The sequence below is a fragment of the Sebastes fasciatus genome, chromosome 7 (assembly GCF_043250625.1).
Source record: "Sebastes fasciatus isolate fSebFas1 chromosome 7, fSebFas1.pri, whole genome shotgun sequence".
In the NCBI taxonomy this organism is placed as follows: Eukaryota; Metazoa; Chordata; class Actinopteri; order Perciformes; family Sebastidae; genus Sebastes; species Sebastes fasciatus.
This window is the reverse complement of record NC_133801.1, coordinates 12,510,476-12,654,654: the sequence shown is the minus strand read 5'-3', so window position 1 is coordinate 12,654,654 and position 144,179 is coordinate 12,510,476. Positions and strand designations below refer to the sequence as shown.

General features: G+C 40.0%; 5 protein-coding genes across 8 annotated transcripts in view; 1 reads left to right on the top strand and 4 right to left on the bottom strand.

The window, feature by feature from the left end:
* Nucleotides 1–823: 823 nt before the first annotated feature.
* On the bottom strand, nt 824–24,937 carry golim4a (golgi integral membrane protein 4a). Of its 2 annotated transcripts, none has more exons than XM_074641683.1 (16): nt 24,323–24,937; nt 13,316–13,390; nt 12,722–12,771; nt 12,384–12,437; nt 12,037–12,187; nt 11,425–11,507; nt 11,077–11,160; nt 8,657–8,878; nt 8,280–8,561; nt 7,536–7,825; nt 5,982–6,058; nt 5,788–5,855; nt 5,097–5,303; nt 4,792–4,860; nt 4,547–4,636; nt 824–2,040 (listed from the first exon to the last, which is right to left on the bottom strand). In XM_074641683.1, the coding sequence occupies exons 1-16, from the start codon at nt 24,507–24,509 to the stop codon at nt 1,885–1,887; spliced, it is 2,145 nt and encodes a 714-aa protein (XP_074497784.1). In that variant the 5' UTR covers nt 24,510–24,937; the 3' UTR covers nt 824–1,884. The 2 variants fall into 2 exon arrangements, with proteins under 2 accessions (XP_074497784.1, XP_074497786.1); XM_074641685.1 differs by having other exon boundaries at nt 8,657–8,872; nt 24,323–24,933.
* Nucleotides 24,938–26,738: 1,801 nt separating this feature from the next.
* On the bottom strand, nt 26,739–34,118 carry LOC141771418 (lysosomal amino acid transporter 1 homolog). Of its 2 annotated transcripts, XM_074641682.1 has the most exons (9): nt 33,953–34,118; nt 33,442–33,801; nt 32,093–32,222; nt 31,519–31,606; nt 30,597–30,706; nt 30,291–30,392; nt 29,189–29,374; nt 28,862–29,025; nt 27,281–27,399 (listed from the first exon to the last, which is right to left on the bottom strand). In XM_074641682.1, the coding sequence occupies exons 2-8, from the start codon at nt 33,648–33,650 to the stop codon at nt 28,909–28,911; spliced, it is 942 nt and encodes a 313-aa protein (XP_074497783.1). In that variant the 5' UTR covers nt 33,651–33,801; nt 33,953–34,118; the 3' UTR covers nt 27,281–27,399; nt 28,862–28,908. The 2 variants fall into 2 exon arrangements, with proteins under 2 accessions (XP_074497782.1, XP_074497783.1); XM_074641681.1 differs by having other exon boundaries at nt 26,739–29,025.
* Nucleotides 34,119–37,089: 2,971 nt separating this feature from the next.
* Nucleotides 37,090–128,827, top strand: veph1 (ventricular zone expressed PH domain-containing 1). 2 transcript variants are annotated; one of them, XM_074641678.1, is made up of 15 exons: nt 37,118–37,406; nt 47,126–47,713; nt 47,876–48,094; nt 51,765–51,939; nt 76,652–76,815; nt 78,086–78,295; nt 86,003–86,223; nt 88,285–88,506; nt 89,777–90,147; nt 94,773–94,912; nt 95,748–95,882; nt 107,639–107,756; nt 123,969–124,105; nt 127,493–127,546; nt 127,832–128,827. In XM_074641678.1, the coding sequence occupies exons 2-15, from the start codon at nt 47,576–47,578 to the stop codon at nt 128,012–128,014; spliced, it is 2,487 nt and encodes an 828-aa protein (XP_074497779.1). In that variant the 5' UTR covers nt 37,118–37,406; nt 47,126–47,575; the 3' UTR covers nt 128,015–128,827. The 2 variants fall into 2 exon arrangements, with proteins under 2 accessions (XP_074497780.1, XP_074497779.1); XM_074641679.1 differs by lacking the exons at nt 76,652–76,815; nt 78,086–78,295; nt 86,003–86,223; ... (6 more) ...; nt 127,493–127,546; nt 127,832–128,827 and adding an exon at nt 56,626–56,958 and having other exon boundaries at nt 37,090–37,406.
* Nucleotides 58,048–66,740, bottom strand: ptx3a (pentraxin 3, long a). Its single transcript, XM_074641680.1, has 4 exons — nt 66,389–66,740; nt 63,645–63,801; nt 62,526–62,926; nt 58,048–60,163 (listed from the first exon to the last, which is right to left on the bottom strand). The coding sequence occupies exons 1-4, from the start codon at nt 66,525–66,527 to the stop codon at nt 59,514–59,516; spliced, it is 1,347 nt and encodes a 448-aa protein (XP_074497781.1). The 5' UTR covers nt 66,528–66,740; the 3' UTR covers nt 58,048–59,513.
* A 7,203-nt stretch (nt 128,828–136,030) lies between the features above and the next one.
* Nucleotides 136,031–144,179, bottom strand: part of ccnl1a (cyclin L1a) — a 10,883-nt gene continuing 2,734 nt past the window's right edge. The window contains exons 3-10 of the mRNA XM_074641677.1: nt 144,153–144,179; nt 142,042–142,162; nt 141,764–141,828; nt 139,157–139,256; nt 138,902–139,006; nt 138,165–138,418; nt 137,925–138,023; nt 136,031–137,644 (exon numbers count right to left, since the gene is read on the bottom strand). The exon at nt 144,153–144,179 is cut by the window's right edge and continues 83 nt beyond it. Of these exons, the coding sequence (XP_074497778.1) occupies nt 137,167–137,644; nt 137,925–138,023; nt 138,165–138,418; nt 138,902–139,006; nt 139,157–139,256; nt 141,764–141,828; nt 142,042–142,162; nt 144,153–144,179 (1,249 nt within the window). The 3' untranslated portion in view covers nt 136,031–137,166. The remainder of the gene's footprint in view (nt 137,645–137,924; nt 138,024–138,164; nt 138,419–138,901; nt 139,007–139,156; nt 139,257–141,763; nt 141,829–142,041; nt 142,163–144,152) is intronic.

Genomic DNA, 144,179 nt, shown 5'->3' with positions numbered 1-144,179 from the left:
ATCTCTTTTTTTTTTAGTTTGGGATCTTATTTTGCTTGTAAAAGGACTCAATACACAATCAATCAATTACCAAAATAGTTGGCTATTAATTTTCTGTTGATCCACAACATCAGATATAATACCCAGATAATACTTTTTACAAGGAGCAGCAGGGTTTTCTTAGTAATTATTCTGTCATAACGCACAAACACTAGGATGGATCTAAATTGTCAAAAAAATGATGTCCTTTTCTCTCTCTAAACTACTTTTCCTTGATTTTGATCAAATATGTTAAGAAAATAAGTTAGTTGGGAACTTTTACTATGCTTCATAAACTTTTCAACACTTGTCAGAAACACCCGATTTCTACATTTTAATTTTTCTGGAGCGAGGATTGACAGGATCGCAGTATCTCACATTCTTTCCTAAAGACTGAGGCTGTAAAGAAGCAGCTTTTCTTTAGCTTGTAGAGAACTGCAAAACCAAGCAAGTCACAAACACCACTGATCCAACTTGCTGTTATTCATTTAAGACCCCCTCTAAACAAAATATCTTTTCATATACAGTATATACTGCCTTATTCATCCTGCCTCCAGTGTTGTTCTGCAGCCCTGTGCTCTCAGCAAAGTGTCACATTATGTCATCCCTGGCGAGTTTTATTTTACCCCACAGGCAGGATGGACAGGCAAAAATAGACTACAGCCCAATTCTTAAGTCCGAGGAAAGCTCTACACGAACATTAAAAAGATTATATGGCAGCTAGCATCCTAAAATGAACCAACTACTACCTAATACGTAGCTCCAGGTAGTTTTGATTACTCACAACTATAAATATCAGACAACAATCCTTTGACCTCTTTATTTCCACACACTCACCATTCAAGTGGCAAACATTCAATACAATCAAAATCCCACTTTTTTGTATCAAATATAACTAGTGGAAAAATTGTACAAATTGTCAGCATTTGTTTTACTATACATGGTACAGCAGACTAAAGATTTTGCAGTAAATTGCATTACGGTTTGTGAATTGAATTCACACCAGCAGTCGACTTGAAATAGCTCTCCATTTAAGGCTATGCTGAAGCAATATGCAAGAGGCTCAGCACTAACTCTTATCTCTCCTGTCCTATTGAAATGATTTTCCAAATGTAAAATGAGTAAGACCTAGAAGAGGTTTCCAAGAACGGAAAGGCACATGTCAGAGTGACACCTCCAGCACAGAACGGCTTCACCAGAAATGTCTTTTTGACTGGCATTTTGCAGAAATATCCAGTCGAAATACTCCTGTGTCCGCTTCAAATAGTTGGTAAAAGCCACTAGTTCAGTCGAGGGAAATAATAAAAAATAAAGAAATGTTGCACCTTTTTTTTTACGATTGTCAGAGTAGTTACAATCAACAATAAATAACAGAAAACGACTTGATCGATTGGAATGCAAGATGTAAATAACAAAATTTGAGCTCTACAAAGAATACAACTGTTTGCATAAAACATACATAAAAAGGCCTGCACATCAGAATAACATAATTTATCTTTGCTTTCTTTACACATACTCAAAGACAGCATATTGGTAGAAATACATTCTCTGCCTGTCTGCTGTTGAAAAACAGAACCAGGCAGGCGATCAGGCAGACAGGAAAGCAAATGAATAAAAAAAAATATACAGTATACATCCCATTTCCGCCCGACAAATTCTGTCCATTTCCACAGTGTAAGCTGCTCAGTTCCACCCCACAGTGTTTGGAAAAGCATCCCATGTCTCAGGCATAATATCCCATATTCCTAATTGGAATTCTGAATGGATGGCTGGTTTTATTCCTTTGGGAAACGAGGGAAAGAAAGACCCGATAGGCTCTATGGGCAGCCGAAAAGGCACTGCAACTGGTCAAAGTCTGCGTCCGTCTCACATCTCTGCCCTCCGATTGGTTCCCTTGTTTTGACCAGCCGTATCCTCCTCTATATCCTCTTCTTCCTCTTCGTAGTTCTCTTCCTCGTTATTCTCTGCCTCTTTTCTGTGCTCCACCTCACGTCTTGGTACCTCCTGGTGTTTTACTTCTTCCTGGAGCAATTCACAAACACACAACAAAACTTTTTATTAGCCATCTTGTGAAAATTTGTTCCACTAAAGATGATAATTTCAGACATTTACAGCAGTGGGCAACCTCCGGGGTATGAAAAGTGAAGCCAAAGCGGAAGTGCCTTAAACTTGCATTCTTTCTAATAGCCAGCAGGGGGCGACTCCTCTGGTTGCAAAAAGAAGTCTGATTGTATAGAAGTCTATGAGAAAATGACCCTACTTCTCACTTGATTTATTACCTCAGTAAACATTGTAAACATGAGTTTATGGTCTTAATCGCTAGTTTCAAGTCTTCTTCAATACAGCATGATGTTCATTTAGTAACTTATGGTCCCATTTAGAGTCAAATAGACCATAAAGCAGGGGATGCTTTAGGGCGTGGCTACCTTGTGATTGACAGGTCGCTACCACGGTGTTGTCCGGTCTGGGAGTTGTCTGTGTTTCCGTCTTACAACTTTAACTCTTTCACAGTGTGTTTTCAGTTCATGAAAGATATTTATAACCTTTTTGGGTCGCCTTAAAATGTCTTATTCAGCGTTCAGTTGTACTTAGCTCCACGCTCTCGTGTCTCGTGTCAAACCAATGGGTGATGTCACGGTGACTACTTCCACTTCTTATATACAGTCAATGATTTACAGGTGTTCATGGCACAATTTAACTTGAATTCATGTTTACATCCAGGTCTCGTACTATTTTTGCACGGCCATTTTCATAGTAAGCTTATCTTACATTTCATGCCATTTCACAGTTAAGCTGTAAAAACAACCGAGTATGTGGGCATTACAAAGCTAACTTTTCCATACGGTTGACAAAAACGTGTTGAGTTGCATCCCCATAGAATCTATGCTTTGTGACTGTGACAAGGGGAAAGTGTGTTTCTCCTTGCTAATCCGTCTATAGGATTGTAACATACAGGATTTTAATTCTATTATAAATAAATGGAAGCAGTGACTCTTGTTCAAAGGTTCAACTGAAACACCTCTGCCAGACCGACCGTGCAACAGCGGATGAATGAAGCTGAATGAAGTGAAAAGCTCTACTGAGCTCAAATTACAGAGAAACGTTAATGCGTTCACTCATTGGGTGACTGGCAGAGTATGAAACACAAGTCAGTTGAAGAAGCAAGAGGACTACGGACCTTACTGACAGTACTGTGTTCCTGGCTAAAAAGTAGAGATTAAAAATAAATGAATGTCACTCTCCACGGAGGTCAGGGGTCAGGGTCAGTTACACAACAGAACGTAGTAGTAGGGACTCAAATGTCTTTCTCAAGGACGCTTCAGCAAGCTTAACTTTGTATATTACTCAACACGGGAGATCATATCACTTCTTAAAATGACCTCTTAGAAATATCAAGACCAACCCAGCGTACATCACCCATTTTACAACAACATGTAAACAAGTAAATATATTACATCAACTAATTATTTCAAAGTTGTTAAATGTGTGTGAGCTTCTGCATTCAGACAGATTTCCTCTTAGGACAAACTGAATAAACCGAGCCCAGGTGGTGACCCGACACCCCGACAGACTCTACATCTGATCCCCCTCATTTACCAGGACGTGCACAGGCAAGCTTCAAGTTACAGCGACAAAACACAGACATGCATGTTCATCCCCGTGTAGCCAATACAGCTCTTACGTCACTGTTGTAAATATTACTTTCCGGAAGTGATACCAAAACATGTTACCGTGTACAGCAGGTGCTTTCTGCTCTAAATGTGGCTCAGGAACCGATGAAATGCCCCAGGGAATAAAAATAGATTACCTAGTTATGCTGAGGAAATGGGTATTGAATATTATTGGCAACACCGTCTTCTGTCATTGCAATCATCATCGCTGAGTTTTGAAAATGTGAAAATGCATTACGATGCAGCCCTCTGATGGCCACTGGATGCCGGATTCTTGACTGTAGTTTATTGTTATTTTATTAATCACTTATTTTACTGTATTTAAGTTGTGTAATTTTATTGTCATTTAATTAATCTAGTTTTTACATCACATTATTTTACTACTATTACTGTTATTATAGCTTTTAATTCTATTTTATTACATTTTTATTATTTTATTGTTTCGCATGCATTGGTCTCAAATTACCAAATTGTTAAATCGCTTAATTGTTTTGTAATTTCTGTTGTTTTATGATCCACACATTTCTGCTTGTCAGTCATCTGTGAAGCACTTTGAACTGCATTAACCTGTATGAAAGGTGCTATACAAATAAAGTTTGATACCGTGATGTGACTTGTAAAGCCAACTCCTCTTTTGAGATATTAAGTAAATATGTTTTTAGCATTATGTCATGGTTTAAATAGGTACTTGACTACACCATGAATCTCCTATGATACCCATGCACCACCTGGACACCTTGCAGGGTAAATGTTCAATAAGCTTTGAACCAGTTTGGGTTGAGGGAATGAAATGCGGTGACTTGAGGAAACTAGAAGCTAAAAATCCTCGGACTCTGGTTCCCCGCAGAAGAACCGACCTGTTCTATGTTCTCCTCGTTATATGGATCCTCTCCTTCCTCCTCCACCTCCTCCTCTCTCTTCTGCCCACCAGCTATGTCCTCCTGGGCCTTCAGGAAACCAACGAGACAAAACATTACAAGATGATTATTGTGTCATTACGGTATGGCAAATCCGTTCCTGCATGTCCTTTTTGCTCCCTCGTATATTTTGTATTACTGTATTTTTACTCAATATGTACAGCATTCGTCTGAGTGTTACACACCTCGTCCTCTACTTCCTCCTGGTACTGGTCATCCAGCGTGTCTTCCTGTTGATCTGGGTTTCCCGCCATCTGAATGCACACAAATCACACAAGTTAAAACACGACTTAAAGATAATTTCTTTCCCTAGATCCTGTGGCTTCCTCACTTCCCCAGATGTCTCCAGCTCTCAAACCCTCACCGTCAGTTTCATCATGCCACCCTGAGCAGTGTTTGTGTGCATGCCGATGTTCATCTTCTCTCGTTCTGTCAGCACTACTGTGTATTCGACCGTTCGGCCTCGTTTCTCCTCTGGCCCCTTACTCACCACCAGTTCCTCCTCCACAGCAGGTTGTTTGGGGCCCGGGCGTACGTCTTTGTGCTGGGCTGGCGGTGCCGGCTCCTCTTCCTCCTCTACCACCTCCTCCTCGTCTCCTGCGACCCGGTTCTGCGGCCGCTCGTCCTCGGCCTCCTCAAACTCGTCCTCTCCCTGGTTGTTGGGGTCGTCCTCGGGGTCCAGGTCCCCAGCAGCGCCCTACATAAGAACAGATCGTAGTGAAAAGAGAGTAAGGAAGAGACACATTAATAATAGTAGCTTAATATTTGCATAAAATCTATGGAGCATTAATATTAGAATAAGAGCATGATAAAACGCATGCAATAAAAACTGCAGTGTGGAGGATTTATAACTGGATCTGTTTTGGCAGATAAAACTGATTGTGGCAGTTAGTGCTCTCTAATGTTGTATTAACTGCCTTGTTGGTATTCAGAAGCTTTAACAGATCGCTGGGCAGACTGACGCGTGGAAGACGGATAGAGGGGAGATGAACATGCCAGCAGAGGACGGCGGGCGGGGAGGATGAAAGAATCGATTTGTGGATGGATGGCTGAATGGATGTATGACACACGATACACTGGTGTGAATGTTAAGTGACTGAATGAGCTGAAAGGATAGACGGAGGATGAGGATGCGTGTGTTAACAGATGGGATGGGATGGGATAGATGGGTAGACAGTCACCTGCTGATGTGGCACTCTGTGATCCACTTCTTGGTTCTCCTCCTCATCCTCATGTAACATGTGAGCGTCTGTTAACACACAAACATATCCACTAAGTATGAACCAACTGCTACTGTGAACTTTTCTAATACCATCAGACAATGAGAAACACTATTTCAAAAAATATTTTTCTGCAATTAATCTTCCGGTCTCACCTTCTTCATCGTCAGTGTGACGGTCATCTTCTCCTTGAACAATATCATTGTCCATATTCTCATAATCGGTCCTCTTCCTAATGACAGCAATGACAGTACAGAAGAGCATAGGCACTATGAGCCACATCATAACAGTGTTATTATTGTTGAGAAATATTCATGCGTACTACAGTGTGTTTAAACATTAACTGCTTGTCATGAAGCAGTTTTTGTTCAGCAGCCTTCTTTTTTTGGCTATGGATACATATTTAGCTGTATAAGATACAGTGGGTCTCATGCAGGGAGCAATATATGAACAAATTTCCTCTTATTTTTGCCCATATCCACGATTTCTTCTTATTTTTTGCTCTTCTCTTGGGTAAGAGAGAGCACTCTGACCAAGACAAAAATAAATAAATCTAATTTTCACAGTCCAAAAATGGTGTGTCCAACACAAGGGAACATGGAAAATACATGAATATCACAATCAAATTTAGATTTTTATATGTTTTAGAATAAATACAATTAAACGTGGGCTAAATAAATACTACAGGCCCATTGATCCAATTAAGAGACTATAAAAACCCTTGGATGATATTGCGTGCTTTCAGCTTCTGAATGGCTTACATACTGCTCTTCGATGCTTTCTGACTCTGGAAAATCATGTTTACTTCCTTAAAGTTTATTTAACAGTTCGTCAAATTTCACTACAGCTGAAGTTCTTCTTCTTACAGTATGTTTTGGTGGCATCACTTCAATTCTCGGGCATGTGCCAGAGTATTTGCATCACCTGCCCTTATATAGTGTTTAGGGGGCGCTGCCTATGCTAATAATAAACAATTGGCCAATTTATGATCAAGTGGGATTCATCATTCAGCACACCTGGGTTGACTTCTCAGAGAAATTTAAGAGAATGTTGCTGCATGACGGCCAGTACAGTATATCGTTTGTGTGGAAGAACTGTTCCAGTTTGCACTTACATAGACACATCTGCTTATCAAGAGCCATAGAGTTTTTTCCCCTTTTGTCTTTGCACAAATTTGATCAAAGCGTTTCCTCCTGGATTATGGATGTGTGTGCTACTGCCAGAATAATTAGTTTGGCAAGCGGCAAAAGCGGCAAACAGCAAAGTACAACTTCCAGTTTGCAGGAAGCAGATTTTTATTATTGCTCAGGTTGATCAATGCAACGCCAGTCTCATTAAGTGTTCCTTTTGACATTTCTTTAGAAAAAGATAATTATGAAAATGGCCGTCACCCATGGCTGACTGAGCTGCTGATTCTCCGTCTCCGTGCGTTTTTTGAGCTGATGTAGCAACAAGGCTGAAGATGTGGATTGGGTCAGTTCATTTCACTTTGGGTCAGTTCATTTCACTTTCTTCTTTTCAAGTTAATACTTGAAAAGCGTTGAGAAATTACATCAAAACGTTTGAACGATTTGAACAGGGCACTGTGTTGGCATAGCAACAGAAATCTCAGAGGTGGATATCCTAAAACCTACACATAAAAGGGGAACTATCTGCATTGCTAGATACCTCTGATTTTAATTGATTCCAGCTCTGATTTGAACTCTGACCTTTGGTGCTCCTCTCTCATCATCTGCTCCCGTTTGTCGGCCTCCTTGTGCTGCAGCTGCTCTCTCTCCTTCTCCTGCTTCAGCCTCTGCTCCCTCTCCTTCAGCACCTTGTCTCTGTGGACCTGCAGGGCCTCCTGACGCAGGTGGATCTGCTGGCGCTCCTTGGCCCTCTGAGCCTCCAGGCGCTGCTGCTCCTGCTGCTGCTCGTATGCCGACTTCACCCGCTCCACCTGGGCGTGCGCCTCGTGCTGCTGCTGCTGGCCGTCCTGATGCGGCTCCGGATGGAGACCCTTTGTAGAAAACAAATAGATGCAAAAGGACCAACATGTAGAGCAAAGGAAAAAAAATCAAACACACAGGGTTGCTGCTAATTTGAGACATAAACGTGGAGGTAAGGTATAATTCCTCCTTTGGGAAAGTTTAATAGATGAAAACGACAGCGTAAAACAATGAACATAACACATAATGAGCAAGCTGTCATCAATCAAAGAGGTAAACACTGAGGACAGGTTGTAATTTATTCCATCTCCTCTGGGATTTAAGATAAATCATTATCACTACAATTTTAGCAGTAGCTGTGTCCCCGATATGGCAAGGACACATCTGACTAATTTATGATTACAAAATGTGTGTTATGTTGCTCAACTAAGCTATTTTGAAAAACAGATACAGAAAATTTAAGCCAGTTTAAGGTCCATTTTGAGCCTGTTTAGGTAAAACTCAGTAGTCCAAACCAGTTCTGACCGGTTGTGGCTGGCGTCTCTGTCGGTCCAGGGCGTTCTCGTCCGGCTGTTCCTGTTCTGGCTGCTCCTCCTCTTCCTCCTGCTGCTCGTCCTGTGGTTGGTCCGGGTCTTCCTCCAGCTTCTGAGGCTGTCCGGCTTGAGCCATCTCCTCCTCTGCCAGCTCCCTCCTCCTCTCAGCCTCTCCCTCTCCATCCTCCTCTTTGTCCGACACAGTGTGCTGGGATACGGTGGGGTGGGACTCGATCTCGGGCTGGGCATGCGTGTCCCTCTCTTGATGGTTCAACTGAGGACAAAGAAATAATTAGATTTGTACGTTTCTATACTTACAGTATGCATTTTATCTTGATAATAAAGTGATCCCAAAGAACCCCACATTACCGTGGAGTCTGTGTCCTGGTGTTCCTGGTGGTGGTCCTCATGGGCGGGCTCCTCTCTCTGTGGCTGTTCCAGTATTGTGGCCCGTTGGGCTTCATGGATATGGGACTCGGGTGCTACGGCAGCTGCTTGCTGCTGCTGGGGGACAGGGTTTTGATCAGGCTGTCTCAGATTTGCTGCCCTGTTCAGGGAATCCCTCATCTGCTTGTATTCATCCACCTGCACCTAAAGGGAACAACATACACAGGTGGAAGTGTAAGAGGGGAAATCCTGAGAAAATCATGTGATGCTGCGAGATTCTCAAAAATTCCTATAACATGTGAACCTCTGGGATTTATGACAGAATAGGCTGGATAGCGTTTGGAAGTTTTTGATAGTAGTGCCGATATGATACTCAAGTTAGACTTTAGCCTAAATTAAATACAGTCTCAAATTAGCTACATTATTTAAATATAAACAAACAAATATCTTACTGAAGCAGAACAAGACCGTAGGGCTGTCCTTGACCAAAGAAATTCTTAGTCGACTAATACTCATCTGTAAAGATTAGTTTCTCCACAAAGAATCAAACAAAAGCACCACTTTAAATTTAAAGTTTACCAGAGATGTGCTCATAAGTTTCTTAGAAATAAGTAATTTAACATGAAGAAAGCATAAAAAAATGACTAATCCTAAAGAAATCTTAGTCAACTAAGACCAAAAGGACGGAGGAGAGGTCAGCCCTGAAAGGCTATGAATCTGAACATGTATTCACTGCCAGCTTTTGGACTGTTTAAAATCATCTGTGCTATAAAGACAGATCTCAGTCAGTTAAAGGATAAAAGGTACGCGCATCCAAAAAACTCTCCAAGAAGTGCTGTACATTTCAATCTGTACCGAAACAGTATTGAGGCTTGATACCCAGCCCTAAAGACAGATAAACATACTGTATGCTATTAAATGTGAGAATGTGTCAAATCAAATGTCCTCTAATGCAGTGGTTGATTTTGAGAGATTATTGTGATTGTTCTGATTAATAAATGTAGGCTAAATAAATAATGCTTAGGTTGTGATAACAATTTTGTTTAGTTTCAACAGGTAGCACATCGGCGTTGTCCAATGTGCTGCAGGCACTGTGGATTTTTGATGCATTTCATGACTTTTTCTCTCCTTCTGACTTGCCGTAAATCTGAAACTCATGTGCTTGCACACTTTGACTCCCACAAACACACTCAATAAAATCTATTCTGAGGCCAATTATATCACTGGTGCAGGCGATGTAATGTAAACCCATTCCTCAGTCTGAAATATGTTATTTTATTTTTTCTCCACAACCATCTGGCGACCTCCGGTAATTATCTCGCGACCACGTTGGGGGTCCTGACCCGCAGATTGAGAACCACTGCTCTGATGTATGGTAAGCATAGAAAATTACCACACAAGTAGGTTACAGCCATTATTCAGAAACATTATCCAGCCACATATTCAACTGCATCTGGAGTAAAACATTTTTTTAACATTCTCTATTTCCTGTGGCGATACAGACATGTATTTTTTAAATTGAGCATCCAGTTTAGGACACCATCCTTTACAGGCTACACACACTTACACTTTCTCACCAGGCCGGAGGGTTAAATTCTAAAAATTCTTTCTAAATTCCTCCCCTCTCTCTTTATCTCGCTCCACTCCCTCCATTATATCTTTCTGGCTGATTGGCTGGAACATGCTTTAGATGTACTGCTCTGACAGCCCTGACTAAACCAAACCCCTGGAGTGAAGGAAAGAGTTGTGTGAATGTGTGTGTGTGTGCCCGTCCAACCAGAAGCGCTGATGGAAAACAGGACAGGCTTTAAAAAATAAATTAGCAAATGCAGACAGACAGAAAGAGAGAGAGAGGAAAAGAGAAGAGAGTGAGTGAGTATCTATTAATGCAGACAGAGAGGAGGGAAGTCTTTCAAACAAATGAGCAGAGCGCCGTATATTCAATAAACCATTCGGGCATTTCAAAGGTCAGTCTCAGGGAGAAACAGCTGATCTAATTACCCAAAAACCAAGCAACACCTCGGGCATCTTTCCTCTTCTCTACACAGTCGGATGCAATAAACATTCTGCTTTAGAGAAGGTTGAAGTAAAGGTTAAAGTACGGGTGAGAGGAATGCAGAGCAGTTTTCAAGTTTGACCTTGTCTTTCATCCGCTCATTCAGACTATTGACAAACCGTACACCATCACCTGGCTCTTTCACTCCATCAACAACGCCCTCGTCTCTGTAGCTTCGCTGCTAACACGCTAAACGCACATTAAAATGCAACTCGCCAGCCTTTCTATATGTCAAAATCATAATACGTGACCAAAATACTTGAAATGCAGCAATTCAGCATCAATCAGCTGCTGTATATTCAGAGTAAACAATGAGACTGCATCTCTACTGCTGTTGCCGTCTTACCTGAGCTGCAGCCAGCGCACTCTTGTGGTCTTCCAGTGTCAGTGCGAGCTGGCTGTGGGCCGACTTCAGGTTCTGATGCTGAACCTGGACACACAAGTCAAACCAAAAAAAAGCATTAATGAGACATTTATCTTTATGTAAGGCTCACACTATACTACCCAAAATCTGTCATTTAAAGTCAAATTTAAGATAAGACAACATGTGTTTTTTTCCCTCAATTTTACTGGCACATTTTCATGAGTGAATGACAACACAAGATAGCACACATTTTATGTTTCTTTATACTAAAAGAAAGTTGATAGATATATATAACATAGAGTGAATTGAATACAACAGGTTTAGTCTCACCTGTGCATCCTGTAGCTGTGTGTGAATGTCATGGTGAGCTTTCCTCAGCTGCTTATTTTCCTCTCTCAGGTTATATACGTTATCTGCCATCACAAACAGAAAACACATCAACAGAGAGCATAAAATGCATCTAAACAGGAAACAAGAACAATATTTCTACCACTTCAGACGTGCAGTATTTTAAGTCAAACTGGAGACAAAGTAAGAATGTTTAATGATGACACCACTACAGAAGGTAGGGCTTTCCTCGTCCAGAGAAATTCTTGTCTACTAACACTCATACGATTTTGTCGACTAATCTATTAGTTGATTTAATTGACAGATCTGTAAAACTGAGTTTCTCCGCAAAGAATCACACAAAAGCACCACTTTAAATCTTGTGTTTACCAGAGATGTGCTCATAAGTTTCTTAGAAATAAGTCATTCAGCATGAAAAACGCATTAAAAATGCCTAAACCACTAAAGAAATCTTAGTCGATTGAGACCAAAACGACTAAGAAGGGGCAACCCTAACAGAAAGCTACACTACATTGGTACTACTGTATGTATTTGTGTGTAGCCGAGTGGTATTAAAACACAGTAACATTTCTGCATGTGACCATCTGTCTGTACCTTTGAGGTGGGAGACCTCCGACTCTTTGACCTGCTGCAGTTTCTCGTAGTTGTCTTTGTGTTCGTCCAGCAGCCGGTTGTGGTCCTCGCCCTGGACCTGGTGCACCTCCTGCAGATCGTAAAACTGCTTCTTCAGGTCGTCATGCTGGTTCTGACAGAGAGGGAAGACCACATCAAAGCAGAAGTGAAACCATTCCCCCAAATTTAACCCAAAGAAGGAAGGATGTAGTTTGGTGAGGGAGAGAGTGTGTGTGTGTACAAGAGAAAACAGGAAGAAGGAAGGTTAAATATGAGGATGTATGTGTTAATGACAAGAGGAAGGAAACCTGTCTTATAATTATTTATACCTTTAGCATCTGATGCTGCACTTGTAGAGAGTTGAATCTGCTGTTGGAGTCTTGCTGTTTGAGCATAAAAACAAGAGTTGTGAAAAACTTTCAGCAGTTATTGAGAGAAATTAAACTAATGACTAGTTCATGCTTACTGGTACTAACAGGCATAACAGATAATGGTGAAGAGATGAATGATAGTGGCAGTTATTTAACAAAGCAATGCCGACAGAAAACAATGGAGGACGGGTGATAACAGACATTATATAATAGTTTATAAAAGTAAGTTCAAATATGTATTTTAAATGATGATACTCAGTCATAGAAGAGGTGGTAATTGTGTGGCGGAAACATACCTTCTCCTTGTTCAGTGACTGTTGTGTGTCAAGCTTATAAACCAGATAATCTAGAAAACAGAAACAGCACAGGTCAATCTTGTTTTCATAGATAATTTTAACCAATGTGATGGAAAATTGTGTGTCAACTTGAGACATAACTTGCTTTTGATGGAGAAAGAGTACAACACTACACACTGATTAAGACTTACATAAGCATGAACTTCATTCTGATGCCTTGTTAACTCAAATAAAAAACTCAAATCATTCACAAAAGTGACACACCCTGTCCCTGAATCACAAGTCTTCTTACACATCATTATCTTGTTGCAAAATAAAATACCCACATTGTTAAACTTCTACACAGATCAGCTTCTGCAGATGGCGTTGTGAAAATGTTTAAGGTGGGTAAAAACTAAAAAAAGAATGACCCTTAAAACTTGTTAAATACTTGTATTACATCACATCTCATTAAAATTCATTTGCACATTACATTTATTAAGCAGATGCCTTTTGTTCTACAGATGATATGCAGTCTCAGAATGAGATAGGGATTTCCCAAAGCTCTTTTTAATGAGCAAGAATTGAGCATACAGTAGATGTTATTTTTCTCACCTTCTTTGGCCTTTTTGTGCTCTAACCTCTCCTTCTGAAGAGACTTCTCTAACCTGGAGCGATGCTCGTACACCACTGGACATATAAAAAAACAGAGATGGAGAGAGAAAACACAGAGGTTTAGTGAGCGGTTTGAACTTTGTTTTGGCCGGATGGAAGGTAAACTAAACAAAAAGAGAGCTGTAATACAAATATTTGCACTCAGCACAAAACACATGCACTCACAAAATGCTTCAACATTCATTTTTATAGAGAAGGACAGAAACAGGATGTGCATTTTATGGTCGATATGAGAGCCAGGTGGGACATTTATTCCACCAGACTGTGATCTCAGATCAAAATGTAACTTAAAGCCAGATTTGTCAAGTATTTAATATTCTTATCATCATGGGAGTGGGCAAATAATAAGTGTATAAATGTATTATTGGAAATCAATTAACAGCACAAAACAATGACAAATATTGTCCAGAAACCCTCACAGGTACTGCATTTAGCATAAAAAATATGCTCAGATCAGAACATGGCAAACTGCAGCCCAACAGGCAACAACAGCTGTCAGTGTGTCAGTGTGCTGACTTAACCCAAAACTGCATGTGATTATCATAAAGTGGGCATGTTTGTAAAGGGAAGACTCGTGGGTACCCATAGAACCCATTTTCAATCACATATCTTGAAGATAGAATATCAAAAGCAGTAAATCTACTTCCTACAATTATCACACATGTAGAAAAGCTAGTTATTCTTTATACATTCAAAAGTCATCTTCACATCTAAACAGGAATTTGTTCGCCATTATGAACGGTATTCTCACACAGTACTATTTTCAACTCATTCACAAAGTAGAATGAGTTGAAGAGAGTAAGATTTTATGGCCACCTGGTGTCATTCAATATTCTCTTATTGTTTTATGTGAAGCATTATGTAACTTTATTTTGATAAGTGCCAAGTGACAATAATAGTAACTCCCATTAACACGTTGGTAATAAACTCTCTGTGCTCCTAACCTCAGTTCATTTGTTCAAGACATGTATTATCTCACTACTTCAATATGTAAATACCACCAACTCTAACTTCACAATTTAACAACGATCTATTCTGGCACTAATCCCTTGTCGTGGGCCAGCCTCTGACTCTTCCTCCACTTTCTTACATGTCCTTCTCTGTGACTCTCCTGCGGTGGTTTTGGGGGGCTGGGCAGTCTAACTGATGATGTGGCTGTTCTTCCTTCTGAATGCCAACTCAACAGATTCCAGGATAAACTGTCAGGGACACGATCTCGTAATAATGTCACGAGGATAACAAAACTGAGAAAGGTAAAAGAGTGTATAGAGAGAAGCAAATGTGGGCACAGAGAATTACCACAAAAAAACAGAAAAAAGAAATGGAGAGTGAAACAGGGGAAAGCTCTGGGTTAAGATAAACAGACAAACCAGGAGAGGCTGAAGGGAAAGAGAGAGTCAGAGAAACACTCACACTGTAAGAGAGACAGACTTGTTATTATGGTAACTAATGGTTACCAAAAATAATAAAGGATAAAGATTTCCACTCCTGTGTCCTTCATAGACATTTCCCTGCCCCAATCGTTTTGCAGCCATTTCACCCTCAGCTTCTGTTGACAAACTATTGCACTTCATTTGAAATCCTCCTTCAGCCCAGCTGATGCAATACCCTCGACATTTTTATTAGAAGTTTGGAATGTGGTCACCCCGTCTGCTCAATACAGTGAACACTTCCCTTCCTACCGGCTGTGTCCCAGACAGCCTCTTTTCAAAAAATCCTGGCCTTGATCCCTCCTTCTACAATATCCACAGACTGGTTACCAAACATCGGCCAAAATCTGAGAAAAGACAGTTTCATTACAGCCTCTGGGAGCCCCGTCACGCAGTGAAAGTTTTAGGAAAAAATCATAGCACAGAAACTTTCTCCCTTCTCAAGAGTCACACATGACCTTTTTAATGAATGCAGATGCTGGAGATGGCTCCGTTCTCATTTTGCTAGACTTAAAGTGCAGCCTTGAGACTTGATGCAGTGGATCGTGGCATCTTGACAAACAGATTTCAGCAACCAATTTTGAAATTGGTGACAGTTTCTCCTCTTTAGCCCCGACAACATGTGGAGCACCCCAGGGTTCGATTCTAGGACCTATCTTATTTTCCTTGTATACACTTCCACTTGAGTCGCATCACACGCAGACATGGTGATGCATTTCATCGTTATGAAGATGATATCTCCCCATAAAGCCCAATCCTGTTGATAGTTAAATGTCTAGCAGATGTGAAATTATGTTTGTCCACAAAGTTTCTTCAATTAAATTCAGAAAAAAATTAGATTCTTGTCATTGGATCAGAAAACTCAATGCAAAGATCGAGAAATATCTTGGTGCCATTGCTAACAACATCAAGTCTGTACTCAAAAAATTTAGGTGTATTAACTGATTTTTTGACTCAATTTTGATATATCTTATTGGCAGTTCATCCAATCCTGTTTTTATCATCAGATGTTCTGTTTCAATTTTATTTCTGTATCTTTGTTTTTGTTATTAGTAATTGTAACATTATTTTTGAAAAAAAATTTATCAAACCAACTTTTATTTTATTTTGATAATCAATTAAATTCATTTGAGTCATTTTTTAAAAGACATAAAAGTCACAATTCTCTGCTTCCAGCTTCTTAAATGTGAATATCTTTGAGTTGTGGACAAAACAAGACATTTGAGGACATCATCTCGGGCTTTGGTAAACACTGATCAATATTTTTTACCACTTTCTGACATTTTATAGACCAACAACTAATCAAATCGACTAAAACAATCATCAGTTGCAGCCCTAAATATGTCTAACTTGAAATGTGTGACTACATAGATACTGTAATCAGTGAGCCTTCAATGGAAGCTACCCTGACCAGTTTTCAGTGTTGACAATACAAAGATTTACGAGATGTATAATACTATTACGTCACATCATAAGACGACGTGTTTCTGAAGTAACATGTGAGTTTCCAGTTTAACAATTGTTAAAATGGCTAAATCCAACAAACTTCAAACAAGCAGCTTTCCAAACGATTTCTTTTGATACGAACTGACTGCATGAATGTCTTCAAACCTCTCTGAGCTTTATCAGATGGACGTCCGGATACAGGAGATTAGGGAGGTTTTATTCTCCCGGTTGGAGAGGCTGTGTCTGTACCCTCTCAGCACTGAGAAGTGCCAAAGATGAAGCCATGTTGCTCTGAGCTCAGGCCACTCCACACACACACACACACACACACACACACCCTGTCTCTAGGGGACGACATGGACAGGCAGGGCAACAGCTACAAAGAGGCTACAGTCTAAAAAAGGTCATTTGAATGTGCATTTGAATTATTAAAACCCACTAACAGCGCCACAGGGCAAAGTCATAATTTACATAGTACATTTCATGCATAATCTCAATGTGCCTCACATAAACAACTATTTATAAAACATAAGAGGAGAAGGTAAAGAGAGGAGAATAAATAAATAATAATATTATTTTTCTTTGTTTCTTGTTCAGGCTACTTTTCACAGACACTTCTTCAATATAATACAAATATTATATACTAGCTGCAAAGATCTGTATCACCACCTGCTGGTGTCTCAGAGACCTCCAGTCATGAATGAATGTTCCCACTGTAAAATTCACTCAGAGTACTATTCCTAAAAACGAGTAACTACACACCCTAGACCTTCCAAACACACTGATCTACTTTACACCGACCCTTATCTCGTTCAAAGCTCAATGCGCAAGGGAATGAACATTTATTGTTTGGGGGGGTTTCCCCTTAGACCAATGAAGCATTTCCCTCAAGGTGTGGTTAAAGTGTATCAGCAGAGCGGGAACAAGGGAGCTCTCTATGGTGGTGACCTTTACTGGCCTACTGGTTTAGATGTGGAGAAGACTGGATTGGTTAGATTTTGCCGAACCGGTGTGCGCCGTGAATACTATCACAAAAGGAAATGAGCTCCAAGTGTCGCGTTTGTGTGTGAACACCCACCCTTGTGTACACCCACATACAAACACAGGACACCAGTTCACTTAAGAAGGAAGTGAGATTCAATACAGATCTTTAAATTTGATTATTTTATAAACATAGAAGATTATAAAAACAGGATTATGGACTATTTGAACATCGAATGTACTTGTTCTGTTCCTGAACTACAATGCTAATACATTGATTGATGTAGTTTTGCGGTTTGTTTTAAGTCTGTTACTTCTCTCTCTTTTATGTGAAATTTCTTATGTTGTTTTTTTAACATTTTGTTGTTTTGTTTTTAAAGGTGATCTAAATGGTAAAAGGACTGCCCGTCAAGATCTAATCTAAATACTCAATACTCACACATGGCACAGCCTTTGGGAGCAATTTAGGGTTAATTATCTTGCTCAAAGACACTTCGACACGTGGATTGGAGGAGCTGGGGATCGTACCGCCGACCTTTTGATTGGTGAACGACCCGCTCTACTTTTGAGTAGCATTCATATAGCAGAAAACAACTACCGGCGATGGTATCGCGGAAGCATAGTACCCACCCTACGGTTCCCCCCCCAAGCCCAGGTTAACACTGTTAGCACCGCCAGCTGCGAGGCCAGGACTCCCTCGAAAAAGAGATTTTAAATCAAGATCAAGATTAACTTTATTGTCATTCATACTATTCACATGGCAAATGCACAGCAGAATGAAATTACGTTGCATCTGGTTCACAAGTCTAATTAAAAAAAAGTGCTAACAAGAGTAAACGTAATATGTTAATTATGTAAATATAGATAAGATTTTAAAAAATTCACATCTAAGATAAAATTGCACGTATTGGGAATATCAATGGGACTATCTTGGAAAAATAAAGGTTAAAAAATTAAAAGAAATTGCAGATCTTTACAGAGTCCTTCCACTAAGATATTTCTATTTACAGGTTCTCCCCACAGCTTTCATTGCACTACAGCTCAAACATGTACTGCAACATACATTACCGTATAGCCTATACACCGATCAGCCATAACATTAGGACAGCATGGGCACCCTGACCGGTCTGCGGCTACGCAGCCCCATACGCAACAAACTGCGATGCACTGTGTGTTCTGACACCTTTCTATCAGAACCAGCATTAACTTTTTCAGCAATCTGGTCTACAGTAGCTCTTCTATTGGATCGGACAACACGGGCCAGCCTTCGCTCGCCACGTGCATCAATGAGCCTTGGGTCTGACCCTGTCGCCGGTTCACCGCTTTTCCTTCCTTGGACCACTTTTGGTAGGTCCTGACCACTGCAGACTGGGAACATCCCACAAGAGCTGCAGTTTTGGAGAGGCTCTGACCCAGTGGTCTAGCCATCACAATTTGGCCCTTGTCAAAGTCGCTCACATTCTGACATTCAAAGTTCAAAATGTTCACTTGCTGTCTAATATATCCCACCCACTGCCAGGTGCCATTGTAACGAGATAATCAATGTTATTCACTTCACCTGTCAGTGGTCTTAATGTTATGGCTAATCGGTGTATATCACAGTCATAGGTCTTACGTTTCATATTGTAGTTTCATGAGTTTATTTCAATTTTCTTTTATGTTTAGCTTTCTCTCATAGGAGCAGGGAGGCCAAACTGGTGCACCAAAACAGTATTGTGGCTTTTTAAACTTCCTCCTCTCATAGTAATTCCTGTGGCTTTCTGTCTACCTCCTACTAGTAAATATAACCCCCACAGGTACCTTTATACCCAAACCATACTTATAAATAGATAGAAATTGTCGATTTATTTTTTTTAACACGAATGGTTACTCAGCAGACGAAGGCTGGGTGGTGCGAGTTTCCACAGTTCATACAGGTGGGAACCCGGCAAGAAACTCCCTTCCTCGTCAAACAAATAATGGACTTCAAGATAAAGCAGAGTTTTGGACATTTGAGACCCCTGACCCAACAATTTTACAAAAGTGAGTGATTTAGTTTTAATATTCATTATGAGCTTCTGGTTTATGTTCTGAATGTAGACAGCAAAACATGAACGTTTCATTATTGTTAAAAAGTACAAAAAAAAATCCAAATTCCTGGAGAGTACATCTCTAACTCAAAGAACAATAGTATTTATTTTGTCTCATGGATAAAAACAAACCAAACTGTTGAGACAAGAGCGCTCATTAAAATAAACAGTTGGGGTTGTAAAAAAATATTACAACACTCATTTACAGAAGGCTGTAATTATTCCATTTGATTAATGTTTTGCAAATGACAGCTAAACAATGATGCGTCTGTGTGTGTGTGGGTGTTAAATCACAGGGACACATTTGTCAGAGTGCATGTAAAACCACAAAGTGCCAGTTGATCCCTTTAAATGACAGACAACTGCCAGCCTGTGGTTTTCTAGTGGGCAACAGTGAATCAATACAGATGGCTCACGGCCCCCGAGGCTATGGTCACCTCTAAATATAGGGCACAAAAAACAGCAATCAACAGTCTGCTGTGGATATCAAGTGGCCCGGGCCTTGTGATTGACTGAATGATCCATCGCTTCACAATGCAAGTAACTTGGGTGTGGTGCTCAAGTTGAGGGATACAAATGGAGTTAAGCATTCAAAGTGTCACATTATACTGTCACGCTCTGTGTTTCTGGATACAGCAGCTTTGCTGCAGCTTTGTGAAAAAACGAAATAGGAGCCATTTGTATAACGTCGACCTGAAATTGGTACTAAAAGAAGCTGGTAAGCTCGAGGAAAACAGATATTCAATGGAGGTGGGATTTGTACAATGCCTTAGTTGAGGTTTGTTCTTTCATCTTGTTAAATGTGGGACAGCTGTCCGCCCCCCAACCAACTAGCTTTGTCTTAGAAATGAACACAAGAAAAAGTATGAGGTAAAAAAATTACACATTATCATATAGCTGCACAGCTATGACGTCAGATTTACTGTTTAACAATGCTTCACATGACAACAAAACAAACACAGGCCTATATGTGCATGCCTACTTTTACAAACATGATAAGTAGCTTCATGGTAGGTCTGCTGGACCGAGCCGTGGACGACATGAAGACATGACTGCTGGTTTAGGTGGATCAAAGGCTGCATTAAAGTAGTGGGCTTAAACCCTGACCCACTATTTGACTCCCTGATGTGGGCGCAAACCTTGTTCTGAATAGCTGAAGCAACGAAGGAGCGGGTTCTCCGCCCATCTGTTAATTTTAAACTCATGGCATGATGGCATGACACAAAACCTCACATCCTGTCAGAGCGCAGCAGAGTGCGTTTATATGGGGGGAGTAAATCTGTGAGGGTTACTGTAGGACAAGATGGTTTAATCGTTTTTGTAGAGTGGGGGCACGCAAGGAGCTAAAAGTTTGGTTTTTAATAGAAACATCCTGCTGGTAATACAAGGAGACAGTCTACTAATGTGTTACTAATTTACAAACACGGCAATAAAGCAAATATATTAGTCCATTAGCTAATGATTTTCAAATGTGAATGTAACAGTTTTTACTGGCAGTAGTCAAAATGTTTCATGACTGTGTAACTGAATAACTGGTGACTCAACAGATCTTTACAATGCAGGTATCTCATCACGTTTTGAAGTGCAGCCAGATCCTGTAAAATAACAATCTCTGATCCAAAAGCAAACAAACTGGTCACATCCTCTGTAGGAGCTATTTATTTGTTATTAGTATTTAGTTGTCATTTTACTAATAATAAGTATTGTTTGATTAATTATTCTAGATGTTTACTTTATTTAGACTTTTTTGCGTAATTTGTTTTGTTTATGAATTAGGTAAAAACTGTGGACACCCGCAGTTATATAGGTAGGAAGGCAGGTAGGACCAGCATGCACCTGGGTGAGCTTATGATATTTTTTTACACCAGAACAAGAGAGGCAGCGACATCCATGTTTTCATTGTGCTTTGTTTGATTTCCTTTTGGGAAAACAAAATCATCAGAAACGCATTCATTTTGCATGGACAATGGACTCTTTTGCCTGCGTAAACCACTTCCCCATGGTGCGTCAGTGGCCCTTTGATTTACGTTTGATTTTGATTTTTTCGACAAATGGCCACTACATCCTCCATCAGATTTAGAAAACACAGGACTGGAACTAGAGCTGAAACAAATATTTGATTAATTGATAAGTAGATCGAGAGAAAATTGATCCTCAACTAGTCTGATTATATATTATTATATTAATTTCAGTCATTTTTCCAGCAAAAACACTAAAGATTCCACAGTTGTAGCCTCTCACTTGTGAGGATTTGCAAATTTTCTTTTGCTCAGACAAAACAAGCTTCTTGAAGACATCAACTTGGGTTTCAGGAAATTGTAACAGCCATTTTCTGACATTTTACATAATACTATTAGTATTTTTTTATGGAAATAACAACAACAACAACAACTAGATATAATTTATCAATGTTTATGCTGCAATAATAGTTTGTTTACATCAGTAATGTATGTAAACATGGGACTAAAACATTTGCAAAACACACAAAATAGTTTTTCTTATATCTCAAATTCAAAATATTCAATGACAAATGGAGTTTATATGGTAAGGCCTACACTGTTGACAGACTAGAAAAGACAAAAACATGGCTACAGCCAAATCCAAAGTGTTACAATCAATACTCCAGTATGCAAACAAGTCATATTATCAGGATGGTGCAGCACCCAGCTGGCTAAACCCTAAAATGGTTTTAAAAGCAAGCCAATACTGCGTGTAACAAGTGTAACACCTTAGCTTGAAACCAAGGTGACTGTGCCCTCTTTTCCTCCTCTGTTCCTCCTGCCGTGGCTGACAGGAGCAGATGTTCTGGCTGACCTCATGACTTTATAATCTGTATACTGTTGAGGTGAGCCTGGGGACACAGTGACTACAACCAGGTGTGTGTGTGTAGGCCTATGTGTGTATAGCCTCCAGTCAGCAGTAAACCTGACTTCTGGGTATTGTGGGGTCTAATTTCAGTCTTACAGTCTAGGCCAGGGGTCTGCAACCTGCGCCTACCGAGCCACATGCGGTTCTTTAGCCCCTCTCCAGTGGCTCCCCATGGATATTTCAAAAGTTAGTGGAAATGAATTACTGTTTTTTTTGTTTAAATTTTAAATTTTATTTATCATTGTTGTAGGTCTATGGTACGAAAGTCATAATAGTACGAGAAAAAAAAGGCGTAATATTATGAGAATAAAGTCAGAATATTAATATATATATATATATGTATAGTAGTATAGTAGTAGTAATTTTACGTGTTATTTTTTCTTTTTTTCTCGTAAAGTTATGACTTTATTCTCGTAATATTATGACTTTTTTCTCATAAAGTTGTGACTTTATTCTCGTAATATTACGACTTTTTTTCTAGTAAAGTTGTGACTTTATTCTGGTAATATAACAACTTTTTTTCTCATAAAGTTATGACTTTATTCTCGTTATATTACGACTTTTTTCTCGTAAAGTTATGACTTTATTCTGGTAATATTATGACTTTATTCTTGTAAAGTTATGACTTTATTCTGGTAATATTATGACTTTTTTTCTCGTAAAGTTGTGACTTTATTCTCGAAATCTCAGATTTTTTCCCCCCTCAATGTGGCTGCAAATGTTTTGCGGCACCAGACAGATTTATTATTTATTTTTTGCCTAAAATGGCTCTTTTGATAGTAAAGGTTGCCAACCCCTGGTATAGGCATATGCAAAAAATCTGACCTGTCCAGCCAAATTAACTCTCTGTTGAACTTTACAGCTCCATCTGCTCAGACCTTAACCTGGTTTACCACAGGATTAGGCCACCTAAGGTGATAGGTCAAAGACAGGCTCTTGGTAAATCACAGCTTGGCTATACAGTGTAGTTACAGTCTGGTTAGGTCAGATGGCAGACAGACAGTTAGAGTTGAGTCATTCTTGCATTTCTACACAAACTTTCAGCTGTGTGGCATTGTTTACTACAACCACCCACTGTTCTCACGCTCAGCTCTGTCACCTTAAAGGTCCCATATTGTAAAAAGTGAGATTTTCATGTCTTTTATATTATAAAGTAGGTTTAAGTGATATATAAATACTGTGAAAGTATCAAAAACACTCAATCCACGGAGAAATACACACAGCCCCGTATTCAGAAATTATGCGTTTGAAACAAGCCGTTAGGATTTTCTGTCCATTTGTGATGTCACAAATATACAATATTTAGACCATTTCACAGTTTTAAACGTAAACATACTAAATGGGTCCCAGTTTATTTCCTGGTTGCAGTGTATGTGAATGACATCAGCTGACAGGATGTAAACATGGACTCAACCTGTTGCCTAGCAACGCAGTTCTGTGAGCAGCTGTGGCTCAGAGGGTAGAGCAGGTTGTCCACCAATCGAAAGGTCGGTGGTTCGATCCCCGGCTGCTCAGGGTCACATATCGATGTGTCTTGAGCAAGACACTTAACCCCAAAGATTGCTCCCGAAGGCATAGCGGTACGTCGGTGTGTGAATGAGTATTTAGATTAGATCCTGATGGGCAAAGTTGGCACCTTAGTAGCCTCTGCCATCAGTGTGTGAATGGGTGAATACTGACATGTAGTGTAGAGCGCTTTAAGTGGTCGGCAGACTAGAAAAGCGGAAGTCCAATTCTGTTGAAATGCGCAAAAAAACGGAGCGAAACAAGCCGTTAGAATTTCTGTCCATTTGTGATGTCACAAATATACAATATTTAGACCATTTCACAGTTTTAAACGTAAACATACTAAATGTGTCCCAGTTTATTTCCTGATTGCAGTGTATGTGAATGACATCAGCTGACAGGATGTAAACATGGACCCAAGCTGTTGCCTATAGCAACGCAATTCCGTTGCCATTCCGCTAAAACGGAGCGTTTCAGACAGAGGGTGAATACAAGTATATTCAGGCAGATGGTGTGAGAAAAATTATGTGTTTTTTGAACATTAAAGCATGTAAACATGTTCTTAGTAGAAACCCAAAATACAAACATGAACCTGAAAATGAGCATGACATGTCCCCTTTAACAACCTTCAGTCACTGTGTGTTTACCTTGGAGCTGAGCCGAGAGCGACTCTTGGTGCTGCTGGTACTTCAGTGCCATCGCCTCGGTCCTCCTGAGCTGTTTGTGCACCTCGTAGGAGATCATCCCCCCGTACATGATCCCGCAGACCACGGTGACCAGCAGGAGACACTGGAAGATCCTCCGCTGCCTCCGGGAGCACACCCCGCTTCCCATGTTGGACCCGCACCCCTCCCCGCTGTCTGCGACAGAAAACCCCGTCTCTGCTGCTGCAAACTTCAGATACAACTCCAACTTTTTTTACCTCCACGAAGAAGAAGCACCTCCTCTCCCCTCACTCCCCGAGCATTTCCACGGCAGAAAAACACGAGCTAAGTGCTGATAATAAACATTATTTTAGCACATCCACGACTCTCTCCACTGTGACTCTTCAAAGTAGCAGCTCAGATTTTTTTCCTCAAACTCGCTGCTCTGCTGCTGCACAAATGCAACACAATCCGAGGCTTTAAGATGTCAATTTTTCAATCCAAAAAGAAGCTTTTAAGGGGAAAAGTAAAAAACACTCAAGTCCCAGACGAGGCCTCCATAGCACCTTTAACTTTAGTTACGTGTCAACCCAGCAGCTGCCTGCCATCGTACTACAACTGTGGAGAGGAAGTCCCTCCTCCGAGAAACATCATAAATTTCCCTATTCCCGCCCTCAGAGGGATACATTGTATCAATTGGTCGCCAGAGAGTTCCATCATCAAACAGCAGCTAGAGGCGGGTTCCTCATTACAGAGACCTGTTGTTGTGATGCTGTTATTTTTACATACTGTACAAATACAAAATATAGCTATAGGAATATTATATAATATAATAAAATACAGTATGCCACCCTACAGATTCATAATAGTGATTTCATTCATTTTCATTTCAAAATTTATTTTGAACATGTAGAATACAAAATACGTATGACTAAATAAGTTATGACTTTATTCTTGTTATATTACGACTTTTTTTCATGTAAAGTTATGACTTTATTCTGGTAATATATTGACTTTTTTTCTCGTAAAGTTATGACTTTATTCTGGTAATATATTGACTTTTTTTCTCGTAAAGTTATGACTTTATTCTGGTAATATTATGACTTTTTTCTCGTAAAGTTATGACTTTATTCTGGTAATATTATGACTTTTATATTATATTTTTAAATTTTTTTTTTTTTTTATCCCTCCTCTGAAAAACATCATAAATTTCCCTATTCCCGCCCTCAGAGGAATACATGTAACAATTGGTCCCAGAGAGCTCCATCATCAAACAGCAGCTAGAGGCGGTTTCCTCATTACAGATACCTGTTGTTGTAATGCTGTTATACATACTGTGCAAATACAAAATAACTAATATAAAGACATGAAAACGTTTTCTAAAATACAGTATGCATCCCTACAGATTCAGGCTAGTGATTTCAAGACCCCTTCAAAAAAATGTAAAATACAATTAACTGTAAATTATGCCTATTGGTAGAATTATTACATTGCAATCTGTTTATTTGAATTTTCTAATACAAAATATAACATTGGAATGACGTGATATGCATCTCCCCAAAATATAGAATATAGGAATATATCAGCAAGTCATAGTAGAGTCATGAAGCTAAAAATACAAAAAAAGGACAAAAATATATTTTTTTAAAAATGACGAAAAAATAAGAATATATTAAAGAAATTAACTACTTGCAAAAGCCAAAATAGAATTAAGAAATCAAGGATTAATTAGGTAACGACATATGATACAATACCAAAAAATGGACAAAAATTAAAAAAAGAATGACAAAAAATTAGAACATATTTAAAAAATGATTAAATATGTACAAAAGCTAAAACAACATGAAGAAAATAAGGGTTAATAAAAAATACATTTAAAAAAATTAAAATAAAGAGAGATGAACAAAATCTAAACAATTTTCTGAGTGTGGAATGAAAATATATATATTTATATAATTGTAACGTTTTGGTCACCCAAAAATTTCCTATTCAGCGCCGGTAGTACTTTGATCCACCCTCTCGTGTCACTTCTGGTTGCAAAAAACCAAGATGGCGACGACCAAAATGCAGAACTCGAGGCTTCAAACCCATAGTCCACAAACCAAGGGGTGACGTCACGGTGACTACATCCACATTATACAGTCTATGCTAGCGCCATCACCTGGTCAAAAATTGTATTCGTTCAATTAAATTACTCAGAAGTTTTAATATTGACTTTGGATATATAAATGTGCAAAACAATCAACGATATACTCAAAGTGTAAAACGTTAGAAATTACTTTAATCATTCTATCTAGCTGTGATGATTGATTAATATCAATAGAAAATTATTTATTTTGCTCACAAATGTCTGATTTAAAGAAACGTGTGAATCTTTTTGTTTTTCTTCTCATAACAACAACATATCGTGACTGAGGATATACTGTATTTTGCAGTTTATTCAAGTTTTGTACAATATACATACACTTGTCATCATACATACAGTGGTTTTACATACAGTTAATATGATCAGTGAACACACCCTGGCACAAAGCTTAGAATTACAATTTAATTGGCCATGTACAGTTCATCTGAAAAATAGGATGTTATGCTTAAAGAAAATAAATACATCATAGCAATACAATGTAACCATTAAAGTAAAAACTACAGTCTTATAAATACTACAGGTTCTACAGTATAGAGTAATAAATATGTACTTTTGTTGTGCTAGATTAAAAAAGTATATAATTTAAAAGGAATTGAAAAGGTTTCAGAATCGTGCAATACAAAAATAATTAGCAAAAATGTAATCTATTGGTGAAAAAATTTGACTCTAACTGCATACATTTGCAAATAAATTAATTTTTTCAGTAAAAAAGGTCAGAAGAAATCCCCGAAATATCTACATAATCCACATTATTGCATCAGCTGACAGGCTAAGGATAGAAAGCCAGTCGCGTTGTTCATTAATAACTATTTAATAACCATGATTTTCTAAAAACATTGTTGTTTAGATGCTACCAAATGAATTGTATATTTCACATTTTTATATGCTACGCGTGCGAGCCAGCTCGTCATGGGAGAATTGAATCATGTCCACACTGTAATGAGGTAGAGGAAAGTACAGTCCTTTAGTTACGCAGCACCACGCACACACTGTTTAACAACATTTGGCACAACATTGATGAGCTGTTAGTTTTGCTAATGATCCAAATGAACGTCCAATAACTTGAAGTGCTCGTCATCAATAAGACTATTTGTTCCGTTTTATTTTTGCTCTGCTTTGTTGTATTTGTTTCGTGTTACTCTGTGAACAACCACAATGACGCTAATAAGAAAAAAAAAGGGTTTTAAAAATAAATTTGACTTGACAAGAGCATCTTCTCTGCTTTAAACGGACGTGACAGAATAGAAACAAAATTCAACTTCAACAAGTCTTCAATAACATCCCATTGATGTTCCTATTCTTAGATCCATCTGAAAATCTATTATCAAACAGTCATGTTTAAATGATTAATGAATGTTTTTGAATGTCATGAAGAGGACGCTCTAAGGAACACTTACAGAGGCATATTTTAGGAATAAGAGAAGGTAAAAAGAGAAAAAAGTTTCACCTCATTTTCTAAGAAAAACAGCGGCTTAAATAAATCAGTCAATTTTTAAAAAATCTAACTTAATTTAAAAATAATTTAGTTTTGAAATGGATATACAGGACATTTATATTAAGACTGTATTTCATTTTAAAAAGGCACAAACAACGTGTTTCTCCAGGATAGAAGAGAGCTAGGACCTCGAAAGCAGAGAAATGCAACGTCCTTTTGAAATAGAAATGAGGCCCTTTATACACCTGTAGTCAAATGAGCATTATTCAGGTGGAGGGATGGCCCCGTTACTACAGTACGTTCACATCACAATCACACAATCCGTCAGCTTCCTCTATTACTCTGCTCACACAAACTCTGTATTTTATGGCACTCAAAAATACCAAATCAGGTAAGAAAACGTCAACCATGCATCCTAGTATAATACTGCAGTCCTCAGCAGTATTTACCCTCAGAGATGTATAAATGTAACAGGCACTTCATTCTTCCATAAAGCTTGCATTTGTGAAGAGACGTCTGGCATTAAGGTTCCTCCTCTGGGTGTGTCTGTATGGTCCCCAGTGGCCAATAAAAATAGTTATTCCATCCAAAACTAAATCAAGTAATCCCAGTGGAGAAATTTATCAAAAATGAAAGCATTCATTACCAGGAACATATTTCATTGGTGCTAACTCGCCTGCCTAGAGAGAGAAATGTGACTAAAGTAGTACTTCATTTAACTAGTTGATCGCCGGTGTTGAGAAAAATGTATTCACCAGATCTTTTCTGTAGCGTTTCCTGTCGGTAAACCATACAAGTGTCGATCATGTTTGTCCTCTTAACAGCAGAAAATCAGACTACGGTATAACGGCGCACTGGAATTGCCTGCTGGTACCTTCTACAATGCTTCTGAAATCTTCCCGTAAGTTGTTATGAGTAAATCCGTGACCACAAAGGATCCACAGAATGATCAAAAACAAACCGTAGACTGAGCGGTCCATTATTGACTGTGCGGTCCATGTCGGTGTCCTATAACAAGGAGAGTTCCACTTCCTCACACAGCAGAGGCTGCACCTCTGGGATGCTGAGTAGCATGCTGCTTTTAGCCGAGTTGTTCTTCCTGTACATGATAAACTGGGCAGTCACCTGACTATAGGTTAAGGCTCAAAACACAAACAGAGTTAAACAATATTATCTTCTCTTAAATGTAATTAGTAAGCTCATATTCAGATTCAAGATTCAAGTTTTCACATGCAGGTATTATCAGAAGATAGTAACTTGTGGCTGAACTGGTGATTTAAAAGGATACAAAGAAGTCGAGTATGAGGACTCCCAGGCTGCCGATGAGCCAGGCCAGATGTTTGATGATGAAGGTCTGTTTGGAGCCCTTCAGTGCAGGCAGGACCACAATGACGCTCAACCCATACGTGCCGTTGCCCATCATGGCCAGGGCGAACAACAGGTACGAGGTGCCCTCCGTAGACTGTCGCTGGAACTGGAATGAATAGAGTTTTGTTAATGGACCAAACAGCAGGACCTGCACAGATGATAACCAACTATGAATTCATTCTACTAACACACACTGTATTGTATGTGGCATGACACTGACTGGACATAGAATACATGACACAGATCTTTAGTTATTCTAAATGCAGTAGCTAACAAAAGTGTTGTTCAACACAAACAGCAGGAAGGATGTGTGTCCTGTCAGTGTAGCTGAAATACAATCATCACTTCTGAGAGCATCCATCCAATATTGTGAAACCAAACATTTTAACCTTGACTGAATAATGGAGTTTTTATACTCTGTTGTGCCTACTGAGTTCAATCTGCCTGCGCATAGGCTGGATCCAAACAATACTAGGACACCAGCAAGTGTTTGCCAGATTAATACTGAAGATAAATAATAGTCAGATCTTGTTGTTCTTTGTTCCACCAAATGGAATGACTCACGGCTTTCTGCTGAAAAAAAACAAGCATGTTTGAACATGTACCAGTTTCTACAGGGCAAATCCGACTTATATGATTTACGATAGTCAGGGAAAAAGTGTGTGTGTGTGTGTGTGTGTGTGTGTGTGTGTGTGTGTGCCCAGAAGTTTCTCTGGCACTAGCAGCACACTGAGACGATACCCTCTAGTGATTTAATAGCTGCAGTCGAGCCAGGATGTTTCTCCAGCACAACAGCACCATTGTCTTTGACGTCTGGTTCTTATTTTGACACACATACTGATATACACAAACACACAAATCCCACCTCCCCCTTCAAAACACACTCACAGTTCCTGTTTATGTCTAACTGACATATAAATAAGTACAGTTTTACCTGAGGAAGCCGTCCAAGATCTCCCGTCAGGATGGCACTGCTCACATGCAAACCAAAAAGAAAATCACAACAACAAGTTGCCACTCACATTTTTATAGAGCTGGGGGAAGCGGGAGCTGAGGTAGAAGATAGATGCCAGGTATCCACATATATAGCCAGTGATTTCCACCGATTTAGAGGTAGTCGGACTCTGGTGAAGATGAGAACACAGAGAGAGGTGACTACAAGAAGCAACAATGAAAATCTCGAGTCAAAAGTGAATTAATGTGTGTTCAATAAACCTGAAAATATCAGGGGGAAAAAACAACCCGAATTTGATTTATGAACATTTAAATCTGCACACATACACACATTGATGCAAATATACACAGTACACGGCACACAATCTACCTACCTGGGTGTCTAAAGTTGCACTATTGTCTACGATGAGTTTGGGTAAAGCCAGGAGAACTAAGGTAGCAGCGCCACACCACATGAAGCACAGCCACTTCAACACAGGGCTTTCTAGAGCACGCACACAAACAGAACAAAGAACTGACAGTGAAGACTCCTTTACATATACAATACATACTGTCTTTACCTATTGTTTTACACTAGAAAAGTGACACACATGATTCAATGTTTGCTGTATCAGTGATATTACAAGTAGTCAGTAACAAAGACTGCAACTAATGATTATTTTCATGTCGATTAATCGATTAATTGTTTGGTCTATAAAATGTCAGAAAATGGGGAAAAATGTCAATCAGTGTTCTCCAAAGCCCAAGATGACGTCCTCAAATGTCTTGTTTTGTCCACAACTCAAAGATATTCAGTTTACTTTCAAAGAGGAGTAAAGAAACCAGAAAATATTCACATTTAAGAAACTGGAATCAGAGAATTGTCACATTTTTTTCTTAAAAAAAATTACTCAAACCGATTAATCTATTGTCAGTTGCCGATTAATTTAATAGTTGACAACTAAACGATTAGTTGTTGCAGCTCTAGACAGCATAAAATAAAACAACATATACTGTATATACTGTATATGCAAGCCTGTGTGCAGCCTTGGATAAGCTTCAGCATGAATCATTAGGCACTTGTGCACTTTTTGGCTTCGGTGGTAACCACTCATCATAAGTACATAACAACTGGAACGGTCTCTGTCGTCTCTGAAGTCAGCAGGTGGGCTGCAGTTCAAATTAAACATTTACTGAGTCAACAGCAGGAAATACTTGCTCACTCATACTGTAGTTATGCTTTCCATTAATCTGGAGGGTCATGATATGGTTGACTCACACCAGCCAGCTCCTTTTTAACTCAATGTCAGGGCTTACTTCTGCTGGAGCTGTTCTTGATCTTATAGTAGAGAAACTGGGAGATGAGGATGAGGTCTGTGAAGATGTAGAACACCACTGTGACCATCTGAGAGAGGGAAGGAATTAAATAAAAAAGATACATTTTACAACTGAATTCATTGGTTATGAGTAGATGACGTCATACTGTGTAGTGTAGACATGGCTATGATATGAAGGCTACAGGGTACAATGAGTTGACAAACAATTCAGGTCAAGAGTGTTCCAAATTCAAAACCCCAGATATCTTTGTGCCTTTCAAATGTTCTTCTATCTAAAGATGCTGACAAAATGGTAAAGGTTATAGCTATACTATATGTTTTTTTAGTTTTTGAAATAAGCAAACTGATCAATTACAATATAGCAAACAAACACATAGCCTGCAGCAAAAAGAAGGCCTGAGCACAGCTTGTCTGAAATATAATAACTCACCGACTACAGGGACAAGAAAGGAAATTAAATATGACTACAACTGAGATCTGCCAGGGAGTAACAGCACTAGGATGGCACAGTTCAGACACACACACTGAGGATGAGTGAGTATTTGAGTGTTTACCTGAATAGGCAGCTGGCTGGTGAGGTAGCAGCCTGCAAAGCTGGTCAAGTCTCCACTGAAGAGGAAGAAAAGGAAGCCAAAAGACATGGCCTCCTCCACTTTACCATTCCGATAGGCCTCATAGACCTGCCTGTAGTAATAAGAAGAAGAAGAAGAAGAAACTTTGTTTATATAGCACCTTTCATAACATCAAATGCAGCTTAAAATGCTCCACAAAAGAAACTAATCAATACAGGTATTAAAAACAGGGAACACATTGTCCTGTCGTTAAAGATTATTGGAGAGAGATTCATGATGCCTTACAAGATATTTTCAGATGTCATGTTCCCATGGAGTGCAAGACTTTATTTTCTGGACTTATGCCTCAAGAATGGTTGAAAAGAGACAAATAGTTATTATATATATTGCTGGTATCTGGTAAAAAGGCTCTTACGAGGAAGTGGTTATAACAGGAGAGCCCAACTCTGAATACATGGATGGACATTACAATGGACATTTACAAAATGGAGAGGATAACAGCATATGTTAACCATAAACTGGAATTATTTGTGTCACGCTGGGACAAATGGGTCAACTATGTAACATCCCACATGCCAGATTTTATTTTTACAAATCTATGATTGTATGAAAATGAAAAGATCACTCCCTATTTGTTCATACTGTTGTTTTCATTGTTTGTTTTTATGTGTATAACTAATCTTAAAATACGGCACTTTAGACACACATGGTTGGGTGGTGTATGTATACAAGATATGTAAATTATGTTGTGTGTGTTTGTTGCAAAGTGTCAATAAAAATATAATAAAAAAAAAAAAACGGGACACAAGGAGCGAAAATAATAGGTTAATACTATTAATTATGGATGGATGGATGGATAGATAGATAGATAGATAGATAGATAGATAGATAGATAGATAGATAGATAGATAGATAGATAGACACAGTAGATAGATAGATAGATAGATAGATAGATAGATAGATAGATAGATAGATAGATAGATAGACACAGTAGATAGATAGATAGATAGATAGATAGATAGATAGATAGATAGACACAGTAGATAGATAGATAGATATATGGATGGATGGGTGGATGGATGGATGGATGGATGGATAGATAGATAGACACAGTAGATAGATAGATAGATATATGGATGGATGGGTGGATGGATGGATGGATGGATAGATAGATAGACACAGTAGATAGATAGATAGATAGATAGATAGATAGATAGATATATGGATGGATGGATGGATGGATGGATAGATAGATAGATACAGTAGATAGATAGATTACTGGGTTTCACCTCAAAATGTAACACTTGACTAATATAAGATGCTATACTCACGGCAGAGTGGACAGCAGGAAACAAAACATGGATATGAGTCCTATGACAACGCTGCAGTACTCCCACACGTTGTCCACACACTCCTCCAGCAGGTAGAGGATCCACGGCGTCCCGTTGACACACATCGGCCGGCCCAGCGCCGGAGCTGCGGTCCAGTTAGCCTCCACCACGTCCACCACACTCTTACCGGGGAAGCGCGCTGTAGCCATGGCAACCCAGCTTCAGGACCAGTCCTCCTCCTGATGATGATGATGATGCTGCCAAACTGTGAGTAGATGTGTGTTTATCCTGGCAACAACAAAACCCCAAAGCTACCTCATAAAACAGATGTGGGAAGACTTGTTCTGTCATTGGACGATTCTGTAAGAGAAAAATCAATTTATGGTCACTTTAAAGCTTAATTTAACATCATCTTTAGACACACTGTCATTGAGGCTAATTTGCATAGACTTGAGGATGCTAACATACAAAGATGGCTAACTAACAAAAAGAGCTTCTAGTAACCACTAACCTGACCAAATGGACTCGGTAGATACTGCAGAGGGTTTATGGATCCGCGTAAACTTTCCCCACATCATGAAACGTTCCTGTAAGCGATGTGTACGGCCTTTAAAGAACATTATAGATCAGCTCCTAGCTTAATGTTATCCATCGCTGGTGGTACAGGCTTCCTGAATGACATCACAACATCCTGAGAGAATTTTCAAAATAAACTCCTTACAGACCGTTATTTCTATACTGATGAGCATAATGGATAATAAGGAACTCAGTTTTATATCTATGAAGGAACATATCTCATTACTTGTTTGTAGTTAATGATGTTTTATTGCAAACTGTAATGTCTCATTTACACATAAGCCTAGATACATGTGCACTGACTGTACAAATAGGATGTGATTCCATGCAGTACCACAAACACATAGGCTCTTTATATACAGTCTGAGCACAACAAACAGTTTAGCCACATCTATAATGTAAAATAGAGATTTAAAAGGTAGAATATGTCCCTTTAAGTTGTCTGTATAACATTTGGGTATTGTTGTGGCCTGTGCATGAGGAAAAGACAATACAGAACATAATTTTCATCAAGAAATGCATTGAACCCTATATATATATAATATATATATTATATATATTATATATATTATATATATTATTCTTGGAAAAGCACCACCTGAGTTAAAGCAGGAAACAGGAAACAGTATTTAATACTTAGAGCTGCAGCCATGAAGCAAATAACTAAGAACTGGTTAAAACCCTTGAGTCCATCAATTTAAAGATGAAAGGAAACAATACAGGAAATCCCAGAAATGGAGAGAATAATTCATACTGTCAGAAATGAAGAGACAGAATTTAAGAGGCTTTGGTCAAGGTGGATGAGATAAGACAATGATTTAATGTAGGAAATTACCCAGATTAAATTGTGTTAGAAATGAAGAGACAAAGTACAAAAGACGCTGTTTTAAGTGGATGAATTATGAGGCCGGAAATTAAGTTATGAAATTACTTACACTCAGATTAACAGAATCATTTATAAATGGGCAGAGGCTGATCTTGGGCAAACAAATAAACAAAACCGATAGACATACACAATATACACATCTTGGAAGAGGAGAAGACACACCTTTTGTTCTCTCAAAATGTTTTGCATGTATGTATTTGTACGTATGTGTGTGTGAATGTTGATGTATGGGGAAAAAAATGCAAAAATATATAGGAAATTTTTTGGATGTATAATTCATGAGTAGTTTGCAATAAAAGTATTTAAAAAAAGGGAAATTCTTGGAGACACTATAGGATTATGCCTATGGTAACAATTTTACAAATTTATTTTAGTTCAGTCTAATAATTCCACATTTCAAAATAGGTTTTCATTTAGTAATGTAGGCCTATACTAGCCTCAAACAAGTAGCCCCTTAAACGTGACAAATCCTGCTCTTTTATTTTGAAGGCAAAAGTGCATATATACCGGAAACGGCACACATTTTTTCTAGTTTCACTTCCGGTGGATGATACCTATGATGCCCTGATGATGTCTGGGGAAATACCACCACCTACTGATCACATGGACCTATTGTCAGTGCAATCTTAAGAGATTAAAATAAATATATAGCTAATATAATAGAAATAAATAAATGAAATAATAATAATAATAATAATAATAATTATTATTATTATTATTATTATTATTATTATTATTTGTATTATTATTTGTATTATTATTATTATTATTATTATTAATTATTATTATTTATTCAAACAATCCCACTACTGCTGCTACTTCTGCTCCTACTACTACTATCACTACTACTACTAATAATAATAATAATAATAGTTACAATAATAATATTAATATGTTTTATACATACAGTGAATTGAGAGACTCTTAGCTTATACTGTAAATGTAATATAGTCTTAATCTTTTCCTTTGCACCCCATCCATATAAGTAGTTCCTGCCAGACTCATTATGGCACTCAAGCAAACATCAAAACAGCATGTCTGAGTTGGAAAAAGGGATTAAAGATAACTTTGGTCTAGAATGCAGCCATGAGGCCATTAGGCCTCATCTACCTCTCTCTCTCTCTCTCTCTCTCTCTCTCTCTCTCAGTCCCCTCTGTGGTGGTACCATTTTGCCTTTAAAGGCTCCTTGTAAACTCCCTGAATAATAATCATAATAAAGAATTAGTTTGTGAATACATGAGCAATCCTGTAACAAAAGGTTTGATTTATTTGAATAGAACTGCTGCCACTGAAAACTTACAGAAACTAAAAGCATGTGAAGTAGAATCTGGTTTATTGCCAAGTAGATTTACACAATCAAGGAATTTGCTTTGGTGTATTGGTGCATAGACAAGACACATAAATATAGAATAGAAAATAAATTACAATAAAAATATTTAAAGATAGCCTATTGCAGTGAGGGCCAAAGTGCAAATGTACGACGGAGTATTAAGGCCACATTGAGGGAAAAAAATCGGAGATTTTCCAGAATTAAGTCATATTACAAGAAAAAAGTAGTAACATTACGAGACTAAAGTCAGAACTTTACAAGAAAAAGAAAAATAACACGTAAAATTACTACTTTATAATATTATGAATTTATTCTCATAATACTACGACTTTTTTTTCTCTTAAACTTATGACTTTATTATCATAATATTATGACTTTATTCTCGAAATCTCAGATTATTTTTTTTCCCCTCAATGTGGCCCTAATACTCCGTAGTACCGTCGTACATTAGACCTACAACAATGATAAATACAAATAAAAATGTAAACAAAAAACAGTTATTCATTTCCATTTTTAAAAATCCACAGGGAGCCACTGGAGAGGAGCTAAAGAGCCGCCTGTGGCTCCGGATGTGCAAAGTTTCACAAATAGAATAAAAATAAATACATTTCAAGAATAAAAAATAATGTGCAATGTACATAGATAATAGGTATTTTGTGGCGTGAGGTTTTTGTCTTTAGTGAAGTCTTTAGTGAATTGATGCTGTCTTTGAATGTAGTCCTAATTACAGATTTATTTAATAAAAGCCTTACAACTAAAAGCATGTGACTTAATTTGCAGTAGCGCCTGATAAATGTGTGTAACCAGCTGAAGAAAATCCAGTAGAGCTACTTAGAAAGGTCACAAAGAAAGGTCACGGTAGGCTTACTTACTATATTTCCAGAGAGCACTTGAAGGCAGCACCCCAACCAACCTGTCACCTCCCTCCATCCACCTGTTGCTCCACAGGTGCGCTCTCATTGGCCGCACGATGGCGCGCTTTCCACTGGTTGTCTGAGGATGAATGTGATGATGTGTTCTCTGCTCTGCTCTGCTCTGCTCTGTGGGGGAACTTGAAGCTGTGCAGGGGTAATAATTTGTGTTGCTATGTGCCCGCTTCGGACCGAGGTTTGGAGGTATACTGAACGAAGCGCTGCATTCACCGACCGTGCGTCCTCGTCCTGCACGGAGCAGGTAAGCATGTCCGACGCTGTTATATAGCTGTTAGGTATTGAATCAGGCTTTTGTGTCTTTTTTTTGTTTTCTTGTTGCATGGCATTCAGTCATTATAGAGACAGAGAGACGCGTCGCCTGGCTGAAGGCATGAATGCCACCATACATACACTGATGTCTGGAAAGTTGACTGGATGAGGTGAAATGGTTTAGTCAAAGAAGCACCGATGTGTGCCACAGTTTCTCCGGATCGTGCATCAAATTCATTTTTACTTGTGAAATGAAATGTTAATATGAATACACAGGGAGGGGAGCAGGCAGGTGGATTGGAGAGGTGTTTTTGGTGGGTTGTTGTCACAGGCAAGTGAATGCAATATAGACATTTCTTAGCTTTTGCTAGAACATTTTGGTATCCAAGAGTAGTTATTTTACACCTGCTTTACTTCCATGTAGTCTTTCCTCCCTCTCCCTCTCTCTCTCTCTCTCTCTCTCTGTGTGTGTGTGTGTGTGTGTGTGTGTGTCTCTCTCTCTCTCTCTCTCTCTCTCTCTCTCTCTCTCTCTCTCTCTCTCTCTTTCTCTCTTTCTCTCTCTCACTGTGTGTGTGTGTGTGTGTGTGTGTGTGTCTCTCACTCTCAGTCTCTGAGTGTTTCAGTGTAAATACAGAGGAATGTGCTCTCAGAAAGCTTGAAAGGCAAGTTCAGTCGCATTACTCACATTTAGTCTGTGCATTTCTTCTGTCCAAGTCAAAATCTACTGTTGCTCCAAGCGTGTGTGTGTGTGTGTGTGTGTGTGTGTGTGTGTGTGTGTGTGTGTGTGTGTGTGTGTGTGTGTGTGTGTGTGTGTGTGTGTGTGTGTGTGTGTGTGTGTGTGTGTGTGTGTGTGTGTGTGTGTCTGTGTGTGTGTGTGTGTCTGTGTGTGTTTGAATACAGAGGGAGGGAGGGAGGGAGGGGGGGATTCCTCAAGGTCAGAGACTTTTCTCAGACAGACATATGTTGATGTCCCAGGAAGGAATGTCCTGTTTATTTTCATGCATTATTTCTATAAAAAAGGGATTTTAAATCCCTTTTCACCGACATTGTGAAAGGAATTCACTGTATATACAAAACTGATGTCTACTCCATTCAAATAGCAGCCGGCGATCCATTCATTCATTCATGTTTTCATTCATTTTCCTTTCTTCCAAATCCGTCATGTTGTTGTAGGTGGAGGCTGCCAGGGAAAGACAAATACATGGACGCCCACTCAAGCTCATATTTGTTCACTTGCTTCTCTCCAGACTGCATTGATCAAATCAAATATTATTATAATTTATTTTGTCATTTAGAGCATATATATTCTAGGGCTGACCCGAATGATTTGAAGCTTCGACCGCTGCCATGGTATTCGACCTCCGAATCAGTATTCAAATGCTTTGTTTAAAAAAAAAAAAAAGAAAAGAAAATCTATTTTAAAGGGATTGTTTGTAACTTCTTACACGTATAAATGAATCCGGGTCGGTGTCCCATTCGCGCTCGTGTGTGGCTACGCTGTTCAGACTTAGACTCCAACACAAACTACACGGAAGCACCAAAACCGCAAAGTTATATCTAGTGAAGCCCGTCTTGCAAAACAGTGTTGGCCGCGTTCAGAGGACGCGTGGGAGACCGTAGCTTTAGTCTCCAGGACCGGAGTCTCTGCTGTACTCTGCTCCTCTGCCTGCCTGCCTTCACTCAGCTCGCTCCACCTCACATGCATGCGCGCACACCACCCACTGCAGGAGAGGTAGTTTAGCTCTGAGAATATCTAGTGAATGTACAGTGGACGTTTGTGCAGAAATAACTGCTGCAGCTCCTCCAGACCAACAGATTTCCCGTGTCTTTTGAAGTGATGGGGCTCCGCAGCGGGAAACGTTATCGTCCCCGACCAAAACTCCAGTGTCTCCCCTGTTCCGGATGCGGTCAGGAGACTGAGGCAGGAAAAGCCAACACGAGGATCAGCATTGATTCATGGAGAGACCTTCGTCTGGTCAGCTAACATTACGGCCAAGCATTTGAAATATAGAATGATATTTTTAGCTGACGTGTGTCGCCTCACTGTTTTGAGCGATGCTCGTTCATGTCTATGTAGAGCGAGCACAAGCGCGAGCCCGACGCTGACTTTTGTTGACTTAACGGCCACAGGTGTCGCTGTTAACAAGCATTTCTGATTCTTACAAACAGTCCCCTTAATAATAATGTATAATTCCTAAAATACCTAATAAAATAAGGAATAATCCCACAACATTATTCATTATTCAACATTAATTATTATTAGTTATTCTCAGACGGATATCACTGTTTGTTGTGTGTTGAGGTGCGTGTGTTTACAGTAGTGCGTCAGCAGTTCTGTCCCGGGCACTGAAACGGGGAAGATGGAGCCAGACAGACAGACAGAAGAACATGTCAGCCTGCCGCGCCGCTCCACTCTGCGAAGCTCCAAATAGCTTCGAATATTTCTCACCAAAGCTTCAAAGGGCAAAAATGGTATTCGGGACAGCCCTATTATAGTCATACACTTTGCAAGTCTTTAATTTGGTTCATCCTGTGACTTGGTTTCACAAAACTTACATATGTTATGTAGGAATGAGGACACACTCAGGTTTCTAATTAGAGGATGACTGAACTGGGTTTATGTGGAGTCATCTTGACATTTCCTTGTGCTGATGATGGCATTTAGGTGATTTCCAGCTACAGAGAAAATGAGGCACCGTGTATATTTTTAGGAAACAACTTGATGTATTAGGACAATGTTCCCCAGGATATGCAGCACGTAGCAAGTGAAGGCTGTAATGCATCATAGGCTGAATCACCCGTTCAATCTACTCACTCAGGAAGCAGGAAATCTAAATAATGTGCAGCAGGATGCAAGCTATGAGAAGAGTTCTAAACTTAGAAACATATTAAACATGCATTGAGGATATGTGAACGCGGCTCACTATTAAGAACGAGGCCCTAATATTTGATGCAGTGAATTTCTTCCTTTAAACCAGAATCTGCTTCCGTTCAGCTCTCGGGGCGAGCCTCTGAGTTTGGGCTGCTGCTGAAGGCAGCCGGGAGTGATGAATAATGAATGGTTTAGAAAATGTGCGTGTATGTTAGTTGGCTGAGTGTGGCGGTAATGCACTGCTCCAGCCAGCACTTCTCCTCTCTGCTGTGGAAATCCTCTCAGCGGTCTCGCAGCGCAGCAGAGCCAAAACTTGAGAGCGACTCCACACTTTGGGTTGGATTCAACGCCATTTGACACAGTTCTGCCTGCAGAGACTCACACACACAAACACAGTGAAGCCAATTCAAATCAGTCTGTAGGGATCTTCTATTAGAAGGGGATGTTCTTTTTGATATTTTCTTTCCCTGTCTGGGTCTCAACTTAATTTCACCTTGGAATCCAGCACGGTGGGTCTCGTGTGACCAATCTGGGTTAAAGCTGAGAGTTTATAAAGAAATCCTCTATAGTTTATGTCTGATTCTCATACTGTAGCATTTCAGTAATAGCACTACTCAGTAATAGAATACATTGATTAGTCCTTCAAGATGTGCCCATTGAACTTACCTCTTTGGTATTCATAACGTATCTGCTCTTTCTGCAGTAGGCAGCAGTGTGACATCCATAAGTGTCACATTAAGTGTTCCTATGGTCTGGTTCTGCTTTCTCTTATCAGGTCCACAGTGACCGCTCTCAAGAGAGAAAGTGAGACATTTCCCATCATGCTCAGCCTCTGTTTTCACTCCCCGTCTCTCCATATTTCCCATTCTGTCTTTCTTTATCTCTCAGTGGCCTCAGTGTGTTTTTACAGTAGCTATTTTCTCCAGCTCCTGTCATCATAGTGTAATTCCCAATCGTTGTTCCTCAGCTGCATAACCGCAGGGCATAAATAATGGAGAACCTTCCCTTTGTCCCACACACACATATGCACATATAATACAGCACACTCATACATTATGTTCCTATGCTAAACCTCGAGGGGGTATACGTTTTAAGAAGTCTTAACTGAGTTCTCTGCGGCAGCGTGGACCTATTTCCAGAGAAGTCCTGAGGGAATCGCTTCTTTGTGACTTATTCATGAGATTCATGGCATCACTTACATAACTGATTGGCCCAGTTATAGGGGATAACTACCATCATAAACAGCCTTTTATCATACCATTAGTATGGACAATGGGTTTCTGCTGCAGGATGTGACCGAAAAGATATGTCAGGAGATACAGTACGGCATATTTTGACTGTTTGATGTATGGAGGCCTTTTGGCATTAAAGATGATGATACATTTTAGTTGTTGTCAGAACACAGCTACTAATTTTGCGACATGATAGTGGACTGGGATGCTAAACGGGTTTTTCAAGGCTGCACTCAAACCACGAGATAAATGATCAGATTAGAGACGATCAATGATTGGTCGAGCAGTTGATTGACAGAAATATGACCTGCGACTATTTCGATCATAAGTAAGTAATTGTTAGTTAATGTTAATTAAGTTATTTTTCAAGCAAAAACAACAAATATTCTCTGGTTCAATCTCTTCCAATATGAAGATTTGCTGGTTTTCTATGTTTTTTATATCAAAGTACACTGAATATATTTGGGGTTTGGACTTTTGTTTGAACAAAACCAAACATTACTTTCAGCTTGAAGAATTTGTGGCAGGTCATTTTCACTATTTTCTGACATTTTATAGCCCAAACAAGCAATCAATTGACTGAGAAAATAATAGGCAGATTAATTGACAATAGAAATATTCATCAGATCAAATGGGCTTGTCCACGTTTATGTGTCACTGTGGCTATTTCCCTGTGCACTTTTTATTCATGTGTACTTTTAATGGAGAAGTCATAAGAAAGTTTCACTGCACACACTGGCTCATGCTTTTAGATGAACTAAGTAGGCCTCATTTCTCAGGATACCCAGCAACTTTCCCGACACCCAGCAACAAGTGCCACAAATGTTTGACTTGTGAAGGGGATTCTGCACGTAATTCTGTATCCACTTATGAAGAAGTGCAATTGTAAAACACATGCTTCTTGTTTGGGTATTATCAGAAAGGAACAAAACAAACATTGATTTGCAAAGTTAATATGCCATCTTTAGAGTAAATACATTATCAAACCCTGTAGCTCCAATAAGAGCAAACATAATCAGTGAAAGTCCAGAGGATGTCTGGTCAAACGGTTCCTGGCTGCAAAATGTTCAGATCTGTATTGGCACAAAAGGTATAGTACAACAGTACAATTACAAAAGGGACTGGTATTTTACGTAGTTTTGCAACAATATTATCCTAGATCCAAATTGAGAGTAAAATCTATCGCAGGAACTTCTCAGTGTAAATTCAATTTTCTCCAATTTTAGGAGAGACAGTCTATCGAATAGCCAAGATTTGAATGACTGCAAAATGATGGCCAGATGGGTATCCTTATCTTTGTATTAATGGTGTGTGAGATGACGAACTTCAAATGTCTTTTTGAAAAGCAGCTTTCCGACAGCGTTCAGACTGCCTCTACTCCAAACCCACTCCTCCTTCTTATTCCCCCTTACTGATAAATAATTATGTGCATAAATAAAGACTGGAAGAAACATATGAAGCAGTAATGTAGAGAAAACTGTGGAATGCAGGGCTTTTTTCTCCGGTCTCTCTCTTTCACTCAGCTCCTTTCTGAAGTATTTGTATACTGAGTGTGTGTGTGTGTGTGTGTGTGTGTGTGTGTGTGTGTGTGTGTGTGTGTGTGTGTGTGTGTGTGTGTGTGTGTGTGTGTGTGTGTGTGTGTGTGTGTGTGTGTGTGTGTGTGTGTGTGTGTGTGTGTGTGTGTGTGTGTGTGTGTGTGTGTGTGTGTGTGTGTGTGTGTGTGTGTGATGTCTTGCAGGCCGAGCAGGTGCACATTACACAGAAGGACAGGGCCGACTGAGCAGAGAGAGAGAGAGAGAGAGAGAGAGAGAGACGGGGGAGACGGGGGGGGAGGGAGGTCTGTCTTATAGGTCATACAAAAGAGCCAGTGTTTTCTCTCTCACTCTCTCGGAGCGCTGAGTGAAGACAGTAGTGGCAGTGGTGGAGGAAAGAGAGAGAGAGAGTAGAGAGGCCCTTCGGTCACATTGTCCTCACATAGCCCCTAACCCTCTCATCGCCCCCCCAGCAGCACGCACCCCCCTGACACCCCTCACCCAGTGGCCCACTCTCTGCTCTCCTGCAACCTGCTAGCGCTTTACATTCAGGAAGAATTTGCATATCTGCAGACAACATACGAAGAAGAAAAATAAAAACTTAAATGTGCTGCTCAGTTAATTGCAAAGCATTTACATTTAAGTATGTATCAGGAAATACAGGTGGAAACAGGCAACTGTCTTTTACTGTGTATGTGTGTGTGTGTTTAAAGGCTGCATTCCTGAGCTTGCTGAGCCGTAGCTGGGTGATTAATAGTAACTAGCTGATTGTTTAAGAACTGAAATTCCTCAGGCCCATTTTTTCCTCTGCTTTTACACACATGCATGGACACATATACGTACACCCACACTGGCGCTCAGTCACTCAGGCGGGCTGTGTGACATAGTGAGAGCCGGAAAGGATACGGTAAATAAACACTAGTGAGGAGAGAGAGAGAGAGAGAGAGAGGATGGCATGTGCTGTTTTTGTGTGTGTATGAGAGTTTTTGTGAGGCTATCAGGTAGAATAATGGGAGCTCAGTATGCGAGTTGTGTGCAGGTTACACAGGGAATTCAGGACAGCGAAACATTATCCACCTCTGGTTCTCTGTCAGCTCCTCTGTGCCTTTCTCTTTCACTCTGAGTGTGTGTGTCCAACTCTCATTCCTCCTTTTCCCCTGCTGTCTTGTTTTTTTTCTCTGTTGTCTCTCTCTGATCCTCTCCATCTGTCTCCCCCTGCCTCTATATCTTCTGTCTTTCTGTATGCAGTATATGTATAAAACATGTTGCAGGTAATTGATGCCCCTCCAACTCACACACACACACATACATACACACACACACACACACACACACACGCTGTACCTCCAACCATGCACAGAAATAGCTCTGATTGTTGCTCTGCACAACAAGGATAATAGGTGTGTGTGTGTGTGTGTGTGTGTGTGTGTGTCTGTGTGTGTGTGTGTGTGACTCTGTCTGTGTGTGACAGATAAATCGCTCCGCTCTGTGTTTATGGTCGTTTTGTTGTTTTGGTCCCCAGCAGCCTGGCTCGGACCAATAAGAATTCCTGATGTGGTATCCTGGCAATGGGCGGGTTTCCATGGCCGTCACCGGCTTGGCAGGAGAGACGACGGTCTCCGCTTTGTGCCTTCCTTTTGGTCTAGCTTGCTTGGGCTCGCTCCAATGTGACTTTCAGAGAAATAGATGGTGTGAGGACGAGATGACGTCTGATCGTAGAGAAAAGCGGGCGTAGCAAGTAGACAATGACACAGATACATATGCTTAGCTGCTCATCCTGTGAACGGAGGCAGCAGACAGACTGGGTGGCTTGCTTTGAAGAATGTGTGTGTTTCCTACTTGCTAAATATTTCTATAAAGAACATGCAGTGTGTGTGTTTTTATGTGGGAGGACATATTTTTCATTGTGTGAAACCAGAGATATGACACACTTTTAGAAACAAGCATACATAGATTGTGCATGTATGTGTTTGTATGTGTGTGTGCGTGTGTGTGTAAAACTCCCCTCCGCCCTTCTGGTGCCGTGTTTAATGTTTAATTGAGGTTCACAGAAACAGCGATAATGGTTAACATAGTGCCTTTGAATTCCCACAACTCTGACTCCATTCATAATACTTTAAGGCAGAGCACTGTTTATTCTCACTGAACCATTCTGTCATTATGAACTATTATATTGTATCATAATGAATACAGAAAAAGCATATCAAGAATATAACGAATAATACATTGGTTGAATACATTCAAAACCTTTAACATGTTGAAGATTAAATACTGTTTTGGCCTTTTTAGGCGACACGGCTCATATGCTTAATTTTGAACCCACCACAGTGTAGAATGTGCATTGGACTAAACAACATAACTTCACCCACAGACGGTCGCCCAAAATGTCACTGAGGCTGCACAGTTTAAGCAAACACCTCTGTAAAATCGAAGCTGTAGTCACACATTCCCAGAGTGCATGCATGCATGTGTGTGTTTGTGCATTTCCGTAGGTATGTATGATTTTGCAGCAGATATGTCACACATTACCAAGGAGTCATCTAGTTCACATCATTCACACATTAACTTACACTTGCTACACCTGTAAAAAGAGGAAAACAGAAAGTTGTAGAAGGGACGGACGAGGGAGAAGGACAGTAATAGGTGTGCTTGAGCAGCTATTTTTAATATACTTTTTACATTGTTGTTGAACAGTTCACAAGTGTCGCTGTTAACAAGCATTTCTGATTCCTACAAACAGTCCCTTTAACTATTGCGATTCTAAGTAACTGGAGACCAAACTTTATTTTTCTGCTCCACGTAGGTCATAAACCCTTGAATATAATAATGAGTCATTGAAATCAGTTGAGAAATGTAGACGTTATGGTGCTTTTTATCCAGAAAAACGGCAGCACCCCATTCACCCGAATAGGGTTACAGGCCAGTCTTGCCCTGTCCAATATGGCGCCCACGTTAACGGCATGCACCAGGGTCGCTAACAACCGCGGCAGGATAATTTATTTGGCTGCAAATGGGGGCGTGCAGTCAGGACGCAATTATCACAGGTAGCTCAATAAAACGGTAGGACGACAGCAGGAATGTTTTCAGATACATTGGAGGTGAACGAGGGATGATTTGAAGTATGATTTGAACAACATGGATATGTGGCAAGACTGAGGTGTGATGAGCTCTTGGCCGTCCGTGGTGATTAATTTAGCAACCAGGACGGTGAGGGACGATTGCATAGTTTAACAATATACGAACATAACAAGGCTGCTTAATGAGAGAGGCAACCGCTGCACACAGAAACAGAAACACATTGTGTAAGCTGACCTCCTCACTGTACAGCCAGCTGTGAGCACATCTGTTTTTAAGCATGTTTGCACATTTTCTATTTGTAACGTTACCCTTCTTTTTTTTTTTTTTTTTACTTTTTTAATTTTCCAAATAAACTGGAAAAAGATGTTCCATCTGTTATAAAGTACCAAACCCAGTCCTAGTTCATTACATTATCAATATAATTTGCAAACTTCATGAAATATAAACTCATTTTATTTCATTTTACTACCCTCTCTGTAATCCTCTAGACATGTAAACCCCATTTCCAGCACCTGAGCTAATTTGGTATGCATTGCTCCCGGGTTGTGACCCAGTTCGTATCTGAATTGTCATGACCAGGGATTAACTGGTTTGAATTGACAAAAGGAGGGTTGAACATGGGTCAGGTAACCCTGGCCCGACCCTGGCCATTGGTGTGAAAGAGGTATAACTCTTGGGAAGAAGGTATATAAACATATTTCCTAATTTGTTAACGACTACTTCTTAAATATTGACTTGCTTCCACTTTTATCAGTCTGTTTCTTGGTTGTCCAAGTTGTCATAGTCTGTTTCTTGAGACCAGAAATCACTGAAAAATCCCTAATTAATCCTCTACAGCTTCTCTTACTGGCTTGAAATAGATTTTCTCATTCTCAGCTGCTCAATCTATTTCTTGCCAGAATATTAATATTTGTATACACAATGATTATCCCAGCATTTAGTTCTCTTTAATTAATTGAATCTTCCTCTCCCTCTCTTTCCCTCCTCTCTCCTTCAGGACTCCGCTGTAGAAAGACTGCCTTCTCCAGAATATGCCTTGTCTCCATGGTAACAGGCCTCAGGCAGGCCCAGAAAAACGTCAGGCCAAACTCTTGTCCAACCTACCTGATCCTGGACTGTACTGAAGAGGATTCCCCCCCAAAACAAATCATGCAATTTCTGAAATATTAGTAATGTTCTCTTTTACTCCTTGTAGTTATTTTACCAATTAGAGTGCATTAACAGTTCCCCCGAGAATGCCTAAAATAGTGCTTGAAAATTTGTCATTTATGCAGAGGACATTGTACATTCTCTAAACGGTCCCCTAAAACCAAGAGGAAAACTTTATTCAAAAGTTTGCTTTCCTTGATCATTATGTCAGGGATATATTCACACTCAATTAAGGGTTCTTAAACTGGGCATTACCAGTCCCAAACTGGTCTGAAAGGAGTCCTAAACCAAGACCAGGATGCACCAGCTGTTCAGCCAGGTGCTGGGGCAGAGGGATCTGTCCAGAGCGGGCGATCTGTTTTCTCTGGAGGACACAGAGATCGAAGCCTGTCTGTCTCAGGCTCTGGACCAGATCAAGGCCATCTCCTGCTCACAGGTCAGTAGGCAGAACCAACATAGATGATATTTATTCAAAATATTACAGGGCTAATGTTAGATTGAATAATTATTCATGTTCTGATCCATAATTCATCTTTTTGTCCTTCATTTATCACTGTATGCTTAATTTTGTGTCCTTTTACCGTCTGCTGGCTGACAGGACTATTTGACCAATGACAATGACCAGGCAGTGGTGGAGATTTGCATAACGCGCATCACCACGGCCATAAGGGAGACGGGCTCCATCGAGCAACACAGCACGGCGCTGGTGGGGCTTTGGGAGTCGTGTCTTGAGCATAACCTCACCCCGCAAGGTGAAAACACAGAGGACACGCCGCATACCAAGATAGCCTCCGACATCACCAGCTGTATCCTGCAGGTACACACACACACGCACACACACACACACCAGACGTTGCTTTGTAGTGTTGAGAAATACTTCTCTATTTGTTTTCTTGAGAAGCACAAACGGCACATACAGTACATACCTTTACACATTCCTGTAAAAAAATCCACACTGCCTCAAGTGTGGCACAAGTGTGATTAATACAACAGCCAATGCATTTTAAAATGTGATATCCACAATTGCACTCCGTTTAATGTAATACTTCATTACTAAATTTGTCATGCAGAATTTTGGTCTGTATGGGAAAAAAAGGATTTGGCGGTAAAAGTGACAACAGATATGCATCAGCGAACATCTTGCTGAGCAAGGTTGGAGTTAGTTAGTTAATCTGGCACACACAACTACAAATATGAAACGCACATACCAAGGCACATTGTTTAACTTTGTCAGCAATGTCTGTCTGTCTGACAATTGTGATCCTGAAAACAAACTAGAGGTAGAGACAGCTCCATAAGGAGACGATGAGACATGGGTGTGTGTTGAAGGAGGAAGTATTCAGATCTTTTACTTAAGTAAAAATATAAATATTGCAGTATATATACTCCATTTCAAGTAAAAGTTCTGCATTGAAATTGTTTTAATAGCAAAACTTACTTAAAATAAGCCTATAATAATAATAATAATAATAGCGTTCATAATGCATCAACATGGAATCTCGGTGAGTTATACTAGTCAGTTATTTATGATATTGTTGGATTATTATTACTGATGCATTAACGTGTACTTAGCATTTTGCTGTTGTAGTTGGCCGAGGTGGATCTAATGTGAACTATTTTATATACTGGTGGGTAGTATAATCTATAACAGTGTATACAAATGTATAAGCTTATCATATGTTCTGATAGAAGTCAGAGTATACCTGCCTACCAAGACACCACTATTGATCCACCCCTTGTCACAGGTTGAAGATGTCTATGAGCTCTAAAACCTCTCACTTAGTTTAATCTGTAAAACTGTTAGTTAAAGGCCTGATGAGGTAAAGCTATCCAATAACTCAGAGGAAAAACACAATGATTAAGGAAATGTTATAAAAATAATCAAAATTTAAGCAGCGAAACATTATTTTTCTTCTTTTCTGTCCTGGCCTCCGCGCTGTAGCCAGAGGCATTATTTTTTTCAAATTGGCACCAATTAGACTCAAGGATGAACTGATTCGATTTTGGTGGTCAAAGGTCAATGTCACTGTGACCTCATGTCCGTCCGGTCCATTCTTGTGAACTCGATATCTCCGGAACGCCTGGAGGGAATTTCTTAAGATTTGGCAAAAAAAAAATCCACTTGGACTCAAGGATGAATTGAGTAGATTTTGGTTGTCAAAGGTGAAGGTCACTGTGACCTCACAAAACACGTGTTTTTTATTAATTATGACAAATTCACACAAATGTTTAATAGGATGAAATAACAAAGTGATGACATTTTAGACAGACATGGATGTAAACTGCAACTTGACTGATTGGCGGAGGCGCATAACCGCTAGGCGATAGTTCTAGTTCTACTTTATGCTGCAGCTAACAGGCGATTCATAAGCTACAACTATCTCCTGTAAAACAGCAGACATCAGGCTGAAAGGTATTCCGTGTTTTCTGAAGTAAAAGTAGATGAAGACGGTTGAGGGAAAGTGGGCACACTAGTATTAGTATAAATTATAACATCCATCATGCAACGTATCCAAACGTTTTTTGCTTTAAGAGCAAATTGATATAATCACTGCAGAGGGTCTTCTAAAATGTAAATCTTAATCTTGCCTACTTTCACCATCAGGCCTCTGCAGCTAAGGGCTTAAGAGCAGAGGGACCCTCTCTCTCTCTCCCTCTCTCCCTCTCTCCCTCTCTCTCTCACCTTCACTCTCTCCCCCTCCGTTTCCTTTGGGAATGTGCTTAATACCATCGTAATGAGACTGGTTCTTGAGGAATGGCATGCGCACACACACACACATGTAGAGGTGACACTAAAAGTTCTGACAGCTCTGACAGCAGCTCCAGGCTCTGATGTCTTAACTCTACTTATTTTCCGTGTCTCACTTATTATTATACCCTCTGACTATCTTTAACTCTTCTCTGATCTCCTCTACTCTCTTTGTCTTCCTGTCATTTTGAATCTACAGATGCGCAAACACTCTTCTTACCCTTCCACTAAAACTCCCACAGAGAGGAGCAAAAAGTAAGCAACAGACTGCAGGAAGAAAGGTTTTCATTAGCTCACTGCTTGTGCGCAACACATGCACACATAATATAATAATAATCTGGATTATGATGGCCTCTACAGTGTTTTTATTTATATATATGGGCTGCTTGATTTGTGCTGTGCTTGACTTTCCCTAATAAGATGAAAGAGAGAGAGACGAGACGGATAAATAAATCTGTACATCCATACATAAGGAGAAATAAAAAAAAAAAAATGTACTGTATGTTTAGATTAAAATTAGGACCGTCAAATGAATGTAATGTAATGTAGTTTGATAGATTGATTTGATGGATTCTCCTGACTGAATGACATTTTTGTGGATCCATTGTCTGCGCTGCCATCTAGTGGTGGAATAGAGGTGTGACAGACACAGAGAGATAAAGACTCTAAAATATCAACAGCAGTGAACATCAGCTTGAAAGGTATTCTATTCTGAAGTAGATGAGGAAATTTGAAAGTGGGTACATGAGGATAAATTATAACATCCAAGGGGTGCAGTGACTATCGCAGATTAATGATGCATCATGAAACATATCCAAAGGAGCAAATCTAATTTATGTAATCACTGCTGAGGGTCTTAAAAATGTAAATCTAAATCTTGCCTACTTTCCCCATCAGACATCCATAGCTAGAAGGCTTAAAAGCAGAGGGACTCTCTCTCTCCATCACACACACAATCACAAACATGTGCATGTTCAAACAGACTTGGTATCAGTCTGTCCTGTTGAGGGTGCTAGTGCATTTCAAATCTCTTTCCTCATTCTTCCTTCTCAACATGTTCACAGGGACAAACTTATGCACGTGTCTGCATCCTCAAATACAACACACCTCCCATCCCTCCTGAATCACATGGTAAATGTGAGCGAGTTAATTATGTCTTAAAGCCTGCTTTAATATTTCTGCCACTCACTGAGGAGAGTGCTACTCGTAGCTGCTGCTTTTTGTCTGAGATGACTAAAAAATCTATTTGATGCATAGATCACAGCAGTGAGGATATGTTGGTTATACTGTCTGGTGTATTGAGTGTTAACTCAACCAAAGAAATTCTTAGTCGACTAACACTCAATTGGTTGATTTGATCGACAAATCTGTAAAACTGAGTTTCTCCACAAAAAGCACCACTTTAAATCTTTTGTTTACCAGAGATGTGCTCATACGTTTCATAGAAAGAAGTCATTCAGCATGAACAAAAAGCATAAAAACGACTAATCCACTAAGGAAATCTTAGTCGACTAAGACCAAAATAACTGATTAGTCGACTAACAGCGGGTTCACATCAGGAACGAAAGCGCCGCAGAAGCGCAAACCCTGAAGAGAGAGAGCTGGATCTTTATCAAGTAGAAAAAATGATGTTAATTGTTTGGTAATACCCTAAATAAGACCCCTGTGTTTCCTTCCATTCCCTGAATATATGATGGTTGCTGTTTTCTCAACCTCCTCCCTTCTTTTGTCCCCTCAGAACTACAGCTGTCCTTCGGTCATGGTGCTGGCCGTCCCAGTAGCGGTGCGTTTCCTGCAGAGAGGGAACAAGGAGCTGAGCAGGAACATGTCCAGTTATCTCTCCCTGGCTGCTATCGCCAAGGCTGATCTGCTGGCTGAACACACGGAGGCCATAACACTCAGTGTGCTGGGAGGTAGGACATGCATGCACATGTTCATATGCAGAAAAAGATGCTGTATGCACATATAAACAAATCATGCTGCCATACCCTACTAGAAGTGAATGAATTTTACCCTTTAAAATCAAATGCTATGCTATGCAATGCAATTCCTCTCCTCTCCTTAGTTTCTGCTGTCCCAGATAGATACAGATCTTCTTACACACTTAAGGAAATGTGTGTTTCTGTGTGTGGGCATGTGCCTTTTTGTAGAGACTATAAAGGGAGGACGAGTCACAGAAAGAGCTTTGCAGGGAAGCTCGGCTTAAGAATGAACATTAGAAGGATTTTATTATAGGCGTTGTTGTTGTTTTTTTAGTTGCTGACGGCTTTAGTAGTTGTATGCTCTTACTGTGAGGGCTGTTAGCAGACCGCAACAATGGGCTTACTGGAGTGGAAAAATGAATTACTACTGTAAACTGCAGTCGTCATAGTAGTAAACCACTGTTTTACCCTATCATGAGCTGTAGTGAGTGTTTTTATGATTGTCTGCTCATTGAGGATAATAATGATGATAAATAACAGTTACTGGAAATCATCTTTTCCCTGAATTCATACGTAAAAGTAGTTATTATGGGGAGAAAAGAACAGATGCTTAGTGGTGTGCAGTTTACCTTGTTTTTGTCTGTGTGATACATTTACATTTTTTTATAACATTGTTCCATTTTCTTTATTTTACTTTTTGATCAAAACATACAACGCAGGTTCAGTGCTTTCATTGCTTTGCCCCACGAGGAATTCAATTCCAAACAATTGAAGAAAAACAAACGTGTTTTCCCAATGACCAAATAATATGAATCTCGTTACAGCATGTGGGGCACTGTCCTCTTAAGGTGGACTTGTCTTCAGGCATTGATCTGATCAGTATTGTCTGGCCAGAGAAGGGAGCTATTCCCTGAAACTGTTTTTTCTGCCCTTTTAACCTGCTTTTTTTTCAACACAGATGCTTTTCAAGCTCATTAGTGTGGTGTAGGTTTCTAAAGAGCGGTAGTTAGCACTGCCTGATGGAGATCTGTTTACCCCTCAGGCCTGTACACACACACACACACACACACACACACACACACACACACACACACACATGCTCCATCATTACGACGCCACACAGCAGTTCAGTTAATAGAGAACAGTTTACTTCCTCTAGAAATAATTTAGTTCACATTATGTGAACATGATTTTCTCTGTGGCTCTGTGTACATGTTGCATGTACAGGTGTGTTTTTCAAACCATTCAACACTTTTGGCAACATGCTGAACTAACATCTCACAAACACAGGCACCCACACACACCCACACACACACACGCACACACACACACACACACACACACACACACACACACACACACACACACACACGCACACACTATCGCGTGGTGCTAATCACCTCAAGCAGCACCAGAGTGAGGCGCCCACTACAGTGATGCTCCCACCGAGCCCATTTCTGCCAGCAGCTCGGCACATGAAACGGCTTAGCTCTCTGCTGTCTGGTTTATTTTACAAGTGGAGTTTAGCCAGGGTTTGGGCTTAGAGCGTTAAATAGTTGGAAGACACTTTACACCTTTGGTTCATAAAACTGTGGCTGAAAATAGAGATACCAAGTGGTCCCTGCCAGTGGGAAAACAGAAATCAGGTGTGTTTTTCTGATTAGAGGAGCTATATGAGCCTAATCAGATTAGTTTTTCATTCGGGTACTGTGTTGAAAACAAGCGCCTGTCAACACGGCTTAATGTTGAAGTCGGAGGTGCATTAAGATGCAGATGTTGACTCTAAAGAAAGAAACACCACAACTTCTTTCCAGAAAAACAAAGTCATTACATCAAATCAGCTAATGTTGTTTCTTTTATGGTGCATCTTGGGAGCTTTTTTTGAGAATATTGCCCTGTGAAGAATTTGACCACTAATGACTCTATGGAGCAATGTTTATACGATTGTCACACGCAACATTATGCTGATCAACTGTTGGTGATGGTAATGGCAAAGAAGTGTAGCTAAGTGCCAACAAAGGCATGGAAGAATAAGACTGTAGGCTTGCAAAAATGAATGTAAATAAATTATGCATGATTTGAAAATATTGAAAGAAATTCTGCTTTGCAAAGTTTTACAAGGAAATAAATAGAAATATATTTGCCTGTTTGCTAGATCTCAGGGATACACACAGTTCGTTTTGGAGAGAAACATTGAATGTAAATTGTTTCTTTTGTTTCCAAGAAAACTCCACAGGGCACCTTTAAGAAATTATTAAAACTTAAAAAGGATTATTTTTGGTTGCTAAACTTGGTGTCAAGTTGACTTCATTGACAAGCTATTACACTCAATTGTGGTAGTTTCTGATTTGTTTCACCTTTCCATCTGTCCCATCTGAGTAATGTAATGGGTTATGCATTCGGTGTTACGCCAAAGTCAAACTCAGTTTAATAGAGAAGCAAATACAGCCCCTCACTTGTTGTATCAGCGTGTCATTTTAATATGTTTCATTTTAACGTTTACACTTCGTAGTCCACATGCACGTATCAAATTCCTGTTCGTCAGCCGCTCGGGGGAGATACAGTCATAATGTTTGTTTCAGAACTTTGACCCGGAAATTTCTTTATGCACTCCCCAAAGTCATCACATAATATCACCAACGCACAGTGAAACCTGGCCTTGTTCGTGAGAGAAGAAAGAGAAATAAATGGTGAAAGAGGAGGCAAAAGATGGGAGAGATATAAAGTTATATGCAAATACACACTAAAAAGCTTCCAACAGCGGCTGTGATCCAGCTTGACAGCGGGAGACGAACTTATGGTGGGCCGTATTAGCGCTAGAATATACAACTTGTTCTCATCCCAACTGGACACATACTGGCGTCACTTACTAAGGTCGCAGTAAAGTAAAATTACTACGGTTGTAAAGTGAAATTGAAACTTAACGTTGTGAACACTGGACACGAACAGCTGTTTGTTAAGTGAAAGGCATGGGACAGGAACAGCTGTCTCCTGGATGAAAGGCTTGTGTCTGTTGGACCCATCCACCTCCCCTCTTGTCCCACCCTTAAAAACCACGTCGCCAAAAGTCCCGGAGCACTTTTAATATTGACGTGGATGGGTTTACACTTGAAACACCGGTGCGTCTCAAACAGACACTAAAGGGGTGGCTTGTGCGTTGGTATCACACGCCGAGGGGCGTGACAAAGCGTCGGTATGTGATGCTCTGGGAATGAGAACGGGCTGGTATATAACACACACAAACATGCTGAAATGATGAAAGTGAACAAGGCTTGCTTGAGGGCATTATTAAAGCGAGTTCAGATTTATGTTTCCTTGGGCACTTTTTAATGCAGCCTAGGCAGTTTCAAATTATTACCCCCCCCCCCGACCCTCCACTGCAACCCACCGCTGAGACCCATCTACTGCGCTCTGAACATGTTGCCTCTTTAACAAGCCTCTACTTCTCTCCTCCTCTCTGAAACCACAACATAAACACAACACAACATAAACACATGCCAAACTGTGCACACACACACACACACACACACACACACATGTAGCTCGTAGAAGCAATAACAGATTGCCTCTCTTTTTCCCAGCAGCCCCTCTGTTCAGGAAGTGAGCCTGATGTAATGGGGTTCGGGTGATGTTGACGATGGGGGTGTGATGAGTTGGTCACACGAGCTCGCAGGATAGATGGACCGTGCATGTGTTTGAGTTTACACTGTAAGTTTGTTACTGAAGCCTGAGGTCGCCACATGCGGGTTTTCACTAATTTGATCCATTACTCTGTGTTCTGCTGAAGGCAATGTGTCGGCTATATGTTGTACTTCGCTGTATTTCTGTCCCTATATGTGTCAGTTCAGTGTATAGCAGGCTTTATGAGGATGCGTGTGCGTGTTTACTAGTCACGGGAAGCCAGGAGCAGGATATAGCGTGAAAGTTTTATAGCCTGCTACAGTAAGGACTCAGCCATTATCAGATGTCACACACACACACACACGCTCACACTCAGTACCTGCACACGGGCACATATGGCATTGCTTTGGCCCCATAAGGATTTTAGAGCCAAGAGTTCCTTCCCTCTCAAAGTAAAACCTGATCTTAAGGTAACACTGCAGTTTGGAATGTGTCATCTGTCAAAGTTATATGTCTTTTCTGGCTCCCCTGCTGCGAAACATGTGTACTTACTGTACTCCGGCTTGTAAGGTTAAGAGAAGACAGAGTGAGGGCCGTTTTGCGAGGTAGGGTGGGTTGGATGGTAGTCGGTGTGAAAGGTGACGTTTCCATTTCATTACAGGTCACAGATACAGACACAGTTGGAGACTAAACAGAGGTTGTAGCTGCAGGAGAAACCTGTTATATTTCACTAATGGGCACGTAGCAGAATGGGCCTCAGTAAACTGTAAGCATGTGTGTGAGCTGCAAAACAACGTGTGTGCTATTTGTCTGCAGTTGTAGATGTATTTACTGTAGATGTAGGAGATATGGCATATGTCTTGAATTTATATTGCATGTACCGTATTTCATAATCTTTGTGATTCAACAACTGCTCTTTTGAGAATTTGGACTTTGTCCTGTTACATTATTTATGGAGACAAATGTACTGTTCCAGTGATTTAACCCCCAAAATGTTTTTATTATAAATGTAAATCCAAGGGTTATGTAACAAAAACAATTCTTTCTCAATACTAGATTGTAACATCATGATAAGGAAAAGGTCATGGAGAAATGCAGTTTCTTGGCCTCCGGTGTTACTGCTTGCGGCTTTCTGGAGAACCGCTTGGAAGCTTTGGATCAACAGACGATGCTAAGTCAGCAATAAAACTCAGCTTGATATTGCTGTGAGCTTTATGAGTAGAATTTAAATGTTAGCGCTCATATAATTCAGATACAGTTGCAGATGTGTTGTCAGTGTCAAACATGCATTTTGATTAATATTTCAGCAGCGTAGGTGCAATGTAATTTTTGCAGTATGTACTGTACATATTAAAGTGCCTTTAAACAAGCAAACACCGAACTCTTCCAAAAACTGTCAGCAAAGCACTCAGCAAAAGTCTCCCCTGAGAAGCAAAATAAAAAAATTACAGTGAGTTAACAGACTGTCACAGGGTGAAAAGTTGTGAGCAGGAAAAATCCCACCTGTGGATACGGGATGGGGGGAGTATTGGGGCTCGGATGGTAGAGCGGATTGTCCATTAACTGTACGTTTGGTGTCCTTGAGCATGTCACTGAACCCCAAATTGTTCCCAATGAGCAGGCCAGAGCCCCGCATGGAGTGTGTGCAACGAATGCAAGTCGAAAAATGTCTATTTATTGAGTGTACCTATAAGCCATAAACTGACTTATAATGGTCAAATATGGTCTTGATAAGATTTTGAAATGACAGAAAAACACTGACACTGCTTATCCAGCATGGGAATATATTATAATTTGAAATGTTTATTCATACCTCACTCTCCACTCATCCAGTCATGTTATGCAAAAATATATTTATGTACAAAATACATTCGATTTCACTTTTTCACAAGAACAACAAAAGCAATTTACAGTATAATACAAGACAACTTAGTTCATCAAAGATTAGAGCGTGTCAAAGTTGTCCTCCGTTTCTTTTATCAATTAAAAAAACAACAGCAATGTCAATCCCACATTAAAATCTAACAGTTTTAATCCTATGATTTTTAATCCTATGATTTTTATGTGTCATCCAAAAGAACACACACAAATATTACACCTAAAATTAAATGACGACTGACAAAAAAAAAGCAGAGCAGAGCTGGAATTATATAACTCATATGAATGTAAACACTTTGATGAGTACATTTTTTGGAAATGCTTTAAAGTCTTTCACAAATTAAATTAAATTAAGAGAATGATATAATATGTCGCTAAAATTATTTCATTTGAAGCTGTTTCTAGAGTTGCTGGTTGTCCATGTTTGAGATGAAAGCAAGTACAACAGGTGTTTCGTATATATATATATATATATATATATATATAGTAGGGATGTCACGGTACCAGAAATCTAGTAGTCGATACCAATACCAGTGAATTTCCACGATTCTCGATACCAAATTCAATACCGCGGTAAAAAAACCAAACAACAACAATAAATCCCATGTAATTCAACACATACTCTTTTATTTAAAAACATTTGAACATTACAAGAAACAGAGGCATGTAGCCTTTAAGTAATAAATAAAAAGAATTGACCCATATTTTATTTTGGCGTATCAGCGGCATGTTATCAATCGATAGTCAGATGACGGACGCTACATACTGACCATGAATGCATCAGGTCCGTCATCTCGTAGGAGCAGGAGGCAGAGGATTTATTGTCGAAGCGAAAAGGCACTTATTTGGCAATATTTCACGTTTAATCCCAATGCTATAAGGGAACCATAACATTAATGAGGTAATCGCCGCGAGGTGGATGAAGCCGTCACAGCCGGTGCGCACGGAGCAGCGGCGCCAGGTAGACCCCAGCAACGGAGCCCCGCAGCAAAAGCGCTACCGAAGAGGCCAGACACACCGCCACTCGACAGTAAAGATCAGTCAGCGCTCTGCACATATTGACCGTCATCTTTTTTTGTAAAATGTGCGGTGTAATCGGTAAAACCGGTGTTGTCCCAAGTTTATTAACCGGGGGTAAATGTTCCTCACTGTCACATCCCTACCAACGACCATTACAGGCATCGTACGGTACCTTAGGTACTGTAGAAAAAGAGTACCGTCACTTTTTTAAAATGTTGGCATCGACTTGGTACCGAAGTATCGGTTCTACTGACATCCCTAATATACATACATATACATTTGTTGTACTGCACATGACGACACATTATTAACACATCTGCTTTCAGTTGTAATGGGGATAGATGACAGTCAATCTCCAACTTCTAATAATTGTACCTACAAGACTGCAAATGTAGAAAACAAAATATTTTATTATATTAACAGGTTTTGCATTGATAACTGATTAACTGCACTAGTTATTTATGTACAAATATAGATAGAAAGAGAGAAGTTAGTTTCAAAACTGCATCATTCAACAGTCACAAGATAATCTCTTGTGATTTTCTGTGACCTCTTGTTTTCCTCTCTTGCATGTCTGTCTGCTGATTGCTCTGTTTTACTGGCTCAGAACCCGTTCGCTTTAACAATAGACTCTTTGTCTCTCCTGCAGTCTAATCGAGTCTTTGGTAAATGCCGCACTTCTCCTGCTACAATACAAGTTTTCTAAGATGAATATACATCAGTGTGAGTGTAGGTGTGTGTGTGTGTGTGTGTGTGTGTGTGTGTGTGTGTGTGTGTGTGTGTTATGGCCTCAGCTCAAAAGGTTACAGAAATACACTTCAGTCTCTCACAGCATTGGCTTTCTCTCATTTAAACATATCCAGTAAAGGTCATTGCAGCGTTAATGTTCATAATAATAATAATAATAGCGATGGAGATGATGAATAAAATAACTAAATATTTAACTTTAGGAACAAATATGATAAAAGCAGTTGAAAAAAAAAGTTGCGATGTTGATGATATTCACGATGACGGTGCTGATAAAAATTTCCACCTCAAGGAATCTGTTAGTTGATGAACTGAGCGCCTCCATGTGGCACCATCTCCGTCACTCCCCACGCCACCAGGTTCCCCCTCTGCTCGCAGCCCTTGCCCTCCCGCAAAGCCAGCTGGGAAATCTCGTCCTCTGACAGCACTCTGTCCCACATGTTCACTCCTGTCATCTTTCCAGCGAACGCCAGCTTGGAATCGTACCCTTCCACAATGTTGCCAGATGGAGCGGTCGAAGTGCAGCAGCCGTTCCTCTCCTGCCCCAGCAGGATGAAACCTCCGTTGGGTAAGACGTGCCCCTCGGCCACTCCGGGTGTGGAGGCCACTTTTTTCCCACCTGCCCACAGGGACGCCAGGCCCTGATCGGACGCCCAAGCCCCGCACAAGTGGATCCACTCTGATTTGCCTCCGTTCACCACACCTCGTGCCTCCACCAGGTGAGCCTCTCCTCCGATGGTGAAGAGCGCAGAGGTCTGACCGAGCAGCAGCTGGATTTCATATGGGTTGCGGCGGGTTCCGTAGGAAAACAGCACGGTTTTGTTGCTAACAGCGGTCGGCTTCACCCACATGCACACGGTGAAGGAGGAGACGGAGAGAGGTCTCTCAGGTCTGACGGAGGTGTAGATTTGAGTAGAACGCATGGGGTTGAGGAGCGCCATCTCACAACCTAAACAAGAAGAAGACATGTTTAGTGTTCATTGCGACAGTTTTTTCAGTATTGATGATTTTACTTGAATCATTTGTGGAATATAGCTACAGGTTACGGACAGCTCAATAGAAATTCTTCTCAGTATAATTCTCAATATTTGTGAATTTTAAACAGTTGCTGAGTTTCCTAAAAATATTTGAAACAAAGCCAGCCATGTTTCCTAGTGGTTACAGAAGTTGTAAAAAGTCATATTTCATATGAGCAAACTGGGTTCGGAGACCAACAACAGCAACATTGTGAAAAAACAGAACTAGTAAGTTAAACCTTATATTCAGAGATATGGCTCACATTCAGGGCTAATAGTTTAAAGGTATCAATACATTGCTCTGTAATTCTTGCAAATGTCAAATCAACTTTTACGTATATGGCACCTTAAACACAACACAGTTGATCCAAACAGATGTAAACAAATCTTTATAGAGAAAATGACAATAAAAAATAAAATGCACTAAGTAAAATGAAAGAAAAAGGTATGCACTACACCACTAACAACAAATCTTTGATGAAAGATTTGAGCCGGCCAACATTTGATTGGAATATGTTGCTGCGTAATCTACGTAAAATGGATTTGAAATGCTTGTAAAGCCATTTATTGCTCTCTCTCTCCACCACACTGTATGCTGTTTTGAACAGGTACATTCAGTTGGCAGTATTAGTTATGGAAGTCAGTCAAAGTTCAGGTCACGTTCAGGTGATAAGATCATAAATCATAGGAGTTTTTTTGTCCTGCCCCACCAGAGCACACACACCTCCCTCCCTGGGTCATCTGGTTCATTTCATCCTGTTCCCTATTCATCTCTCTTTTTAATCATTCAAACATATTTAGTCTACAACACTCCCTTTCAAACTCACTTTGTAATGTACTGCACTGCACTTCTGTTGGTTAGTATTTTGGTATGTTAAACACAGAGAGAAACTGTGTGTGGTATTTGTACGTATCCATTTGAGCGAGGCCTTTCTGGGCAATTGATCCTCCATTATTGTACATTAAGCAATGTAAATGCATTTTGTGCTTATGAGCTCTGTTAGAGGTATAGCAGGACTGAGTGAGTATGTGTGTGTGTGTGTGTGTGTGTGTGTGTGTACAGTATGAAAACATTACACACATTTAATTCACGATGTAGAAAGCTCTTGCTTTTCATCCATAACTCTCTCTTATATTGTTTTATCGTCATCATTTTTCATCTCCATTAGTCTCTCTCTTGGTCTCTCTTGGATACCAAATAGTGTTTCATTTGTCTCAGGTTTCTGCCACTCAAAAAATCACGGTGAACAAAGACATTTTGAACATGCTGAGTGTGTGTGTGTGTGTATTCATGATGGTTTCCATCTGGTTCTGCTTTCCCAGGGTGCTTTGGTGTGGTTTTTGTGGCGACTGGCTAACGATTACACCTCCCTATGGTCTGTATGTAGGCCAGATTTACATTTCTGGACTGTAAAGGTGTGTGTGCATGCATTAGATGAGTAATATAACGTCCTTTTTTTGCTGTTTTTATTTGATTAATTCTAGGAAATGAAGTTGTATACTGACATGAGTGGTGCCTTTATGGGACTAAACTTTACTTATTCAAACTTAGTCACTTAATCTTTAAAGTTACATTGGTATTAGTCAGTGTTTTTCAAGCACGGACAGTAAACCAGAGTAGTAGCCTAGCTCTGCTAATGGAAACCATATGCTGTGGTGTCTTGAAACTGAAAAGAATTTGTGTTCACAGTCAGTCCAGCAAGAGTTCTGTATCATCCTTATCTTTTCATGAATTTATTGTCTTCCGTTATTATCTTTCAACATCTAAAAGTCTCTTTAAATCATGAGGGAAATAGCTGAAGGCAATGGTTTAGATTGATGGATGAAGTCCCACTCTTCCTGAGCTTAGAGTTTGACCCAGAGTTTTTTTTTTCTTGTGTGATGACTCACTAAAATGTGTTTAAAATAAATGCTAAAGAAACAGAAATAAGAGGTAATAAGTGACCATGTTTGACTTGACCGTGTCGACTCAGACTAATGTTAGTGAGGGAATAGGATAGGTTGCTACTTGAGGAGGACAACATGCCTGGAGTCATACAGAATAAGTGGAAAAGGTATTTGGGACAAACACAAGCTGCGTGATTAGTTGTTGGACGTTAAGAAGCAAGGCCCGGCGGGGGAGGGCTCTCATTCTTTTACTTGAAGCATGACCTGAATGTGTCAACGCAGTAAAAAATAATTGAAGGTGGAAGGTTATTTGGGTGGCACTGTTGAGAAAGGTGAAGCCAAATGCAAAGAAACAGAGAGCAGCAGGTAATGACAGACAGATTGCTGATGGGAAGATGGATATCTCACCTGCGGGTAGGTATCTTTGCCCCAATGACCTCAGCACCTCCCCCAGCTCCACCTTCGTCTGTTCCAGTGCAGTCAGCACCCCAACTAAAGCCACCTTTTGTGCTGTGACCTTTTCTTCAGCTTCTGTAGTCATCGCTATCCCAGCTCCTGGGCTGCGTAAGCAGCTGGTCTCCAGCTTGGTCAGTCGGGTAGCTTGTGTCCGTGCTGCGGAGAGGAGCTGCTGCATCATCGACTCCAGGCGGTTAGAATTCCCAACAGAATTCCCAGAAGCAACAGAAGTGGGATCTATGGCTCTGATGCGATCCAGGGCATCTTTGAGGCGGCTCTCCAGCTGCATGGCCATCCTTCTTCCTGTTGTCTCCACTGCAACCCCACAGGAGCCGCCATACTGGGCTACAAACCTGACAAAAAAGGACCGATATAAGAAATTTGAACATTTTCCACTGAGTCAACAATCCTCAGCAACCAAGGCTCATTTAACACCAGAATTTGGCGTGAAACCAATCTTGGTTCCCAGTTCACTCATAAAACCATTGAAATTTAAAGGAACAGGATGAATTCAGGATATTGGTCTTAATTTGAGCCGAAGTGATTTGTCGAGTAATCAATTAGGCGATCGGCGGAAAAATAATTGGCAACAATTTTGATAATAGATTAATCGTTCAACTCACTAATTTTTAAGGGAAAAGCACAAAGAAATCACTGGCTCCAGCCTCTCACATATGAATATTTGCTAGTTTTCTTTGTCATATTTGATGGTAAAATGAATACATTTGGATAATGATTAATCAACTGATAGAGAAAATAATGATTTGATGGTGAAAATAATCATTAGTTGCAGCCCTAGTCCTAAGTACCTCCATTGATCAAGGATAGCAACACTAGAATTTGCACTTAAAGGTTATAGACTTTGATCACCTGTGTCGTAAACCTCTGAACTAAGGGTTATGGTAATTGATTTTTAAATTTCATTTGAGTTTCAATCCGGACCTCTTAAGATCGTGACTGAGTTGCTCAATTCACCTTCTTAGCTAAACGTGTGCAACTATCATGAAAACTAACTTCATCTCATTCGAGACCGCAATTACTCGGACCTTCTGATCGCTTTGTCCAACCAACCTGAGCATTTCTGCACGCAGTGACCCCATCTCCACCTTGATGATGTCATCTGCATACTGAAGCAACATGTTCTCCCTCATCTGACTGTTCTCCAGCATCGAAAACATTTTGTCCCATTTGGTCACGTCTCGATTGCAGGGGGCTGGACTCGCCGTGGCTGGATAGAGGAAGAAACAATATATAACAGAAGATGAAGTCATTGGGGTTTCTACAGCGAGTACATAGAGAAGGATTTCCTTGTCTACTATCATACAAGAATATTGATATTTTGATTTCTACGCAAACTTATGGATGCTTATTCGCGATGGACATCGGAGATAATGATATGCTCAGAAAGTCACACAAGTATCATATCTGTGCGTTGACTGACTTATGACTGCATCAATCGGGCACCGAGGTTTTTTAAGTACCTAATTTATCTCGGCCTCACGTTTCTCCCTCCACGCCCCCCTTCCCTTTAGGGATAGAATGAGTTCTTCCACAAATGTCAAAGGATTTTAAAACCTTAGCTACTTCTGTGTCATCATATTTATATTCTGCCCTTCAAAAACGAGAGCAATGGAAAGATGAATTCGTTCCACGGAGTTTCAAAAGGTTTATAACTAGCTCAGTGTAGTTATTTACCATATGCAAGGGCAAGTGTGGTTTCAGAGAGAGCAAGCAGGAAATGTCTTTTATTAGATGTGCTGAGTTGAACATACTGTGATCTCTCCAGCTTTGAACTTCAGGGCCATAATTGTAAGGAGAAAGACAGAAATGTAGATAGTTGAAAAGCAGGTCAAATGAAGAGTAAAGGTGGGGACAAAAGAGGAAGTGAGGTCGTTAGGGGGGGCGATAAGAACGTGAGAAAGAAACAGGACAATTGACTCGTAAACCACTTTGCTTTTCCGGCAACATCATCTGGCTTCCTGCGCGATTGAGGAGAAAGAAGGAAGGAAAAGGAAAGGTTATTTTACATTGAAAAGGAAAGGAAAGGGCTGCTGGGAGTAGAGGAGAGATAACGCAAAGCCAGGGCAGTGAGAATATGTGTCAGACACACTGTTCTGATTAACATTTGAGCCTCTCAAACTGTTTATACCTGCAGACGTATTCTAGGGGGGCATTATCATTGGACTGCAGGATTTGTTTTGGCTGCCTGTCCCCTAGGTTCAAAGTAAATTAGCCAGAAGGTTCATGCACTCTGCTCCTTCTGACTTACCAAACTAAAAGTGCAGGTTTGTCAGAGGTTTGTAAAGGATTTTAATGGATCTGGGAGTAAGTAGAGTGTAAAATGACCTTCGACATTAGTTTGTATCCTTTAGCCTTTTGGTGCTTTTGACCTACTGAGTTCAAAGGCTTCTAAAGTTAATTCTGCATTTACCTCTTACTTTGAATTGAATACTTTTTTTTAGAAAGACTACTGCATGTTTAGTTTTATTTCACAGTACTGTGTACATGTACACTGAACATTCAGTAGAAAACAAACTAAACAAACTACTCAATGGAGTAGAAGCACTGCAACCTGCACCCTCCTTTTGCCGACAGTCATGGGTTTATTTATCTGCTATGTCTTAGCCTGTCATTCATTTTAAATTAAGTGTGTCATGACCTTCCTCACGTTGCCCTCATTGATTTAAATTCCACTCAGAACTTCAGAGATAAGAGCCAGTCAAGAGCAGTGATCTGTGTCTTCCTACATGCCTCCGTCTCTCTCCCTCCCCCCTTTCCTCACACACCTGCATACAAACTATATTTAACCCATGTGATTTATCTTGAAATTTTGCATGTTTGTTTTCTTGCTTTGCACTCTCATTTTTCCCTTCAATCAGGTTTAATCACATCGCGGGCTGTGCCCAGAGCAAAGTTTCCTGCATGTTAACTGTTGGTGCTGCAATTATACCTCCTGCCAGGTTTAAAACAACAAACAAATGCCAAAATGCGAGCTTTGAGGTGCTCAATGCACGCACAGAAACAGCATGCACTCACACTTTCTCTGTCATGTACACACATGAACACATTCTTTTCTCTCACAGAGAGTGATGCTTTCCAAAACAGCTGAGAGAAGAGGTTGATAGTGATATAAACTGTAGTGTTTCTGCGATTGGTGACCAGTCATTCATCCTGTAATAGTGTGTGTTTTTTAGTGCTTTTCTGGCTCAGCATATTCTTTGATGCTGCTCATCTCTGTCGCTGCCAACATTTTGTGTACTCTACTGTAGTACTTGTTTTCTCTCTGTCTATCTCTGTATTTGAAGCTGCCTTTTAGCACATAGGATATAAAGTACGCAACAAACCAAAACCACTAACCCTTCAACTTTCTTTTTCTCTCTTTTTCTGCAACCTGTGAAGTGGCTACTGTATAACTGGACCCCAACTGTTCCTTTATTTCCCCTCCATCTCTCAGTTTGTCTCCTCTCTGTCATCTTATGGTAATATCATTGTTGTAGTACTTCTTAAATCATAGCGATAACAACTGTTTGGCACTTTTTGTCAGTTTTAAGGTTCTGCTTGCACAGTATATTTGATGCCCAGTGCATCTTTTTCAGTCTAACGAGCATGTCAAATGTTGATTTCCACTGTAGTCAGTAATGACAGAGACTGAACATAAAGAACGGATAAATCTTAATGTCCTGAGTTCACTTTTCACACAACAACCCCAATGCACGAATGCTACAAGAAATCAATTTCACGCTCCCAGAATTCAATTGCAACCACGTCTGAGAATCTTAATCAGATAAATCATGAACACAAAGTTTAACACTTACGTTCTGGCGTCTCTGCATCTGAGATTTCATTGTAGTAGGTGTCGCTGTAGTTGACATCGATGTCATCCTCATATGCGAAAATCATACACATGCACGCCAACAGCACAGAGACTGCCTGGGGGATCCTACACCGGAACATGTTGCTGCTGCTGATGGTGCTGCTGCTGCTGCTGCGGACTGAGTGTGTGAGAGAGAGTGTCTGAAGTTGAATGAGTGTGTCTGGTAAGTTTCAGGTCCGCTCCTCTGCCTATACCTGCTTGTCTATGTGTTCAGATTGGCTGTGTGTGTTATGTTTGTCTCTGCTGCTTCTCCCTGTCTGTCTCACTTTCTGCAGGTCCACAACTCTCTTTTCAACCCCTCACTCTCTCTCATATATTTGTCCCTCCTCCCTAATGACTCCCCACCTCTCTCTCTCTCTCTTCCTCCCTCCCTCTCTCTCTCTCTCTCTCTCTCTCATTCACTCGTTAAATGCTGAGCAATCCTTTGGCAGGAAGCCCAGCAGTGTAGAGCACTTCAACCGGAGAAAATGCTGCGTACACACATTTATATTATTATACAGTACTTGCTGTTGATTTACCATATTCATCTATAAACTTAACCTGCAGACCTTAACTCTCAGCCGTGCATACTTATTAGGAGTGTAACGGTAAACAATAATCATGGTTCGGTGAATTTTGGGGTCACAGTTCGGTACGTTTTCGGTACAATGGGTAAAACAAAGAAAATACAGAAAATAACTTATTTTCATGTATTTTGAAATACATAATTCTTACTTTAACAGCTAATGCTCTCAAATACTGGTATATTGTCAATAAAAGATAAATAACATAAATAACAAAAACAGATAACAGAAATGTTTGTAATGTAAATGTAACCCAGTTTCCCGGATCAATCAGGGATCAATAAAGTAGTTCTGATTCTGTCATGCTCCATCATAAGACTCTGACCTGTGGATCATTCCTGAATTGAATTGTAACTTGTGCTCGTTACAGGGCAGGTACAACGGACTGACACATATGCTTGCTTAATGCAATGTATATATTTATTATTGGAAAACAATTAATAACACAAAACAATGACAAATATTGTCCAGAAACCCTCACAGGTACTGCATTTAGCATCAAAAATATAATATCAATATAAATCAGATCATAACATGGTAAACTGCAGCCCAACAGGCAACAACAGCTGTCAGTGTGTCAGTGTGCTGACTTGACTATGACTTGCCCCAAACTGCATGTGATTATCATAAAGTGGGCATGTCTGTAAAGGGGAGACTCGTGGGTGCCCATAGAACACATTTTCATTCACTTATCTTGAGGTCAGAGGTCAAAGGAACCCTTTGAAAATGGCCATGCCAGTTTTTCCTCACCCAAATGTATCGCAATTTTGAGCCTGCTATAACCTAAAAATCGCAACTTCCGTTAATGCTTTAAAGAAATGAGTTACGTTAAAACAAATTTGCGCGTTATTATCACATTAACTTTTACAGCCCTACTCACTACACAAGAAAACATTGTGTACAAGCATAACTGTGGCAAATGCGGTCATTGAAAATATTTTACTTCAGTCTCTTCCAAATCATTTTAGCAAATATGGGTGTTCTGATCAGTCTGATCATGAGACTGCTTGTGATTCTTACCCCATCGCACTTCTTGGAAGCGATGTTCCCCGTTTTACCAAATCTTCAAAATGCAAGTTGTGATTTTCTACATGAGATCATTTCCTCTTTTGTTGTTTTGGACATGTTTCACTAATCAAAGTTAACACTATATAACTGTGACATATTCATGAGAATGTGAGAGGCCTGAAAGACTAGTGATCTTTTTTTGACATGTGACGCTACCACCACCTGCAATCTGTGTACAAGCAGTGCCCGCTTTTTGAAATGGGCCCCAGATCTCAACATTTACTTTGAAGAGTACAATATTATTACCAAAAAAAGACAATAGCATCCCCTACAAAAATATGATCCAACACAAAAACTAATCCTTATACAAACCAAGCTCTTACTCCAAATAGTCTTTGATCCATACTCTGACTTGAACGTAATCCTTATTGCAAGTTTAACCTTAAACCCTGTTATTACAGAAAATGATACCGTCAAACACGTCGGGAATACCCTTTGAGGAAATTAGCAAATGTTCGAAAATCTCTCTAAATTTCCATCCTTGTGAAAACATTTGGCTGTCCCTCAAGTATAGAAAATGTAAAAGCAGCGCTCCAGCCTACCAGCGAGGCGGTGAGTAATGCGTCGTTGGAGGTAGCCTGTATGTCGTAATCAGATATAACTGCAGCCCTGCGACTCACAGAGAGAAAGAGAGAGGGGAAAGAGGTAATGGAAGGGGGAGGAAGCAGAGAACACAAACTTTCCTGATTTTTGCCCCATGCAGAGACGGTGTGTGTGTGTGTGTGTCTGTGCACGTGTGTGTGTGTGTGTGCGCTGAGGGAATTTTGAATGGAACCCAGACATCGGGGGTTTCTAAATGGGTTTATTGTTCTCCTGCTTCGCTCTGTTTATTTATTTATTTATTTGTCAGCCTCACCATGTGTGTATGCGCTTTTTTTGTGCATATGTACTCTATGTACATTTGTATGGTGCGAGTGTGTGCCAGTATGTATTCTGGAGTGCATGCGTGTGTTTTCAAGGGGATGGAAATAATGACTTCCTCATGAGATTTTAGGATTTGCCCCCTCTCCCCCTCCCTCCATCTTTCTGTCTGCCTGTGTCTCTCTCTTTCATTGTGTCCGTTTTCTCTCTCTCAAATACCTACTGAAACACTTGTTCACTTGTTGTTATCTGCGTGGAACAGCCTTTTCATTCAGACAGCTGCACAGAGAGAGGGGATGTTGTGTGAAGTAGCAAAAGCTGCTTCATTTAGCTCTATATTACCATTTGATGGGACACGATATTGGTTGAACCTGTTGCCAGTTTGTTAAAGCTTTTACATTTTTTTTTTTAAAGAAAGTGTGGAAGTTAACACTTTCTTTTGCATGATTTCATTTTCCTATGCATTTGTCGACAAGGGGTGTAAATCACAAGTTTCATCACAATACGATATTATACAGATTTTTTTTTTTAACGATACGATATTTTGCTGATATCACAAAGTCTGCCACGATACAAGTTCGATTCAATTCAGGAGCCTGCAATCGATATGAGACGATATCATAAGTCCACTTAATACTCTGTTACATTTTCAATTCATCAACTTACAAAAAGCAACTAAAATATGATTTGACAATTTTTACTGAGCTCTTCTGGACATTTTAAATGAAAAACAATCTATTCTTTTTAATAAAAAGAATAAATATAAAGTGGAAATTTCAACATAAAGGTATATCTTAAAGATGATTATGTATCGATATTTTCACTTTGCATCAAAGATATTGGATTGTTAATCATTGAATCAATATAAATCTATCCAGATAGATGTACACCGCTATTGTCTACTAGGTGTGCATTTGACAATATTCTTGTCTAGACTGCTGCTGTCTGGTCCTTCTCAGTAAAAAAATCTTTTCATTTTCCCTTCGATTTATTTAGGAACATATAAAGTGAGCAGTAGTCATCATGAATATCTACTGCCAAGAGTCTTTGACCAGGCCAAAAAACAAGCATCACCACCGGGAACTGAACAATGTATCTCCTCAATGTATGTTGTTGGAACAACATTTTGGTTGTGAAGACTTTGTGATGTAGAAGTGCACTCCAGGGTGTGTCAGTACACTGTGACATCACTGCTGGGTGTGGTTATAGGTACAACAGACTTGAAACTTCAGCCTGTGTTTCATCCATGTAAAGTTACTCTTCTTCCAATATGATTTTTTTTACCCTCTTGTCCCCGCTGTCAACAATAAGATTCATTTCCTGGACGGACTGTGAACCACGCTATTCAGCCATTCGTCATCTTATAGGGTGCGATTTTAAAAGTTGTGAAAACATTGAATAGAAAGCAAGACGTGTGGACAGATGTGGCTCATAACTCAAAACACAGAAACAAGCATTAAAAACCCGATGAAAGCACAGACTCTAAACATTAAATTGATACCACATTGAAGACTGTAGATCATATAGGGACAATGCTGTTATTTTGGCAAAAAGGTTTGTGAAAACCTTGTGTCACCCAAGGGAAAACAACCTTTTATAATCGCTGCCATAGTTTGACGCTGCATGACTTTTAAAAAATCAGACAATAAACTAACTTCAGACATTATGTGTTTGGAGGGAAATGACAAACTAGACTTAAAGCTGCATTTATGCTGAACAAATGGTTAAGTGAATTGGGAATAAAAACATTTTTGGATGGAATATTTTAATGTAGTTATTAAATAAAAGTTAAACATAGTGTAAGTGTCTGTTGTTAGTTGTCCCTGCCAGTATGTGCATGGTCTGTGTGGATAGGGGCCCATACCTGGATTGAATATATTAAGCTAAGAAGGGTTTTATGCCTTGTCATATAAAGAGATAGACAGATATTATATGCTTAAAGATAAAAATTGAAAAAGACACAACGAACCCATGTGGGTATATGCATGCACAGTATGTGTGTGGTGTAAATGTTTCCACGTTTTGCTTTGTGACTACCACCTGAGGTGGGAATTAAGCCAACTGGAAATACATCATACATGTTTCTCTGATACACAAGTAATCACTTCAATGTGTGTGAGTGTACATTATGCATATTTGTGTCTTGTGCATTGTGTATGCGTTCTCGGATAGATAGTGTATTTTATAAGATCAGATGTGTAGTTACCTTGCAAGACTCGAAACCTTCATCGATAATTCATCAGAGAAATTAGTTGTCTCCACTGCCTATTTCATCACCATAAAACATACATCAGGTGTTTTTACCTTGTGAATATTTTGAATTGTTTCAGCGAATGCCTTGGCAGAGTTGTTGTTAAAGAAAAGGAGAATGGGATTTTGCCTCTCGTCTCCTTGTGTGTAATCATGAAGGCAACCTTTCCAAAACTTACCTCAGTAGTTTTAGATGTTAAAACATACCATAACTATATCTGCATCAGTTCAGAAAATGCTTATGCAATGACAAATGTCCTGTTTTTTTCTGTTTAAGTATGATGTATTGAAATTACTTTATCATATCATATGAAATCAAGCATGCAGATATGTCAACTTCACCTCCAGCCGCACTTAAGTAATTTGTCTGTTTGTGGCCTCAAAGTCTGGGTTTCACTGAGGAGTCTTGAATCCTTTTGATATAGGACGAAGAGAAAGTACAAGTCAGAATGGATTGGACAGTGTGACTTTTGCACACAGACAGCGCGTCTGCACGGGTGAGGTTATCTAGGTGAAAGGGGAGGATGGACACTGAGGTTAAACTTTGCATGACAGACTATGTGTCTATGGAGTGCCATACATCTGGGCCTGATGTTATGGTTTTCACTTTATGATTTAGATATAAAACATTTTTATTCAGGAAACATTTTTGAGCCATGCACACGTGATGAAAATCCTTCCATGTCTTCTGCTAACTGGATCCCTTCCAGAGAGCTGGGCAGTCATGTTGCATTTGGTGCTGAATATTTTAAATTATTTTTACTGTGTTATAGCGGGGGTGGGGGATTCGCTCATGCAACAAAAATGCACAGAATCCCAAAGATAATGGGTTTTCCGGGAGACGTTTGATTCCTGTCTCTTTTTTGACTTGACAGTTTAGCCCGCCCTCTCCCACCTGAGGTTATTCGAGCTGAGTGATATATGACTTTCGGGACATACGTACACACACAAAATGAGTGTTGGAAGCTACAGGAAACACGTTTAAGCTGTAAAGCTACCCAAATACATCCCTCTGGATATCACTTGTGCTGATCTCTGCATTTTTGTCCTGTACAATAGCCTCCCTTGCATAAGAGTTCAGTGTCTTTTGCCAAGTTATGTGCATTGAGGGCTATTAATGGAATGTTCCTGTCTGTCCGAAATAGAGCTGCAACAATAGTTGATTAATTTAGTTAATGACTTTCTTACTCTTTCATGATAGTAAACATGAAAGAGTAGTGGGATTTTAGTCACGCTAGCGCCATGGCTTTAATTGTAATGCTGGTCCAGCCTGGAATATCTCAACTACTACGTGGATTGCCAAAAATGTATGGTTCCCATATGATGAATCTGCTTAACATCATTAACACTCAGTCATTGTGAGCATGTTTGCATGCTGATGTTAGACATTTAGTTCAAAGCACACCCTTACAGTGCCGCTATCATGGCTGTAGACTTTTAGTTTTGTTTACAGGTGGTCAGACAAAACAAGACATCCCAATTTGCTGACTTGAAAATAATTGATAGATTACAACTAATTGCTCCATAGCTGCCCCCACAGACATATTTTAGTGCTTGTACCTTGCCAGAAAAGACAACTAACTAAATATGTTTGTTTGTTTGCATTATTAAAGCATCAGTAGGCAGAAGGTTTTTGGCAGCATTGGGCAAAAATTCCATAATAACCTTTCAGCATATCGTAATTCAAGTGTTCTGAGAGATAACTAGACTTCTGCACTTCCTCATGGCTCTGTTTTCAGTAACGTGACGGGAGATTTTGGCCAATCACAGGTCATTTGAGAGAGAGAATTGTTCCTATTGGCTGTTCATTCAACGGAGGCAGCTGTAAATCACTCGCAAACTCCAATCAAACGGTCAAACTAGGCAGCGCTGATCAAGTATGAATCGATATTCTTTTACCGTAATGCCTATTTCTCACGTAAAATGTTTTCAGAAAGAGAAGAGGCAGGAGAGGACATGATGGCTTTCTATTACTGCGCTTCATTCATCCTCAAATATTTTCAGAAACATCTTGTAATGTACTGTTTAGCGGTAAAATGGTGGGCGCTGGTTGGTATTTCCTCAACTGATCTCAACATGGCGGCTGGGTCACAAACTTTCTCATTTTACAGCTTAACAGTACACTATAAGATGTTTCTGTCTCTTCACATAAAAATTGACAATAGTTTGTCAGATCAGTTTTCAGTTTTCTGGGAAAATGTCTGAGGGGCCTTTCAAAACTGTCGCCTTTGTGTGCTAAAGAACCAAAGGTCATCACAGGATATTTTATGGTGATTTGTAATTCATGATGTTTGGTTGGGTGTATGCTGGAATGAAGGTATGAAGGTCAGATACTGTACTCACACACACATACAGAGGACGCTGTAGGCAGATATAGTGTGAGTCAAATAAGGTGGTTTCTTAAAGGGACTGTTTGTAACTTTGTAAGCGTATAAATGTAGCGGGTCGGCACACATGCGCGTTCGCATATGCGCGCTCGCGTGTGGCCGGAGCCTCGTCTCTGCTGCCTGCTCTCCTTCACTCAGACAGCGCGCGCGTCCTCGCTGTCTCGCTCCACCTCTAGACTTGAACGCGCGCTCACTACACACTGCAGAAGAGTTAGTTTAGCTCTGAGAATATCTAGTGAATGTACAGGGGACGTTTGACGTTTGACGTTTGTGACTCTCCGGCTGCGGGCGGAGAGAGCAGAGGAGACTCGCTGCAGAGCCCCGCTGCCTCAGCCTGCACTTAGGCAGGAAAAGCCAACACTAGGATCAGATCTAAATCATGTTCATGGAGAGACCTTCGTCTGGTCAGCTAACATTGCTGCCAAGCAGCTGAAATATAGAGTGATATTGTGCTTTTAGCTGACTTGTGTCGCCTCATTGTTTTGAGTGATGCTCGTTCAGGTATATTTAGAGCGAGCAAGCGCGAGCCCGACGCTGACTTTCGTTGATTTCACGGCCACAGTTGTCGCTGTTAACAAGCATTTCTGAAAGTTACAAATAGTCCCTTTAAAATAAAATAAAATATTGGTCAATAAGTATATTTAAACGTGTGTTAAGATGTCACTGAGTGTGCTCTAACAGGTACGCTCTATAAATCCTCCTCAGCGAGTTTCTGTGCAGACTTTCGTCTCCTCCTGCCTTTTAACATTCCTCTGAACAGATCTGTAAGTGCTACAACCTCAGTTTTATGGTTATTTCCAGCTCTTTCTTTCTCTGTACATGTACTGCATCTGTCTCTTTTTATGATGATTTGTGTCGTAAGTCTAACGATTGGCTGTACAGTATGTTATGTTACGGTGTAATCTATGATTACATGGAAGACACAAAGAGCCAACGACCATTTTTGAAATACTTATGTGCACTTTTCTTCCCTCTGCTTCCTCACAGAACAGAACAGCCAGTCCTCTCTTTTAGAGCAGGATAAAGCCTGTTTTAAAGTGATTTATCGCTGACTCACCTGTTTTGTAAAACCATATATTTAGGTTCCTGCTACAAGTTTTTTTTTATCAAATATGACAAAAGTTTAGCCGTTTGAAATATTATGGTCCAGATGTTCACGATAAATAAATATGATAAATACTGTAATTTCACCTCAAGATGTCAATCCAGAGGCACTTCTGCTGTTACTGCTTGATAGTATTTAAAGCGGTACTGCTCTTGGGATGGCAATGTCAGTCGGTTCACCACTTTAGTCCAGACTGAAATATTTCAACAAGTATTGGATAGATTGCCGTGAAATTTTGTTCAAACATTCCTGGTTCCCGGACGATGAATCCTAATGATTTTGGTGATGCTCTAACTTTTCTTCTAGCGCCACCATGAGGTTCACGTTTGTAGTTTTTAGTTAAATGTCTTAACAACTAATGGATGGATTGTCAAGACATTCATGTTCCCGTCAGTGTGAATTGTAATAACTCCCTCATCCCTTAGCTTTTCATGTCAGGTCAAACTTTTAATTTGTCCATTATTTTGTTTTATAATACCTGTAAAACTATTGACATTCCCATCAGCCTCAGAATGAAAAGAAAACAATAAATTGTAATAAAAGATTATAATAATATGAATAGCGTTGCCGCACCAGGACATGTAGCTTGATTTTCAGCAGGTGTGCTTTTTTGGGTAATAAAATAATGCAATTTTGCATTTTGGGTAAAATTTGATTAATAACAGCAATAAACCCACTTATTCTACCATAATCTGCTTCTGATTCCTCTTGAATATGATCTTATATAATGTTAGTTGTTCATTATGTTACATGTGTTGCAGGACTTTTGACCACTCAACACTTTTTTCTCTTCTCTATGCTACTTGGAAGCAGGTGCAGTTGTGCTTTTTTGGGTTCAGGACAGCCTTCTTTTTGCTTTGTTCATGTTTTAGCTTTGATGAAATCTGATTAACCACCCTCCGTTCATTACTTCTCATTAAACATCAGTCCTTGTTCTTGTCATTTTGCACATGTCAGACCATCTTTCTTCACTCAGTTTTCCCATCTGGCCTGTAAATTTGATAGATTATTACACCACATATAAATTATCCATGGTTTAGACCCTGCAACATCTGTGACATAAACCTTTATTCTATACAACTTTTATATTAAGCTCCAAAATGTTACTGTGACGAAACATTAAATTTACAACATCTCTCCCTGTCTGGCGTTTGCTTCACTGTAGGACACAAAAGCCATTGTTTTAAATCTTGAAATTGAAATGTCAACCTACCATTTGAAAACAAGAGTCTTTGTTCAGCGATGTGAATCATTTAAAGATGTTTCATACGTGAGTCAAAGGCTGTTGGGTAATGCCGTGGGTTTTCTTGGGCTCCGTGCAGATTTATGAATGCCTTTATGTCCAGTCGTGCGTCAGTACTGAATTTTTTTTTTTTTTACTGCATCGACATCATTGAAGGAACATTGACAACAAATGGAGAAAGTTTTATTTACTGAATACAGATGTGGTACCTTGACGGGGGATTGTGCGTGTTTGCTGAGGAAAATAATTGTGGCAAATATGCACGATGTTACAGTACAGCTACACCGCAAACAGATTAAAGGAAAATTCAGGTTTCATGCGACATGGGTGTGATTTTCATAGTTTTGGCCTTCAGTTCTCTTGGTATTAATTCAATCATAGTCACCAAGTTAATTGTTGAGATCTGGGAATGCAGCGACATCGATAATAAGAAGTCTGATGGAGTAAGTCGCCAGTTTATTAGGTACACCCTGCTAAAACTAATGCAGTCTAATACAACAGGCCCATTAATCCTATCCTTCAATAATCTGTAATTTCTCGTATTTTAGGCATTTTATAAGACAACAAATTTATGTCTCCACTTCTACTGTTCACACTGGGCACCCAATCTTTTTTCTCTGTCTAACTACTGTTTTATATTTTCAGTGTCTAAATGGTGGTCACCAAGTTTGTATTTGCCTCTGAGGCTTACTGAAAGCAACTCTGTCTCTCTCTCTCTGTCTGGCAGGTAACCACATGCTGTTACGAGTGTTACCCTCAGTCTACCCCAGACAACCAGATACCATCCACTGTCACCTAGGCAACCTCACTGCGATGATGTCACAGCTGGAGTCCCCAGAGCAACAACACCTGATCAGACTCATTCAAATTGTTGCCGAGCAACACCCACTTGTGAGTGTTTGATTTGTGTTTTTGTATTTTTGCTAGCACAGTGTACTGTGGGTTGTTTTTTTATAACCGCATGGGCCGAAGTGAATTATCACACTTATACCACTGTCACTTTACCAGCGATCGAAATACAAATTAGTTTACGTCATATTTTTTTAAACTTTTTGTTGGCGCTATCTTCGTCAGTCTTGGACTAACTGTTTCAAGAAGTAACACCAAAAACAAGCAGCCTTCCAGCTGTATTGTATACCAAATGATAATGAGCTAGTTACAATACATCAGACTGTAGAGTTATCTGAAAATAAAGGACTGTCCCAACTAAATCAGAGTCTCTGTGGCCATGGCATACGTTTACATTTAGCTTGGCTTTGGCTTACAGTGAAGTATGTGTGTGGCCTTTTTTGTAACATTTCTGCCCATGAGTCAAGCTTAATCAGAATATTTACCGTTTAACTGCGCAATATCCTGTTATGAGCTCATGTCGAAATATAGAAAAAGCCACTGGAACGTAGTTAGAAGTGAGGAAATTGAGCAGTGCATGTGGAGTGCAGATTTCTCAGTAGGAATTCCCTTAATCCTGCATATTTCGGGGCAGAGCTGCTGATGTTCGACATGAGGGGAAAGTACCACATACCAGCAAACAGAGCATATGGTGGTAAAACATGGATAGTCTCACTCGTCACAAACCAAACCAGCTGTTTGGAGTTATTCTATTCTCCACCCCCCACACAGACACATCAAATATTTCTTTTGTGATTGTAGTTGCATCCATCAGAAACATTTGTGCATCCTAATATTCTCTTACTGGAAGTGATGGAGTACTGAAAGGATTACAAAATTACAAAAATATGGACTTTTGAATTTACATAACATCAATTTTATGGAGTCAAGCCCCGGAGAACAGATAATGTATGATAATAATGTGATTATTCAGAACATGTGACTCATAAAGTAGCAGCAGGAGGGCCGGAAATGGTGGGGATTGTGAGTCTGATCCAGTCCAGTCTCGTGCAGTCCAGTGTGACCTGTCCTGATAATGAGGAACAGTTTGTCCAGACAGTCCTTCAGGCAAGCCTTTGTTCATTTTTAGTTACCAATCGGTCAGTTCACACCAAGGTCACTCCTCTCACCTCCAGGCTTTGTCAAAGACACATCGAGCCTCTGTTTGATATTGAGTGGTGGTGCCAGAACAGTGACAGGATTACAGCTATAATCAAAAGTAATTACTAATGCTTTCTTCCCTCTTTATCTTTGTTTCATCTCACCCGAACAGATGTTGAGCCCTCAGGTGCCCACACTAGTCAGTTACCTAGGAGACCAATCCCTAACAGAGGCTCTACTGGGCGCGCTGGTGGACGTGTCACAGGCCAGCCCTTCTTCACTGGTCAGCTTTCTCCCAACGCTGAGGATTGTGGGACAACAATGCCCTGCTTTCCTGGGTCACGTAGCCAAAATCCATGGTGCCGTGGGTATCATCAGTGAGGTACAAACACACACATTCAAAATGCACACAAATTAACAAGCTTGCATTTGTTTGCAGCAGTGATTTGCAGTTGATACATAAAGTAGAAGCATGTGTTTCAGTAGACTCTGGGAGATTCCTGGAATTAACTGATCCCAGCCAAGAAATAACAATAATAATGTCCTTTTTACACTTGGATTTTTGTACGGATTAAACAAACAAGATTCAAATACCCATACTTACATACTATTTAGTATTCCAGAAAATGATTTAGTCTGTCCCAGTGCTTAGTAGGTCAAATGCAGTATGCCAAAAATACCAGGACCATCCGGTCGCATTTTGCAGTATGCAAGCCAGCATGCTTTTCTGGCTCTTCTGACTCACAATCCTCTGCGCAGCGGATATACTGTATGAGCAAGAGGGTCAAAGTCCAAGGAGCAATGTTATGACGAAGTAGTATTTCCCAATTGTGTGCATACTGCATGCAACAGCACATACTTTGTAAGGTCAGCTGCAGTATGTAATAGAAGGAAAAAGGAAAAGTATGCGATTTGGAACATAGCCATTACGTGTTAATTAGTGAGCTTTAGAGGTGCTGGTAGGAGGATTTTGTAACCTTCGGACAGAGCCAGGCTAGTAGCTTCCCCCTGTTTCCCCCTGTTGGCTTCAGCTATATATTTACTGTACACACGTGAGAGTGGTATCAATCTTCTTATCTAATTATCTGCAAGAAAGTGAATATTTGTATTTCCCAAAATGTCCAACTATTTCTTTAAAGAAAGATTTGCAATTATTCCCAAGCTCCAGTTAACATGAACATGAAGAGACAAGAGTAGTCTGAAGGAAACAAGAAGCAAATGGAGGTCCTTGAAATGAGTTATACTCTGAGCTTCTCAGCTGTCACACAAAAGCAGTGTTCTGCAGCAAATGTCTGTATTGTCAGTGCAGCGGTTGTTTGAAGTAAATAAAGACAGGCTGCAAAAATACTGGCTAGCAGTGGGTATTCACACACACTGAAACAGGCAGGAGTGATTATTTCAATGAGTTGGGAGGAACCGGCTGGACTCTCACATGACTTGCTCTCTGTTGTCCTGCCAAGTGTAAAACACACACTCGCCCACCCGACAGGCCGGCCACATCCGGAGGTTTCAGTCTAACACCTACATCAGTGTTCAGGAGCGTCCTAAACAAACACGTGCCAACTCCTCAGAGAGCTCTGTCTCTCTGCAGCCGAATAGAGAGGAAGAAAACACAACAAATTGTTGTGCTGGTGGGGAGAGAAAAAAAATCTAATTGAAAGGCACAGTTAAAGAGCAGCTCTGTCAGCTTAACGGTGCAAGCATGACACAATTAAAGGGAACATTAACCGCAAGAAAGGTAGCCTACTTTTTTCATACGTGTTGTGAGAAAAAGAAAATCAGTTGTATTACAGAGGAGAAAGTGTTTTCTATTTGATGCAGCAGGTATTCATTTTTCAAAATACCACTACTAAAACTATAACAACTGCTATTACTCTTCATTTTTGGAAGACTTACAATATCAAAATTAGTTTCAGAGTTGGCTTAATTTGTCCCATGAGCCTCATTTTAAGCCAACTCATGAGTTAAACCCTTGGCTGCCCTGCAGACTTGGCTGATCTTTTGCCTCTTATGGCACTTTTTTTGACGTACAAAGTGGTGTTTCAGCCATTAACTGACTGGGATTGGCCTCTGCAAAAACACTTGAACTGCTGATTACAGGTTAATTAGCCTAGCAACTGGAGCAAACTCCAGGGTGGCATCCCTGCTGACTGACACTGGAGGGAGTGGAAGGTCAGTGTTGTCTCATCAGCTGACTGACTCTCTTTGAGGAGAAAAAAAACACAGAATTGAGCCCCCCTTAATTTAAAGATAGCGGCGTGGTTTCTAAGGATGGTACAGTAATGTCGGTCAAACCACCACTTTGGTCCAGACTGAAATATCTCAACAACTATTGGATGGATTGCCATGAAATTGGGTTCAGAGTTCCTGGATGATGTATCCTACTAATTTTGGTGATCCCCTGGCTTTGTGTCACCATAAGGTCGACAATTATGGCTTTAAGTGAAACGCCTCAACAACTGTTGGATAGATTGCCATGACATTCAGTTCAGACATTCATGTTCTCCTCAGGATGAATTGTGTTAACTTTGGTGATCCTCTGACTTCTCATCTAGCGCCATCATCAGGTCAAAATTCTCATTAGTTTAATACTTTTGGTTTATGACTAAATATCTGCAAAACGAATTACATTCTCATCAGCCTCAGCTGTACTTTTATGTTTATCGCTAACTAGCAGATGTTAGCATGCTAACACGCTAAACTAAGATGGTGAACATGGTAAACATTACATCTGCTAAACATTAGCATGTCAAAACTGTCATTGTGAGGATGTTAGCATGGTACAGCCTCACAGCCGCTAGCGTAGCTGTAGACTCTTAGTCTCGTTCATGCGATGGTTTGAATCAACACTGCTAATTCTTCTCTTAACATTATCTTTCCTTCCCATCTGAAAGTGGTTCAGAGAGTCAACCCTTCTGTTGGCCAGGCTTTAAGAAACCTACTGTCTGTGGTACATAGCAACACATGTGTAGGTTTGTAAGCATTTACTGTAAAGTAAATGCTTACAAACCTATAAGGACACAAGACTTAAGGCAATACAAAGGATGATACATACAGCAGATAGTGTGTAGTGTATATTCTATACATTTTCCATACACCACATCAACAGACACATCGGGTCAGCTTGCTTGACATTAGCCCCATATGTGGCAAACCCCAAGAGGAAATACAAACGTTATTTTTTGTTATCTGCAAGCAGTTTGCATCCTCCAAGGTATTTTTGTGAGTGCACGGGTGTTCGCTGCCTGACCAGGGTGAGAACATCTTTGCTCGGGACAAAAAACAATCCAATCCGAGCCTATTGGAAGCGCCACCATCTCTGGTTGGCGAATGCACTTTCCTTCACTGATATCAAAAGGCTAGCTAACGTGCAGCATACATACATTAAGAAATAGTTTTTTCTCCCCCAAAGTCTGTGTTTGTTAAAAGTTGTGCCTTTAAGAGACTACATGAACAGAAAATGTTTGTTGTTCTGTTTCTGAAAACTGACCACAGTTTGTGGAAATACTGGATTTAAACGTTGGTTTCACCCCCGGGCAAAGATGTCCTCATCCCGGGCAGACAGTAAACACCCGTCACGAAGATGCAAACCGTTGCCGGATAACAGGTTTGTATGAGTGTAGGGAGTGCCGAGGTCACATATGGGATGAGCCTGACATATACAGTACAGTAAGTATAGTGCATGAGATAGTTGTATCAACTTGTGTCATGCACACATAGTGAGTAATACATGACCCGTCCACGCAACACTGTGTAATGATAGGTAGGATGAAGTCACACATTAGTCAATCTGTAGCGTGTGTGTGTGTGTGTGTGTGTGCGTGTGTGCGTGCAGGGTGATGAAGGTGACAGCAGGACAGGCTGAGGGCTCCCACTCCCTCTTCTCCTCTGGGTCCATTTAAGGCAGTTTAACGACAATTTGGGGAAATTAACAAAAGGGGGAAATATGGCATTACTGTCATACGCGCACACACACACACCCACACGCACAGATCATGGAGCTGGAAACCATAATACAGTTTTCTATTACTCCAGGGCAACCTTTCCTCCTCAATCTTCTTGTCGAAAAACCTGCCAACCCAGCTTCAGCAGAGACACACATACGCACACGCACACATGCACACGCAGTTGGTCGGACCTCAGTGTCCTGTCTTTCTTCACATTGGAACCATTTGGAAAATAACCCATGCTTTTCTGGGAAATGCCTCTGCGGAGGCCTCCTGGTGATGGCAGTGGAGAGAGTACCTCCTGTGGGTTCGCGTTTGTGCCACACACACACATACGCACTCACACACGCACAAACGCACACACACACACCCACGCACACACGCTTTCTCACTGGGGTACATTTGTACTTGATTGTAACAGGATTGCACAACACTCTTTCTGGCATCCTTTGCCTCCTGAAGAGAGTTAGTCTATATTGGGTTATATATGCATCAAAGTACACTGAGAGAAAGAAAGCCTGTAGACTGTAACACAACCAACAGTTCAGAACTAAATCCTAGTTTTGAGAAACTGAAATCATTTGTATTTGGTGTTAATTATTGTTCCCCTTTTTCTATGTTAAATGGATAGTTTGGGTGTTTTGAAGTGGGGTTGTATGAGCTACTTATCCATAGTCAGTGTATTACCTACAGTAGATGACGGTCAGCACGCCCCCAGTTTGGAGAAGCACACGGAAGTTACCGCATGGAACCAAAGCAATGTACTGCTGTGGACGGGGCCAGCAGAAAAACCTAAAAGAAAGGCCCACCTAAAACAATCAATATCAGTTTAAGTGTACGCTATATTTAGAATAGTTTCACCGCTTGATATTAATGCTCTGGACATCATATAGAGCACCTCTAAAGTATAACTTACTAACTTAAAACCTTTAGTAAAACATCATATTACAGTGGAGACACTAGTTGTACAAACCAGTAACAAGTATACAATAGGACATGCAGTATGTAGATGTTTTTGTACTCGGGGGGGGGGGGGGAATATCACTTTTGATGCTGAAATTCTCCACAGTTACTCCGTTCAGACAGAAAATTTGAGATTTTTGTGATTAATGTGCTCTGGGAAAGAAAAGCACACATTTGTGCACACAGCAGTGTCTCCATGGGGCTTGTTAGTGTTCCAGACTGCAGCTCCAGAGGAAGCAGAGAGATCAGTGTGCTGATGGACAATCAGGGGAAACTAAGTGACCGAGCAAACAATGAAAGAAAGAAAAAAAAAAAAAAGTTAGTTGGCTGAGAAAGAATTTGGCTTGTCGCTGGACCAATGGAGTGTTTTCATTTCTTTCCTTTTTTTTGTAAACGCTGAATCATTCGATATTGAAATTAAGTTTTTAAACAGATAACTCCTGCACACAAGCACATGTGCTACCGCCAGAGAAGTTGGGCTCCCAGTGTTGTTGGAAATATGATAATCTTTCTCAAACGATGTGTTTATGTGTGTGTACCTGTTTATGTATTTAGTGCACACATGATGAAGAAAGAACTGATTTAATTCTCCAGATCTAATTTATATCAGATTGGCACTCTACGATGAGGAATACCTGTTACTCTGCCATCATTTTTTGGAGAACATTAAAAGTTATAATTAAAAGCAACAGTTATTTTTTTTAAACTTCCTGTTATTGTGCTCTTTTGCAGCATTTTACATAAGAATGCAGTCATGAGTTAAACGAGTGATGTGTTTAGGACATCAAATCAAGGCCAAGTGCTTCTTCCAGACAGTTAAACACGATCTCTGACATTTGATGATTAAGGAGGGCTTCATATGACCTGGCAACTTTTAATAGTATTACTGTAAAAATGTCTCACTTGCAAACTGTAAACGATGCAAGTTCTTCTTATGCTGTAATGTTTGGAAGTATTCTCGTGAGTCCTTAAATAGTAAAATCGTCACAGCAATAAAAGGCTGAACTGTGTGCACATCCTTGTGAAGTCTGTGTACCTGCAGCCGGCACACCAGGCGCCCAAACTCCTAAATACCTACTTGGCATGTTGTTACAGTATAAAGTCAAGTTGTACCTTTTCTGGCACTTTTGGCATCCACATATAAAAATAGTGTTTGAGAGTGCTTGTGAAACATGCCCGAACTGTGCAGTCACCGCATTCTTCTCTCCTCGTTACGAGGTGTGCTTGAGCTCGGTAAGCGCAGGTTGGCTCGGTCTGTCTCTCTGTCCCTCCATCAATCAATCAATCAGTTGATGTCTCTCAGTCAGACAAGGAGAGGAAGGTCTTTTTTTTCAGTCCAAGCAGTGTGAGTTTTTACAAGCATGGAGAATCCTGTTTTTATTTTTGTCCACAAATGGTGGTTTTGTTGGCTTTTCTGCCCTAAAACAAAGCAAGAGTGCTGTTAAAGAATCACGTCACCTTTGTTCATCTGTTATCACAATTATTCCTGCGTTGACAAGTTTATACCACTTTAAAACACGTCTTGTTTTTGTTAAATAACGGGTTAGGATCCAAAATGGGTTAGGATAAAACCTCACAGTGTAAAGTTATAATATGCAAGAGTTTTGTAATAAACAATGTATACTGATACAAAAATAAACTCTCAATCACTTATAACCCACTAGAAGTGTGTGGCAGTGTCTGTATCTGCAGAGACCCTGCCCTCTACCTGTATTTTCTCTTTTTTACTAATTTTGCTGTGTTTGTGACCTTAATGTGTGTCTAGAAGGAGCTTTTGTGCCCCACATGGGCGTATAACCCCCAGCCAATAACCGTGCGCTGTGTGTGCAGCCCGTTCAGGTCGTCAAATACCGCTGTTTGCACACCCCTTGGTGTCTAATACCGAGGCACAAGTATTATACAGTAAACCGGAAGTCTGCCCTTCGGCTGCATTCATTTAAAATTCGGCAACTCTGTATTTTCCCGCAGGGTTGTGCACTGTTTTGGTCGTGTTTGTTTGTGCTTTAGAACGTTACCGCCGTGAAACAATCAGAAAATAGCGTTTTATTTCTGTGATTCATTGCTTTCTTTTCACTAACGGCGCTCCCTCTCTTCATTCACTCTATAGCTCTCTCGACCATCGCTGCTCTCTCTCTCTCTCTCCCTCCATCGCTTGTTGAGCCGAGGAGGATTGGCCAACTTTGAATGCTGTGTGTTTACAAACAGCAACCGACAACGGTTACATATTATGTCTTTAAAGGTACCACCTGAACGGGCTGCACACCCTACGCGCTGTTATTGGCTGGGGATTATACCCCCACGTGGGGTCCGAAGGCTGTTTGTTGACTTGCAGAAGTGTCCCGAGTAAATCAAAATAATAAGAAAAGAGAAAATACAGGCAGAGGGCTGCAGGGTCTCTGCAGAAACAGACACTGCCACACATCTCTAGTGGGGCATAAGTGATGATTGAGAGGGATTATTTTTGTATCAGTCTATACATTGTTTTTTGGTTAATTCTTGCATATTATACCTTTTAAGTAGTGATTAAATGAAAGTACATGTTGCGTTTACAGGGCTATATTGAGTATGATATTGCATATTACAGGAAATGGTAAATATAAAATAGATGTATGAAGCTTCCTTTGAGAATACAATAAATATGTGTAGCAGAGGGTTAAACCTTGTGAAATATTATTGTCAGGGGGTGAACAGATTGTATATGCTCATATACATTTTACACAAAAACAGGCTGAGAATGATGAACTGTCTGTGTTTTATTACACAGAAATGCCAAGTTTTCTGACAGCATGTGTTTGTGTTTAGTATTGTTTGTCCTGATTTAGAAGCAAGAAAGTTGCACCAAACCCCCCCCAAACTGCTTGGAAGTGTAAAACGAATGTGTGTCAAATTAAATTTTTTCACCAAAACACATGTATTGACACAATATTTTCAAGCCGTCCTATAACACAACACTGGTTCCATTATTAGTAATTTTCAGTGCACTCAGAAACAACCAACAACATTAGAAATAACCATTAAACTGGATGGGGTTTTGTAGAATAAGTCAACTTGTTGGTAATCTCATTCTTTCTTTTCATATTTCTTTGTTTTGTTTTATGCTGGGACCACCATGAATCATAACACCAGATATTATGATTTTAACATCTCGTCTCTCTCTCTGTATTGTCTCCTTTCTCCAGACTCATGCTCACAGTGTGTTGGTCTACCTGGTGTCCTGTCTGGGCAGCATGGAGCACAGCTTTCACCACACACTGCTGCTGGAGATCAGAGCTCTGACCGACCGCTACCCTTCTTTACTGGGAGGCTGCGGTAAAGACATCTACCGGATGAGCAACTCGTTCACTGCTATAGCCCGACTGCTGGGGAGAAGACTGGAGGAGAGCACTGCCATGCACTGCAGGTTAGGAGACACACATTTACAGGCTATGTTTTCATCCTCTTGTGTCTTTTTTCCCTCTTGTTTATGATAGATGGATGGATGGATGGATATAAAGTGTAAAGTACTGAAATTTAGAGGTGCTGGTACGCATTCTTTTTTTTTTTATCTTTGAACATTATCTAAGCCCTTGCAGCCCTAGCCCTATCTTTTAGTAAAAACACCTAAAATAATATACCCAAAATGAATCAGGAATAGCTCCTCAACCATAAGGCTGATACGCGTATATCTGGTCTCCTTTGAAAGGTAAGACGCTAATGAATATGAATCCATTGTAAGTAAACTTAACTATATTACCATTCCAGAGTAAATGGAGATGCAATGAAGGAAAAACTAAGATTTTCATTCTCACCTAGTATAAAATCTAAATTTCTAGTTTAATTTCTTGTTTCCAGCAATACCAAGCATGATATTGTACTTATGAGAAAATTATCACAGATCTTTTGATCACACCTCGTTCTTACATTCACAAAGTTTATATCTGTACGACTTTATTGTTAAAATACTTCGTAATAACACAGTGTGGATAACATGCAATAGGTTTACAGATTCTGAAAGATAAAAACCTCTGGTTTTCAAAACAGTGTAACATTAATTTCTTCTATAAATAGATGATTATTGGGACACCAACAAGTAGTTCTAGACCACTAGAGATTCATTGTTAATGCTGACAAATGTTTTTGTTCATATTTTTATTGGTGCTTGTAACATAAACTGTCCGCTATTTCCTCACATTATTTAAAGGAACTGACAGCCTATTTTCTTAACCAGCTTCTTACAAAGACTGATGGGTTTGTCTGTTTTTTATTTTGCCTGTGTTTTCATCACTGGTTTGAAGTTGGAAAAATGTGACGTCACGTACTTTACTTCACCAGTCAGCAGTTAGGGTCGTTTGCTTGTGTTGAAAGGCCACTGTTGATCAAATCTGATTCAATCTGCACACAGCTCTGATGAAGCAAATTTTGAAAAACTAAACTTTGATTGTTGCTTATTTACTCATTACCTTTTTAGGGGCTTTAAATGTTGTTGATAAATGACATAGGATAAATCATGCCAGTTGTAAACAACTGGATTGAGGAGCAAAATTGATAATGAAATCCGTATTAATTAAATAATTTAAATACTGTCTCCTGTTTGAAACACGGGGTGTTTGTATAAAAACGTACCTGATTTATCTGCATGTAACAGAGAGTAGAGTTTTGAAACTTGCACAAAGCCAAGATAATACATATACTGAGCCCACACATTCAATCAATTTGTGGTACTAAAACCTAAAACATCTGGGTTTGTACGAACATAATATTATTTTACGTATGTCTAAGTCTGTCCTCCAATGACTTCTTTTATATCATTTCTATATTTACAGTCATGAAAAGTGCTTCAAAATGCAGTATGCACGCCCAACATGTGCATTTGTTTGTTTCTGTGTGTTAATGTGCGTAAGTCGACTGGGATTGATCTGGCTGCAGCGTGGGAATGACACGCACAGCTCTCTCCGAAACAAGAACATGATGTGCAGGATTGGAGGATTACAAAGTCTTTGCTTGGGGTCTTCTGGAAGAAAGATAGAGGGAACGAGGGATTGAGAGAGGCAGGAGGGTTTATTAGTGAAAGAGCCGGGGGTGAAGACAGAAGAAAAACAACAAAGGGGGCAGTTGGACGTCCTCTTTCAGCAAATAACTGGACTGTTTAATGAAGTTATAAAGGCCACTTGTGGGGAAAAAAATAGGGACAGAAAGAAAGAGAGAGAGGGGGGATAATTCAAGAGCAAAAGAGAGGAGACAGGCACCATAGTGAGGGACAAAGAAAGACAAAACCAAGTGAGGGAGAGAGACACGTGGGGTGAGAGACACAGAAATAGAGCCAGTCATCGTGAGAAAGCGAGAATCACAGGCTAGCCAGAAGGGGAGGGAGGGAGGCTACTGAAATCCATCCAAATTTGTCTGTCCAGCTTCATCTCACGTGCCCAACACCACATGCAATCTAACCCTTTGCCCTGTGTGTGTTTATGTGTGTGATCTACAGGGTGGATGAGGCGTGCCCGCCGTCTCCCTGTGCATCTCTTCCAGGGGCAGGAAGGGGGTCAGAGCAGCGGCTGCAGGTGAAGATCCAGGCCTTTGAGGAGAAAATGGGCGAGGAGGGGGGACAGGGAGAGGGGGAGGAGGCAGAGGACTCTCCTGCACCCCAGCGACGCTACAGCCTGAGCCAAGCCGTCAGGGAGGAGAGACGAGAAATGAGATTCAACAGGTCGGTTAGTATGTAACATGCACTGTCACTGTGTAGCCTGGTGGATTTTATTGATTTCCAGTCAAATTAACAAGAAATCCTTTGAGCCAAGAAGTCACTACTCGGTTTCTGTTTATAAAAGAAAACAAAAGACACACTATCCAAAGATACAGAGATACTGTTTATTAAAATAAATTAAAAATGTTCATACTGTATGCTGAGAGAACACAACATGGAAGCTCAATCTTGTTATTTACGTTGCAGATTAGTGAGTTTGACGAGTGAGATAATGTTACAGTTTTTGTTGTGTTTGCTTTGTACTCCCAACACATTTGAAATTTGAAATGAAACAATGACCGAATGTTAAAGTGCACACACTAGATGACAAATCCTTAGCAAGGAATGACTGGCTCTGTGAATCTTGGACATCAGCAGAGGTATCTTCTGGGGTCTTTTTGCCTTCAGTCTTGTCTTGAGGAAGTGGATCAACTCCTTAAGGGTCACAATAACTACTTTTGTAGGACGATACAGTATATTGTCCCTGAAATAATTGCAATAAACAATATTATTATTAAAGACTAATTTATGCCACTGATATAATGATAACATAATAGCATAATAATGCAAGTACAGACGAGGGGACAGAAGCAGCGCGACCAGAAATGACAGCAAAACTTGTCTCAGCATAGTTTTTTCTGCCGACTTAGGCACTGTGAAAAAAACTCGCCCAAGTCTTATAATGGTAGGGAAATCCCTGCTGTTTATTCTGGCATCATGCGCATGTAAACACAACGGGCAACATCAAGGTCAGCAAAAATGATCAAGGTCATGTCCATATATCGTACAATAAGTCGATAACTTAATGTACTGTTTCTGCTGCAGTATACAACAATGTTTTGTCGGAAAATGACATTAGGTTGTCCGAAAATTAGTGCTGTCAATCGATTAAAATATTTAATCGCAAGATTGTCCATAATTAATCGCAAATTAATCGCACATTTTTTTATCCATTCAAATAGTCCCCTTAAGGGGAGATTTGTTAAGTAGTTAATAGACAAAAAAAAGATGCTCAAGCAAAGGCAGACACTGATTACAAAACATCAATATCTTTAGCAAAATCATGCTTATGCCCACAATACTCCTGCCATGCGTTGAAATTCAGACATTTTGCTGTTGTATGTTTTTCTCTTAGTTGTTACAAAAGCATTGAGTGGTTTACCCACCAAACCATGGAACAAAACCAAACCCTGGAAACCACTTTGTCAGTTTTCATTTTCTGGTCTCTCTTTAGGTCAAAGAGCCTGGCCCTCCACGCTGTACGCTCGCGCTCCATCAACTCAGACACTGGGGAGGACGGTGAATGCTTGGAGCCAAGCCCAGACAACATCTTCTCCAACACACTGGTGAATTCACACTCAGAAAACCAGGAAGCCCTGCCCTCTGAGAGGACACCGACGGGTGACGACTCGCTGCTCATCACCGCCGCCCTGGACAGAGGGGTCAAAGAGGCTGAGAAAGGTCAAAGCAGAGTAAAGGAGGAGGAGGAGCAGGAGGATGATGACAGACTCTTCGTCCATTTAAGAGACAATATGGAGACCATCAGAGAGTTCTGTAGAGACATGGTGCAGCAGATCCCCATACCAGAGCAGTGCACGATAGAAGGTAATGTGAACATGATAAACAGCATGCGTTTCTTTGAGATAAGTACGAGAGATAATTTTATGACAGTTTTATTGGTTTATGCAGTAGGTGGAGAAGAAAAGTGGCGTAAAGAGAGCCGGCAGAGGGAGGGTTTGTGTGACCTGCTGAACCTGAAGGAGATTACACTCCGACGTGGTGTCTGGGTTGATTAATGATGCGGTATAAATTAACCTCCTCTTCCCCTCTCCACTTTCAGTCTTTATCTCATATACACAAACACTGAGCCCCAATCAGACAGGGATTTATTTCTCTAGGGGGAATAGTTCTCTTTTAATATTGCATGTGTTGATCAGTGAATATAATCCCGTCCAAAGGGCACATGATTTTTCTCCTTTTACCCAAGTAATCATTACAGCACCTCCTATAATTTATATCCTGTCTGGACAGACACCATATATTCTATATGGTATCTTTGACTTTTTGCGTGCGGCATCAGCCCAGCTGGTGAAGAGGATCACATGATTTTCCTGTGCAATATCTCTGTTATGAGTGGCAGTTTTAGTTACTGACGAGGAGCACAGCAAGTATTTTTTATTTATTGTTTATCTCCCCCTAGAGACTATTAGCCCCAGATCAGGCCTTTGATTTGACATTGAATAATTATATTTACATTCTCGTCTTTGTCCCCCCATCGACCTCATCCATGGGTTTACATTATACGCAAGCCACCATGCAAAAAACTAAGGCTGACCTGAATGCTTTGAAACTTCGACCGTTGCCATGGTATTCAACCTCCAAATCACTATTCGAAAGCTTCATTTTTAAATTTTCTATATATAAGTATGTAATAATAATGTATAGATCCCAAAATAGCCCATGAAATAAGAAATAATCCCACAACATTATTCATATTCAACATTAATTATTATTAGTTATTCTATTCTATTAGAGGTGTGTGTACAGTAGTGCGGCAGCGGCACTGTTCCAGGCACTGAAACAGAGGAGATGGAGACAAACAGACAGAAAAACATGCACAACAAAGCTTTCAATAACTTTGAATATTTCTCACTGAAGCTTCGAAGTCCAAAAAATGGTATTCGGGACAACCCTACAAAAAACAAACACAATGCATGAAAAGATTTTGGTTGATATCTAATCTTTGCAACTCAGATTCAAGACGGTATCACCTTAAAGGGGTCAGTGTGATCAATTTATTGTTGGTTTCGGTCTTTCCATGGGAGTATTGCCAGGCCTATCCTTTTATTCAGCTGCAGTGAACTTGTACTTGTTCTTAATCTGGAGGGAACAAATGTACTCTTGCATAAAAAACTATGAGCCAAACTGTGTAGGGCAAATGTCATGGAGCTAATTTGTTAATAGAAGAACTAATCAAGGTATAGAGGCAGAGAATTGTTTTGAAGTGGGCAGGGTTATTCAATTTAGATACATCTATATAACATAGTCCGGTTTAAGTAGAAACAGATGAATGTTATGTATACATCAAGTACAAGTATATGTCGGTGCAGATTTCTGTGTGTGCACGCATGCTTTCATACCTTAGTTGTAGCAGTGTGCGCTGACAAGAAAAAAGGGGGTCAAGCAGTTCATGTGAAAAAACAATGAAATGAGAAACCTCTTGCGTCTCCAAACTAATCTAATCCACTTTCTCAAACTTTTTAATCCATTTTCACATTTCCCCTCTGAATCTTCTCATATTCAGGGATTTGATATTTTATTTTCGTTCATGTGATTTCTGCTTATTTTCCATTTTTCAATTCGATTTGCTCCACTTGATTTAAGACTTCATTGTCATCTTGTACTGTGGCAGCGGCTGTTCACCTTTCCCATATTGAATTAGATTTTTTTAAACTTGATCCAGTCCCTCCTGAAATGATGACTTAAAGGGATAGTTCGGGTGTTTTGAAGTGGGGTTGTATGAGGTACTTATCCATAGTCAGTGTATTACCTACAGTAGATGACGGTCGGCACGCCTCCAGTTTGGAGAAGCAGAGAGGAGTTACCGCACGGAAGCACAGCGATTTACTGCTGTGGACGGGGCCCAGCAAAACATATTTTAGCCACCTAAAAGAAAGGCCCACCTAAAAAAATCAATATCAGTTTAAGTGTTCTGGTCTGGTGCACTTCAAAACACCCAAACTATCCCTTTAATGGGATGTAAATCATACAGCTGACGGCAACCGACGGCAATATGGAATATGCATTTGATACATTGAATACACGTATTGTACAAGATAGACACATTTAGACATAAAATACATTAAGCTGGGCAATAAGACCTCTGGTACTTTACACACCTGTTAGGGTGTATGCACAAATTCAACAATACACACCACTTCACACTTAACAGCACACACAGTACTTAAATAAATATGCAATTGGACAGTATACAAACCTTTGTGTATTCCTTCGTCTGAGCCATCTGCAGCAGTGAGCCCCACCTATGGGGACACGGCCTCAGTCTTTTGAACATATTAAGAACAGACAAAGCTCTCTCACACGCACGCGCACATACACACACACACGACATGAGAGGTGATGATATTGTGATTGACAGGAGAGGATGTTATTGCTCCGTCTTTGGCCTTAATGTCATTTTAACTAAGAGGCAGCCACACACACACACGCATGCACACGTGTATAACAGGAAACGAGAAAAAATAACAAACTCCTCCTTTGGCCTCTGGTTAATTGATAAAATCTGAAAATGAATGTAAATATACAGTTGTTAAACACATACACATGGACACACCTTCATCCCTCCATCCATAATTGGTGCTTTGCATTTGCTCTCTTAGTATTAAGCACTGAGGATATGATGTCACAGGTGGTCTCAGCTGGATGATGTCATCATGCTGCTGGCTGACCTACGCATGAGCTGCTGACCCTCCAATCTCAGGGGATGGGGATTACACAGAAGAGTGCGTGTGTATCCGCCATCCAAACATCTACACACACACATGTTGACACAAAAAATAAACAGCGTCACCGACTGTCGGATACAAACAAACTGTCTAAGAAACACACGCATGCTAACGAGTGAAGTAGGATAAACAGACACACTTTGTAGTTCACACACACACACACACATTAACACAGTTTCAAGCATTTCTCTTTCACAATGTCTCCTATGGGTTGAGATAACCTTGGTTTTGTGCATTTTTGGTTTTGTGCCCATGTCAAGAATAACAAATTAAGGTTGTTTTTAAATCACTTTGAGCCACTTCAGTCTAGTAGTTTCACTTTGTTATTAAAACTTGTAGGAGATATCCAACATCGCTTTAGAGTTTTTACAATTTTATGACTCAAACTAGAAGATGTCTGATTCATTTAACCATTTAGGGAATGGCACTTACTCACTTTCTTTGAGAGTTAAATGAAAGGTAAACCAGCACCTCTACAGTCTGTAAAAAAAAAAAAAAATGTGCTGTTTCACGGGGGATTCTGTGCCGCACTTTTTCTCAGCTGGAAGCAGTTGCCAGACAATTAGTGGCGACTCCATCGTAGGTGGAACTGTAATTTTTTGCCTGTGTATATAGCCTGCTTTTTGTTCATATGGATGTTTGCCTGTCAAAGACTTTATAGATAAAAAACGTTGCATCAATTTAAATTTTGGGAGCTTGCAAATGTCATTGGGTTTCATTCACAAACAGTGCATCCACCCAAATTTGTTACATTTTACACATAAATCCAGGATTCATCAATATTTCTTACCTGAATTTGTTTTTTCTGCGAACAAATTTAAGCACACACCTTTTGACTAAATGCGAAGCAGATTAAAACCACATTAATTAAAAAGGCTTTAATGTTTTATTGATACTTTATTAATTTTTTGCCTATAATGATCGGCTACTCCCACCAATTTCTACTGCCATGAAATTGTGCATATGTAGCTAATGTTCAGGCGTGCAATTCTTTTGATGATTTGTTAAGGGGCCATGCTTCTCTCTGACAATAACTTCACCGCAAAAGTTGGCCGGTGTGCTTTTATTATGAATCTGATGGTAATTTTGCACTCACACTTATTACAGCTGGGGTTGAATGTGCATACTATCCACATTCTCAATCCTCTCATCTAAACTTCCACAATTAAGTGAATAAACTTATTATCAAAAATATGTAATCATTGCTTTAAAAACAGAAGAAATCCTGATCTTCTTTTACCAGTGAAATCAGCAGTGCTGCATAAAATCCATTTTTAAAAGCTTATCATACAGCTAAAAGAACATCCATATCATTTTACTTTGTCGTTATGGCATACAATAAAAATTAAATACTAAAATGAACTCCAAAAGAAACCATTATATAATTTTGATCTCCACTCTGATGATTTTCTTGTGAAGCACAGAAACATGAAACAGTCACTGGTTTCTCCTCCCAGGCTGAGAGGTGGGAGTTCGTGGGAGGTGATGGTGAGAAGAAAGGACACTCTGATGATTACGAGACGCAGTGTCCTTGCATGCGATGAATCACTCTGTAAATATGTTCCCAAGGTTACACAAGTCCACATGTGCAAGTGGCAGAGAGAAGCACACAGAGAAAGAGAGCTAACTGACTCTGATTTAGCTTTTCAATTTGAGCATGTGCTAAATATTAATTTAGACATTTTTATGTGTTTTGTGTGACAGATTCAAATCGAGGATGTGTGGCCAAGCTGTCGTTCTCCTGTCCTCTTAAGGGCCACTACTGTCTGTACGCCAAGTCCTGCTTCAACCTGACCAGCCGACAGCCTCATCTTTGGATACACATCATGCTGCTGCATCTACAGGTGCACACAAAATGTGCTTCTGGTTTGCTCACTGAAGTTGTATTGCATTGCAGAGCAGAAAGACATTTTGTTTTTATTATTTTTTATTTAACCTTTATTTAACCAGGAGTAAAATTCATTGAGATAAAAAAATCTCTTTTCCTAGAGTGTCCTGGCAAAGAAAGGCAGCAGTATAGTTACACGGTTGCAGGCATAAAACACACACTTCCAAGTCTTTTAGAAGCACTTTAAAGACATTCAGTAAGACCAGCTCTTGAAGATGCAGGTCATTTTGTAATTGATTCCAAGAAGAGGGAGCAGCATACTTGAATGCCCTTTTCCCAGTTCAGTACGGACTTTGGGGACAGTTAATAGGATTGAGTCCTGGGAACGAAGACAGTAACTTCCTGTACTTTTTTGAAGGATGTAGGTCCGTAGGTAGGACGGAAGAAGACCAAGAATAGTCTTATAAATAAGAAAATGTCAGTGATTCAGTCTACGGGTGGGAGCAATGGTGTGTAAGGGCTTTAAAATGTGTAATTAATCTCCCTGGTAGACGGTATCCAGCGTGCGTCCCCCTTACGAAAACCTTTCATTTCACAGTAAAAATATAAGCTTTGATTTAAATGTTGATTTTGAAAGCTTCCTTGTCATATCTGTGAATATATAAAGAGCTTAGCAGTTGTGGAATATCCTGGAATGCAAAACGCTTTTGCATCTATTCAAATGTAAAATGGTAAACAAGAGTAGCTTTGTTTTCCCATACTTTTCCTCCGTCTTTATCCAAACCACATCTTTGTTTTACGGGGGGGGGTTTTGTTTCCCTTCTGTTTTCTTTTCTCTCTCTTTCAACCAGAGTAAATCGAGTGTCGCACTGGTCTCCAGGGACGAGTGTGTCCAGAGGCTTGCTTCTCTTTGGGAGAAGACGCAGTTGAAAGGAGCTCACAGCTTCCACATGGCTATGACGCAGCACACCACCCCACACAGGAAGGTACTGGACCACAGTGTCTGTGTGTGTGTGTATGTGTGTGTGCGTGCATGCTGCTTCCCCTTGTCCGTCTCCAGCAGAGGGGATGAAGTCATCGGTAGTGAAAGAAAAAAAGAAACTCCAACATAGGAAAGTGGCAAAGTTCAACATCCACTTTGTTTAAATATGGAACGCACTAAATGGACAGTTCTGTATACAAGGCCTCTGCTCACCTCGACTCCTCATCTTAATCGTGTGTGTGTTTGTGTGTGTCTGTGTGAAAGATTGAGTTACAGAGCTTGACTAAACGAGAAAAAAACGAAGTGTGTATGTTACGTGTGTGTGTGTGTGTGTGTGAATATATGTGCCCATTTCAGTGTCTGTTTTTGTAAGTGCGTGGATGTGGGTGGTGTTCCTCGTGCTGCCCCTTCATGATGTGACAAGCTAAGTGGTCGCTAGGAAATAATTAGACCCACAAAGAAAATACAGCTGTGGTTTGTCTTTCTTTAAACGTGTGTTGTGGCTGCAATCAGATGGACCAGCTATGGTTACCATATGGACCATGAACATACCCTGTTATTCATAAACACACACACATACATGCACACACCAACTGTACACAGGGCAGCCGTGGTGGAGGAAGTATTCAGATCCGTTACTTAAGTAAAAAGTACTAATACCACACTGTAAAAATACTCTGTTACAAGTTAAAGTCCTGCAAAGAATGTAAGTATAATCAGGTAATTGTATTAAAAGTAAAAACACTCAATGCAGAAAAATAGCCCCTGTGACTGTTATAATATACTATTATATATTATATCATTAGATTAATATTACTTATACGTTAATGTAAGGCTGGCTAAGCAGGATTTTACAGTTGTAGTTGGTTAAGGTGATGCTCTTTTTAACTATTTTGTATACGACTGCAACTAATGATTAATGATAAATGATTAGTCGACTGATTGTGTGGTTTGTAAAAATTCATAAAATAGTGAAAAATGTCATTACAATTTACCCAAAGCCCAAAGTGACACCTTCACAATGCTTGTTTTGTACGGCAAACCTCAAAATTATTAATAATATATATTTTTTTATATATGATTAAGAACAGCAAATCCTCAAATTTGAGAAGCTGGAACCATGAAATGTTATTTTTAGTGACTAGTGACTAAAGCGTCAAATATTTCTAGTGAAGTAAAAGTATAATATTTCCCTCTTAGATATAGTGATGTACAAGTAGAAGGTGCCATGAAAAGAAAAGATTCAATTAAAGTAGTAAAGTACCTCAAATTTCTACTTAAGTACTTGAGTAAATGTACTTAGTTACATTCCACCACTGCAGGGCAGGAAGACTCATGCTGTGTGACGCTCAACGGTTCAAACATGGTCGTAAACTTCTGCTTTTACTGTTTTCGCTGTATCAGGCTCCAGTAAAACTCTGATTTATGTGCTTAGCCAACAGTAAAATATGTTGTTCTCAACTGGCCCCAACTGGAACACTCGTACCGTAAAGGAATAGTTCGACATTTTAAAGTCTGCTTGCTTGAGAGTTAGATGAGAAGACCAACAGCTAGCCTCTGCTGCACCTCTACAGCTCACTAATTAGTCTGTTCTATTTTGCTACACAGACAGAAATGTAAAAACTCTAGATGTACCGACATGTGGAAGCTAGCGTGAGACTGTAAAATACAGGTCACTTCCTGGGGGATGTTTTTATGCACCAGAATGCTTTTTAGCCTTGTGTCAAATGCTTTTAATGTAATACAGACACAGTTTGTGCTGTAGGATTACTTGTGTTTTGAACAGACCTGACAAACAGCCTGAGCTGCTTTTATTGTGATGTGATGATCAGAGCTGGCATTACAGTTTTTCTCAGTCGCTTTGGTACATGTCTTGAATCATCCTTAACAATTGCAAAACAGTAAGTGCGTTTCTTGAAACAATTCGTACAAACAGCACCACGCAATGGATTACCAAATCAAAATTTAAGTCAATGAACATGTCAGTGCCATCAGCATGACAAGTACTTGTGTCATTGCTTACAAACGAGGTAGTCAAAATGCCTAGCCATGTTTTCAATAACAGTGTATTATGTCAGTATGTTCTGATGTAAACTTTGGCTAAGGTTTTGATGACGATGGAAAATGGACAAGGCTGCACTGTTTGTATTGTAATTTGTCGACACACCATGTCTTTGCGATACAGAGAAGAAAAAGATAACACTGTTTGACAGCACTGCATAGCGCGAAGGGAAAAATAATAAATATTAGAAATGTAATAGGGCTGTCAATCAAAATATTTAATTGTGATTAATCACATGATTATGCATAATTAATCACGATTAATCACATGTTCTTTATCTGTTCAAAATGTACCTTTAAGGGAGATTTGTCAAGTATTTAATGCTCTTATCAACATGGGAGTGGGAAATATGCTTGCTTTATGCAAAGGTATGTATATATTTATTATTGGAAATTAATTAACAACACAAAACAATGACAAATTGAAGAAACCCTCACAGGTACTGTATTTAGCATTAAAAAAATGCTCAAATCATAACATGGCAAACTGCAGCCCAACAGGCAACAACAGCTGTCAGTGTGTCAGTGTGCTGAATCAATTGCATGTGATTATCATAAAGTGGGCATGTCTGTAAAGGGGAGGCTCGTGGGTACCCAAAGAACATGACAGTGTTTCCTCACCAAACTTTAGTGCAAGTTTGGAGCGTATTTAACCTCCTTCCCGACAAGCTAGTATGACAAGCTTGTACCGATGGATTCCTTAGGTTTTCTAGTTTCATATAATATCTTTAAAACTGAGCCCGCTACAACCTCCGAAAGATCGATTGTGTTAATGCGTTAAAGAAATTAGTGGCGTTAAATCGATTTTGTCTTATTATCGCGTTAACATCGACAGCTCTAAAATGTAAACATCTGAGCTATTTTATTGAGAACTGGTTGATTATTGGGTCATCTAACGCTTCACACTATCACATTCATTAGTAAAAGTCAAGATTCACCTGAGAGCAGTTCATCAGGACACATTTACAGATAAAGTCAAATGTGTATAAAATATGCTGACAACTGGTTAAACTGGTTGTAATGAGATGTAATGACGCAGACTAATACCGACCCAGTGAGTTTAATTTTCCAGGGAACACTAAGAAAAGCCATAGAGAACAGAAGATGAGATTCAACAGGCCACGACCTTTACTTCCATCCATATGCTCTGTATTTCCTCTTTGCTTTTGTTCCCACTCTATTAGTCCTACAGCCTCACTCTTGTCACCGTCAGCCAATCAGAAACACATGTAGTGGAAGATGAGGAGAGAAGAAATGCAAAAGGGAGGAAAGCTATTACATACATGAGACAGAAAAGGTTATCGATTATGTCTGTACTGACAGGAAGATTTAAAGGGAGACTACAGGGCTTTATGAGGCTTCAGAGATTTAGGAGGGAGTTATATATGGCCTCTGGCTACACAGTTTAGTAGTTTTATGACAGAGATAATAGAAAGCCGGTGTGAGCAAAGATGAGCAGGATGGAGGAATGTAAGAGCTTCAAGGATGGATGTGAGATAGATACAGTAACAATAAAAAGGTAATAGGTTTAAAGCAGGGAAATAGTAAAACAAGCTTAAGAATTGGTCAGGGGTCAAGAGATAAGGATAATACTAAGAATAAACTTAAATGAACTCCAGGAAATTGGAGAGCCGCACCAGCATTGCCACAACAGACATAAATCTGTACGAGGGAGGAAAGTGGAGATTGGAGGATGAAAGAAAAGGATTTTATGGGAAAAGTAATGGGCACAATATGTAAAGAACATGCAGGTACTGAGTGATAAGATAAAGCATGGAAAGCAAGGAAAAAGGGAGAGAGTCAAATTTTAAAGAGGGGAGAGGAAAAAGAGATGGAAGTAAAAAGAAAGATGGTTAAAGGAGAAGAAATGAAATATGTGTTATAGGAAAAACAAGAAAAATGTGGAGAGATTAAACACTGATGAAGGAGGAAGTAAACATTCAGGTTGAAAAACACAGGAGGATGATGGGTGATCGAAAGATTGTGAAGAGATAGAATGAAAAAAGAAATTGTGGAGAGGATGTGGCAAGAGAAAAGAGGAAAAGAGGGAAGACATGGCATGAGATATGATGGTAGCAAAGTGGAAGATACTTGACAAGTATTGTTTCACCTTCTGTCTTTAGCCCGGAGTGAGAGCGTTTTGTTGACACAACTTTGGTGGAGATAAAGTTTGGTGGAGGAAGAGGATGAATACCAAGAGATAGAGTAAAGCTCAAGACTGAGACTGGGATTAGATAAAGACATTTGGGGAAGAAAAGAAAAGGACAGGATGGCAAGACGGAAGCAAAAAGACTTATAGGATTTGGTTTACATATGAGAATTGTTGCCTCTGTCTGTGCCAGCTTTAAATGGCCTTATAATATCAGGACATCATCCATGTATGCCCAGACAGGGTTAGAAAAGTCAAGAGAGACAGAAATAAAGCCTGTGCCTTGTTTATTGCCTTCATCCACTCCCCTTTCCAACACTCCCACGTCTCATCCATTCACCTTTCTCCTGACTCACACTCCCCTCTCTACTCCTCCTCCTCCTCTTGCCTCTACCTCCCACTGTCTTTTCTCTCTCTCTTTGGTCCGTTTATTCAGGAAACCTCCAAAAAGTGTCTCGTCTACTGTACCTTCCTCCCCTTTTGTCTCATCCCGTCCTGTCTCGTCTCATTACAAGTCGCCTTTCCTGTAATTTTATCTCTTCTTGTCTCGTCTCCTCTCATTTTTATCTCTTCTTGTCTCCTCTCCTCATTTTTATCTCTTCTTGTCTCCTCTCCTCTCATTTTTATCTCTTCTTGTCTCCTCTCCTCTCATTTTTATCTCTTCTTGTCTCCTCTCCAGGTTCAAATTAACTGATACAACCTCCTCAACGAGACTAGCATGTCGTCTAACTGACTTCAGAATTGTGTGCCATATCTTAAGTTATTTAATCAGTTAATGAACGATTATTTAAAGGGAAAAGTGCACTTTTTTTTTCTTCACCTTTTCTAAAACTAGAATTAACTCAGAATATGTTTATTTTTCTAGTATATTAACGTTTTATTCAGGTTTTTAGAAAAGTACTCCACCAATTTAGCATTGCACTCCATTGACTCATGATGGACAGGTTTTTTTTAAGATTGAAATTGATGCAGCAAAACCAGAGATATCATCTTTCAACATTCAACATGCTGAATCGGCTGATAAACCTCCAACACATGCAGACTAGAGCCAACGGTGCGGGACATACCAAAAAAACTAGGCAGACAGACGCTCACCGACGACCCAAAACTGTCCAACGGCCGACCGTCAGCTTGGTGTGTCAGGGCCTTAACTCCACAACCCCAGATTAGTTTTTCAAACTCAGATTTACATTTTCAAACTTGTAGTCTTGAGCCCCTACCAACGCTGACTCAAGTGACATCACTTGAAGCAATTTATCAGACTTTGAAGACACAAAAGTCTTCATACAACTATTTTTACATATGCATTAGAACTCCCCAGGACCTGTAAACAGACTTTGATGTGTAAAATCGGTGGAGTTCACCTTTAAATAAAACAATTATAACAATAGGTGAGACAACAAGGATAGCAGTGGAGGTATCTCTTCCTACTGACTTATCTTTATTACGTTTTCGGGTTTTCCGTCCATCCGTACGTATGACCGTCCGTCCGGTCTTTTCTCATCTGATGTTTCTCATAAAATGTTAAAGCTGATGCCTAGTCACTTGAATAATGTCACTTTTAAGTGTTGTCTTTATGGGGGGAAGTGTTGCAACCTGTTTTACTTAGTGTTTTCTGTTTAGCCTCTAGGTTGATCATTGGTTGGCAGGCATCTGTGTTGCTTAGCGGGCTGAGTCTTTGTAGACAGGCTCTTTTGTTCAGCTCTCTCCCTCTCTCCTCCCTGCTGCAGCAGTACCTCCGTGATGCTTGGTATCTGATATACATTCATTCATTCATTTGCTTCAATAAACTTACGTACATGCAGTAAAACTTATGTTCTGGTTGTGCCTATTATTAGGTTCGGTGTTGATCCAGCCATAACTGATTAGAGTTTGGTGATCAAAAGTCAAGGTCACTGTGTCCTCATGTCTGTCAACATCACGCGATGTCTCAGGACCGCCTGGAAGGAATTTGTTCAAATTTAGTCACTGTGACACTTTTATGGCCATTACTCAAGAATTCATATGCTAATTATGACAATTACACACAAATGTCTAATAGGATAAAATGATGAATTGATGACATTTTGGACAGACATGGATGTAAACTGCAACTTGACTGGTTGGCGGAGGCATACAACCACGAGGCGGTAATTCTAGTTTTCTCATATGTCCATAAAATAGCATTTGAAAAACTGAACAAAAGAATTTTGTTCTGAACATCTTTTTCAGATTCAGTACAGCTCTCCATCGTTGCTGTTGTGGTCTGCCTGCAGTTGCAGTCAGTCATGCGCAGTTACAATCTTCCATCTTGATCAAATTATAATGATGATCTACAAACAGCGATGGGGGTCGGGGGCGTGCAGTAGGAGAGAGAGGGGGCGTACTGAAAGGGTAAAGGGGGTTACATGAGGATAGACAGATTATAATCCAGCCATTGTTTCTTCATCTCTTTATTGAATCCACCTCTCTGGTCCCGATGGATCGAATATGGGCTTGTGTTTGTCCACAGCTGCCCGTTGCCCAGCGGCACATTTGTCACTCTAAACACAGTGACTTCTTTCTAAAGGCTCATTAAAACCATATACAAATCATTTACGGCTTGTCGGCTGTGTATTACAGTGTGGTGAGCCTGGCACACACAGACTTTAGTTTGAGGTTTTCTTAATGGACTCAGGAAACAAATGCACACATGAGCTATTTTACTCATTTGATTTAATGATTCACTTCTCATTGTGTTATGCAGCAGATTCGGGCCTCGTGCTCACTGATTTATTCTTTCCACACATTGTTGCTCAACTTCTGACTCACAGTCTGTCTTTCACCGTCTTTCCGCTTCTGTCTTTCCTTTGTTGCTTTTTAGAGAATAGATGTAATGTTATTCATCAGTAAACAATGTTAAAGCTATTTTAATTAACTTGGCATTTGTTTAAGCCTTTTTAATCCTTAGAGGCTCTATTTTTATTGTCTCTTCTGAGAGCCAAGACTTGTTGAAATGAAGGTCACCGTGTACATGCCAAAATGATTCAATGAGTAAATGCCAGGAGCAATTCCTGTTTGTCAGCCTCAAGAGGTAATTCTTCCAGGCACAATTTGACTTTAATAACTTGTATCTGTGTAGCATTAGGTCCATTTCCTTGAATGAGTAACCTGGATTAAATGTTTTGTGTCCAAAATGATCACCATGAAGTGGAGGAAGTATTCAGATCCTTTATTAAAGAGGCTATAATCAATGTTTATTTAATAGCCATGTATCAGATGTGAAAACAGTGCAACATTGTGGACACTTTTAGTAATGAACCTACAGAGAATTATCACCTGAAAAAAGCTACTCTTTATGGAGCTTTACAGTGAGTTTCAGCTCATTGTTTAGCTGTTCGGCACACAACTTTACTGATTTGGTTCACTCTCACTGCTCTCATATTGTCGTTTTCAGCCGCAACAAGGTCTAAAAACCCTGTACACTACCTGCCCAGCAGCAGCCAGCAGTCAGCAGACAGACACAGTTAGCAACTAGCTGGTGAACATAGCAGAGCCTTTAGCAGCTAAAGAGACACATATTTCCCTCAGGAGTTGGTAGAGACCAAAAATAGAGCTAAAAGAGGAGTGAATATTGGACTTACATTCATCAGGTTCTCAGAAACACGACTCCAAATGAATAATAATGTTCTTTCTGTTATCATTTTTTAAATTTCAAGCAGTGGGCAACGGCCGGTTCTGAAAAGGGAAGCCAATGCGGAAGTGCCTTAAACTTGCATTCTTTCTAAAAGCCAGCAGGGGGCGACTCCTCTGGTTGCAAATAGAAGTCTGATTGTATAGAAGTCTATGAGAAAATGACTCTACTTCTCACTTGATTTATTACCTCAGTAAACATTGTAAACATGAGTTTATGGTCTCAATCGCTAGTTTCAAGTCTTCTTCAATACAGCATGATGTTCATTTTGTAAATTATGGTCCCATTTAGAGTCAAATAGACCATAAAGCAGGGTATGCTTTAGGGCGTGGCTACCTTGTGATTGACAGGTCACTATCACGATGTTGTCTGGTCTGGAAGTTGTCCGTGTTTTCGTCTTAAAACCGTAACCCTTTCACAGTGTGTTTTCAATTCATGAAAATTAATATTAACATTCTGGTCACCTAAAAATATCTTATTCAGCGTTCGGTTGTGCTTAGCTTCACCCTCTCGTGTCACTTCTGGTTGCAAAAAACTAAGATGGCGTCGGCCAAAATGCTGAACTCAAGGCTTCAAAACGGCAGTCCACAAACCAATGGGTGACGTCACAGTGACTACGTCCATTTCTTATATACAGCCTATGGTCTCAAGCTGAAACTGAGATAACCCTGATGACATCATTAGAGTTATTATCTCAGAGACTTCTCCCCAGTTTACCTTGCGACTGTTCGTTCTAAACAACAATGTCGGCTCCTAAAGAAGTTAGCCTAGATGCTGCAACAGCATCAGTTATATCAGAACTGGAGAGTATGTCTTCATTGAAAGAAGAACAAAGAAGGCTTTTCTCGATGGAAAAGATGTTATTGGCTCTTCTCTTGACTGGCTTCAGCAAGAGTTTGATTGACAGATGGTTCATCCAATCACCTGCCAAGTATCTTTTGGAAGAAACAGCTTCCAATGACAGCTTCTCAGATGGTTCTGGGAAACTAACTATTTGGCGGGTCAGGTTACTCCCCAGAGCCACATGAAGACATTATTCAGACTGAGTAGTACTCCTTATGACGAGTAAACTGAACTTCAGGTGTAAAATTGGTGGAGTGCCCGTTTAACTACATTACCATTTGGTAGTAACATCTATATGAATGTTTTTTATTTTAAAAGTTCATCATGTGTTTTTTATGTGAAATTCTAATATGCAAAGTAACTACTAACTACAGCTGTCAGATAAATGTAGTGGAGTAGAAGTATAAAGTAGTATAGTATGGAAAAGTACCTCAAAATTGTTCTTAATGTTTTAATTTCTCTCACTTGTTTTCTCTATCCACTCACTCTTCTATTTGCTCTTTCTTTCACCTTGTCATCCACCTTTCTGTCTCTCATACTGCCTCAGATTTTTCAGTAATCAGGATTTCTCACAGTTGCAACATGTGTCTGCCGAAGACCACTCAGTCCCCTGAAACGTATCAGACTAATGATGTTCGCGTAAACCCGCAGATCTCTCTCAGCAACACATGGTCCTGGTTTATCTGTATCCGCAGGCAAAGCCCTTTCACCTCAATTACAACACAAAGAAAGGCTCTGATGTATGGATGAATCTAAATGCTCTGGCACTCTTTCAATCACATGTGTGCTTGATCGTGGTGGGTACTGTGTGAATGTGTGTGTGTGTTGAAACATGGGTTCAGTGGTGCAAATGGTAAAAAGACACATAAAGAAACAGCTTTCAAATTTGCATCCTCATCGCTCATTAACATCAAGGACTGCCTGAAGGGGCATGGGTCGAAAGGTCAGACACACTGGTAGCTCAGCCATCACAGCTACCTGTTTTTCTTATACTCCTTTAAATCCAGCTCCCTCTGGGCGTTTCACGTGAGTCTAACTTTGCCGTGGTGAGAAATACTGCTCTCATTCTTAAATGGATCATCAGAAAATGTGAAAGCGGTCAGGATATTTAAATGATAAATAAATATTTGAATTCATTATAGAAAGATTAGGCTAAACAGCAAATACATACACAGAAATACTGTGGGTGAATGTACATTAGTACAGAATGAACACACACGCAGGAGAATGACTGCTTCTTTGTCATGAAGACTGATGACAGTAATCCATCATCTCCTTAAGTGTTCCTGTTTTTCACCAAACCTGCCTAAGATAAATATGTATTATCTCCTGGGCTTAACTGTCACTGACGTGTGTTTGTGTGTATTTAAATGAAGTATAACTCTTACCATGTGCAGGGGGTCTTCAGGGATATGTTTTGGTTTCCATTACTTTCTATGACACACACACACACTGATGCACAGTTGCACAGTCCATAACTGGAATGTGACGGTTTAAAGAACCTCTTAGAGAGGGTCACTTATCATCTGTGTGTATATGCTTGTGATATGTGTGTGTGTGTGTGTGTGTCTGCATGTACAGCAGCTTTAACAAGCTTCAACAGATTTCTGTGGGCTGGACCTCTCCTGTAAATTCCCATTTTGTTTTCCTATTTCTCCTCACTCTTTGTAGTAGTAGAAACTAGAGAGAACAGGGGGGAGACTCTGAGCCAGCCCATGGGATCAGAATCAGGGCTGACGCATCAGTATTAGATATATAAAACTTAATACTGTAAATAAACGTTCCTATTCCTTCCCCATATTGGTTGTTTCAACTGAGAACATCAGTTGTCAATACAGTAGCCAGCAGCAGCAGCAAACAAAGTGAGCAGAGCTACTTTAGTTAACAAAAACAAATATCATCTTTGTTTTTTGCATCTTTCCACCAGACTTCTAAAGTGGTGCTTTTGGTTAAAAACAAAGACTGTATATAAGAATTGGATGTCACCGTGACGTCACCCATTAGATTGTGGACTGCCGTTGTGAATCCTCGAGTTTGGCATTTTGGTCGTCATCATCTTGTTTTATTTGCAACCAGAAGTGACATGAGACGGTGGAGCTAAGTACAACTGAATAAGACCTTTTTAGGCGACCAAAACTTTTACAATTAACTTTTGTGAATTGAAAACACATTGTGAAAGGGTTAAAGGTGTAAGACGAAAACACAGGCCGGACAACGCCATGGTAACGACCTGTCAATCACAAGGTAGCCACGCCCTAAAGCATACCCTGCTTTATGGTCTATTTGACTCTAAATGGAACCATCATTTACTAGATGAACATCATGCTGTATTGAAGAAGACTTGAAACTAGCGATAGAGACCATAAACTCATGTTTACAATGTTTACTGAGGTAATAAATCAAGTTAGAAGTAGGCTCATTTTCTCATAGACTTCTATACAATCAGACTTCTTTTTGCAACCAGAGGAGTCGCCCCCTGCTGGCTATTAGAAATAATACAAGTTTAAGGCACTTCCTCATTGGCTTCAATTTTTAGACACGGAGTTGCCCACTGGTTAAAAACCACATTTGAACTTAAGTATTTTGTTCAAGCTGAAGATGAAGAGTAGGTGTTTGTACACTTCTGTCTCCACAGATATTATATAAAGCACAAGAGGACCCTGGATAAAATATTATAGGAATCCATCTAATCAAATCTATGATGTAGACTTTATTTTCATAATATACAGCTATTCAAATATCCTAATAATTCAGTCCTATTGTAGGCTATGTGTGCACTGTGCAGAGGACAAAATGAATAAAAACATTAGTGGATGGATCAGACAGTAAGCTGTGACAGTGAGACAGCATGCACAATACCAGGAGCCTGAAACTGAAGCTGAATCACACATTTTATTATCTACGCTTGTGCTTTTTCTGCTGTGACATGCTGAAATGTCTTCTGTGAAATACTGCAGGCCTATTGTCAATATTAATATGACATACCGAATAGAAAGTTCAAATGTAGTTGCAGGACTGTTAATAAATATTCTGTTTTCTTTTCATCTGTCTTCAGGACCTGGACAGTCTCCAGATTCAGCTGGAGGAGGTGCGTTTCTTTGACTTGTTTGGCTACAGCGAGGAAGAGGGAGGTTGGCTCTGCTTCATGTGTAACAACCCAGAGAAAGCCACAGGTACACACACACACACACACACACACACACACACTTAAACAAAGGCCGAATTATATGTAACCATGATTAGAGTACACATAGTTTAGTGTACGGGCATAACCAAGTTGGTTTCATACAAACCAACAGAGAAGTTTGGGGGGAAAAAGCCCATTATTGTCCTTGATAACAGTCTATGTTTTTTAAGTTTCAGATTTTAAGATTGTTTTTTTTGGCAGCAGTAAAACGAGAAAATAACATTCTCCGTTGTTTCAACTTCATATTAATATGAGAATCGTCATTAAGAAAACACAGAGATAGGATCAGCTAACACTTTGACGGACTATTAAGTTCTCAGTGGAGGTCAGGTAGTTTTTTTCTGTAAGATTATGTTTTGTTCTTTATGCATTGAATTTATGATTATGTTGTGAATTGATGATGAACCCACTCATGGATGAACTAAGCAAACAAAATTCACGGCCAAGAAAAGTATAAAAAAGGTGAGGCAGAGAGGAAACGCACAAGGAAAAAAAGACAGAAAGAAAGGTTGTGATAAATTGACCCTCTCCGTCTCACTTATTCTCTCATATATTAACATCATATTACTCACTTTGACAGACTACATTCCAATGTGTTTTCCCTTGATTTGCTCCTGCCCCTTGTTGTCTTAACAGAGCAATGAACAAGTGAAGTGGGATTTTAAAGGATTTTTCTTCTCATTTTCAATCATGTCAACAACTTTCCTGGGCACCGCTGTGTTTCCCTTGAGGCCTGATGGTAAAACCATCACAGAGCTAAGCTCCAGGGGATGTTTTCACTGAAAATGCCTTCAAGGGGAATTATCTTTCCCAGAACATTCAGGGGAAAATGGAGCAAAGAGCAGCTCATGTTTAATAGCTGCCAGTCTGATTTGAAGGGTCGCTGTAATCAGTCAGTTTCTGAGTAGCTTACTCTGGATCAGCGACCCCCTTCGATGAGCACTTAAAGTCAGACTTAGAATAGTGACCAAAACCGTAAATCACATTTATTCTGTCTACTCTACCAATTATACACACTGGAGACTTAAAATAGTTATTATTATTAAAACTGTATAAAATGTAGCCAAAATATAAAAAAAATAATGTATGAAGCACATTAAAAACAATATAAAAACAAAAAACAGAAAAATAAACTTTCCTTCTTTTTAGGCTTGAATCACGCTGTTAAGCATCTCTCCCCTGTCGCCTGTCTCTCCTCATTTGTTTCTGTGTATAGTTGAATGACAAGACTATAAATTGATCAATGACAGTTTAGCCTTCGGATAGCAAGTGTGACAGAGTTTGGGAAACGGGCTTTAAATCAGCGTGTAATCTCTCTGTCCGTCTCACATGGAAACAGTTATTATTAGTTATGCAAGAGGAGCTAGAAGAGGGCAGTTTGTGGCAGATGTTGTCTTGTGATGAGGAGATATGGAGGGAGACGAGTCGGGGGGTGATGAGGTAAAAATGAAAGGGACTGGCTTCAGAGAAAGTAAACTTGAAATCAAGAATGAGTAGCTGTGAACCTCCGTCTCAAACAGCAACATGGTGTTTTCAGGTTTTGCTGTTTGATGGCAGCTAATAAGAAGCCAGCAGGTATTTCCCAGAAAGTTAAGCAGGAAGTTGTTGGAAGGAAACAGTCAGATGGGATGCAGTAAAAGTTTATTGTGAGCATGTGTGCGTGTGTTTATTTATGTGCTTTGGAGGGAGAAAAGTTCAGATTAGAGATGATTATTGCATCAGTATCTCACAGGTAATAATGAGAACTTGGGTTATGTGTGTTTGGCTTATGTTGAAATGTCAAGATAATAAAAAGCAAGCTATTTTTGTTATTCCAAACTTACATAATGATTGTGCAATGTTGAGATTAATACTCCCAAATGACACAATTTATAAATAGTTACACTTAGTAACTCATAAATACGGAATAAACTGCCTTGAGGAGTTGTTATATTTACAGTTTCTCAGTAAGGGAGGTCTAACAAACGTGTTGCAAAAACATTTGCAAAGACGATTTTTAAAAAATATTTTGGAGCCAGCATTGTTTACATCCATCAGTCTTCTTCTTTCCTGCCTTTTTATTGGTGCATTGCTACATTTCCTGGCATGTTGCTGCCACCAACTGTCGATCAGTGGAAACTCCACAGGGTACCTAATAAAACTAATCATTATGTCATGGATATTGACGTTTGTATTTATATGTATTTTTGTCTATAATATGGTGCTGGTGGTTATTATTGTGGCGCAATCTACCACTCAACACCATATTTACATAGCCCGAGTTCTAGCCTGACACATTTACATAAAAGCAAACTGGTTAAATGCAGCTAATAGTTCAGAGCCAAGTAAGAGAAACTCACTCTTTCACTGTATGTTAGAATTAATAACAATCTGTCCCCGGCATTAGAGGAAACGCTCAAGTATGATTAGGGCTAATTCCAATAAGACTATTGCCTTATTTTCCACATTTATTTTTTATCCTGCCATCAGTTCTGTTTTGTGTCTTACTTCAGTGCTCATTTCCGCTGCCAGTACAATGTCCTGGGGCTAATAGATCCAAAAGCAACACACACACACACACGTCCTTTCCCTCACAGTTATAGTCTGCGTGGAAATCGACAGTATGACTCTATATTAGCATGTTATATGAGTTGTTTAACTACCTTTAGCTGCTTAGAAAACAGGTAGAAAGTCTGAAATCTGTCAGCACTTGGAGCAACAACACTGCACCGTCTAATTCACTTGTTGGAAAAGGTTCCACAGTCGTCAGTGTTCACGTTATAAGATGATTTAGTGCGTGATGATCGATCTTGGAATTACTGTTCATTCGGTTCATTTATATGGAAGCGGTCATTTAGCTGGGTTTACGGCTTTTCATCTTCTCTTTCTTCCATGTCATTGTCTGTCATCAGCCGTTTCTTTGAATACACAAACACACACATGCACGGAAGTAAACACACACACACACACACTTGTCAGCCTGCCCGATCCAAACAGTACAAAAGCCAAATGAAAGCCATTCTTCCAGCTCTGCTGCTCAGAACAAACCAGTGTAATCACTAAGCCAGCTGAATGACTGCAAGGAACGGATGATTACCTTTTTAGATTCATGCCAGTCTCTCGGCATTACAGGATTTAGAGAAGGAATAATAGTACTTTACCGTTGGGATTGTGTGATTGGAAGCGTGTGTGCATGGATACATGTGTTTACCAAAGCATTTGTGTCCTTGTGGCCTTGGATGTCTCTACTGCTCTGCATGTCTGTCTGGTATAAACTTAAAGGGTTAGTTCACCCAAATTACTAAAATACAACATATTTTCTCACTCACTTCTTGTAATGAAAATGAATGGCATTGTGTTTGTGGCGCGCATGGCATTGATAAATTACATTTGGAGAATTCAACAGCAGCATCTCTCTCTAGATCCCACTAGCCGTGTTTCCATTCAATTGTCAAGCTAATTTTAAGCAAACTTTTAAAATGTCGCAAGAAAATACATGTGAATTAGACGTGTTTCCATCAACTGGTTTGGGGTGAATAAACTCAGCGTAGTTTCGTCAGAAGTCGCCGCTATAGGCGACGCTTTACGCACGGCTCTAATCCGCCAGTAGAGAAGAAGTAGAGGTTGCAAACCGGAAACTAAACAAGTCACCATGGCCATCTAACCATCTACGAGAGAAAAATGGAGAGAGGTCTTCAGGAATTTGTGTCAATTGGTCAAGTTTTAAGTAGTATTAGTTAGTATTGGCCATGTTTCATGTTGTCCGGGAATGAAGACAAACATTTAGATGTTATAGGAATATCTGTGAAAACGCCGACAGCAGAAACAGATAATCATTCGTGTGAGTTACATGTTCGCTACGTCAGAATTTATTCGGCAAAGTTTCTATAATCCATTTAGTGCATCAACTCTTTTTCGACAAAAAACACCTCAAGCGAGGTGTAAAAACTTTTTCTCACAATTGAGGAAGTTTTATCAGATTTTTTGCTGTTTCCATACAGGGGGGAAAATATGTTTTTTAAACATAAGCACACTTTTTAAAGTAATGAAATCATTGCAGCAGGCACATACAGTATATTATACAGCATGTGGTCAGTGTATTCATGTCAACCTTCTATTTTAAATTAATCTCCCTGTTGTTAAACCAATAATATGTCTACTTTTTCATGTTTACAATTTTTTTTTACAAATGAGGCGTTAGTGTTTAAACTATTCAATAAACCCAGCACGTCACTGTGAAACCCAAGCTCATTAAAACACATTAATATTATTTCTAAACCCACCACCCATTATCAAAGACATAAGGTAAAATACAACAGAACAGAACAGGGTCACTCGAACATGTGCAATGCATCTGTACCAAGGTCAGGCCCAGACACATCTCCTGTAACTGCAGAGCTGAAATCACTATCATTAAACCTGTTAAAAAAACACATATTGCATCACAGCTATAGGTTGTAGTTAACACACAAACACAGTCAGCTGTTCACCGCAACATGGCCACTGATGAGAGTTTTTTTGAAACAGGAAATGAACACATTCCAAGGAAATAGAGCATCACCGACTTGTATGTGAATACATATAGCCAGCATATACTTGTGCACTTCAGTGTGTGTGATATGAGTCAGAGAAATAAGGACATGGAGTCACTTTATGCTGCTTGGCCTAAGAAATTCTCCCATCATGGCTTTAAATCCATCCTGCATTGTATTCATACAGACTACTGTGGCAAATAAGTGACCCCTCTTTGAACTTTACTACCTGAGGCCTGACATTTTTGTGTTAGTCACATGCACTCAGTGGCCTGAGCCCTGAACCAACACTATCATTAGTCAGCTGTCAGTCGGTCAGCTACATAACGGAGAGGAAAAGGGACTACGTAACATTTTATGCAACACATGGACACGTAAATTATGACCATGTAGACTGTGTTGTGTAGGGTCATTTATGCCTTTAATTGATGATATGCAGTTGAGCATCAGACAGGAAACGTGGGGAGATAAAAAGGGGGACGTTATACATAAAAGGGCCTCGACCCCAAGGCCAACGTGAGATCCCTTTCATATAGATTCCCTTAGGCTACATCTACACTAATACGTTTTTGTTTTGAAATGGATAACTTTTGCTATGTTTACGCCTAGTGTCCACACTAATCCGTCATTTTCGAGCTCTTAAAACGAAGACGTTTGGATGCGCTGCTGACACCGTTTCTTTTTTAAAACTCCAGTGTTGCGTTGTGGTCTGGACAGGCAGAAACAGAGACCTCTGGAAACGATGACACAGACACCCATGTACGCTTCTTGGATTGGGTCTCATCAGTCATGACGTGTCCTTCCCTGATTCAGCACGCCCCATCACGTGAACCTTCTCCGGAAGAAAACAAACCACATCAGCTTTGACTACCAGTGGTTACTTCAACATGGATAATGAGTTACAAGCCTCTTACAAGTCTCTGGTCTTACTTTTCGTCATTGCAGTTCTTCCTTCGTAGTATTTTCTGCAACTGAACAACCAACCGCGCTGCTTCTTGTTTACACCGGTACACACCTGCCCAGTGTTAAAAATTATATTTTCACTTTTTACTTGATAGAACTAATTGAGGCAACTTCTATGCAACCTGAAGGGATTTACAGGAAAGATGTTCTCAGTTTAGACAGTTTGGGTCAGTGATCGTACCACAGTGCCTGTATCCATGCCATCAAATATTGGACACGAACTCTTTGCAAATCCAAATGGCCCATGTACATGAAACACACTTCAAATGGTTTATGAAGATGTGAAACATATGAACAGGTCTTTCACCAAAAATGAAAATGTCCATAAAACAAGCCCACAACATGTAGTCGAAGCCAGAAAACAAACCAAAACGGTCCACTGGAAACTTTCTCACTTGTCCAACTGAAAGCTGTCCAGCTACATCCAACATATTAGGTCAAGTTACGGTAAATGACAGTGATGATTCATCTCATCTCGCTGAAACAAATCTAACAAGTTGACTTCAGACCCAGTGCAATTTGGATTTGGAACATTTCACTTTTAGGTTTTGTATTTTCATCATAAATGCAGAACATAACACTTCACGTAATATTAACCACCTTTGCATGCTGTTCACATTACCAGCTGCCACCAGCCAACATTTTACTTTATAATGCAGTTTATATTGCTTTACCATAGTAAAAACTTGCTGACTTTGCCTGAGTGGCTCTCTGTGATTACTACCGAGGTAAAACACACAAGCAAAGAGCTGGTCTCCTGTTTTTTAATGGTGAAAGAGAGAAAGGTGAAGTGTTTTCCATTTTGAAGACCAAAGTGGAGCCAGTTGTTACTGCAACTCCATGATATACTGTTGAGTTTACTACTACTGGAATGCCTTTGAAGTGAGCTGTAATGAGCTGTTTGTGTGTGGACGTGCATGTACTGTAGTGTGGACATGCCAGAATAAGGTACGCAGGTTCGACAGTTATGCTCTCTCATTCTCTTCCGGTGTTTCTGTTATTGTTGATTATTTTTCACGTGGATGGCTACAACATGCCTAATCACCAAACTTAGCACTTTAAAATGTGCTTATATACCCTCAGTCCCTCATGCCTCTACATGTGGATTTGAAGACACATTCATTCACGTCTGGAAGACAGATCCCCTGTTTGCACAAAAAGATGGAAAACCCAAAGCAAATCATTTTACCATCAATCAGGGAAGACACGCGGGACAGAAATTCTCACCTCCAAGAGTTATGTTGCAAATTCAGGAGGACGTTCATCACGCTGTGCCAAAGTTTAACTCAGAGTCATTTCCACAGATGGCGTTTTGAGGGTTACATAAATGTGCCTTAATGATTTAAGACAGCATTTCTCAAGGGTGATGTAAGATGGCAATATCCTCAGGCAGGGCTGTGGTCATAAGGAAACATGTTAGCTAATGCCTTGTTATTGACAAGAAGGAATAATCATTTTATATTATTCATCCAATAGGCACTACCGTCAAAACTTCCATCTTCCATCTCTTCTCTCATTTACATTTTAACTACAGTAAACAATTTAATAATTACTTAAAGGGTAACTTCGGTGTTTCTCAACCTGGACCCTATTTTCCCATGTTTTTTGTGTTTAAATGACCGGTGTGTAACATTTAGGGGGATCTACTGGCAGAAATGGAATATAATATTAATCACTATGTTTTCTTTAGTGTATAATCACCTGAAACTAAGAATCATTGTGTTTTCATTACCTTAGAATGAGCCCTTCATATCTACTTAAGGCCATGTTTCACCACAATGTTTCTACAGTAGCCCAGAACGGACAAATCAAACACTGTTAACTTTTCCTGCTTGGGCCGGAGTCGATAACGTTACACACTTCCGTCACCGCCGCTCTCTCTCTCTTGCTTTACCACTCACTTCCCACGTACACACACGCTCTACACACTGGCTCTGCTCCAAATGGCTCTAGAGAGGGACATTCGCGTTTTTGCGTAGGCCACCGTAGCTCTCCAACACGCTTGGCACACGGGAGAGACTTCAATTGGTTGCAATCTCCTCACCTCACCACTAGATGCCGGCAGATTCTACACACTGGACTTTTAAGTGACTAATGGGGATAACAATTTTTTTAATTGGTCCAGTATTGAGGGAGAACGCTGTAACCGGCAGCTGCAAAATGAGCTGCAAGGGCAATTTATTTTCACTAAAAGTGCTTGTTTTTGCCACTGACAGGCTCAGATTATTATAAGTGTCTGACAACATTATGGAAAGGACCCTACAGAGAAATAAAACATTTTTCCTTTCACTTCAGTCCCGCTCAAGATATCTTGCCTCGAGATGTCTTGTGCTGAAATCTGAATATCGGGCAGCAGCAGGTCCCACTCTTTACAGCATTCTTCCTCTGTGGGCATTGATAGGGTCACAACATCCACAGGAACACCGCCAGTATGCCGAGCTTTGTGGCCTTGCTGCACCTGGTTCATCTTCCTCTGCCTGTTGCCCACCCCCCTCTTTCTCTCCTTGTCCGCTCTTCAGTATGTAGGGGCTCTTCATCCGTATACTCTGGCTCAAATAAAGACCCCATCCACATTGTCAAAATCATCTAAATATTCAGCCATGACATTGAAAATCTTTTAGATAACACTAAACTACGCTTTCTGTACTCCAACACAGCAAACTCGCATTTCCATTTTGTCTTCCGGCAACATGTCCCCTTGCCAGATTTCAGAACAAGACTTCTCCTTGAGAAAGACTCTTTCTTTAATGTCAGACACTTATAATAACAATCAGAGCCTGCCATGGCAAAAACAAGCACTTTTAGTGGACGTAAATGACGGTGCCAAATTGCCCTGATAGGATTACATTGCAGCCTGTGAGCAGCTGCTGTCTACAGAGCTCTCCCTCAATGCTGGACCAATTTCAGAAATTGTTGTCCCCATTAGGCAGACACAAAAATGTGGGAAAAACGAGTCCAGGTTGAAAAATACCAAAGCTACCCTTTAATCTTATACAGTACCATATGTTTGCACTAACCTTGGCAGGACTGGATTCAGGTTTCCTTCCCGTTTGAGGTTTTATAGCTTTATTATCAGATTTTTTATGACATTTGTTTGTCTTCTTCTTCTTTTTACTGGACTGTTGTTTGTCAAACATTGTGGTTGTCTGACTGTAAAAGTGTTTTTGCACTCAGGTCTCTCTTGAAAAAGAGATATTGATACTGTATCAATGAAACTCTGAGTTACATAGCATAGTGGTAACATACTGTAGGTTTTAAATGTCCAAGCAGGACTAAGACTATGCGTGTAGTTGCACAGCTTTGCAGCATCTAAACATATGATCTAAACTACACCTACACTTCCAAAAGACAATAATTAGCTTTTGAGGTTTTTACTGGAGGCAATTGTGAAAACAGTTTAGTGAACAGATGAATTAAAGTTGTAAAAATGTGTTGGTACAGTAACAAGGAAACTGGATTCACAAGATTAGCTGTCAAATTAGCTACATTGTGCTTCATGTCAGGAGGAAATAAAGCATCACCTGTGAAAGAGCAACATTAAGTGTCCATAGGAAGAACAACTCAGTATTAATCTAGGAAACATACACATTAAGTCCACAAGAGTTGAAAGTAACAAGAGTAAAATACAGTAAATTAACAGTTAACTAAAGTGGCTTATAATGTTTTATTAGCAACATGAGCGAATGCAGGCGAGTGACCATCGCCTGTCGAGGCGATATCCAAACTGAAATTTCAACAAAGCTGAACTCCACTTCGCAAACGGAAGCAAACTCTTTTTGCCCCTTCACTTGCATAGAATGGAAGTGAACGGGAGCGAATGTTAGGCTGTGTCCGAAATCATTCACTCATTCACTACTTCCTACTCACTATCCAGGGAGTTCTATATAGAGGACTACTGTATATAGTCGAAAGGAGCCAGTTGAGGTGGTTCGGGCATCTAGCACGGATGCCTCCTGGGCGCCTCCCTTGAGAGGTGTTCCAGGCACGACCAGCTGGGAGGAGACCACGGGGAAGACCCAGGACTAGGTGGAGAGATTATATCTCTACTCTGGCCTGGGAACGCCTCGGGATCCCCCAGTCAGAGCTGGTTAATGTGGCCCGGGAAAGGGAAGTTTGGGGTCCCCTGCTGGAGCTGTTGCCCCCGCGACCCGATCCCGGATAAGCGGTTGAAGATGGATGGATGGATGTATATAGAAGACTATACATTATAGTGAGCTCATCGGCAAAATGAAATCTTACCAGATCATCATAGTGCACTTTTAGTGACCATCGTTGTACACTACTTTTGAGTCCACTATTGATTTCGAACACAGCTTTAATTTTGCACATTTGTGACCGTGTCTTTAGCCTCAGACAGCTAGCAGAATGGTTAGCTTGGTTAGCAGTAAACTCCTGTGGAACATTCTGTTGCTAGGAACAACCACTACTGAAGTGGTTGCTGCTAGCAACAGGATGTTCCATTGAAACCAACAGAGATCAAAAGAGGTGAATTTAAAAGAGAGTCAGAAACCTTTACATTTATAGACGTCTATACTATGAATTCATCCTGTAGCTGTTTGACTTCTCATGTGTTCATTTCAAGTTGATACTTGTGTGTGTGTGTGTGTGTGTGTGTGTGTGTGTGTGTGTGTGTGCTGTATGCTCTTTGCAGTCAAACCAAACCAAATGAGACTATCTGATTTTCCGTAACTGTTTTTTTTCTATTATGAAACATGTTTTTGCAAAGCTTGACATGTTACAAGAAGCAGTTTTTCTCTTAGGAATGACTTGGCATTTTTACAGTTATGAAATTCTATCACTCAAAAAGGAAAAACTTGACATTTAACATGGTTGGGGTGGGGCTGGTAAGTTGTTTACAACCACATTTTTTCCTAACGTTGATAGTTAACAAGGGTGAGTAGGTGTAACGTCAACTGGGGTTTAACCCCAGAGCTTTCTTTCAGAATGCGTACACACACACACTTTCACTCACACCTCCTCACACCTCATCCTGATGTTGTCGTCCTCGAGCCAAAAACTACAAACACGAAACCACACACATTAATACACAAATGCATTTGTACATCATAAAAGGTAAACAAATTGACACATACAAACATGTAGGTGTTTATGTTTGGGCCTGAGGGCATAACTAGGCGTGTTTGAAGTGACAGCTGTTTCTGCTAATATTTTGGATTGGACACTTGACTCCTGTCAAAGTTTTGAAATCCCGTCTCCCAAGAAGCTCAAAATATACAGCCACTGGCAGGGAGGCCTTCTTCAGATTCATAAATAAAATGAGTTATGGGTAATCTGACTACACGTGGACAGATCTAAATAGAAGCATGAATGCAGCAGAAACTTTTCTGAGGACACATTGGGATCTGATGGAGTGCAATGATCAGCAGACATCCCGTATACAGTGGTTGTTTGTTTGACGTCAGCGTTTTCTCGGACGAGGTGTCGTGAACTACAGTGCTTGCCCGAGGCTGACAACCAATCCTGGGATCACTTTCCAGGTGTCAGCATCAAAGCAAAGAGACGGCACGAGGCGCAATGATTTACGCACCAGACATGTTTATTTCTGCACTCAAAAAAATGGAAATATTTGTTAGATGATGCAGACAGGGCGGCACACCATAATGATGGGAGGGTGTGCAGCGTCTAAACAGGCCGACAGGAAGTCTGAGTGCAGAGGACACCCACACACAGACTGATAATTTGGAAAGAATGTAAATGTTTTACTCAGACGATTGGCATCCCAGTGAATCATCAGTAAAATGTACACTCATCCAGTCATACCCGGCCATAGATGTAACTACTGTTACTACTGTTTATGGATGCAACGCTGTTGTCTCTAAAACTAAAGGGTCAATTTACTCAAATTAAAAAAAAATAAAAAATTCCTCACAGACCTGTAGTGATATTTAACCTTGGAGATGATTTTGGTTTCATCTGCCTAATAAACCAAAACAGCTAGATACAACAAGAAGTAAGTGAGAAATCTAATTATAAAATAAGGAAGCAACTCTGTCTGTCTGTCTGTCTGTCTGTATGTCTGTCTGTCTGTCTGTCTGTCTCTCTGTCTGTGTGTCTGTCTGTCTGTCTGTCTGTCTGTCTGTCTGTCTGTCTGTCTGTCTGTGTGTGTGTGTCCTTCACATATCTTGAAAACCATTCATCCAATCTTCTCCGCACTATGACACGTTCAGGGGCTTCAGGGCTTTGCAGCCTGAGTCGAGCATGTCATCTTCAGTGGCCCTTTACAGGCCGCAGCTCGTTGACTGCAGTTCACTTTTGCTGCTGGATGCTGGCTGTACTAACTAGGGTTGCACAATATTGGAAAAAAGTGACATTGCAATATTTTTTATGCTTCCGCGCCGGCGACAGCCGTAGCCTGAGGCATTATGTTTTCGGGCACTCCGGATCATTTTCGTGAACGCGATATCTTGGGAACGCCTGGCAGGAATTTCTTCAAATTTGACCTAAACGTCCACTTGGACTCAAGGATGAACTGATTAGAATGTCGTGGTCAAAGGTCATCGTGATCTCACGTCTGTCCCATTCTTGTGATATCTCAGGAACACCTTGAGCAAATTTCTTAAATTTTTGCGCAAACGTCCACTTGGACTCAAGGATGAACTGATTAGATTTTGGTGGTCAAAGGTCACTGTGACCTCACAAAACACGTATTAGCTGTATCTCAAGAATTCGTATGCTAATTATGACAATTTCACAGAAATGTCTAATAGGATAAAATGATGAAGTGATGACATTGTGGACAGACATGGATGTAAACTGCAGCTTGACTGGTTGGCGGTAACTCTACTTTTTTGCGATATATATTTAAAAAATTATAAAACGGTCGCTATATCCTGACAGTAGTGCATGAGACAGGTAATCTGAAAAAAATCATGTGCCTCTGTGTCCTCCGGTGATCTTAATGGAATCTGCAAGATTTCACAGACTGGAGGAAAACAACCAATCAGAGCCGAGCTGGGGCCTTGCCGACTCTGAGCAGCTGTCAATCGCTCACAAACTCTGATCAAACGGCCAAACTAGTTCAGCGCTGATCAAATATTAATCAATATTCTGTTACTGTAATGCCTATTTCTCGCCTCAAATGTTTTCAGAAACATCTTGTAGTGTACTGTTTAGCTGTAAAATGAGAATGTTTGTGACCAGCCATGTTGAGAACAGTTGAGGAAATTGTGGATGAACTGGTCCTTTAAAAGAAAGATTAATGAAAGAAACAATGTTTCTGATGCAGCCTTGCATAGCATGGTCTTCTCTGTTATGTTGTTTTGTGTAATGATAAGGGCTGCAGTTTAGGATTATTATTGACTAATATGCTAATTTTTGAGTAATCAATTCATCCTTTAGTCTGTAAATGTTAAATCCTACAATTAAATGCCAAAACTCAGGCCCTGAAATAATGTCTTTATAATGCTATAAATATTTAGTTTTGGTCAAAAAACTGAAAGGTATTTGATTTACAATGATGTGAAACAGATGACCTTTGAAGGTCTGTATTGTTTGGCGTTGGGCACCTCTGTGAATCATCTTTCCAACACATTCACACACACACTCAGATTGCAGTAATCTCTTGACTGCCTTACTCATCGTCGTGGATACAAAGAGTGGCTCTGTTTGGTGGTCAACATCTGAAGTCCTGGTTCACTGGCACCGAACCTGAACAAGCCAAAACATCTGTTTGTGTGTTCAGGATCACAGTCTCTCAGAGTACACAGTTAAAACACATCACACAATCAGTTACTGAATATTAATCTTTGATTGATTTTCACGTTGGTCGGAAAAAAAACAAGCTGGTCATTTGTATTCAAGCAAAACACCCATATACATAAACACAAAAAAAACAAATTGATGGATGCAGTTATAGACACACACACACACACACACACACACACACACACACACACACACACACACACTCAAATCGGTAGTTGATCCAACTCAGTCCAGGAGGTTGATGTGGGTGAGTGTTTCTAATCAGACCAGTCCAGACTTCACTTTGTGGGAGTTCTCCTCTATCTGATCACACACACATGAGTGAGACTAACCTAAACTCATTAATGTTGACTGAAGGTTGATAAGTTCAAGTTTGTTTTGTATCCCTAAAGTGCTTTAGGGTTATAAAACATTACAACTAAGAGCTAAAGAAACAGGAATAAATAAAAGTATGGGAAACTGAGAACAGAACAGAATTAATCATGTATGTCTCAGATCAGCAGGGGGGCTGCGCTGTGCTTTAAATCAGGGTTGGGCAAACTTTTTGGCTCAGGGGCCACAATGAGTTTTAAAATTTGACAGACGGGCCGGGCCAGTATCAGATGACTCATCCAGTTTAAGGGAGTTGAACTACTCCTTTATGACGGAGATCAATCAGTTCCAATTGCAACTCCTGCGGCGCTGTTTCATAGTATTGTGACAGGGGACATGACACCAGCTATTTCTTCACATGTCGAGGGGCCTCTTTCAGTGTCGCTAGTGTGGGCAAATGAGCGAATGATTTGTTTGAAATTTGTCTTGAGAATAAAGTCAACTTGGCTTTGAAGGCTCTCACATTTGTGTACATTTCATGCACAAATTGATCTTTCCCTTGTAGCTTCATGTTCAGCTCATTCATGTGTGTCAATATGTCCACAGCAAAAGCAAAATCACAAAGCCGGTCACGCTGCGTCATGCCGCCGTCACGGCAAGGCCTATAGAAAGGAGGCTAGGTCACGCGTCATATCTTCGGGGGTACAGCACATGCGCAGTAAAATCTCGCCTGCACTCGCCAAAGTTGAGCCAATCAAAACGCACGACCGCAGCTTCAGTTACACTACGCATGTGTCATACCCCACACCTCAAGACCCGTGACCCAGCCTCCTTTCCATAGGCCTTGCGTCACGGCTCGCTCACATGAACGTAGCGTACACGAGTTAACTGCGTGTTCATGAGCTTACTCGCTCGTAGCTAGCTGGTAGCAGTCTGGTACTACTGCTGTAGTAGCCTAGCCTGCTAACCGCAGCAGCTAGTGTTTGTTTAGGAGACAGCGGTGCTGCAAAAGGATATGAGAATCTCAGTTCGTGCTTAACTGCATTAGATATAATAATAATAATAATAATAATAGCCTAGCTACGTTAAATTCCGTTTGTGTTGTGCTACTCTACTACCTAGTAGTTACTACCCGGTTGTTTGGGAACGGAGATGTTAATTAACGTACGTTACATTAACGGAATGCATGAATACATTCACGGCACAGGCTTTACAGCATACAGTCCATGGGTGTATTATAAGACGATAAAAGTGATGAATTACTGCCAATATCTCCATTATTACAGCTAGCAGGAAGCTGGCAGGCAGAACCCGATATGTCACAGGAGCGCGCAGGGCGGCGCAGTCTCGTGGGTCTGATGCGCGTTCATTATGCCGAGGAAAATAACTCTGGATTCAGCTGTTAGTTCATTTTACAACTTTAAAAACTTAATTTTTTAATTAAGGGCTATTATAGTGTTCGTACTGGGGAGTGGGATCAACTGAAACGCCGGGTATTGCAGGAAAAAGGCAAAATAAATGCGGTCTTTACTATAATTTGGACAATTTTGTACCAATATTCGACGGGCCGGATTAAAAAGCCCGCTGGGCGTAGGTTGCCCATACCTGCTTTAGATGAATAAATACTAAATTTGATCTCACTTTATTTGGAGAAATTTCTGCAGGGTTCACCACATTTGGTGCATTCACTTACACTTACAATTGTTGTTACAAAGTGGTCAGGGTCTCTCTGACGTAAATGTACCATACCTCTGCTTTTGTACTGTACATTTAGCCACACATGTTAGTACCAGCCCTTCTCAGAAGCATACCATAATCTTTTCAGTTGGGAATGCATTCTTCATATCTTGCAGGCAGCAATTGGTTTCCAATCATTTCCCTACAGCAGTGGTCTCAAACTTAGATTACCCAGGCGCCATGAGACAAGCTGCTCACTCCTAGAGGGTTGCGCTTTAACACTTGGTGGTGTTTAAACTGTACTCTATGTTGATTCATATTTCTCGACGTTTAGTAGAGTAATGCCACTGAGATTGTTTTCCTTGAGAATGACAGCTTTCTCTTTGCAGATGAGACAGAAAGTAGTCACATTAAGCTCCATGAAAACTGTGAAGCTGTTTGTCATCAAGATCATATTATATATACGATTATGTATACACATTTTGTATGAAAATAAAAGGCCTTTTATGCTCTGATGTTACAGTCTTCCTAGAAAACTAAATGATTACGGTAAACTAAAAGACTTGGGACAAATACAAATAGGAAAAAATGGAAAAATAAACATTTGCAAGCCAGATGGAATAATAGATTCTAACCATGTAGGGGGTATTATGAAATAGTGTTTTTGGCTGGATCTGGCCTGCTCTGTGGTTTAAACATCAATTTGCCGAGCCAAGAAACTTGCTGGTTACTGGTCGGTTACAAAACATTGCCACATCATTTATTTCACCTTTCGGGCCAGATTTTCTGGTAACATAGGTCATGAACACAGTGTTGTTCAATGACTGATTCAAGTCTCAGATGTCAGACCTTCCCACCAGCTCATGAATGCATCCTTTCAGATCAATCCATTGATGGTCAGCTGTTATGTAAAGTAAAAAGGGAAATAACATAAAAAAGCATTAATATAGTTTGTTCATTTTCTTTCTATTTCTTTCCATATTTCTTTCTCCCTCTCTCTCGCCCTCTAGTTGTGAACCAGGAGGGACAGCCTCTGATCGAGGGGAAGCTGAAGGAGAAGCAGGTCCGCTGGAAGTTTATCAAGCGCTGGAAAACCCGTTACTTCACCTTGGCGGGAAACCAGCTACTCTTCCGGAGAGGCAAATCAGTACGTAGCTAATGAATCCTCCTCACACTTGTACACTGTTCCTGGTCTCTCACTCAGAAAATCTTCATTAATGTGTCCCTGTTCGGTGTCGTTTGAATCATGATGAAACTTCGTATGAAACAGTGGAAATCACATCTTGTGATAAGCTCAGTGTCCCTCGGGAGCATCTGGTGAATCCAACTGTAACAAACCATGGCCCCGGTAAGGACTCTTGGGGGACTCCCAGGGCCAAAGCATGATGCTGCAACAACATGAGTCACTTTCAACCACTATAACTCAAAGCAGATATCATTACGCACAAGTAGCAAACACAGAGCAGGAGGTAATGCCTCATACAGCATGTGTGAGTGAAACAAAGACCATTTCAATCGATGCAAAGGTGAGGAGATTTCCCTACGGGATGCAACAACACGATTTTCCCTCCAACTTCCCCGTGTTTGCTGGTGACTTACTGTAAGGTTGAACAAAGTCTGAGGTCACTGATCAGAGAATTATTGTGCAAAGGAAAATAGAGTTAAAGCAGCACAATCAAGAGTCTGGTTTTCTTTTCTTTTGTAAAGCACTTTGGAACATTGTTAAGAAAAGTGCTATATAAATTACATGTATTATTACTGCTATAAACATCTGTTGAGGTCAGATGTCTGAAAAAGTTTGCTAAAAAAATAATGTCAAGTTTAATTTTATCCAGCTGACGAAAGAAAAGTCAGCTCAGTTCGTGAGGAAATCTGATTTATAGGGAGATTTTACTACACCTGTGAGCCTTTGTGCTTACGTCCGTGTTTATGGCAGTCATCTACAAGAGTGAAACAATTATAATATAATGAATTATAATTGAAATAATTTTCTCACAGCCAACAGGAGATTGAGTGTCCCTCTGGATCTTTAGACATGTTTATACAATCAGTTCCCAAAAACTAGAGCAAGGCACAACATGAAAGAGGGATGTCTGGAAACAGTGGGATATTCTCTGGTGGCTGAAATAGTAGAGTTGAGCGCTCTTCTTTTATTACTCCTAACAATAGTCGTTGTGCTCCTGTCCAGATGGTAATGGATTCCTCTGCAGCAGCCACAAATTGGAAAAGTTTTATGTCTTTGTTCTCGGAGCTCGGTCCATCTTTGCCAGCTTGTTCTGGAGGCTGTTGGTTTGTTGTGAAAGACCTTTTCCCAAATGGGGAGTTTAAAAGATTAAGAACCCCAAAAAAAAGTGTTGTTTTCTCCACATTGAATGAATCGAGCAGCTTTAAAACACTGAGAGGTTTTAAACATTCCCCAAAAACACACAAAGCTAAGTCTTGTGTATCACTCTGGTAGAGCAGACTCATTAAACGCTTGCTGCGTAGTTATGGTGCGTTCACTTGCTCTGAGAAGCTCCAAAATCCAGCATGTCATATATTTACAAGGTGATTTGATTCGTCAGAAAATAAAAAGCAGAAGAGACACAAAAAGCATCATGAAAAGGATAATGTGATTTCTGACACCACACAAATTGGTTCAGTTCAGCAAGTGCTTTTTTTTTGCTGTCTCAAAATAACACAGACAGAAATACTCTAATCTCTTTGAACACGTTGAGTATCTAAAGAATCTTCAAGTCTTTGGTTTCATACCAGCACCATTGTCTCATAAAACGCAAGCTGTCAAATGCAATGAAAGAATAAATAAGTTACACATTAAAGCTACAAAATACCAGCAAAGAAAAGTTAGTGAGGTGCGTTTAGTTTAAGTGTTCGGAGACAATATCTTAATGGGCTCTCTGGTTCGGATATCATTTTTCATAGGCCCATATGGCTAAAATCAATCAAACATCCATTTGAATCAGTTCATGAATCCACTGACATGACTCCGCTGTGGGAAACATCAGACCCTCAGCGCAGCCAGCTGGGAGGTAAAACCGTGAACATGTCACACTCACACACACACACACACACACACACACACACACACCGCAGAAAGGATGTGGGCAGTTGCCAAGAGTCTTGCAGCTAGCTCCGGTTATGTGGTTATAACCACTTGAGACCGACTGATACTGGATTTTTGGGGCTGAATCCAAAATGCAAATGCTACTTTTTTGTTAGTGTTTTTTTAATGCGTCTGTTCAGAACGTGGTGGTTTATGTTGGTAATTGTCATTTTTGTGCTAGTTTACAGTTTTAACCATGAGTGAGTTGGCTGTTACATTTCTTCTCTCCAGCTGTATTTTGCTACCGTGACTTAGCTCTTATCCCTTGTGTTGAAAGAAAAGCAACATAACAATGTAGTGTAGTTGTTCTGTGAATGGTTTGTTCTGAGGTAGAACACGCTGGAAACAACACAATGACACAGTATCGTGATGCTGAAATCGGGAAGCTACATCTGACACTGTGGTTACAAGAAGTATTGATATGCTTAAAATGCACAAAGAACTTTATTTAATGTGGCTGAAGATACATTAGGTTTCCTAATGCACTTATTTGACTGGCAAAACTCCCATCATGCAGCAAAAATTAACAAACTCAAGTACTGTACTTGAGTATCATTTTGAGGTACTCACACTTTGCTTGAACATTTCCTTTTTATGCCACTTTATTCTTTGACTCCACTACATTTCAGAGGGGAAATATTGTATTTTTCCTGCACTATATTTATATTGCAGCTATATTTTCTAGTCATTTAGCAGATTAACAAAACACAACATAAAATCATCTTATAAAATATGATACTTTTTATAGGATAAACTACCGAACAGTATATAAAATAGCTCAAAATTGCTCCACCTCAACCAACAACATCGTTAAAATGATGCTTACATGTTTACGTATCAGTAATAATAATCCAATAATATAAAACACAACATTGACATATTACCTTAAGCAACATGCAGGAATCTTACTTGAGACATTTTACAGAATGATATTGCTATTTTTACTCAAGCAAAAGATTTGAATACATCCTTCACCAATGAAAAATGCACAAAATTGTTTTCTTTATTATAAAGATCTCTTTTCTTAAAGGTGCTATATGTAACAATTTACATGTATTAATTGCTTTGTATTGCCAATGTGTGAACAGATTGTAATGTAACTTAAAAACTGAGACCTTCCCCGACTTTCTCGGTTGCCTAACAGCCTGTGGACTGATTTCTATGTGAAGGACTCAGGACGGATTTGCTTCGTAACATTAGCTGATGAAGTCATTTGCAAATATCACGTCACTGTTTTGGCCGATGCCCAGGATAATCGCTCACGCCTACGGACTGCGAGCAACAGGACGCCACCGGTGTCATTAATAACAATGATTTTCTGAAAGTTACATATAGTACCTTTAAGATATAGAACATCCACAAACTATCTGGTTCAAAAGCTGCTGAAAAAATTAAAACTTGTTTTCTTCTCATGTCCTGTCGTCCCCACAGAAGGATGAGCTGGATGACATCCCTATTGAGCTGAGCAAGGTGCAAAGCGTCAAGGTGAGGACATTACATTGTGATCATCCCTCAAAAACCTGTTCCCAAAACCTTTTGATCTTCACTACTGATCACGTGTTTTTGCATTTTTAGTGGTTTACCTCTTCTCATGGTTGCGATTTTTACTTTTGACTTTTTAAAGGAGGTTACATTGTTGTCATTTTAAAGCTATTAATATCATCTTAGTCAGATCACATCCCCAAATACTATTACAGCTGGACAATGAATACAGGAATGAGCCTACTGTAAAGTCAGGAGTCATCATCTTTTTTTTCTTTCTTTCTATAGGTGGTAGCCAAGAAGCGGCGTGATCGGGGCCTGCCGCGGGCCTTTGAGATCTTCACAGACAGTAAGACGTACGTGCTGAAAGCTCAGGATGAGAAACACGCTGAGGAGTGGCTGCAGTGCATCAACGTGGCCGTGGCTCAGGCCAAAGAGAGGGAAAACAGAGAGGCTACCACCTACCTGTGAGGGTAACAGCAACACAGTTAACTAATGAGGACACATACTGTACATGTGCAGACTATTGACAATACGTGTCATGCATACAAACGCATACATACTGTGTACAGACAAACACATACACTGAGAAATATTCAAAAACATCCACTGCCAGTAGCATAACTTTGTATGTGTAATTGGTAGTATACACCAATATTCAAAAACAATCAAAAAATCTTTTTATGCAGTACAAAAAGACGTTAAATAAACCAGCAATAAGAGACTGTATGGTCTGTATCCAGCAGAATGAGGGATGTTACTGTGACTTACTGTTACTGTACACCATCATTAATTAATGTTACAATACACAAGTATTAAAGATTGAAGTTACACATGATCTTCACCTGACTGGATCTTACAATACGGACATTTCAACTTCCTCTGCCTGAGCCCAGACACTACTACGAGCTTCAACAACCAAACAAAACCAGCATCTGTAGAAACTTGGGATTTCTGGGTTTAATGATGCGTGATGATTGAGATGTATTTGAGGCCAGAGTAGCATTTAGCAATAAAGACTTCATGGAAGCACAGACCTCATAAGGACTTGAAGCAATAATGAGACTGAACAGTTTCTCTTGAAAGCAGGAAGGATGAGGAGGAAGAGGAGCCTAATGGACAGCAGATGGGAAGGGCATTCAATACTGGAATTGTGTGTGTCTGTGTGTGAGAGAGAGTATGATGGAGCCTTAAAGGAGTAGTTCAACATTTTGGGAAACAAGCTTATTCACTTTCTTGCTGAGAGTCACGTCTGTACACTAAATATGAAGCCACAGCCAGAAGACAGTTAACTTAGCTTAGTTTAGCATAAAGGAATGTGGTTGGAAACAGCCAGCCTGGCTCTGTCTAAAAGTGAACATATCCCGCGTACTAGTCAACAACTTATATTTCGTTTATTTAATCCGTACAAAAAACAAAGTAAAACACTTTTTGTGGTTTTATGGGGGGCTATGTACGGGACTATTTCTCTGCCAGGCGCAGTGACTTCCTGGGTTCTCCGCTGGTTGCCTGGCAACCTCATAGTGACGTAAAGACTTCATGAAGTCACTGCTCCCAACCAAGAAATAGTCCCACATATAACCCCTTGTAAAATCACAACCTCTTGACCTTTATACCTAATTTATATTTCTGCGGAAAAGCTTGAGCACTGCTCCCACAGAGATGGTTTGCGGAGCTCACAGAGAGCTGCAGAGACCGAACCAAACCGGTTAGGTTTGAAAGCACCCTAACTCTTAGCAAGAAAGCTAAAAGGTGTATTTCCTAAAATGTAGAACTATTTCTGTAATATACATATTGTTTTCATGTGGAATATAGCTGTACATATTTAATCCAGTGTTTTAAAATGATTTGTATCATGTATTTTTGATTTATACTGTATTTTTCATCACTAACAAAACTTTTTTTTCCCAACCAATAGTCAGTAGACAACAGCTGATTAAAATTCATAAATGTTTCTTCCAACATATAAGAGCATCTTGTTTGAAGAAAACATTTTGAGCCTGTTTTCTGTGTCTGCTCTCGTACTAAATTGACTTATGAAGCAAACCCCCAGAGTTAATGCTGTGGTCAGATTTATGTTCTGTTGCAATCTCCATACTGTATGGACCGGGCTATTTTTGGCTTTCCCGAACAAGAACCGTCTGCAACTATTCACTCCACGTTTTACGAGGAGCAGTGTGTCAGCTCAACTGTTGCTTAATCGTGGAGTTTAGACCACAGTGGATTTAGAGACTGTGCCAGGTCAGTCATACTGATTTAATTTCAATCGACGATTCAGTGAAACGTTTTGACAGCGAGAGACTGAAGGTGACACGCAGCAATCTCCATCTCCATCATTTTAAAACAGGCCCTTTCCAAAGGTTAGAGTTTAAACGCTTGTGTGTTTTGTGGTCTTGTGTTAAAACTGCGAGACTGGATTAAGTGGAAGTGAGCATCTGACTGTTAACATATGAGCTCTAAGACCACAACGGTCTCAGTTTTTACATCTTTCCACCTGAAAAATCACAGCCTGTGGCAGTAGAGCCTACATATGTGCAGCACTATAAGTCCCTTATGTTACTCACCAACCAGGATGCGGATGACAAACGTCTTGACCCAGTTAAGCTCTGAGCTGCCTGCTCCAGACATTCATGGTCGGCCGTAGCCAATCAATTGTTTTGCTTTATCTGGATCCACATGTGAGGTGTGTGTCTGCCCACAGGTGGAAGCATTATGCTCTCCTCTTTGGTATCAAATGCTTTTGGTTTCGATTAAGTATATGAAATGCAATGTTCAGAATATTTTGAATATGCCTAAGGTGGTCTAAATCTCAACTCGTGTGACAGACAAGCACATTTTCTTTGGTCGTACTTTGTCCTACATCTAAAACCCTGTTAGCTGTGTACATGCAGTCATAACACTGCCGTTCCCACCGGGTCAGGTTACCATTGTTCGTACTTTTTGCTGTCTCTGTGCCTCCCGCCTTTAGCTTTACCATCGCTGTCCCCTGTTTAACACTTATCCACTATCCTTTGTCCTAAAGCAGACAAACTTATGTGTCAGGTTTAGCGCTGTAGGACAACTATTTACTGTCAGATATTATCATTCACAGATTTACATACACATGGACGTTCAAACACTTGATTACGGACACTTTCTGGCAGTTGTCTTGTGGCAAACCTCTGGGCAGTTCAGCTGGCTGGAACAAACAAAAGTATTTGTGCTGAACTATAACTACAAACACACACACATATTACTCAACCATAGCTGCTGGCAAGCACACGTTAAATGCAACCGCCACCCGTACGTGAAGTTCAAAAAGTCCTCTACCCTTCGCTTTACTGTAAATGTACCATGATGCTGACTTTGCCCTGCCTTTTCAGTTGCACAGTGTTGATTTCTTGGTGTTTGAAGTGGATGTCTGATCATATGAATGTCAAAGATGTCTAAGAAGTAACAATTTGAACGCTCTCTGCCGTCACGCTGCCATGTGGGCCTAGTTTCCAAGCCTCGGGGGCCAACATTTACTGCCAAAATGAGCAATTGTTTTAGGGTACTTTCCTCTTAATTAAATACATTTGTAGGCAGCTGTGTAAATAGACTGGAGGATAGATACTGTAGCATCTATCTATCTATCTATCTATCTATCTATCTATCTATCTATCTATCTATCTATCGATCTATCGATCTATCGATCTATCTATCTATCGATCTATCTATCTATCGATCTATCTATCTATCTATCGTCTCACACTGGAGAGTAGTGAGCTGGTATTTTCACTACTTTAAGGCACAATGAGATTACATTAACCGTTCTGAAAGCAGACGTCAGGATGGAAACGATGCTGTAGATTTCAACAATCATGTGTTAAATCAAGTGTTAAAGTTTCTGAATGTATAAATAAATTTTTGAGCATTAATATCAGCCTTGTGTAAAGAATCATAGGAAAGGCTTTTTTAACTTTAGAGTGTTGTTAAATTACATTTGATTTTATTAGATTTTTTTTTATATAAGGTCAATATTTATTTTTTACAAGCGCTGTTGTAACACTTCAATGATGTCTGGAAAGACTACTGAAACAATGAATGTCGCTTCTCTCTTCCCTTTCCTCTTTCCATTGTGTTCATATTACTATGAATTAATACTGCAAAAACAAATGAATGCTGTATTTTACTGACAGTTAAACTGGTATTATTATGGATTGTATATTTGCTTGTTGCACCTTTTGCATGTCTGACACTGCCTTCTTTTTTTTCCTGACAAAATTGTACGATAAATCTTTATCAGCGAAATCTCTCCAGTCTCTGTCTTTCCACACCTGGGTTTGGTTTTGGTCACTTGAAGTAAAAAAATATATATATAAATATATATACAAATGAGATAATTAAAGAAATTGAATAATGGTTTCCTGGAGCTTCACAAGAAGAAAAAGAGAAATTGATTCGAACAGAGTGGGGATTGTTTCTGTGCAAGAGCAGCTTTAGCTCATTTTGTCCAGTTGAATTCACTTACTGGGCTGACTCACTGAGCCTTGCTCACAGTGATAGTGATCCTCCAGCCAAAAGCTCCTATCTGTTACTCCAGTGCTCTCCCGAGAGGATGCACACACACATAAACACTGGCAGCAATATACTAAAATTATTCCATATGCCCACCAGTTTAAACCGAAGCATTCCTTCATCCATGCGTGTATCTTTGTGCAATCCAAAGAGCTTTCTCTGACTCCAAAACCCTTTCAGATTGGATCTCTCTCCCACAGTGGGGTCTGTCGTGATCGTTGGTATCCAGGAACCAGTTTCACACATCAGCTGAACTGAGGCTGGCAGAGACGATTACTCGTCATTCCCAAACTGCCATAATGTTCGCATTTCAAGCATTCAAAAGCACTTCAAGAGACAGATTTGTTGCGCAGGAATGGGGGAAAAAAGGTCAGACCAGCTCAACCATGAGCTTTAGAGGATGACTCAGTGTGAAGTATTATGGACCATTTGGCAACATGTATGAGGGAATGATATTTGACACAATTATGGGCATCAGGTATATCTTTTCTACATTAACAGCAGAAAGCACCAAACCTCTTAGAGCTGTTCGAGTTTTAGTTGGAACATTTAATTCCAACAAATAAGATGAAATAAGATTAATGGCTTTATCTTCATACCACGGCCGTGATCACCTTCTGCGACCCAACACTTTATTTTATTTTATTTTTTTATGGCATGCTATAATAAGATGCTATACTATGCCATTTGTATTAATTTGTTTATACTATGACATTTTTCGTGGCATTTCTATGGTATACTATATGATTAGGGTTAGAGTGGTTTGCTAAAAATGAAGTTTGAGAAGAAGGATGCTCTTGCTTCTTTAACTGCTGTTCGATAAATCTTCATTGCATCTTTCCAAAGCTCATAAAATACATGTACACCTGTTTTTTTCTTCTTTTTTTGTTCCTTTTTCCAGGCCAAAATTCACAGGATCCTGAATAACAGCAGGGGGTAGCAGAGGGACTTAATATAAATAGTTATGATTAGCAGCAGAGGGGTGTGCTGTTGAGCATGCTGCAGAGGCTCTGTGATAGGAAATGATGGTGGTTATAAAAGTGGGTATACCATGCATGGAGTATACCAGTCCTGTTTAGGAGAGCTGAGTGTGGTGCAGATGGCACAGAGGTGGAGGATGAAGGTGGTGACATGTTCTACCAGGAGGGACATTTGGGCTTCGTCATGCAGGCAGGACATTTTGTACGAGATTTTCAAAGTGCTTCTCAGACTGCACAGAGGACGTTTGTGCAGAAATAACTGCTGCAGCTCCTCCAGACCAGCAGAGGTTTCCCATGTCTTGTGAAGTGACGGGGCTCCGCAGCGAGAAACATTATCGCCTCCCTCCGACCGGGTGACGGTGTCTCCCTGGGGGCGCAGTCGGGAGGCGATAACGTTTCTCTTCCTGCTTCAGCCCCGGCACCGACCGCCAACACTAGTATCAGCAGTGATTCATGGAGAGACCTTCGTCTGGTCAGCTAACATTACTGCCAAGCAGCTGAAATATAGAGTGATATTGTGGTTTTAGCTGACGTGTGTCGCCTCACTGTTTTAAGCGATGCTTGTTCATGTCTACGTAGAGCGAGCAAAGCACGAGCCCGACACTGACTTTCGTTGACTTAACGACCACAGGTGTTGCTGTTAACAAGCATTTCTGAAAGTTATAAATAGTCCCTTTAAGGGCAACAGGAATAATGGAGAGAATTTAATTATAATTATAATTAATATAATTATTGTTATTGTTATTATTATTAATAATTATTATTTTGTATTTATTTATTTTTATTATTATTTTTTATTATTATTTTATTTTATTTTTTTCTGCCAATCTATTGATCTACACTCCAGTCCAGTAGGTGGCGGTAATGCAGAACGAGTTAAAGTGTCAATAAAGTCAATGTTGTGAGTTGTGCTGCTGGTGGACTGGAGTCAGGTAGCTATGAAGGCTGCAGAGTCTGTTAAAACATCCAGCTCTGAGATATAACGCACTTTCCACAGGTCTTTAAAACTTGAAAAGGGAGGTTAAATTAATTTTTGGTGCACTCAGACTCACAGTGGGTTGTTTAATTTGTTCCCACATGAACAACTCTTCTAATAGAGCTCCTGGAGCGAGGACAGTAGATCCGGGAGTTTATCTAGGATGACGGGGAAAACATACTTTACTATGTAAGTCATGTCGAAAAATGTTATGAAAAAAGTCATAGTATAGTACGTTGAAAGATTTCATGAAAAAACGTCATAGTATAGCATGTCGGAAAGTCATTAAAAAAAGTCAGTATAATATGTCAAAACATTTAGTAAAAAAAGTCATAATAAAGTATGTCGAAAAATATTATGGAAAAAAACGTCATAGTATAGTAGGTTGAAAAATTTCATGAAAAAAGTCATAGTCATCAAAAAATTTTGTAAAAGAAAATCATAGTATAGTATGTTGAAAGATTTCATGAAAAAAAACGTCATAGTATGGTACTGTATGTCGAAATATGTTATGAAAAAAAAGTCATCGTATAGTATGTCGAAAAAAGTTATGAAAAAAGTCATAGTATAGTATTTTGAAGAATTTCATAAAAAAAAACGTCATATAGTATGTTGAAAGATTTTATGAAAAAAAAGTCATGGTACAGTATGTTGAAAAATTTCATGAAAAAAGTCATAGTATAGTATGTCAAAAAATATGAAAAAAACGTCATACTATAGTATGTCGAAAGATTTTATGAAAAAAACGTCAGTCATCAAAAAATTTTGTAAAAGAAAATAGTATAGTATGTCGAAAAAAGTTATGAAAAAAGTCATAGTATAGTATTTTGAAGAATTTCATAAAAAAACGTCATAGTATAGTATGTTGAAAACATTTATGAAAAAAAAGTCATAGTATAGTATGTTGAAAGATTTTATGAAAAAAAAAGTCAGTATAGAATGTTGAAAAAATTTATGAAAAAAACGTCATAGTAGTATGTTGAAATATTTTATGAAAAAAAGCCGTAGTATAGTATGTCGAAGAATTTCATAAAAAAAACGTCATAGTATAGTATGTTGAAAAAATTTATGAAAAAAGGTCATAGTATAGTATTTCATGAAAAAAGTCATATTATAGTATGTGGAAACATTTCATGAAAAAAGTCAGTCATAGTCATCGAAAATTTTCATGAAAAAAGGTCATTGTATAGTATGCCAAAAAATTTAGAAAAAAAAAAATAGTATAGTAGGTCAAATAATTTAATAAAAAAAAAAAGCCATAGGATGTCGAAAAAAGTTATGAAAAAAGTCATAGTATAGTATTTTGAAGAATTTCATAAAAAAAACATCATAGTATAGTATGTCGAAAACTTTTATGAAAAAAACATAGTATAGAATGTCGAAAGATTTCATGAAAAAAGTCATACTATAGTATGTCGTAAAAATTTTATGAAAAAAAGCCATAGTATAGTATGTTGAAAAAAAATGAATTGAAAAAATTCATAGTATAGTATTTAGAAAAGTATATCGGAAAAAAGCCAGAACGGACAAACCAATCACTGGCTCTCGTCGGCCACCGTAGTTCTCCTCCACACTTGGCATGCGGGAGAAGTTTCAGTTGATTGTGATCTGCAACTCTAAATATGGTTAAGACTGCTGGAAGACACGGGCACTGGTATTAGTAAGGACAACAGCACCCTCTGGCGGTCATAACACAAATGTATAGGATTATACTCCCTGCAATACTCAGCTTTACATTTAGGGTAGATATGATTCAAATCATGCTCATCTTGATTTTAACTCTAACTGTGCCTGTTTACAAGAACCAGGATCTTGAGATGAGGGCTTGAATCACGTCGCCCCCATAATGCTCATGAGCAAAAGATTAGGTGTACTTAGTATTGAATACAAAACCGATAGTTTCTTTACTCTGCTTATTACACCAATTAAATTATATTGTTCAATAGGATTAATTTAGTTACAATATGCACCAATTCAATAAAGACCATACAGTTCAGTGGCATAACTCATTTATTGAATAAAAATTGGACATGAACACATGCAGACTAAAAACCAGTGTAACAAATTGACAACCCTAAAATTTATGAATTCAAGTCTGCATCCCCTGCTGTAAAAAAGAAAAGAAAAACAAGTCTATTACCAGTCAGCTTTTTTGAAACTGTACAAAACGGCTTTAGCAACATATATCTGTCCAAAAAAAAAATAAAAGTTAACAAAAAAACCACTTGCCCACCAGTCCCTTAATGTGCAAACATATTGATCTTTCCTGAATGATCGCATTTCTTTTACATTTGTTCACTCAATCGTTCCACTGAGCAGTTCGCTTTTATAAATCAAAGCGTTCACATTTTGTCAGCAGATATCGATCCATCTTTACACTGTAAATAAGTTTCTTTTTCCCAAAGTCCATAACTTTACATGTAAAACTAAGAACATAAGGGTAGGCTAGAGAGATGGTGGGTGTGTGTGTGTGGGGGGGTATCATGGGAAAATGAAGAAAAACTTATAAGAGGAGAGGACAGGTCTGGGACTGATGTCACACTGCATTGGTGCCTTTCCTCAACCACTGATCATGTCTGACCTGGGTGGAAAAAAAGGCTAGTAAACCTACAAACAGTCCACTTAATGCTGGTACATACTGCTGCAGCCTGGGTTCCTCAGATGCACATGTTCAATCTTTAATAACACAACATCAACAACCTCTGCCAAATATCAGCTACAGGTGTGCTGTTGTGTAGAGGAGTCAAATTATTCTATCACCAAGACATTCGTACATGCAGAAGCTATGTGTAGGATTTAGGCCTCCAATGTTGAGGTAAAACTAAATGTTTTGTTATTTGGCTTAAGCCAACAACATTCCTGTAAATCATATGGTTTAAATGGTAATTTTCAGGATGCATATGAGAAACCCAGACACCCAACTATGTTGGTATTAGACTGGTAATATACCCAAAATGAAACCAAACTAGGCAAGTTCTCTCAACCATGGCAGAGGTGCAGCATTTGGCAGTCAACTGTATTCAACAGCATTAAGAGAACACGCCATATCTGGTTTTGTTTTGAGTATACTGAAAATACGTCAGTGACTATCAGTCCTAGAGCTAGCCTGTGTCTGTCTGTGTGTTGTCTCAGCGGCGGTGACGGCTATGTCCTGAGTGCCCACTACTGCTGTGGTGTTTGCTCTTGTGGCCACGCTCCCTCTCTCTGTCCCTGTCGTAGGACCGAGACCTCTCCCTCTCTCTCCTGTCTCCTCGATGACTAGCTCCTCTCTCGTGTTTGTGTTTCTTTGTAGAGAGGTCGAAGGAACTGCGGTCTCTGTCCCTCTCCCGTTCCCTCTCTCTGTCCCGTTCCCGGTCTACTTTCACCGGAGTGCGGGACCGCGTCCGAGAACGTGAGCGCTTCCTCTTGTGACCGGATCCTCCGCCTCCACTGTTGCTGTGGCGCCCGCTGGGCTTGGAGTCGCTATTGCCATGGTGGCCGGTCTTGGACTTGAGGTGGGGGAGGAGGGGTGAGGGCGGATGTCGCCGTGGCGATGGACTGCGACTGTGAGAGCGGGAACGTGAGCGAGAACTGTAGGTACCTGAGCGACTGCGTCTGCTGTTGTAACTGTGGAAGCAGAAGAGAAAAGAGGATGGTGAGGAATACATCGAGCTAGTTAAACAAAAGCAAGTATGTTAACACGTCCCTCATACATTTAAAGATTTTAACTTTGACCAGTACAATCAAACTTGTAGATATCTTGAAATACAATTACTAATGTTATTATGGCTATCTTTAATAACCATTCTGACTAATGAGAATACAATTTTGACGAGGAAAAATGCTATAACAGATTTCAAGCGTTACTGTAACGGCTTGCCATAATTTACATTGTAAATGAACTTACTGTCTGCGAGGGGAGCGGGATCTAGACCGGGAACGCGTTCTTGAACGAGATCGACTTCCGCTCCTGCTGTTCCTCCCGATCTTCACGTCTTTCCTTAAGCTGGGGGGAAAAAAGGAGAATAAGATTAGGCTTGTGAAATTAAAAAAGACGATAAGTGGCGTAATAAACATCACTTACTGATTATTGACTACTGCTGTAATATCCTCATAATAAAATACTGTATGTGTGTATGTTTCTTACCCGTTGTGTGGACTCTTGTTGGCCTGAGTCCGGTTGTCTGGCTCCTTCTTAATTGGTTTGAGGGTCTGGGGATTTGGGGACTTCTCCTCCACCTTTGCCACACTTGGGGAGCAGGGTTTAGAAGCAGGAGAGAAGCCACCCAGTGTGGACAGTGCAGGGGTACCATCAGGGTTCAGGCCTTTGAACTTCAGCTTGGCCTCTGCCAAGAACACCTTCCTCCGCTCCACCTCCTTCTCCAGATGGTCATAGTTGGGCTGGAAAAGGAGCAGGGTTATTGTAGCAAACTGAAAACTAGAAAATAAACAGTGAACATTTTTTTCTTGTAAACTGGAACTAAATAAAAACAAAATCACTAAAAAACTAAACTGAAACAATGTTGCCTGTGTAAAATCTAATAAAAATTCACCTTAATTCATTTTCAGTTTTAGCTTTAATATATCACTACCAAAAAAGGAGACGGCGTTAATTTCCTTCAACTCTCGGGATATTTAAACACAGAAACTGAACGGACTTGACCTTCCAGGAGATGGTGCTATGCCGCAATTTTGTTTTTTGTGACAGGCAGTTTCCCCGATGGCTTACAGTGAAAGGAGTCTACACCAGTGTCGTTTACAGCTTTGTAGACCAATGAGATGTGGCACATTTCCACAGGTTAACAGACAACGTCTAAAATTATTGTAAATCGCATTATAATCCAAGATCATCCCAACACTGAGCTCTCTCTCAAAAAAGCATACCTTCTTCCTGGTGTAGAGTTTTAGGGTGGTGATGCAGACCTCTTTCACTTCGTCCTCACTGGCTCCAAACAGCAGGAACCAATTAGGTCTGGATGGCAGCGGTATCTGGGGGAAAACGGGCACAAAAAGTTATGATTTGGAGGTATGATATTGTATAACTACAGAGGATTTGAGGTGACGACATTTAGTTCAAAAACAAGAAGATGCATTCGTGGCAATGTGAAAACCGGTTTCAGATAAACATTTCCTCTTTACCTGCAGGGCTCGGGCAGCGAGGAATATGCAGGCACATGCGATCGTCTCGGCTTGGAATCTCACAAACACATTTGTCCTCAGGGTGTCATTCATGTAGTTCCTATGAAGGAAAAAACAACACATAGAAACAAAAACATAGCATCTTCTCCACACAAAGCCACCTCTCACCCATACTTTCAAACGTGTCACACTTTTAACCGCAAGTTGTTACTGTACGTCAATAATCTGCAACATCTCTTGTCTGTAGTGCCAACTCCTAATCAGGGCTTTATATTTATCTCTATTTTATAATGAAGATTTAGATTTTTCATTCCTGATTAAATCCTAGCTAATTCTTACAACTAAGACATCTTCACCATCCAGAAATTTGTGGTGGGTAATTTCTTAACAAGCATCAACGCTAACTGCTCACTGATAAACTGGAGAATAGTTAACGGTTAGTGGATTTGACCATAGATGCACTGACGGCATCAAATTTATCATAAGCCCTGATAGCCATAAAGACGACAACAACAGTTACACATTTGAAGTTACACAGTACTGAGGTGCGAAATGCATTTTGATCTGTCAAATTTAACTTTGTCCATTTCTCTCTGGGGCATCCATGGGAGTGCTGTATGTCACAGGTAAAGCATGAAGACACAAATGGGAAATCATCTACTGAAGACCTGCCAAGACCATTATACCAAACTATGACCGGAGTAGCTGGATCAAGAGTAATGATGATTGAGACAATGACACATGCCTTGTAGGAGGGGGGGTTGGGGAGCATGCAGGCAGAAGGATGCAACACATTCACCAAGAATGCAGTTGCCACTCTCAGATTGTTGTATCTGAAGGAATAGGGAGACACGGCATGTATGATGGCATGCACAACAGCTAGATTGTGTGAGTCAGTGGCATGTTGATGTAATCAAATGATGCAACACTGGTTTCATATTCTGACAACAGATTGCAACCTTCACATTGATTGTAAGGCTCAACGGCAAAACAGCTTAACTTAAAATAAATGCTTTCCAGCGCAGTAAGACCACTGACCGCCTTTGTCTGCAACCCCATTCCACTATGACTTTTCTAGAAAGACATTAGTTGGCAGTCTATGTCTCACTACTTAGGCTGAGTGAAATCTCTGTGCTATAAACAGATTGGGTCAGTGGGTTGTCTGGGACACTGGGTAAATCAGATTAGCCATGGGGAGAGTTAGGAAAAGAGGAAAGACAAAATGGCCAGGATGTGAATCAGGCAAGAACAGGGTGGTGTGAGCATCTATGTCCTTAGAAACATAGAAGTCCTAGAGACAAAAAATGTGTGATAACAAAAAGATGATGGTAAAAACCCCGATAAACTAACTTGACACTGATCCCATTCAGATTATTATCAGAAGGAACTACAACCAGGGAAAAATACAACTAATCACAAAGCAGTGAAACCTCCTTTGTACTGTGGTGACACTGTGTCAAGTTCCACCCATTCAAATTATATGTACTGCTCCACTGGAGGTTTGTCGCAAGTACTTAATGAAAACCTGCCGCACAGGGATTACTTCCAGTCTAACCTGCCTTGAAATGACCTGACCTGCACTTTGGCAGGTGAGTGTTACACTGCTATGCCAACGCTACTATAGATAACACAAGGTCGCTGGATTCTGACTGCTGCGTGAGTGAGACAGGTCCTCGGAGGCAAAACCTGAGAGCTGGATCAGCCTGTAAGACAGACACATGTCTGGACACCACGTCAGTTGGGGACAGGACACAGTATACAACTGTAAATATAAAAAAAAAATAGGCAGGTAAACTGGTCAAAAAAGGCTACTCTGCTGTAGCTAAGTTTACTTCATTGCTAGATGCAAGTAAACTAGAAAAACGTCAGAATATAAATATATACGTAGCTACTTAGCAAAACTGGGTATTACAGTTGTAGCAAGACCAAAAAAATACAAATCCTTTTGGACACCAAAGAGAAAACAAGACGATGTTGGCTGTTGGGAAAGGCCCGCCCGCCCCCTTCAGTGAATCTCGGCATTGGGATTGGCTGTCTGGAGAGGGGCAGCCAGCCAATGGGGGGAGCTTCCTGAGGTCATGTGGTTGGAGGAGGCAGAGTTCAGAGGTTCTTTATGTGACTTACCAGCATGGACTACCCTTTAATCAAAGAGTAGAGAGAAAGGACAAAGTTAAACCAAGTTCCCTGGGCACCGCAAATCAAACAGACTTTACAGCAAAGCCATGTAAGGGCAGACGAGAGTGAGACACGTAACAGGTTTGCAATAAAACAAATTGCTCGATCAGAAAAAAAAAAGAGGTGGAAGGGTTAAAATGGAGTGAGGGAACGTCGCAGTCAGACCTGGGCGAAATGGTTGTTGAATGCTTTTCAAATTTGTCCTTAAAAGCACAAGGGGCACTTGAATTCCACTTATCTGACAGGTGCTGTTTTCCACATATGGGGTGTGTCCCAAGATCCTGGCACATAAATCAAGTGCTCTTCAAGTGATTCAACCATTTGAAACTCGTTCAACTGCATTTTTAGCCCAGGTCTGGTGGCACTTCTTGCAGACATGACACAGGTTGCTGCTGTGGGAGATGGACAGTGGAGATCTAAGAAGGAACTTACCAGGCGGTCTGGACCAGCGTCTGGTTCTTCTCACATTCAAGGACTTGAAGGTACATGACGATAATCTGGAATCATAAAATGAGTGTACATTAAAAACACAGAAACACCCCCAGGTGTGTCATTGTTCAAGCTCAAGCCTGTTCTGAGAAGTGAGACTAGTGTGCTAAAGCTGCTTCCTGTGTGGTTGCATCTGCATGGCGGAACACCCTTAAAGCTGCAATAGCTGAACTACACTGCGCTACCCAATGTGTATAGTTATGAGTGTGTCTTAGACTCACCTTGTGAGGATGCTTGACATGCACACAGAAGCCCAGCTCCTTCAGGATCCGCCGTTCCGCTTTGATGACTTGGTTTTTGGTATTAATGTAGTTCTGATCAAGTATCAATGAACTTGGAGTCCTAGTTTATAAAGGAATCAAAATAAAATAATGTTTCCCCCTTTGGAAATAAAAATAATAAAAGAAAGTGCCCTTCTGATTTTTTCTGAACTCTTTTTCTTTTTTCCCGTTTCAACCAACTCAAAGCAACAGGTCTAACTGTTTGCATGCCTGACAGTTTGCTGGGGTTTGTGGACTCCTGTGGTTCCAGTGAAAGCATATGGGATTTGTAGACAGCCCTCGACCTCATTCACCCTGTGTCACAGCTTTAACAGAAATATCAACTCAGACCATCGCGCAAAACATTTCACAATCTTCAAATGTGAATTTTAAAAACGCAAAACTACTATCATGAGATGTCACAAATCATTCTCACCTATTTTAATGTACTGTATCTGTCAGTATAATTAATACTGTAACACAAACCACTGACTACTTGACTTTTGTTAATAGTACAGCTGGATATCCAGACTTGAAGACAATATCAGAAAAATACAGTTTTCTTTGTCCAATGACTACATTTCACCTTCACTGCAAACAGGATACTGTACCAACCTACAACATATCTGCTGGTTAAACACAGATTAGTTCAAATGCTACTGATGCAGACAAACAGATCTACAAATAGCAGTTTTATAGCAATCAGTAAAATACCTCACTTTTCTAAAATCAACGACTTGGACTAGATGTATTCTGATCTATAAATATATGTTCATAGGTGGTGTGTCAGCCTCCTTATTATGAACTATCAACCGCCTACATTATGTACTATTCATGATATGTGATCTGAACAGCTTTCTAACACTTCCTACACTTGTGAGTAGTAATTACGCAACTTAACAGTACCGACAACGATCAAATTTCAAATCAAAATGTAGTATTTTGACGTCTCAAATAACAGAAAATTAAATGTGAATACTGTCATGCCACAAACCACATGCATGGCAAAAATTATCAGTGGGATATCTATTACTAAACATGACACTTTAAAGTCCAAATCCACATCTAAAAAACAGACTTGCTACAAGTGCATCATAGTTACTGGTACACTTACTTTAATGTTGATTCAAATTCACTGTATATAACGCCAAACTACTAAAGCTATAGTGCATGCACTGACCCTAAACAGAACATTACCCGCATGGACTTAAGTATCCAATAATTTATTCTAACTTCAACGGACAAGGTGATATTTCTATTAAAGCCATGAGTTGGCGAACAGTTGGTGAATGGGGTTTTACTCTTGAAGCACAAACAAAATGCAGAGTGAGGAGCAGTCAGTGAAGAAGACTACATTACCCAAGGGTCCGCAGATTGACGGACAGATACCCAAAGCTTAAGATTGAACCACAGGAGTCCTCAAGGCGCCCCGGGGGCCAAGGACCTTCGGCCAACCTGTCATCCCCGATCCCAGTGCCCCACGGTGGCTCAGACCACGGGCGTCTCCAACAGGAGGGGGGGTGGGGTGGCCCTGGGGGAGGAGAGACCCCCTTGCATCATGGTTGTCATGCCGACTGCTTCATCTTACGTACCATTCCACATCACCCAGGCTTTGGTAAATGTAGCTGGTCGCTGTTAGTTGGTTGCAAGGGAAAAAAGAAGCCAAGTTAATGCCAAGGTCTAGAGTATTGACATGAACAGATTTCTATGAAGACAAAGGCACACGCAAATAAAGCAGTGGTGCCTTGTCTTACAATTTAAAAATGCACGCCAATTTTTTAAAGTGAGTTTTTGTTGAGGTATAAATTTCAGTGTAACATCAAACTGATGTTTTATGTAGACAATTACACTTCTGAAACTACCAGTGAAGCGGAAACTGAAAAGTTTTAAAATGGTTTAGAGTACATGGATAAACAGAAGAGCACTTTCACAGCAAAAACACATCATCATAATACAACATTATATTGGATAAAACCAATGCAATGCAATTTATTCCATGTAACAAAAACATTTAAGAATTAAAAAAAAAAAAAGAAGATAAAAAGAAGACTGGATTCTATGTCGAAACTTACTTTTTGCCTCTCATCTGTCTCAGGTGG

Coding starts and splice junctions, on each gene's coding strand:
- LOC141771418 (XM_074641681.1), bottom strand. CDS start 33,650: ATGGCTACAGCGCGCTTCCCCGGTAAGAGTGTGGTGGACGTGGTGGAG. Junction 32,223..33,441: donor TTCCTGCTGTCCACTCTGCC/GTGAGTATAGCA, acceptor TTATTACTACAG/GCAGGTCTATGAGGCCTATC. Junction 29,026..29,188: donor TCCTCATACTCGACTTCTTT/GTATCCTTTTAA, acceptor ACCTATAGTCAG/GTGACTGCCCAGTTTATCAT.
- ptx3a (XM_074641680.1), bottom strand. CDS start 66,527: ATGTTCCGGTGTAGGATCCCCCAGGCAGTCTCTGTGCTGTTGGCGTGC. Junction 63,802..66,388: donor AGATGCAGAGACGCCAGAAC/GTAAGTGTTAAA, acceptor TCCTCTATCCAG/CCACGGCGAGTCCAGCCCCC. Junction 62,927..63,644: donor CTGCGTGCAGAAATGCTCAG/GTTGGTTGGACA, acceptor CTTTTTTGTCAG/GTTTGTAGCCCAGTATGGCG.
- veph1 (XM_074641678.1), top strand. CDS start 47,576: ATGCACCAGCTGTTCAGCCAGGTGCTGGGGCAGAGGGATCTGTCCAGA. Junction 78,296..86,002: donor CCGTGGGTATCATCAGTGAG/GTACAAACACAC, acceptor TCCTTTCTCCAG/ACTCATGCTCACAGTGTGTT. Junction 107,757..123,968: donor CAACCCAGAGAAAGCCACAG/GTACACACACAC, acceptor CTCGCCCTCTAG/TTGTGAACCAGGAGGGACAG.
- golim4a (XM_074641683.1), bottom strand. CDS start 24,509: ATGGGAAGCGGGGTGTGCTCCCGGAGGCAGCGGAGGATCTTCCAGTGT. Junction 13,391..24,322: donor GCTCTCGGCTCAGCTCCAAG/GTAAACACACAG, acceptor TTATATGTCCAG/TGGTGTACGAGCATCGCTCC. Junction 11,508..12,036: donor GGAGGTCTCCCACCTCAAAG/GTACAGACAGAT, acceptor TTGTGATGGCAG/ATAACGTATATAACCTGAGA.